This window comes from Syngnathus acus, chromosome 3 (assembly GCF_901709675.1).
Source record: "Syngnathus acus chromosome 3, fSynAcu1.2, whole genome shotgun sequence".
Classification (NCBI taxonomy): Eukaryota; Metazoa; Chordata; class Actinopteri; order Syngnathiformes; family Syngnathidae; genus Syngnathus; species Syngnathus acus.
In genome coordinates this window covers 7,209,845-7,353,343 of record NC_051089.1, presented here as the reverse complement: position 1 = coordinate 7,353,343, position 143,499 = coordinate 7,209,845, and the positions used below count along the sequence as shown (strand labels likewise).

The following is a 143,499-nucleotide window of genomic DNA, read 5'->3' as shown; positions in this document are numbered from 1 at the left end:
GCCGTATTACTCGAATTAAACGAGAATGTGCAAACAGAACATGTGGGAACAGGTCTGACTAGTCCAGTACAATATGAGCAATTCCAAAGATACGAACATATTTGGCCAAGCAGATGTTAACGAATTTTACACGATGAATAAACCATACTTATAAAATGCCACTAGGTGGCAGAATCATTCTGCAAACATCTTCATTTATTCTCTTTTCGTTCTATTATACATACAATCGTCCTGACATTCGCATCCTTCCTTCATCTACCTTCCTCATCGGCCGTCCTCACGATGTCGCTGAAAGAAAATGTTTTGTTTCCAAAGTGAGCTAGTCATTATCCAGCATTAGCCATCCATACCCTCTCCCCTTTGCTCCCTCTCTCCATACGGGGCATGTCATTTAACACGCCTCCAGTCACCTCTTCGCAGTCAGAAAGCTCATCCAACCAGTCATTCTCCATGCCCATTGTTCCTAAATGAGGCCCGTATGCACTGTGGCCAGCGCTGGTCATAAAAACCAATGCGCACACACACTTTCTTGATGGAGTGACAGTGTGTGTCTATGGATGAGTATATGTGTGAGTAAGACTGTCACACTCCGTTCCCCCACTGTGCGTGAGTGATTATTGTGTGTGGCGGTGTATGAGTGATTAGGAGTGGGTGTCCGTGCATGTGTTTGTGTGTGCGCGCCTCAGCAGGGTGCAGCGGGTGGAATGTGTGTTTCTCGGCAGGGCCGGTTCGGCCATTATTATTAAACATCTGTCCGCAGCACATTAATCCCCCCACTCTGACGCATCCCTCTCTGGCCAGGGATCACTTAATTGAAATCCATAATGACTCTTCTCTTCTCTGCTACAATGAACCAAGAGAGAATCTTTTTTTTTTTTTTATCAGTCTATCAGCTATTGCAATAGTTTTTAGGATCTTTTAGACATAAAAGTCACCTTAATTGAACTATGTCTATACAAAAACAATGCAATGTGACCGTATCAGGAAATATTATAAAATATTTAGTAAGGTAGTTTCCTATTAGTTTCTACGACACTTCTTTATATATACATTCAAGTCAAAGTCAAAGTCTGCTTATGCTTTTACATAAGAGCAAACATAACATAATTAATATTCAAACAAAACATACATAAATCATGTACTGTATATGTATTCTTAAAAAATGTGTATAAACAGTTGCAGTTAAAATTACTCAACAGTTTGTACATTTTTGAAATAATAAATATCAATATGTTTGATTGCGAGTGTGCAAGAAGTCTTAGAAATTTGACTTGATCAAAGTAACTTAAGCAATCATTTGATTATAGACATACAGTGCTTTTTTTTTATGCCACTCTATTTTTATCTTATTACCATAACAAACCTTTTGGAAATGAGGGTACAGTTTAATGTCAATTTTCCAAATCAGAAGCTAATCGCATTCCAGTTTGTGTGCTTTGAACAGCTGTGTGTGTTTGTATATAGTATGTGTGTGTGTATGTGAGTGTATTCCCTCGAACCAAAAGCTTACCACCAGTTTAAAAGAAGCATAGTTTGGCACCGCTGTTCTCCATTGAGGAAAACACTTTCTCATTTTTGAATGCCTGGGGCTTCTCTGTTGCTTTTAAACCAATTTAAAACCACCCCCCTCTCTCTCTCTCCACCCGCACCTCTCCTTATTTCCCATCCTAATATGCTACTAATGGATAAAAACTATGCTTGTGCCGATAGAGAAGAAATATTATACCTGTATTAGCTCACCTATATACACAAAGGGGCAGAGTAAGAGGGAGAGGGAAGTAATGAATTGAGCATTGTGTAAAATAGTTTAATGCAGGGGTGGTTCATCATTATTTGTGGCGGATTGTGTGCAGACAGGGGTGATCCATTAGTGTGGTCGTTTCCATCTGTGTGTTTGTGTGCGTGTGTGTGTCCCACCCAGAAGGACATTCACTGCTGCCGGCCCCGCTGTCACGATGAGAGATTCATCGGCACACATGCTCACACACTGGCTACAGTACACATGTGGCATTATTGTCCGTCATTATTCCTCTCATTCCTCCTTTCAACAATTTGTCACCGCAGTGTCTTGTGTTGACGCACAATCACACAAATAGAATCATATGTCAGTGTGTTTCCTGTATGTGCTGTATGTGTGTGTTTGTGCGTGCGTATACAGGCAAGAATTAAAAATGAGACTGATTTTGACCACCCATTTGCACAACCAAGTCAAGTCGATACAATGAAGTGGTGTAAGTTCTGGAATGTCTTGTGTGTTTTTAATATTTAGGAAAATGTTGTCATTTTCATTTTGAGTCAGTATCCCAAAGGTTACTCAGACCATTTATGGTTTCTTGAGGGCATTAATGAGCCCCCACACCATATTTTGAGAAACACTTTGACAAGAAAGACTTTCAGTGTAAGTGATGTATGAACACTCCAGAAAAAGCCATTTTACGTCATAATGAAAGCGAAGTAAGGACGGCACTGGACGTCAGTTACCCCCGTTAGCTCGCGGCTAATTGTTTGGAGCGTGAGAGAGGTAGGCTTGAGAGGTGGCCAGACCTGACGGTGAGTGTGTGAGCGTGTCAGATGTCCTCTGGCATGCCTCGCAGAGCTAATCATAACTACACTGCAGAGATTAATGAAGTCAAGAGCAATCAGCCCTGACACACAAACAGCAGCATGCACACACTGGAAAAGTACAGCAGTACTTCAGATAGACTGATGTTTTTTTTTTTTTTAATGTCTATTTTTTCATTTATATACACACACATTTATTTAACATGTGGCGTTATTTCATGATTAATGAATCTCTTCTTGTGTGAACATTTACAGGGACATCTGCTGTTCTTGTCAACGTTCCTTCCTTCATGCTTGCTTAACTTTTGCTCATAGTCCCGCTTTTTATGAATCAGCTTAATTCTAAATGCTGGCGGTTGTAATTTGTGAGAGTTGAAGTTTTGTATTGCTGTTTTAGCCTGACAAAAGAGAAAATGTCCATCACGTCTAGAAAAGACAATCTATAGGTCTCAGCTCAGGGAGCGGACTGTACCAAAATTGTGCAAATTAACCACCCACTATTCGCAGAGACCCATCTCATCATTTCTATACGTGAGCCTCGGGCAGGCAGTCATGGCAATGGAGTCATGTAGCTTGGGGTGCACCTGCCTTTGGGCCACTGTTCCCTTGACAATGACTCCCCCCCCAAACCAATTACGTAGTCCTTAGTGGTCTTTGGTTGCGAGTGCACAGTGTACAGATCCACTACTATAAACTGTGAGGTACAATAGTGACATCACTACCACAGTTGAAGACCAACAATGCTTGTGACCCCTTCGTTTGACATTCATAGAGAGAGCGAGAGAGAAGCAGGTCAATGGCAAAGGGTCATTCCACCTCAGTGTTTGGAGCCCTGAGTCCCTCATCCAAAGGTTGACCTTTGACTACTATGGATCTCTGGGCATTGTTCATAGGCCACAGAGGCCCCTGATGCCATTTATCTGTTTGTGTATGTGTTTTGAAAATGAAAGGGCTTGTACATTTTACTCTGTAGGGACAAAGGTAGTAGGCCATGACTATTGCTGGAAGTGAAAGACATGGAGTCGGTCTCTACCTTGAGAGTGGCCAAGATTTTGCAGTGCGTGTCTGTTGGATTTTTTTTGTCCCTTTAGCCAAAAGAACCTTTGTTAATTCCAAAGTCAAGTATAGACTTGTCTGAATACGTTGATGGTACGAAGAAATCTAGTACAACCCCTGGCTGAATAATTAATCAATTAAATTTGTGTACACTTGCCTCACATGTTTACTGAACAACTGACCTGGAGTTTTTAAGCATATATACAGAATTCAGAAGAACGTATTGAACATCAATGACATGATGTATAAATAAAAAGACGTTCTGCTGAGTTCATTGGTAGATGCTGGCATATTGACTATTAGGTGCTCAAATCTTTGGTAAACTATTCCATAAGCATTCATGGCACTAAATCGGTTTTCATTGTATTTTGGTGGGTAAATGGAAACTCTTGGTGGTTAAAGGATACTCATGTATCAAGTAGTTATTGGTTGCTGTTGGCGATAACACGCATCAACAGCCTCCCATTTGTGGTTCGCAGTCTGTGTCCAAAGAACTTTGACTGGCTTTGGCCATTTTGGCCATTATCCCTGCACATAGATTTGTTTTTCCACTCCCATATTCACAGCTGAATGACTTCCATGATTGAAATTTTACTTTAAATCTTCCCTAGAGGCTTTTTGAGTAAATGCAAAGTTAATCTATTTTTGTAAAATAAGCAAAGAAAATTGTCTTAAATATTTATTAATACAATCATTGTAATAGTGAAGGAATGTGAATAGTAATATTTTTTCTCGTGAAATGTGCCTTACATTTAGTGTGCGTGTCCACACGTGGAAAACCCCATTCATTACAGAAAGCAATACGAAATTCAAGTAAACAAAATCAACCTTGTCCACAGGTCGCTGGGCCTAGCCAAATAGCCTTTTATCACATAGGTGTTTGTTTGCTTGCGCATTATGCTGTGAATTTAGATAGAAAAGTGTCTAATAAACACATCTGAGTGTTCACTTTCATCCGACTCCTGTAGTAAGTAGTCTCACGATGTGAGCGATTGAAATATTACAACGTTGCAGGTGTGAACACATAGCGACATTTAGAGAAAAAAAAACGCTAAATGAAAGTGTGTCCAAGTGTAAGCGTAGCCAATGCATGCCGTGCTTGTAACTTTCAGATGTTCATTTGTTTTGGTGCAAAACAAGAAAATGTTTAAACAAATAAAATATAAAGACACGTAAATTTATTTGCAACCCTAGTTATGTAAATTCCTTTTGAACTGTTATTTTGAAATAAAAAAAGTACAAATGCAAAAAAAAGTATGGTTTCCTTGTATACTTTGTATAAAAATGTGCATTGGGTATTAATGTAAATCGTTATTTTTATGATTATGGCAATTTCATAATGTGGAGTGTAATTAAAATGATAATGATAATAATGGTCATTTTTAATTTGAATTTTGATAAATCACACAGTCCTAGCCCTCACCGGACTGGAATGGCACACTTGCTTACACAAAGGCAGTAAAAGAAAGGGGGGGGGGAAAACAGCTGACTAAAATACCCTAAAAGAGGCCAACACGTCCAGACTAAGTTGCTGAATGAGTGGCAAGTGAGCCATTTACACAAAAGCAGTACATCATTTAAAGGCACTGCCATATCAAGTGGAAGCAGAGTGAAAGTGCATGTCGGATGATGATGATGGGCTTGTCTCTTCACATGTCAGCGGCAGCAGCAAAGGTCACCGAGTAGCGAGGAAGTACGAGGCTTTTAGAGAGGAGGAAACCACTAAATACTCCTAATCCCCGTTTATTTGCCGCATGGATGGTTAAATGCTACTCTCGGCCTCGTAAAATTAAAAGCAAATGTGCACTGAGCTGTAACCAAGAGGCATGGATAGCGAGGTAGGAAGGGATTGCTGGTGGAGGGGGGCGGTGGCGGATTTCACAAAGATGATGAAGCAGGAAGGGGTGATGTCTAAAGAGGACGGCAGAGAAAGTGTGAAGAAGAAAGCGGAATTGAGAAGCGGTGATGTGCAGCCCCAAAACATTCTTCCCCTGAATGAGCTGTCACCTGTGCCTCCTTGGCGTGGCGATCTATGGTTCACACAAGCTACCTTTGATTAATACATCCCACCTAAATCATGGAAAGTTCCCCTTTGCTTCTTGCCCATAAAATGCAACACACAACACAAATCAGCCCCTTAAACAGCGGAGCCGGATAACAATTGGAAAATAATGCATCTTACCTGGGCCATCCCGATAAATTGTTCCTCAGCACACCCGCCCTTAAACCAAAATCAATTCATCCGCCTGCAACTTTTATTAAAATTCCCAGTAATAAATCTTCCCCCAATGTTTGTTCATCTGTTTTTTGATGCATTTATATCACTTTCAGTTCTGCTCCAGTGTTTCCCCTGCCTCTACGGCGTAAAATGGGAAAATCTATTTGGGGCCAATAGAATTGTTAAAGGGGTGTTATGGGTGCCTGTTCTTGTGGAGAAAATGGGTGTCAATTTGTGTGTGTGTGTGTATGCGTGTGCGCACATCTGAGTGCAAGTGCATTTGTGTGTAAATGGAATCGATAAATGTGGCAGTGTGGTGAGTAGATAGCACCCTTCCCCTTGCCTCTCTGATTAACCCACACCACTGCCAAGCTGACAGCTATATAACAATATTAGGTGTGTTTGAGTGGGAACGTGAGAGCACGTGTGGGAGCATGTGTTGCGACGCCGTTCCAAACTATGTTTGTCTTCACATGAAACCCTCAGGGACTGTGGATAGAATTTGTCTGTTAATTAATAGTCAGTCCCTATTTTTTTTGTTTTTGACTTTGCAGTTTCCATTTATAACAGAGGAAAAGGTAATGCAATCTTCCACAAGCACAACAAATGCACAACCTGTATTGATGATTCTCATCAAAATATAAAAATGTTATGGTCATTTGGGTTTTCTGTTTGCAAACTGATAACCAGTATGTGGAATAAACTCAATAATAGGGTCAACTTAGAAGTGGCCAAACATTTGCATAGAGCTCTAAAAAATTGTTACCTTTATTTTATTTTTATTTTTTTAATCAGCTGTACATGTAAGTAATTTGGTTCAAGAATATTACATCATTTTTTAACATGATTTTATTATTTAAAGCACAGTAGATAGTATAAAATATTTATACTCATGTAATTTTCTCATTATGTGTGTAGTTGGATCTTAATATTCCACTCTGTCATAAGCTAAATATGAATCGATAAAAAAAAAAGGCTTCATTAAATACTAACAGCCAAAAATGTCCACCCCGTCAGTGTCCACCCTCTTAGCAGCTCTCATATTTTGCTCCTTGCATTGTTTGCGTTCAATCAATTTTTTAAAAAGTAGCCCGGCCAATTTGATTTCTAACAACATAAAAAGTTCAATGAAAATTTTGGGTGGTGAAATGTTGAAGTTTCCAAGGCACCAAATGGTGATATTGACTTAACAGTAATATTCCTGTCCGTGAAATACTTAAATTATAAGAAATATATAGCTGCAACTTTTAAGTATGTTTCCTGGAAACGTAAAAGTACGGTAATCACACTGTGCAGGAAAATGAGCTGCTAATGATGGCGTAGGTTTGAACTGAGATTGAAGAACCTAATAGGAATACAATACAGCCACCATTATCTCACTTGTTAGATGATCAATGAATGACTCGCCAGTACGAAAGAGTGAAAAGTCCTGTGATTTGATTTTGGACTTCATAAAAGAATTTGCATCAATCGATTCATGTTAATTAATTATGCTAATTGAGCAGGCTGATCATCCTCCTGTCAAATCGGGCCTTGAATTACAAATGCTTCTGTTCTAAAATCAACTCAAGTCGTTTGCACTTTACACACGGCAGACACGCACTCATGCCAATGAAGATGTTAAGATGAAAAATAAAGTATTCTTTTGACTGCTGATCATCTTTAAAATTGTAATACTATTTAGAAGTAGCTTTGAAAGTTTCATGAGCAAATGGCCACACGTAAGAAGCGTGCGATCAAGGAGATAGGGCTGCTATATTTCTCAACCTGTATGTGTGTGTGTGTGGGGAGAGTTTGTGTGTGTAAGTGTGTTTGCCGGGATGGGGCAGGCACGAGGCTGCTCTGCTCTGAGCCGCATGGATTTGCTGCTAAAGTTTGAACAGCTTTAAATTAAAATGTATTGCCCATTCTCGATGTATTGATCGGAGAGCCAGCTGTGTCAATACACCGCCACGGCTATTTTTCCAATAACTTATAAAGATCTGCCGTGCAGGCATGAATCCACTTCATAGTGTAGCGTAACATTCTCTATACTTAATCATTTTTGTTTTATCTTTTTTTTTGTGATTGCACCAATCACAATGGAATGCTAATATTTCAGGTTTCAAACTAAAAATATAAAGATCCCAATTTCTGGTTAAAATTTCATTCTTTTTTTTAATATAGTTACAGAAATGGCTGTTGGCTGACCCTTCGCTGAATTGTTTTTCAGCCCACTCAATTCTAACTCACAAGTTTATCTTACTCAAGTCTGCCTAATTAAGCCGCACACAGGCTTTATTACTTCATATAAACACATACGTAAATATGAAAAAATGATTTCCATGCCGCTTATTTTCTCTTGGGTCACAGGTGACTGGTCGCCAGCTAATCACAAGCAAATAATACTGAAATGGAATTTTTTTTCTCCCTTCACATTTCTTACAGGACTGCAGCATTCTACTCCTCACCCCCTCCTCCTTCCCGGTCTTTCCATCTCTCCCCTTAATCTCCCTCTACCTCTTCTCATTGTCAATACCTATCTAATTCCACTTTAGCACCAGTAATTGGCTGATGGATAGAAGCTATGGATTGGTCTCTTCCTGATGACTGCATGACATTTTTTTTCTTCCCACCTCGTAGCTGGTAATACTAATAGAATTCCAAATCCGCGGCACTGGGATTCTGTCATGAGTAGGTCAACTGCTGTGTCAAGGTCCTATTGGAAAGCCAGCATCCAACATTTTAATTTAGATTTAGTTTTTTTTTTTGCCACTGTCTCTCCTTGTTTTGCTGAATGATCACCAACCCGGTGTTTCCGTTCTTACGCAGCCTGACACATCTATTGTTGAGCTCCCTATGCCATTATGTCATTATTTCAACAAATTACAAACACGGGTTTAGTAATGGTAAAGAATGCTAGCACTGTATTAAGATTCATGTCAAACTGGTGTTAAGCGCAAAGTGAACACAACTGAGCCCACAATTTAGGAATAAGTACATCATAGATTACGCACACTGGAACACTTATCGCTGTTAAATATGTAGTTGCCAAAAAACAAGATCATCTGAAATACTGTGCTTTGAATTTGTTTTCAAGACTAAGTATACGCTTCATCCCGAGACACTGTGCTTCTGTTTTGGCTGGTCATGGAGGCTTCGTACCGAACCACACTGGTCAACAAATTTTACAAAATTTTGAGATGATGATGATAATAAATTTACTAGCATTTACAAATTAAGTGTTATGTTCTGCAACAGGTAGAATTTTTTGAAAATTCCAAAAAGATCTGTATTGGCAAGCTTTTCTATGTCAAACAAAAAAATGAACATATCACAGAAACATGAGGTGCCAGAAAATATGTGGACATTTTTTTAAATCAGTAGCTAAAATACATTTTGAAAGGGAAACATTAAGCCATTTCTCGTAAAAAAAAAAAAATAATGCTGTTGACAAGTGCTATTTAAGGACCAAGTGAACAGTAGTGGTTCTGAACTGCAATAATTAGTTACAACCCAGTTTTTCCCCCCTGTTGGTAATGGGAGGCATTTATTTGTCTTTATTGCATGATACAATTAGGGCACATCATCTGTTAGAGGGAGGGTTACTAATTGAGGAAATTTAGATGTTAATTTTAGAGCAAATGCGGCCCAGTATTGCACAATTGGGGCTAAAACAAAGCTGCAGTCCACAATATTATTTATATTAAATTATTTCATGCATTTTGAATACCTGTTTACCAATAGTGTGTCTAATCCTAACTTATGTGTGTGTGCGCACATCTTATTGTGATGAATCTGCAGAAAAGAAGCTGGCCAAATCGGGTTGTCATGCTAATTCGGTCCCTTGACTGCATAATGCGGTGCAGCAAGGAGTGCGGCTGAACTTGACCCGGTTAAACCTGACCTTGGCCTTTCACCCGTCTCACATGAACGCGAGTGCAGGTGTCAACAAATTAGGATAATAAATCTTTTCATCACAGCCGCCACACATACGTTTAACTCCGGAGCAGGCTGACTGAAAAGTGCTCTCGTGTTGGGCTCATTGTGTGGAATTCATATCTTGAATTAACCACCAGATGAATTTCTGCTGCTCTTTTTGCTGTCTTTTAATTTTCTGGGGAAATACACTGGAATGTTTAGTTTGATAAATGGTTTAGACATTTTGTTGAGCTAGCATTTCATTAAGTGTGTGTACTGTTGACTCGAGTGACTGACACGTTCAGTGAAGCTCATCATTGGGTCGCAATTTACTTGATGTTTTGTGAGCTGAGATTGATTCTGTTAACTGTAATGGCCTTTTTTAAAAGAGTTTTGGAGTTGAGTAAGGAAAAACAATTAGTTGTGTGTTTCTGATTGGATTTTTTTTTAAGTTTGCTGTTTTGTAACAAATCCCTACTTGAAGTCTCATTCACTGTTATAGTTTTTGTCATTTTGTCACTTTGCAAGATATAATTAAATGGCGTAAGTGTGTTTGTATGTAGAAGTATTTGCGTCACTAAAAAAAGAGAAATAAAAAAGATAAAAAAATACATAGAATGTTAAATTATAACCTCCTTAGTCGAAGACTAGCAGTCTGTTTTAATTTTATTGTATTTATATTTTTTTCCTCCTCAATTTAGCAGTCTCAAAATTGGCATTATCATTTTTTTTGGGTAATTTTCTGGCTTGAGAGCACAGCACATCTCTTATTCCTTTGCGCAACTTTTCATCATCCTAAGCACTGTTGACACAACATTTTCCTCTCTTGCCGTGACCTTCAATTGTCAAGATTGTGATTAAAAATGAGGTAATCCTCTTGAATGTATTATATTCCAGATAAAACTCTTCCATGTATAAAATCCAGATTAAATAATAAATAAGAACTAATGCAAGTTAGGGAAAACGTTGCAGACGATGCTTTGGATCAGCCATTCATCTGAAGTCAAGAGTAACATTTGTTTATTTTAGCCGGGGTGTCCGAGGGTGGGGTTACAAGACTGTGCGGAATGTCCCTTTAAATTATTCAAAGCCCAATCAGGTATCTTTTTCTCCACTGATCTAAAGATGGCTATCAGAGGTCATTCATTCTTCCTATACAGGGTCACCTTTCCCACTCTCCCTTTAACCACTTCCACTCACTCTCTGCTTCCTTGATGTTCAAGAGGACAATATCCTAATCACCGTACCTATGGTGGCGGGCCTGTGGAAACAAAGCAGCTGCGCGGACACGCACACACTTGGATGCACTTTTCATAATCACAGACTCACTTGTATGCTGGCGAGGACATCGCATTGAGCGTGTGTGTGTGTTTTGTTCATTCTGCTCTTGTGTTACCATGTATCTGAATACCTGCTGACCTTCTCACACGGCGCAAGGATGTGGACATTATTGCTCTTTGTGCAACTTGCATTGGTGCGCTCACAACAAAAGGGTGACAAAGCTGCACTGCACGATAGAGTAGGTACAAATAGGTAGAATAATTGATTAGTTTATTGTCCTTGGATTTTTTTAGATAAATATGGCGATACACTCGTTTTGCATCTTTGATCACAATTTCAGTGGCCCGCTTGCTTCTGAGTGTGTGTGTGTGTTGTCTGATTATCGGCTCGTGGGTGTAAGCTGTGTTCATGTACACTTTGTGTGTGCATGTTCACTGCCGGGGGCTTGTTGTCAGAGCTTCTCTCGACTGGCCAATTAATTATGATGGCCTACTTATGATGCGTAATAAGATGATTTATTAGTAAACACACAAACAGAGCACAGGTAGCCGCACTGTGTTCTCGATGGTCGAGGATGAGACACTGAGCCAAGCTCACAAATCCACCTCTGGCTGTGTCCTACTGGATCTCAAAAGTCAGCTTTGAGAACTTCCTCTTCTCTGAAAGTTGACTATAGTGCCTATAAAACATTACCATGGTAACCTTACCTCATTTTACCTATTTAGATCCCACAAGAGTATATTAAACAGATGTATGGCAGATCAGTGTTTCTTACTCTTTGGTTTTGCAAGAGAAAAATCTCACCGCATACAATACAAAACAAAAATGGCGCAAAAAGTATACACGTTGAAATAGTTATGATCTCATCTAAAGTTTGAGTGTCGCATGACCAAACTCCGAAAACAGGCGAGTAGAGGTGTCAAAGTTAATCATTTAACAAAATCGGTTATTAAATTAATCGTCTCGTATTTTAATAATCGAATAATTGTTTGGAACCATTTTTTAGGCTAAAGAGTGTCCAAATATTCAGATTCAGGGCTTCAAGAATAAAGATTCTCTGAAATACTTTTCCGGGGTGTTTTTGGTGATGAATTAGCCTTTAAACATGGCTCAAAGCTAAAAAAAAATTTAGATTTTGCATGTTACAGCTCTGTTGCCGCCCACTAATATTTACATCATCAGAAATGTGGACAGTTAAAAATAGCCACTAAATACCTTTTGCACATTTGTGTTCATTACAACAAACACAGCCTCAAAATAACCTCAAGTCTTGTTTGTTGCTTGGAACAGCTGCCATTTGACATGCATGTCACATCAACACAATCTTAACTTGTTAGCGGTTGTGAAATGGATGATCTAGTCTATCTCGCATTTCTGATCAATGCCTCTGCTGTTGTACGGACGTAGAAGTGTAGACGTGTGTCTGTGCACTTTGGCAGCACCATTGTAAAATAGGGGTGCAGCAGGTGAGAAAAGCCATTTGTTTTCTTGGGCTATCTGTCTAACTAGCTGTGTGGGTGTCCTATTTCTGGATGACACACACATACGCGGCAAACCTCGTGCCCCTTTCACCATACGTTGCAGGACGTAATTTATGATGCCACGGTAACATATAGACTTTTCATCACTCAGTGGCAACTTTGTCCACTCAATGTTGCAGCATCGTCCCGCCCTCTTTTTTCCTTTCGTGCCGCTTCAATTTTATTCTCACCCCACTACTTCCGTCACTTTTTTAGGGTTTTTATTCTTGTGTGAGTCTTTATTAGATTTTACAAAGGCTTGTCAAAATAAATATCTGATCTCCTTTTGGGAATTGTCTGGCTCAAATGTCAATGTCAAGGGGGCTTTTCCACGGCGTGATAACGAGACTCTAAAGCTACAACGTCAGCATGAAGCGACCCAGTTCACACGCTGGCTGTCAGATGTCCGAAGCAAAGATTTATTTTCGGGGTGTAAAGCTAGCAAGCTAACGCCATGTCCCAACTGCACCAAAAATCTGCTGATTCAAATAAAGGGGCTCGAGTTCTTACAGTCTGAAGATGGGATGAAAAACGGAAATGTTGTCACTCTACTTATTTTTTCATTTCTCATAATTGTCTTTGTCAGAACACTCTAAGGATTGATAATTCTATCTTCTCTAAGGTGCTCAAAATTCCTATGGGATCACATGAGCACATTTCTAGCTTTTTGTCATCTCGAATGAAATGAAGCCACATGTGCGCTCGCAGGGCCATGTGTGTTTAATGACACGAATCACTTAGAACGCGACCTATGTTCCATGCGCCTTCACTCATATTCCGCCACTCTCTCTGTAACTATTGATGCTACTTTGTCCTGGTGATGAAGCAAGTGGGCTGTTGTCGGGTCGATGTGTGTCATTGTTTTATTGATGTCAGAAGAGACCCCTGAGGCCCGCAGCCTTCTACTCCCCTGTAAGCAATAAATCTATGGCCTGCTGTTCTCTCTGCTGTGCCCAACGTAGACTTTTTCACACACATGCGCATACTCTGCGATTTAGAAAGAAAAACTGTGTTAAAATGTAATATAAATAAAATAAATAAAAAAACAACTTGCAATTCAATCGTAAAATAGACAATTTTGGGCCTACTAAAAAAACCTAAAACTTGGGTTTAATCAGAGGCTCTTTATATGGTAGCAATTGTGTGCTGATACATACTTAATGTGAGTTTAAATGTGATTGGTTCATTCTGAACATCATCACATCCCCAGTTAGTGAAAATGGTTGCGCAATTCCAATTCAGTTGCAGAGGTTTTTAATGTTGGATAAAGTTTTGAAATGATCATTTGGTGTCATTTTTTATGATAACCTGGCATTTGGACAGGTATGTGTACATATCATAAACTCTTCATCTATATGACTCAAGCTAAATAATAATCTGTCATGTAAATTAATTTTTTCTTTTTGCGATCCATCATTCATTTTATCTTTGAATCATTTTATTTCCCTTCAGTCTGCCAGTAGAGGCCACTCACAGCATTCAATACGGACAGCCCACTCAAACACACACTCCTCACACACACACACACACACACACACACATACGCAGGCGACAGCTGCCCGTTGCAAAATGAGAGCACGGGAGGTGGCAATAGAAAAAGGAGATGGAAGGAGGCAAAAGCAGCCATGAGACGGAAACATGAGGGCTAATGCGATGTGATAGACGCATCACAGCTGATGATGTGCCTTGTTTTGTTTGTTCCTATTTATTCCCCAACTCAGCTCTGTTCACATTCTTTGATGGGAGAAATGGGTGAGAAATTGGAAATGACATCCATTCTGTTTGTGTGTGGCGTGAACAGAAGAGTCCCCATGTTTTTTTTACATATTTATCCAACATGAAGTCCTACTGAATATTCAACCTAAACATGACCATTTCTCTCTTGAAGCTGAAATCTTTTCAGTCCACATCTCACCACACTCCTCTTTCCCTCCTCCACATTCACTAATTGTTTCATCTTGAGCATGGAAAGGAGACGCCAAATCAATACGTCTCCTCTCTAGAAGCCAAGCGGAGGGAGACGGGAGGCAGAGAAGAGGGTAAGGGGGTGATGGGGGTTGCCCTAAAAAGGTTCCTCTAAATGCTGGAATCCCACATGGCTCACTTACTGGCCTCTGAGCATTTTGTCACTTGGTGCAGATGCATAGCTTTGCTTTGTAAACTATCCAAAGCAACTGCGGCTTATCTGATTTCCTTTATTTTAGCCATCATCCTTTATACAGATTCTCATTTATTTCTTTTACGAAGTCTACTCGACTTTCAGATTCGGTGTGAATCCTGAACTAAATGATGAGATTTTTTTTCAAAGCGAGAATTCTGAATATTGAGTAGAGGCGTGTTGGACCATGTGGCTAAGGATTACGCATTGTATTAGGAGAGCTCACACACTTCCATTTTGCTGTGCAGATCGGTGAAAACAAAAGGCTATACAGAGGTCTGCTCCAAAATGGAACTGACCTTTGTGAGGCAGAAAGGACACTGAGATTTGGGGGGGATTAAAATGTCAATATTCTTTTGGTCATATTTCTTTCCAAGTAGGGGGGCGAGTGTGGTATTCCTCACTGTGACTAATGGGATGTTTTGTTTCCAACGCAAACTTTCTCCTGCTGCCCACCTCCTGCTCACAGCAGCCATCAATGGGACAGGTTCTTTCTACATTTTCAGCCATTTCTTTATTTTATTGGTTGTTTGCGCTCTTCTTGGAACACCTGCGGGTTAACACTCAGTTGTGTTCTTAAACCTGTGTGTGTGCGTTTCATCCAAAAGTGGTTTTGTTATTAGGTAGGGTTGTGTGTGTGTTAGTGTTGAGGTATGATCTGTGTTAAGATAAGACTGTAAACCAGATTAATCTGGCGTGGAAGAGCTTGTCAGCAGGACCACGATGTGTGTCTGTGTGTGGATGCCGGCCCATCAGGTGAATCATTGCTTCTTATATTGGGTGTGTGCGTAGGGTCCAGTGCTGGGTAATGTGATCGCAGCTCCATGTAACACAGCATGGCAAGTGCTTGTGCGTTTGAGTGTGTCTCTATGTTTTGTGTGTGCGTGTGAAAGGCAGCAGGACAACAGCATCTCTCCATACTTGTGGAGAGAATGGATTAGTCTGCTCGGCAACTCAAAATGCCAACAAACACGCGCGTGGGAACACATGCTGAAGACATTTATTTAGATTAACACGTATACACAGTGTGATGGCAATTAAAAAAATAACCTTTAAAAAGTATTAAATCGAAAAGTATTTTGAATGATTAGGAAAACAAAATCAAATGTACAAGGTTAAGTTTCAAAATCATGACGTCAAGCAGTTCTCTCAATTCTTAAATGCTGGGATTGTGTCTGCTGAATTTGCTAAACTAAGCTCTGCTCAACTGTCAATCAAAATCTACCGCTAAAGATATATGCTATTTCATCTAGCATATTTCTTATACCCACTTTTCATGTTCAAGATGCAAATCCCAAACATCTCTCAAATTCACTCTGAGGCCCGTGCACTACTCTGCCTGTGGTGTGTTCGGAGAGCTAGAGCATAAAACAAACAATAAAATGCATCCGTGTAGAAGGACAGATGGATATTGTTATTGTTGCTTGCGTAGCACCTGAAAGGTAACTTTTAAATTAAAAAAAAAGCCTTTGCAGTATCGATATAATCTGCTCCATCAATTCATTTGAGTTGACCAAGGCGAGTGTTTGTGCATCCCATCTGCTAATCCCCGCCATACGCAGGCTTTGCTATACATTAACATGCTGTCAGAGGTGTTAGGGCCCCCCTGCCGTGCATCATGGGACATGGTGTCTTATTCAAGGGCATTGCTGGCGAGAACTTTCGAAGTAATACCGCGCCACCCTCCAGCTGCCGTCTTGCAGCCAGAAAACACCCGTGTCTGCGGCGGGGATCAACCCACCAACCTCAGGGTTATTAGTCAGGCTCTCCATCCAGGCTGGCCCAGGGAGAGACTGTGGGTGGCTGGCTGGCTGGCTGTGGGATGCAAGCCAAATGCATGTGTGTGGTTGAGTGGGTGGGGGTGTTGCTTCCCCTGTGTGAGGAGCACACTGCATCTTCCCCGACCACTTTCTGACAGGCCCACATACATCACCACCCCCAACACCTCTGTTTCTCTCTCCTCTCCCTCTTCATCATCCCTATTCCCACTCTCCCTCCCTTCCTCCATCCATCCAGCCTCTCTCTCTCTCTCTCTCTCTCTCTCACCTGCTCCCATCTCTCTCGCATTCTGGTGTCTCTCTCACCTGCTCGCAGCACCACCGCACCTCGCAGCAGGCCTCCTTGAGTATCATTTACATCGATGATGCCTCATCATTACCCCTGCCCTACTTTATCTATCACCCAGCAGTTCTTCCATATAGGGCCGAGATCTTCACTGCAGATGCTAACTCTGGAAAAAACTGTGGAAAAAACTTTCTGGTGTTGGTAGTTTCATTGTAAAGTTTTCTGGAGCGCATCAGGGCAGTGTTCACGGCCCTCTGTTTTTTCAAGTTACAACTGTTTTGCTATAATTATTAACGTGTTTTTAGTACAGTATGGTTACTGTGATGCCCTTGCATGTGGGAAAGGAGAGCCACAGTTGCTGATGCACTTTTTTTTTTTTTAGGTTGTGTCTGGAATGCGATGGTCACTGCAGGGGTACAGGGAACCGATACGTTCTTTAGGCCCACTTCTTGATCACTTTGCCCAAGTATCAATGCCAATTCTCCCAAAATTACCTTTTTGCTGCAGTGAAGGAGATAAAAAAAACAGGTCAGTAGGCTGCAGGGCCTTTTTTCATCAACCATGTGCTGTCACACATCGACATACGCATTTTCCCCTACGAGATTAGCAGCATTACTTTGACCTTGGAATATTGATTTTGTATCTTCTGTTCTTATTAAGAATGAAATGGGAAGTCCGGTCTGTGCTCTCCAGGAAAATGTACTCTGGGAACGCCGCGAGTTGTTAGTTAATGCGTCTGCTTTATGACCTCCGTCAGACGTCATTCGTTCTCTTTTTGACTTCATGAGACTGTGTCCTGTCTGTCTTTGCGGTAATGACCTAATTTAAAAGAATAACCAAATTGTACACACACACGCACACACCTTGTCATGTACTATGACCACTGAAGCTAAAATATGATAAATGGATAAAGTAGTCAGTGCACCATGCATCAATATGAAGCTCTCATTTTCCTTTAAAGTAGTTTAGACTTCTTCCAACTGCATTTTAACAAACTTGTAACGTCTCCTCTCATTGAGATATCAGATCAAACCGAGTGTAGATGGAGTGCGCAGGTTTCAGGGTTAAGTCCCTCATTGTTGCATTGCGGCACTAAATAAAAGGAATCACGCATGCAAGTGCATTAGGGGAGGACTTAATATTATGAAAGAAAATTGATTTTCCGGAACGAGATTTCTCCTTTGATAAGGTATTAGCTGGGAGGGGAAAATGTTGTGAATCTTCATTAAGAGCCTCTGATATGCACTGGGATAATCACAGGGGGGGCAATACGAATGACAAATGAACACAAAGGAAAGAAGAAGGGAGTCATACATTAGGGGCTGACTGGGGGAAAGAAAGATTCTTGCAGTGAGAGGGAGTAACCCCGGCTCACAACTTCCACTCAGACGTATGCACACACTCGAATCGGAGGCTTAAGTAGGAGTAGGCCGCCCTTAATAAGAGTGAAAATTGATTTCTTTCCACTTCCATACGAAGAGATCTAAAGATGATGAAGGTGAGGATTGGGCTGCGGTTCATCATGAGAAATTAGGCTATATTGAAGCTAGCGCAATATACGTATATAATACATCTGCCATGGCTTTATTCCGCACTCCTCACAAAGCAAGTATCTGAAATGGGGACAGCCAGAAAAAAAATTGAATCTACTGTAAAACAAGTGAAACATAGTCAGACAGAAATTGAAAGTAAAATTAACTGAAACTAGCGAAGGAATTAATAGAATGAGCAGAAAAAGGAAGAGTTTGCCAAACAGTCACTCTCCCGTAGGTGTGAGCCTTAGGCGAGGATGAGTAGAGAGGGTTAGAAGGGATAACAAGCTGATAGACTGACTGCAGAGAGGAGAATTGAAGAGAGCCTAACCTCAGCTAATACCACAGACAGAAATTTATGACAGACCAGCAGAAAACTATAGCGCAAATGCAGCCAGGATTCCTTTTGTTGAGTCAAAAAAATTGCAGCCACAAGACCACACAGAGTTGAATTGACAGAAAGGAAAGTTTTGAACTTTCTGGAAAACTAAAATGTGGAATTAAGGTCAATGAAAGAACATGAATGGCGATTTATTTATATGATTGGTCACTTTTCCTAATTGTTGCAAACGGGTTCTTTTGCACTGATAAAAAAACACAGCCTGAAAAACATTGACCAAATTATTTTGAAATTTTGAGATGAAACCAACATGGAAAAATACATACTTACTATACTGTTGGCCTTGCTAATTTCAGAGGCCACTGCGATCTGTAGCTTTAGGACTTTTCAACGCCCCCCCCAGCATAATGGATATTTTAAAAACGGCATGATTATTGCTTTAACATTACAGAAATAAAAGCTAAAGAACTACGAGTAGTGCAGCCGTGAGTGGTCATCACGCTGACGCCTCTGCATGCAGCGTTCCCATTGTGATGTCTCTCCCCGCCCTCTCCGTTAAGCCCGCAGGCCGACTGGTAATGTGTGAAAGCAGAAGGTGGAAAAGATCAAACCCAGCTGACCTGAGAATAGCACTGACACCTTCTCACACACGTGCTCTGCCTGCCTGCGTGTGTGGCCATTTTCTTTACATGTTGCTTAGCTACAGAAAAAGGAGGTCCAAACTTTAGAGTTCAAACAAAGCAGGAAATGGAGACAGAGAAAAAGAGTGACTGAGTGAGACAAAGGAAGGTGAGCGCTGGAGAACATTTATTATGCCGATGCTTCATCTACAGATACAAATCACAGGCTGTTATCACACTCAAGCAAACCCTGCTTGGACCCCGCACTGGGATCCATCTCGACCATGACACCCAGGCACAAGTGTACTGCAACAACCTTCTGTGTATGTGTGTGTGTGTGTGTTAATGTAGACGTGTGTGTGTGTGTGTGTGTGTGTGTGTGTGTGTGTGTGTGTGTGTGTGTGTGCGTGTCTGACTGATAGGATTATAAATAGAGCCAGTGGATAGACTCCGTAAAAGGTGAGAGCATCCACTGAGCATTATCAGGAACAGACCAGCAGGTACGTTGTTGTTGGGGTGTATCAGTATTTGGTTTTCTGTGCAGGTTTCCACACGCTCACACAGTGTTTGTGTGTTAGTTTGAGCTCATTTAAGGAAAAATATGTTAATAGTTATTTATGGCTTAAAATAACATTTAAGTTTAATGCTTTGAGAACATAGAATGTGCACATTACTCTTATGCTCAGTTGAGTTGCGGTTTCAGCACCATGGACAGTGAATGTCATACATTTTCCCTGAAAATTGACATTCATGAATAAAATAATCCTGGATGGTTAAATCCAAGCCCATATAATTGCTTGTGCTGGTAGAAGGACTGATTTTGATCACAGCAGACTTATTTCAATACATTTTGAATTAAGAATATGATCAATCCATCCCTCCATTATACGTATCAATGCATTTTTTTTAATAATCAGAAAGATTTACTTTTAACTATGATATCCAAATCTGTTCTTGAAAATATTTTCACATAAATATCATAAAAATATCAATAATATAAGAACCTTTGAAAAGTTAAATTTCAAAGCAATTGATCATTGCAATATTTTTGTAAAGAATTTTGTTCTTAATGAGCTGTAACAAAATCTTATCTAAAAACTAATAAATCCAAACTTGCTAACATTTCAAATAAGAAATTAAGAAACAATATTGCAGTCCAAGTGCTGCATGTAAATAGAGTGTATGGATTTTGTACATTAAGGTTACAGTACATTCTTGAGAGAACATTTTGAACTCCTGCTAACGTTAATAATTCTCAGGATGTATTATGTAACATGGAGCCTTCCTTTAAATCAAACCAGCATGACCTCTTGTCTCCCACTTACCTTCTCTCCCCCTTAACTAGTGTGATTCAGCCTCCTTACTGTGCAGGGTCATAGTGCATAATTCAGTGTGTGATATGCAGAGACTATGCGACACCTTACTTTAGGGAGAAAGGAGCCAGGTAGAGGACTTCACCCCGACTGAATTCAAAGGGCTGATGCCTACCAAACACCAGTCACTCTTATTTCCGCCGTGCTTTTCTTCCTGGAAAGGTAGCTCCCTACCCAGCGGGGAACGCTGGAAACTCAAAGGTTAAAGACTTCAATCATAGGATGAGCTTTTTCAATTATGTCTGTTTTATTTTGCTTTGGAGGGGAAAGGGAGTTGTGAAGTGAAATTGCCCAAAACGCAAAACTATAATCCAAATCTATTGTTTTAAATAAGGTACAGTGAAAAAAATATTTGTTACATTTTCTTAATTTTTACGCTCAGTGAGTTGACAAAATAGTTTTTTTTAAATTTAAAAATGTATCTGGGTTCAGATCATTTTAATCTACGATTTTAATCCATTGATAAAATACAATGAAGTAAATTCAACACGTTTTTTTTAAGCGTATAAACAATAAAAAAAAAATGGTACCACCTTCGACTGTTTGTGTTGTTGCTCCATCGTCGTCTGAGAAGTCAGAAGTACATTATGTGAAATTCATCTACTGTCGGAAAGAGACCGAGCGAGAGGGAGAGCGGGAGCGATATAGAGGCAGAGAGACCCTAGCTGGCAGCAGTGCTGTCTTTTCACCCCTAATTCTTTCCACCTTGTTAGGCACTTTGCCGTGGGCTGGGCAAATATAAACACCCTGGCAGGAGAGACGGGGGAGGCAGGAAATGAATTGTTTAGCAACGGTGAAGGGAGGAGGGCACGAGAAATCGACAAAGTGATGGAAGTAAATATATGGTGGGAGGCGCAAAACATAACCAGGCGTTGGAGGATTCGTACTCAGAACTGAGCATGGTAGTGCTGGAAGTTTATTTTTGCTGTGGTTACATGTAGTTGGGTTGTTTTAACTTTGCTTATTTTTGAAACCTCATTGTGTGATCGACTTTGGTGCTCAACTTATTAGTTTTTGTTTGTCGTAATATTATTATTATTTTTTTATCGTTTTCATGAGAGATAAATATGTTTACTGTAAAAAATAAGATAATAAATTCATGTTAATTATTGGAGTAATATACATTGTGTTTGCCTCTGACCATTTATTTCTATTTTAAATTTTGAAATATCAAAGTTTGGCTCCAGAATATTTGATTTGATTTGCCTTTTCATTAAATAAATTAGTCAAAAAAGTGTACATAGTCTTAAAGCCAACACTGTATTAGTTGTGAGGTACAAAAGTAAAAGGCACAAACAAAACAATGCCTGATTTTGTAAAAATCACCTGCTTGAGTTTTGAGGCCTATATGGTTTGTCTGACTCACCTTGTCTCTTTTAGTAGCATCAGCCTTGTTTGCCTCATCATTTTGATCAGAATGTCGTCGTCGCATGTGGCTTGTATTTATTGGCAGCCTGTAAATAAACAGCTCAAACATTCTAAATGATCATCTCCGTCACCGACTGCGTCGCTCTCATTCTCCGTCTGCGCCACCCGTCGTCGCCCCCCTCCGGTCATGTGCCGGTTGTCGTGCCGACTTCGGCAGTATCGCCGTGGCGACAGAGACAGGAGCAGATGTGACTCTGGTTGCGGGGCATTTGGCAGCAGCACTCATCGTCACAATGACGGAGATGCGGCCGGACGGCACATCATCTGTAGCATGGGTGGTGGGGGGTGAGTGAGTGTGGACGGTTGAGGCGTGGATTGGCATTGGGTGAACTCCCCTCACCCACCAGCGCGCACACACTCACACAGTGTGACCCCACACGCCCTGAAGGAACTGCAAGTGCACAGCCAGTAGCCAGACAAGACGGGGGTGGGGCAGGGAGGGGCGTTGATGTGTGTGTGTGTGTGTGTGTGTGCGTGCATGCGTGCGTGCGATCTAACCAGGCAGCAAAAAGTGCCGTCAAACATACAAGATGCTTTTCTTCCTCTCTCCCTGCTTTTTATTTCTTGGGGTATTTTTTTGCTATTTTAGTCACTCTGTCTGCTAAGTTGGAGACAAATGGTGGTTTGAGGGCTAAATGTTTGAACTTGAGCAAGGAGACCCAAATTGACACACTTAAGGAAAACTGAGTCCCGAGGACAACCGAGAGAGAGCGAGAGAGAATGAGGGAGCGACGGGAAGAGGGATTACAGATGGAGGCCTTACTCAAGACATCTGTAATGTGTACACACCACACAAGAAAACAAAGTGGCCAGCGGACATGAACTCCTGCTGCGCTCTTCTCTCTGCCATGTTGAGTTTCCACTGCAAACCTGTTCTGTCTTTATCATCCAGCTCTATCTCAGAGTTTGGGGGAAAAATATAAAATAAAAAAATATAAAATAAAATATATAAATTAAATTAGTTTAATTTAAAAATACTAAAAGTAGGATTTTATTATATTACAAAAAACTAACCGGGACACGTTTCATAGCATTGTTCAGAAAGCTTTTGTACAATGAATTTCATGACTATTTTATGTGTGTATGTGTGTGTGTGTGTGTGTGTGTGTGTGTGTGTGTGTGTGTGTGTGTGTGTGTGTGTGTGTGTGTGTGTGTGTGTGTGTGTGTGTGTGTGTGTGTGTGTGTGTGTGTGTGTGTGTGTGTGTGTGTGTGTGTGTGTGTGTGTGTGTGTGTGTGTGTGTGTGTGTGTGTGTGTGTGTGTGTGTGTGTGTGTGTGTGTGTGTGTGTGTGTGTGTGTGTGTGTGTGTGTGTGTGTGTGTGTGTGTGTGTGTGTGTGTGTGTGTGTGTGTGTGTGTGTGTGTGTGTGTGTGTGTGTGTGTGTGTGTGTGTGTGTGTGTGTGTGTGTGTGTGTGTGTGTGTGTGTGTGTGTGAGAGAGTGTGTAAGAGTGTGCCTGTCAGGGGTGCGTACCACGACGGTTTGGCAGTGGTCTGACATTTCCTGCTCTGACATCTTGTCTCAGTTCATCTCCCGTGCCAGTGGACGGACGGAAGCCCTGAAGGGACACCCTAGCACCAGCTACGCAAACTTGTCTTTTTGTCAGCACCAGTGAGGAGCTGCAGTACATTAGTGACACTCACACACACATAGACACACACTCTTGTTTTTTTTGCAGATTTCCTTTTTAATATAACAAAAAATAGTGAATTGGGTCTTCATACACATCCTTTATTTTAATTAAATATAAAAACACCCCCACACACATTAATGGGCTGTTTTTTGCTTACTCACCTGAACCTTTTGATGAGCTTCTTGACTGTACAAAGTAGCCAATAAACAGATTCAGTGAGCTTGAACTCTGCCCTGCGCTTGTGCGATCTCAGTCTAGTAGATCCAGCGGAAGAGTTCTTGCTGAAAAAGATGAATGAGGTGTGTAAAATTGGGGATTGTCTTATTGTCACCTGGCCAGTTCCTGAGTGGAAGTGGAAGGACACCAAGGTGCTATTGATATTTTGATCAATGAAGTCTCACGCCTTGTGTTTTCCTTCCGAGTCTTTATTCCTGAGACTTTGTTGAGCCTGCTGTTGAAGGAGCTCGCCCTTAATCGGCTGAGTGTCGGTCTTTGGAGGTTCAGTCGTTGGAGGTGCTAGGTGTTTGTGAATCAAGTGGTTGGGCCTTAGGCAATAGTTACAGGTAAAATATGTTGCCCAGTCTAGATTCTAGGCCTTCTCATTTTATCTATCGGAACAGTAGTATTAGTTTTCTTGGTTGGTTAGTTGATGACCGGAATAAACTGGGATTTCCTGATGTAGCAGCTCTGATTGTCTGCCCATTTTGTTACCAATTTGTCTTTACATTGACACCGAAGCGAATTGTTATAAAAACATAGAGGCCACAACGGAGTACCAGCCAATGAACCTCCTCCTCCCACCAGCGCCAACCTTCCCTCCCGTCCAGATTATTTACCCTCGCTCAGAACCTGTGCCGTCACCTGCATAAATGCGCGCTTCCAGTTCCTCTTTATTGCCATCAACGGGGTCAAGCCCATCTTCCAAGACATGCCATCCTTACACTTTCCTTTCTTAGCCAAGACTCTTCCTGTCAGTCTTCCTCCTTTTTCTCCCGAGTCTCCGACAACCTTTACGAGGCTCTGGAGAGCTGTGACATCCCTAAATGAAAAGGCTCTCTTTGCAGCACTGCAACAGCTGACGATTTATGACAAGGAGGCCTCGCCGGAATCTCAGCTGCTGTCAGACAGCATAATGATGTTTTGATATAAAGATGATTGGTGGGGCTGCATGTGCCGCGCCGTGCGCATGCCTGTGTGTGCGGAGGCATGAGTGTGATCCCATGTTGAAAGGTGAACGTTCACGCGATTTTATTTTTACCAGTTTATTTGGTATTTTTTGGAATCTGTTGTCTTTTAACTTCTAAAGTGTCCTTTACCTGAGCCCCCTTTAACTTTCTAGTTGATCTTTACGCTCATGTTTTCTCTCCGCGATTATCCCAATTTTATATCGCCCGACTGTTTTGCTTCATTGCCCCTCAGCTCCTTTAGTTTTCCTTCTTTTCCTGTTAAACTCCGACAGCACACATACTCACACACCTCCCCCCAGCTACTGTGGCGCACTTCTCTATAGTTTCTATTAGAGGACTATTGCATGCTTGAGGGCCCCCGCAGATTGGTTACATTTTGTTCGGCAAAGCATTAGCGGGCCCCGTCGAAGGGCCCCATCATCATCAGTGTGTCTGCCATCTTCAGGCGGTGATCTATGATTCGCCCATCAGACGTACATAAATCAGGCCGCTAAAAGGATTTCTTCTCCACCCCTCAAACCCCCCTCCATTTAAATTTATGCCGCCATAAAAGAAAGGAAAATTAGTCATTGAGGAGCACCCCCCCTTCTCTGTCTTTCTCTATCTTCTTCCCTCTCTCTCTCTGCGCACAGTGTGTGGTAGTAAAATGGAGGAACGACAGGAGGAACATTCACGTGTGGCGCCCATCATCCTCTACTCCCCCTTCCCCTTCTCCCTAATATGATCATTATCAGAATCATAAAGCGAAAAATAACATGCCAGAAACATTGGGAGAGCGAGGCCTGCATTGCCTTTGACCACTAATCCCGCTTCCTTCCGTTTTCCCTCAGGTCACCGCCGCTCTGCCTCTTGCGACTCCCTCCTTGCACCACTTGAGCAGAAGAGGTCAGTAATTAGCCCAGTGTGTGTGTGTTGCTGTTGAATCGCATGTGAGATCTCAAACATCCTCTTTGCCGCCATGCCCGGCCAGTGTGTTTGTCTCTCACTGTTGAATGCAAATCAACGAGTTGCCCAAGCGGAACGACTTTCACATCCTATTGCTGCTCCGTTCGGCTCCCCCCCCACCTCCCAGAATGCAGTGCAGTAAGGCAGACAGGTGAGGAGTGAGGGCAGTGTGTTGTTGTGGGTGAATGGTTTTGTTATTGGTCCACAATCTACTCAATAACTTCCAGCATTCCTCTCTGTCCATCACCATTGCCTGAGTGTGCGTGTGTGTGTGTGTGTGTGTGTGTGTGTGTGTGTGTGTGTGTGTGTGTGTGTGTGTGTGTGTGTGTGTGTGTGTGTGTGTGTGTGTGTGTGTGTGTGTGTGTCTGCAACTTTTGTATTGGTCACGGCAATACAAAATATTAGACACGCACCTCTATTAATTAAATAAAAAACTATAAATAAAATAATATAAATATATTTATACAAAACATAACATAAATAAATCAAAAAATAATTAATAAAAATATATGCAATACTATGAATGTATTTTTTTATTTTATGTATGCATGTGTGTTAATTTAGTTCCATCCATAATAGCCCCACTAAAGCTGTTACGGGGCAAATTTGCCTGTTTGGGTTCGATAAACAATTTTTCATACATATATCCTCGCCAAGCACACAAAAGAAAATTATCCAACTGTTAACCTTCCTCAGAAATATAACCTCCTTCATTATCATTATCTGTGACTGTGTGTGTTGCATACATCAACAGATTCCCGGCAGGATCCAAATTGCTTAATAAGCTGCCAGTTGGGCCACAGTCAACTGGCTGGATCAACATACATACACATACACACTCGCACAATGCTGTCATTTTCTAAAGCCTATTACATCGATGAATTACTCCCCCACTGGCTGGTTAGATGATTCTGTGTCATGTCTGCGCGCATGTTGGGATGTTCGGCCTCCTGGGGGGGAAACAAAGATGCTGGAATACAGTTTAGTAAATAGTATGGAAGCAGTTTTACAGTTAAGTGAAGTTGGGGTCGTATTTATTTGATTCAATCAAGAAAATATAGGATGAGCATTTTTATTTCATGTGAAAAAGAAATTCAACTTCCAGTATATGAATGGACATCATGTCTCTGAAACAAAGTACACTCGGTCTGTTTTTGTCACCTGTGACTCAAGAGAGCCGTGATAACTTACATTCAGGCTTCATGAATCAAGTCCAGAAGAGGGAGAAAAGGAAAAAAAAAGTCTGTTCTTTCTGCAGCGCTTGCAGTAATCCTGTCTTTGTATGACACTAATCATATGTAAATCCGCGTTGTAAAATGATTTGGGTTTTCCTCGTGTTTGAAATAATTATACAAGCAGCGCTCACAGAGCAAAAAGCCTCTTCAGCTTGGAGTATACTGGCAGGTGACTTAATCCAGCCGGTCGGCCGGCTTGTTTACAGACAACACGAGCATTAAGTCATTGTCACTGTCGCACACACTTAGTGTTCATTTGACTCCATCAGCTCGGAGAAGGTTACTTCTTTGTAGAATACTGATTACCTGCTTAATACCACCCGTATTTAAACTTCAGATTAGTTTACCTCCTGAGAACTATTCTTTCATCTAATACATGCTAAGTTTTTATTAGGATGTTGTAATGGCTGCTGTTGACGAGTCCCGGGGAGTTATATCAAAACGTCCAAATATGGTTTGAGTATAGTTTAAAACCAAATCTATGAATGTTCAACAGTCTGAGAAGTCAGTGGAAGCAGACAGAAGACAATATGAAATAAGATTGTCCCCCCCCACACCCCCACCTGCTCGCCCACTCCCAGGGTGTGGCTATTATTTACCTGTGAGGAAAAAGGCTCATCTCACCCACAGCTGTGAGGCCAAGGAGAGGTCTGACCTCACCTCCTCTTTCCTTTTCTCTTCCTTCCTTTTTTCCACCTAACCTCTTTCCCCCCGTGGTGTGTGTTTGTATGTGTATGGGTGTCTGTTTGCTCCGCAACACAACAAGGGCTCTAACCTGCGACCTGGAGTGCGTGGCACGCCAAAATGACTCCCAATCTTCGCTGTGTGGCGCAACTAAAAAGGTTTTGTCTTTTACAACTTAGTTCAAGGAGATTTTCACTCTTGTGATAGATACAACAATGGTTGTATAAATTGTACTTTTTGGATCAGACTAGTCATTGCTAGTAGTCTTAGTCGACAAAGAATATTTTCACTCAACAGTTAAAATAACAGCCAACTAAGCACAGGGAAGTGGAACATGGTGCAAACTGGAAGCAAACAGCAATCACAACATTTTTTAATGTCCCATTCAATGACTGCACCCTGCAAGGGGACAGAGACTACCCACAATTCGCTTTTTTGCCAAAGGAACATATGAAACTATAAATATTGTCAAGTATTATTGTTTTATAATTTATTGTGTTGTAAAACCCAATGCATACATACTGATCTGAATCAACATGACGGCCACCTGGATTTATCTTTATATGTGGAATTTTTGTGGCGAACGCTCATTTTTGATTGTCTGTTACAATTTCAATGCTGCAATAATGTTCACCTGTAATTCAAATGTCGAATTCGAGTAAAGCTAGTCGCCAAACGCCATACAAACTGTTTTGAACCCAGCACACTACTCAACAGTTTAATGGCATTCCTAACACCCTGACTTACCCCTGCCCCATTTGACCACCTCTCTTGATGAACCCTCTTTGTCTTGCACAAATTAAAATCATTTCTGCTTTTATACAAGCGCTACTGTGTCTGCTAACAGATGCATTCCATTGCTGCTTCTCTTCATGAAAGAACGAAGGAGAAAAAAATAGCAGTCATGTCTTGTCCTCCACATGTCTGCTCTCTTTTTAGAGCTACCGAGGTCCTGGCCCCATTACACTGATTTACACACACACTCTCCCGTTCAGTCTTGCTCGGTGTGTGTCGCTGCCAGTTAATAGCCCAATGCAGATGAGCACTTTTGCAAGAAGCCGGGTGACTGTGCAGCGTGTGTGTGTGAGTGTGTGTGTACGCGTGTGCACATGAGTCCTTCTGGCCGAGGGGATGAGAGGGTTGTGACAGGGGTCTTGACATGCTAAAGAGGCAGAGTAAATGGGTTTTTCGAAAGCAGTGGAGGAAATATCACCGTTTTATACCCGGCCAATTTATGTCTCCTTATCTCTTCTTCAAACATGTCACTTTAGCTACTGCTGAATGGTAATTACCACACACACACACACACGCACGCACACTCGCACACTCATACACGTACACACGCACGGACACACGCATTTGCTCGATGATGAATAAGTCCACTCAACCAGTCTGACCACACAAGCGCAGTTTTAAGGAAAATACAGTTTTTCTTCTCAAGACAAACTCCAAAGTTGAATACTGTTTGTACCGTGTCGCTGGTTGACTTTCATTTTGTTTTACCTTCAACACTGTTTTCCCCATAGAACATAATGTAAAGCGAATTAATTTTACTTTGTGATCAACCTCACTAAACTTTTATGAACATTATAAATTATAAAACTAAAACTGATCTTGCATGCACCAATAACAATATTTCCCGCCCAGACATTTGAGAGTTTGCTAATACAGATTGTGTGTGAAAACAAATAAGAATAAGGAATTCATGTTACAAAATAAAAGTGAGTGAAAAGTAATAGCAGCAAACTGTCGGAAACAGCAGTGAGTTGCCTTCTTGGCTCCAGTTGAGCAGCGTGGAGTGGCCGCCTCCTTCGCCACTCCAGTGGAATTCATCATCCATTTTGTGGAACATAATTTGTGGCCCCCTCAAAAATGTTGTCATACTTGTCCGTAAAATATCTCCACAAAAGTGACATGGCTCCTACATGAAAGGTTTATGTCTGGATGGTGAAGTGGGATCGGTTTTCGGTCTTCAAACCGTTTCACCAATCTGTTAATTTGCATAAATAATTTGCAATCACAAACACAGAAAATGCTTTTGTCATTCTAATTCTCATGCACCCCGCCTCACACCCATCAACTGTCTCAGGAATTGGATCGCCATCGGCATTTTTCTGATTACGGTTATCAGAGAATCGCATCACAGATAGCCTCTGCGCTCTCTCTTCCCCTTTTTATTAATTTGTGTCCTTCCCCCTGAATGTTTGTGACCATATCCAAATAATTACTCTGAATCAATGATGTCTTTTACTTACGGCGTGTGAAGATGCTTTGAAATATGTTCTGGAATTGTCAGTAAATGATCTCTCCCACCTTTCACAACACAGATGAATTAGTGTTTTCATTAGTGATCCAGGCTGAATTAACAGTGAACACGGCTAATGCTCTCTGCATAAATAATGTCTTAATGAGTTTCTGCAAGATGGTTAGCCAGCAGCCATGTGACAATGTATGCCAAAAAAAAAGTCAACAATCAGAAGAGCAGCAAGCCTTCTCCACAAATTGTGTGAAGATGGAGCACCAAATTGATTTTTGAGCTCAGCTGCTTTGAACATTTTGTCAGCTAGTATAAAAAGGTTCATCCTTAAGAATTTTCCATAGTAAAAGTGTCAATTGGAAAACTAGTTTACATGATCTAAATTCTGTCAAGGATGAATTTCCTAATTTGTAAGGTGGTGCTTGGAATGATTCCACTTAGGCTAACCAGTCCAAGACAGAGGGACTAGAAACATCTGCCACTCAAAGGAGGGTGGACATCCGCCAGGGCTAAACAATCCTAATTTGGATTTCCACCAAATTGTGCACCATTATAGACTCCTCCATATGCCAGAATTTTTGCCTAACCTTTTGCAATGATCATTAAATTCATCCATTTGACTTCTTTTGGAATGAAAACATGACTCAAGAGAAAAACGAAATAATAGCGCACACATTTAATTTGCCTGGACCAAAAACTGCCAAATTTTGGACGTCTGTTTGCTCTCAATGTGCGCAACTCTTTTTTTCTAGTTTGGAATACAAATGCGTGTGCTTTTGTGTGTGTGGGGTGGCCTGTGGTCGTGTGTGCCCCTTTCTGACCTTGAACAGAGCGCACTGGCTCGTCAGTGTGCGAACTCTTGCTAATGCTAATGCACAGAGAATAGCTCTCGCCTCCGCTGAGAGTTGAATTCTTTCCCTTTTTGGGAAGAAATACTCAGTCAATGTGTGTCTTTGTTTCATTCAATTCAATTCTTCCTCTTTCTTCATCAAACTTTGTTGAATGTCTCTTTTCTCTCCCTCTGTCTTCATTAGCTTCAACCCACGTCTCGCTGTAATCTCCCTTTCCTTTCTTTGACACGGACTTGCTTTAGTTACTGCGGAATGTCCTCTTGTCTATAGTGTTGTTTTTGTTCATCCTTAATATTGCAACTAAACATAATCTATGGCAGTAGGTAAACAACTAAAGTTTTTTGTTTTTGTTTTTTTTAGTAGAACCTAATGTATTGATAATGCCGACTCCAACTTTCTTCACCAGTCGTGTTTTGATAGAGGCACAGAAACAGATGAAAACTAATGATCAAAAATACACTCATTTGTTATAATTAATGAGTTCCTTCGTTTGGATTTAGCAAACTATTCTACAATAAACTTCAACAAAATGTGTGATTGGCAAATTGTCGGTCAAGCGTTAAATGTAAGTCGTAAATTTGATACATTGACTATTCGACTGATCGCTTCAACTCTTAATATATGCTAATATCTCGGGTGGCTTCTACACCTTAAATACTTTTTTTGTGTCGCAAAATGTAGTCTAATTAACATTCTTTGAGATAAGTTTTTGCTTTTCGATTGGGAAGTTGTCAACAATGAACTGGAAGGCTACTAGTCGTGTCCTTTGCAACTTTTGATTAGCAGACGTCACATCCTCAAGACGATACAAGATGCTTGCTTAGGAAAGAATCAATTCAGGGATTCTTCTAGTTGCTGAATTATGTCATACTTCATTTATCTTTGTCTTGGTCCTCATATGCTCCGGGTTTCACTCTGAAAGCTGCTCACTGACGTTTTTTAATACAGATTTTTACAGTCGTGGTTTGAGAATAGAGAAACTGTTGAGTTGAACTCCAACCAAAGAGCCATTGAGTCTTTACAGAGAGGACGACGGAGAGTAATAGAATATCAGAGAAGGGAAACGGTGCCTTATTGTGGGAGGGTATGCGCGGCAATCCTGTTAAACACGACGTCTGTATTCTCTCTCTGTTGGATTGTACTTGGAGCGCAGCCGCAGCGCTTTTCACAGAGTCAAAATTTAATTTGGGCCCATTGTTTAGACTGCTTCAAATCCACAATCCTTAATTGTATGAAATGTGCTGGAGCAGTGATCCGCGATTGTGGCGACGAGTCAAATTATCTGCTCCGACCTGGCTTGGTTTTGTAACGGCAGAACTCCATCAACTGAAATAAAAACTAGACTCGAGGCGCGCGTGTGTATCATTAAATGCAGCCATTATGGCGAGATAATACCATTGGCCCTCATATTCAGCATTGCCATGAGCCTGTAAGTCAGTCAAGGCCTGATAACTTTGGAGTGACATTGAACAGTCAATCAGTAAGAAACTCATGAACGCGCCTGCTGCTTTTCGATAGCCGACCGATTCTGATATCCTTAATTAATTTGAATTATTGTTGTTTTCCGAGGAATTTTTTTACTGCATCTCCACTGTGACAAACAACGCTCAGAAGAGAGTGACAGGAAATAAAGTGACGGTACACAGTGACACACGCCTAAAAGCTTTCAAACAGTTTTATAGCACCTGTCTGATCAACTGGCATAAACGGACGCTCTCAAGAATTAGAGGAACTCGAGGTTGGGTTGTCTTTGTCATCTAGATTTCGTTAGCTTTTATAGAAACATATTTTAAAACAAGCTTATTTATTTGGCAGTTTCATATTTATTTATTTATTTACTTATTTATTGTAGAGTGTTTCGTGACCCCCAGTGCATACTATTCATGTTTCAGTCTTTTCAGACCGATACCTGTACAAGTACTTAACTCCGCAATTACTTTTGAAAAATAACATTTGCTATACACCAATGACAGATAATTTTATATGACAACCTTCATTATTTCTGACAAAAGGTAGAACTCTGCACTACAGAATTGAAGTTCAAAAACACAACTCACTCTGATTCAGGAGTCATTTGTAATAAATGAACAGAAGTGTCACGATAAAAAAATGACTTGGCAATTTTCTGTTAATTATAAAACACCCAAGTAGTTGCAGGTGGTATGAACAAGCTACCGCAAAGTAGTCGCACTGCTGCCGTTACATTAACCTTTGTTCATTTTTCTTGCAATTTTAGCGTAGCATCCGAGATGTAGGCCGTCAAAAGTCAGTCACAATTTGTACTCTATTGGGAGTGCAAGCCCAAAATTCTTCCACGTCCCAGCTTCCAATCTACTACTCAGAACTACCAATTGCAACTAATTGTATATGTGGACAGATTATTTTTTTCCGTATTTTCATTCAACTGTGTGCGTGTGAGAGTGTTTGCGCATTTCCTTTTTTTTTGACGTGATGATAGTGGACAAAGTGCTGGGAGCCTGAGCTGTCAACCTGTCACACACTGACAGATATGCTGCTCGTACACCGTCCGGGCTGCGCCACATGGATGCACACATTGGACGCGCGTGTGTCTGCGAGTATATGTTGGTCATATGCAGTCCGGGCATAGCCGGAATACCCAAACACGTAGTTTATACCCAGACTCCTGCATTTGTGTCACAATGAGAGGCCACGGTGACGGATAAGCCCTACAATATATCATCTTTTGAGAAATTATTTCCGTCACATTTTCATCTGGCTCGACGTGATGTTTGACTTTGTCGCAAGTGACACAGACTGAGGATTGGGCCGGGTGTGACTCTCCTGCTAGCATTTATAGTGGATATGTTATAAAATCGGCATAATGTGATTGCACGAGTTGCTATGTTTCGAATTAACCAATCAGATTCATGTACAAGCGAGACAGCACACCCACCACTATTTAAAGTGCTTTTTATTAATCCCAAATAAAGTTCAGATGTTCTTGGCTGTTCTCAAGGTAGTCAGGCTGCTTGCAATAACTCTTGATAGGTTTAGGGTTAAATGTGATTTAGTTCTAAATGTGTAGTGTCATCATTATGCTGTTATTGTCTCAACCAGGTTCACTTAAGCGTGTTGCTGCACATGGAAACCATTAATTACAGGTCCCTTTCATGGAAATAATATTTCAGTCTGTCTATACAGTGCATATTTAAATCTATCCATAAACTGTCGTTGATCCTATGTAAGCGCAGCTGGTTTCTCTTAAGCTAACCCCCAAAACCAGAGATTCTAGGTTTATCCAGCACCTGTGTATCTTAATGTTTGTTTGTGTCCATGTGCATATCCCAAGGAAACACATTTGTATCTCGCTTCAGGAGTATGTGTGCGTTTCTAGTGTCACCTCCCTGCAGTTGTGCCAATGTGATGGATTCATATATTTGTGCACGTGTTTGTGTGCAAGTGTGTTTGTGTACGTGTGCTGGCAGAACAGATGGCATCGGGCTGAGGGACCCAGCGTGAAGTAGGCCGTTGCCTACTGAACACGGATACGCTCAGATATGTATATAAAGATCCATCAGTAATGCCATTATAATAATACTCTCAGCTTGTCTGTCAGAAGCAAGATTCCACCTGTCAATCCTATTTCAATGCAACTATTTGTCTACCTTTATGATAATCTCATACCATATAAAACCATTAAAATCACATATTGCCATAATATACATTAAATTACGAAACAATAACTTTTGTAAACAAATAGAGATAAACTAGGTAAAGTTTACATTCAAATTTGAACATAAAACAAAGAAAATGACACATTGTGTATTCAAAACAACCACATACTCTTTACCTAACTGAGTCACTTAGTTTTGCAACTCTTCTTTTTCCTGGTGGTCAAGGTACACGCAACGGAATTAGCACAATCTGTCAATGAACAGATGAATGCCATTTCCATTCATGTCAGTGTGGAAAGAGGCATTGATTGTCGATTGAGTTCTACTTTGCATGTAGAAGTACTCACGCAATTCATTGGAGATCTTGGTGTAGAGTCAACTGACTTACAGCTTAGTTCTTGAGCTGAAAACTGTAATTGAGTATTTAGTTTGTGTTTGTGTGTGTGCGTGTGTGTGTGTGCGCGTGTGTGTGTGTTTAATGGTGTTTTTGCTCATTTAGCTGGCAGGTAATCTTCTGTCTTTAAATGATCCACTCAGCTCTGGCAGTTTAAGTGGTCATTAAACAGTAGTTCAGCTGTCAATTCGCACATACATGCACACATGCACGCACGCACAACCCCCTGCTGTTGAAATGTTAATTAAAGCAGTATCAGCATCTGGGCATACTTTTAAAGAATCACATCCTCGCATGTACATATAAAAGACACACACACACCTCAATGTCCCGTATAACCTATTGGCGTTTAAACATGCAAAAATTCTAAATTACTAAAAAGATAGCAAACTCCTGAGCTGTAATCACTGTAATATCATTGTAGCACACAGTTGAGGGCTGCTCCACTGGCGCTTATTAGAGAGGATTATCACACTGATATGTCTTCATTAATCAGACAATCAGACAGAAGGATGTGCGCATGCACGCACGCACGCACGCACGCACACGCATGCAGACACACACACACACACACACACACACACACACACACGCGCGCGCGCTCTCATAGCGCCACTGTGACTCAGGAGTGTGCCAGAGCTTGGCCTCCCTACGGAAATCTTCGTTTGCCTTTGTTTCTGGTCACGCCTTGCTGGAAGTTGAGTTTTCTTTTTTCATTGTCCTATTAGACCATTGACTTATTAAATAGCGTTTCAAAAAAACAGAAACGATGATAACGGAAAAAGGTTGGCTTCGCTGACATTCCAATGTATAGTCTATATAGTCAATTTTAAATCTATTTAACGCTTAAATTTTGCTAAAGTCTTGCCTGGCATTATGGTTCAATCGTTCTTCTGGAGATTCTACTGCATCAGAACATTTATAAACGTGTGGTTTCTTCTTCAACCCACAATATGAATATGAACATTCCTACTCTTTAAGTAAAATTACTATGATGGTGCTGGAATTTAAAAAATACAGTTCAGTATGAGAATGCCTTCTACAAAAGGAGGCCAGAGGAAAATGTGACAAACCCACTCCTCTCTCTCTTTTTTTTTTTTTGACCAATTGGGCCAGCTATCACGCTGAGGATGAACCTAAATTTGTCTTGTCTATACAAACCATTAAACCCAAAACACTTTCTTTTAGGCCTCTATCTGCCTGACATGACAATGAGCTTTGTGCATCATGCATGCAAACTGCGTGCCTTTGATACGTTACCCATGCTGCTGTGTGTGTGTGTGTGTGTCAGCTTGTATAGTTTCCTGCTCCGTGTCCGGGGAATAATAAAGATAAAGCAGATGCCAGCAGATGCCCCGTTTAAAGATTATCAGTTTCTCTCTGTGCACTGTTAACACTCACTGGGGACATGAGAGCATTTAACACAACCTATTTACACCACGGCACACATGGCAACATGACACTGAAAGGCACCGTAAAACATGAGGGGAGGCGAGGAGATTGGCAACAGAATGGGGAAAGGATTATAAATAAGTGGAGGTAAAGAACAAAGCAAGGAACGGGTCTCTGATAGATTATTTGAAATCAAAACGTGTGGATAGAAAATGCATAATTAATCTTCGTTTTCACTGTCAACCTTTTATTATTTACTTTGCTTTAATACTCCCAAACAGTTGGCTGCACCATATATTTTAAAACTTTGTTGTATTTGTCACACCATTGATATGATGGAACCCCAAAAATGAACACCAATACATTGGACCACAGGCAAATTTTCTTTCTTGGAGCTTAGCTCGTCATGTTCACAGAAGATCAAAGTATGTCTTCCTCTTCGTCTCGTCCTGTCAAAGTCGGCTCCCTGCGAGAGCGTAATTACCAGCGCAGAGCGATAACACCATTAATAACTGCACACACAGTGAGAATGAGACGATTCCCAGTGCTGAACTTATTTCATGCTTTGACAATTCCTTCAGGAATCACTGCGCACAAAGCAGCCAAGACCACTTCAGTATCGCTTACGTTCTTACATAGTGTCTGGGGAAACAAAATAAAAGGAGTTCACAACTTCTGTGAAGTCTGTCACTCTCTTGACAATTTCCTTCTTGTATCGCCTTTTGTTAAACACTCAGTGGGAACTTCATTTGGTACACTTGCACAACCTAATGATGTTTCTAATTTGGTCATGAACATGGCAGTGAGACTCTAGGCCAACTGTCCATCCAAGTAATTCTTTAAATCCTACACTTCCATCCATCTTTTTGTCTGCCGTCCATTTTAAAGGCTATAAATCCCCAAAAGTGTTTTCTCAAAGTGCCGCTGTCATCGCCATCTTCTTCATCCTCCATTGTCTCTGTACCGATCATCGGTTTGTCCTTCCGTCCTTTCATCCTTCAGCCGTCTCCGATGCATACGTTCTTTCATTAATCCGTCCTTCTGCTCATCCATCCTTCCATCATCTAGTTTACAGATCATAAATCTATAGAGTTGTTTTATCAGAAAGGATCGCACGTGGGGGGCCGCTGTCTCTGTGAGTGTGCATCGAGGAATGTGTTCATTTATGTGCTTGCCTGCATGAGCTGGTCTAAGATCTTTTTTTTTTTGGGCCATGCTGTTATGGGTATTACACCCCCCCCCTTTCCATCCCAGGGCATTATTTGGGAAATTTTTCCATAAATCATTTTGTCATTTACACATGCAGGAAACATTGTGGACTATGTTAAATTGGAGTGAGGGGGGTGTTTATAAGTAAATGTATACAGAGTGGACTATGTATATTTATACACACCTACACATGCTCATGTAAAAAAAATGACCACACACACACACTCCCTCCCTCGATGTTGTGACATGGCCATAACTCACCTTACGCTAGTGTGTGCTGTGAAATATGACAGGCCCCTCTCTCTCTCTCTCTCTCTCTCTCTCTATATATATATATATATATATATATATATATATATATATATATGTGTGTTTGTGTGCATGTGTAAGTGCGTTTGTGTGTCTCTTTCATGACAAGAGTCCACCCCAATGTCCTTGTCCGTCTCTCAGTAAACTTTTCATTGGGTCAGGCATTAGCATAGGCGGCTAACTATAACCCAGATGATGGATGGAGCCACAACTCTCTCTGTGATGTGACCCATGCACGCAGCCTCAATAGATAGAAAGGGCACTTCCTGGTGCATCATGTTAATGCCTCCGGTGTGGCCGGAATAGCAACTGTAGAATTTCAATCATGTTTGCACCGGATCTATGGCATGCAGAATGATTCCGTTATCTCAACACCATCGAGTCGGACCCATGCCCAGACCTCAGATTTAAGGAGAGGGCATTAAATGCATGGCTTATAGAACAGAACAGTAGTACTTTAAGTTTTTTAAAGAACTGGAAGTAATGTTTCCACTCATTCAAGATTCAAGAGTTTTCATTCGCCATGTTTGAGCATGCCAAACAAGGAATTTGACTTTGGTACATCACAGCTTCTGTTCAACATTTAGGTGACTAACAACACTCAGGACATGTGAAAAATGAACCCAAGTCCAAAAAATGACAATTTTCATATCTGCGATATTGTAGTGTAATTTGTCTCCAATATTCTTGGCCCGTGTGTGGCTGCATCTCAGCAACCATTCAATCTTCTGTCCTAACCACCTGCCGATGGCCTCCCCCCTTTGGTATGGTCCTACCCAATCTTGGTTCCCCGTGTTGTTAAGGGATTAGTGACAGTTCAATCAAATGGCTTCCTTCAGCTTTCATCCCCTCAACGTAACAGGGAACAAATGTGACACACAAATAACTCATCATCGGAAAACTCAGAACAGCAGAAGCCCAAAACAGTCTCAATGGGAGTGAAGGACATGCTGGGAGCCAAGGGCCAGAAACCTAATGTGTGTGTTTGCGCACGAATCTTGCTATACAAACAAAATGATGGACAAACAGATGATAGACTACAGGAAAATAATTGATTGGTAAATTTAGTGCACTTATTGGATACTATTGTTTTGCATGTGTTAGCTAACATAAAGGGCCTTACCACAATGCAAACAATTGAAATTCCAAAGCGATAGAGGACATTAGTTGTTATATATTTAGTTTTGATCTAGGATTTCTTTGTTACATGCAGAAAATGATGTTATTAATATGTGCAGGGTACAATGATATAATTATTATGAATTGATGTTCTTTATAGCATTGGCAAAGCCAAAGGGGGGGGGGCGTAGGGCCACTTCGACCCCCCACCCCCATGTGCCAGGCCATTCAATTGACTTTTGCATAATTTCTGATTATTTTTTAAATTCTTTCCACACATTCCCACCCTCCCCAATAGATTATTTTTAATGAGTCTTTATCAGCTTTTTTTGAAGATTTTTTGGGGTTTGTAAAATATTTTCATTTTTTCGGACCCCCCTGAGGTTTCCTTGCATAACATTAATTTATTTTCACACTTGCCTTCAAGCATGTGGCACCAAGTGTCACAAGTGATATCTCAATTACGTTCCATATATTGCCAGTGCACCGCTCTTGTGGTTGAATCATATCGCCCGAGTGTATTCTCTGCAAGTTTTTCCATTCTATCAGAGCCTTCTCTCACTCTCACTTTTCCCTTCCTCTCTGTCCTGATGTTTCCCTTTTTGAGTCTCTTGACCTCCCAGTTGCCTGTCCTCTGCCTGTTATTCTCCCACTATCTCCCTCTTTCTAAAAGTAAGGCAGGTATCCGTTGTCATCCAGTTTGTTTGGTCTCCCTTCCATCCGGTAGCTGCTATGGCTGAGGCGGGCTGGATTTCTCTTGATGGACAGAGTGAAGATAGATGTCTGAAAAAGTACACACGCACACACACACACACACACACACACACACACACACCAAAATACCATCATACCCAATTTTTAAAGCACCTAGTATCCACTTGTACTGCGTTGTGTATTTTACGCTACTTTATTAATTGAATGCAATAACATTATACTCAACTGTACGTACTTCAGTTTTAATTTTTCCACCAAAACCTTATTGGCCTTTGTTATACAGATTTTTGTTCAAAAATGAGCAAGATACCCATTTTTGGAAGGTTAGAAGTAAGTAATTTTGAATGGTCTGTTATCTCATGAATATAAAAAAAACTTGTGATGACTTTCTGGGGGCACAGCGAATGTAGGGAGTTCCCTGTGAAGACCCAGTGATGGCGCAATCATATAGGGGAAAAACAAATAAGACTGTATGCCATTATTTGATGTGACACTAGCCTTAAAGACCTCACAACCTGTAGGGCGTGTGCGCAGAATTTGCTGCCCGGGGAGGCGGGCCAGCCAGAGGCCTAAACCCATGATGAGCCCCCCCCAAGTTGACTTGCTGGTTTTTGTAGCCCGAAGACCCACCAGCCCTCACCTCTCTCTGCCACATTAGACCTATGAGGCTTTTGCGCGCATACACACACAAGCACACACACATGGTAGCCTGCCGGTGACCTGGTAGTGGAATCAAAAGGGGAGAAGAGAATCTGTCCTGAACTGACCTTTAATTAACACTCTTGGCAAAGTAGCCCCTTATAAGCACGTATAGAGCTACACACGCACAATTACACTCACAAGCATACATACCGGAGGCTGAAATAAATTGGCTGTTAAAACAAAAACGAGTACAGTGCCAACAAAACATTAGTTTTGTTCGTTTTTCATTTTTTTAATTATAAGTAATATTTATATTTATGTATTTGTACAAAATATTAGCCTTGTTAGTTTTTAATTTTTTCAAAATTACAAGTAACAGTTATATTTATGTATTCGTATCATTGTAGCGTTTTTTTATACAATGAAAAAGTGGTTTGAAGTACAATGTCAGTTACCTGCAACTCTAAAATCTTATTTCGATTGGACGCTGAATCTTCTGAACTCCTATTTCATTGCCAATATTGTAATGCATGGACGGCTTGATCAACTCCATTTTGCCTCAGTTGCTTTACACAACTAAATCAATTACGCACAATCAACAAAAATCTAAATCATCAGTTATTTTACACACCAACATGTTAGATATTTTCTCAGAGTGGTAAATCTAAAATATTATTTGTTGCCTTGTACATGTTATCAGACACACCAAGCAGTGATAGAGCGTCTTAATTTGACTACCAGGCATGACAGGGAGCTTGTGAAAATGTATAAGTCATCCCTCTCCCAACACAAAGCCACTTTTCTCCCCCACAATGTAATCTCTACTGGGGACAGGCCCCTGTCGTCACCGTTGAGGTCCATCCATGTTATGTATTCATTGAAAAAAAAAACAGCTTAAAGTAAGAAGCAGTGTTAAGGGCAAAAACTTCAGATTGTTTATTGATTTTTATTTGTGTTGTTGAATAAGTCTGTCTGCGCATCATGTCCCAGTGGGCGCTTGGCTCGTGGCGTTACATTAGGCACACTTGCGCCGAGACGGATCTCCAAGAACATGTGAGTGGACAGCTGCATGTACTTACTGTAAAAACCCGCACCTCTGCCTTGGGAGAGGAGTCTTGAATAAACCAGTCACCTTGACATTTGAGATTTGTGTCAGCGATGCAGAATTGAAATTTTCTTCCTTTTGCATTCAAGCTGCAGCGTCACGAAATGATGTAAAAAGTTAAAAGGTTAGACGGCATTCTTATGGGGGCCTTGTGACACTCGGTGTAAACATAATGGACTTAACATATTTTTACTCTGGATAAAGGGAGGAAGCTTTTGACTTTTAAGAATCCTGTTGTGTTATAAAAAATCCTCCTCTTAGTTTTAATGAAGCCGTTTATTGAATCAATCTCACACATACCAAATGAGAACTCTTGCAAGAAGCTGCTGTCGACCACTACTCACGCAACCAGACTCCAGCCCCTGATATCACTCCGCAGGCCACGCCCTTCCCACTTACAAATAATTCAATATGTCGAGTAATAACATAAACCCGAGTTCATTTTTATTATGTCATGTGATGTCACACATTATTTTTTCTTTATTAGAAGCAAAATGTGTGGCGGTATTTGTGTGGCTGGAACATGCGTATAATCACGTTTCCATCAATTTCAATCAGCAAAATTAAAAGCTTTGTCAAACAACAAACTAAAATCTTAAGGCACCACTACAAAAGCATTTTAAACATTCTGAAAGGTTTTATGCACGATACATTTCATAACACAGTTTCAATGGCCTGAACAAATTCATTCTAAAAATAAAAGGGGGAAAAATAGTTTTGTTTGTTGGACTCCTGCTTCCTTACGAAGGATAATAGTGGTTGGTGATCTTTTGACACAGCGGGGTAGATGGACCCAAACAATAGATCGGAATGCGCTGATTATGTAATCAAATGCTCAAGAAAACAAATAATACAATGTAAGCATTTGGATTTCCCCCCTCGTCATTCATCCGAACCTCATAACGGACCGAGTGTGTTGGCCGACTAATGACGGCGACAGATGCTTAATGCCTTCTTCACAATACCGACGCCATAAAACACAAGGCAAACAGGCGTCACCCTAAAGGTCTGTCTGTCGGCCCGTCAGCGTAACTACGCTGGCAAGCGGACAGTGAATACGCGGCGGCAGACAGCGCGACTGGATGTGTGCGAGAGTGAGCGAGCCCGAGAGAGGAGGAGCACGAGCTGGGTGGATGGAGAAAGATTAATTGACACTCAGCGAATGAGAAAGAGGGAACCAAAGCATCACTATGTGAAAGAGCTGACAGATGACTGAGCAGCCTTTTAGGTAAATGGCGGGGAGTATTGTATTGTCTGTCTGTCAGCCTGATTAAAGGCACCAGCAAGCGGGTGACACACAAACACAAGGTACCGCCCGTGTTGTTTGGAAAGACACATCCGGTGTTTTACTGCTAGTTAGGGGTCGTAAATGTTTCCCGTCTGACGCTCTACAGCGTACTTGAGCCTTAAAGTTGCTTTCCCTCCAAACTCAATTGTCCCATTAAGGGTTTTATAATAGTTGAAAACTGTATGCAATCATCCCCTTCTTCAAATCAAACTGTTTTACACGTAAAAAAGTACGAATTGTAAAAAGTATGACCAAACGCACACATAGTGCCTTGCAAAAGTATTCATACCCTTTTTATATTTTGCCACTTAACAGACACAATCTTAAGTTACTTTAGTGATAAATTATGAGCTCGACCAACACAAAGTAGTACACGATTGTAAAGTGAAACCAAATTGCTATAGTCCCACACCCGTGACATAAAAGGAGTGAGTAGTTTGTATGCATGTTAGAATGGGCCTCTTTGGCAGATGTGGTTAGCTATGGCGTTAGCTTTCTGTGACCTTTCTCATGCTTTCACTGGCTTCCCCCTCTCTATGACACTCTTTGTACATATTAGTTGATCTCAGTTAGGACTGCAAGGTCACACATTATCACACAGGCTAGACAGAGTCGTCCCCTTGTAGGAGGGTGGCCAAGAATAGTATAAGAGTAGGTTAGACCTTCTCCCACAATCTTGCAGAGAAGGCTTCACAGCTGTGTATTGATCTTTCTGGCATACATTAAATAGTTAAACTAAGAAGGCAGCCTCCTGGTTATTACTATTAGCATAGCGAGCATTAAAGATAAAGAGCTGGGACAAAATCTAACATGCACGTCATATTTGGGTAGTCCTCCCTGCAAGTGCGACCATGTGTATGTGTAATACACGTGTTGCCGTGTAGCAGTAATTTGCGTTCGCAGCTTGGCGCCCTCGTAATTATTCAGATGTTACCTTTTCCCCTCCGACATTAAACGCGTTCGTCTGGCGGATATGAAACAGCCGCGCCTACGATAAAGCTTCAAACGTCGCCTGCGGTCCAAAGAGAAGCAAGAAAAGGTGAAGAAATGCATGCTGCGATTGTTTTGCTCCAGAAGTTTGCTGTCACATTGCTGTTGATTAATGTTGTGTTGGAGATTTGGGAAATAATTCCATATAATGTTTTGCTGTATATTTTATATGACCATGAGTGCATATGGCGAGACAAAATGAATGACTCGATTAATTGACCCATTAACAATTGTGATAGTAGCACGTATTTATGTCGTCTCCGCGTTTGCCTTTGTAAGCCTTCTTAGCGGATGAGTTGTATACACTGATCATTCATCCTCATGCAATTTCCCACCTTCTGCTACAACTGAGCACTTGGCAACACAAAGGTTAATTTATGGCCCCCCTCATGACTCTTGGACTCGAGTCATTGGATGGCGTTCAAAGATCATTTGCATCGATCATGTTTGGTATAGAGTGTGCAGCGTAGAAAGTGTGGCAAACTTTTTCATGTTGAATACAAAAAAAAGTACCTTATGTCATCTTTAAAGGAATTCTTAAAATTTGGCTCATATTAACTAGACAGGCATTTTCAGTTATTCTTTCAGCTTTTGCTTCCCTTATGTCAATTTAAATGAAATAGACCTGAACAAATATTTTCACCATGTGATCTGAATAAAACAAGACACCATATTAAAATAATCTCAGTGGAACCAAAAACCATGTCGGATATATTAAAAAAAAAAAATCTTTGGTCTCTGACGTGTTGGCTCTCGGCTAACAGAAAAAAAGCAACAAGAAATTTAACTAAAAGTGCCCACGATATTTTCCCCTCCGGGATCGTGTTCATCGGCTCTCATTTTTCTTCTTGTTATCGACACAGAAACAAGTTGGTTTGCTAGCACATTCATATTCATATTTACCCTCTGCATAAATATTAAAACACAGCGAGAAAAATGAAGGTAAAAGAAAGGTACGCCAGTGTGAGCCATGTTGAATTCATGTCGGTTTCAAAGCCCCAGCGTCTCCATTCCTGTGGTGCTCTGGCTCCAACATGCTAATCAGCCTCTCGCCGTAGCCTGTTTTGGCTAATTGTCGACAAATTATCTCAACTCCACCATAATGTATGCGTGGCCCTTCACTGGCACATCCCGTCCAGTCAAAGGCTTCTGTTTCAACAAGCGACTCGATTGCACCATTTAAATATAGACGCGCATTGTTATGCACACTTGACTCGTTCTCTCATATTCCCTCCCTCTCATTCTTGCCTCTTTGCAGTGGCTGTTTTTCCACGCGCATTCCCACTCGGGTCTTTGTTGTGTTCTCTCGCCGTTCGTCTCATCAGTCACCCACTCCGCGTCTCGTCTCATGGTAGGCCCGTTGTAAGTAAAGGCTAATATTATTATAAATTCCAGACCGACATTTAAATTAGAAGTGGCTTAATTAGACCTCAATTGTCTTTGGTGATTGAAGTCGACTTAAGTCCTCTGGGAAGCCGCGGAAGAAAGAAGGCCTGTTGGGAAATATACGCACTCACTTAAAATTAAAACTGGAATGTAATTTGTCATGGAATTTCTGCAAAGTTAACCAAACAAAACAAAGCACACGTTGTTTAAAAATATTCATACGCCCCCAGCTTTTTAGCCCTGCTTTACAGGGCGCTCATTTAAATACATGGAACTAATCAACCCAAGTAAATTATTTTAACTTACCTAACCTCCTGATTTTTAAACGTATATCTTATTATAACAACAATACACAATTTCTGGTAATCAATACTGAACTCACACGTGTAAGCATATGAGTAACAACATCAAATTTACGGCCTTATCAATTATGCATTCACAATCCAGTGATAGTGTGTTGTCACATTGTATTTATTGCACTATGCGTGCATGCCTACACTCATCAGGTGAGAAGACAGTCGTAACAATAAACTGATAAAAAGACAACAAGACAACACATTTGACAGTGAATCAGTGAATATATTGAATAGAATTGACATTGCAAAAATCAAACATTCTGTTGTCTACCTGTGTATTGTAAATTGATTTATTGTGTGCTCCCTCTTAATTGTGGCTGGTCTCTTGGGGGAAAAATGGAGGAAAATAATAATTAAATACCATCGCATGCACCCCAAAACACGTATGCATCTAACCCCTGTCCAACCCCGATTCCACCTAAATGAAACATAACACTATTTAGGAGAATATCGGAAGACTGACTTCTCTTTAGATGTGAATACGATTGCGAATGGCTGTTTGTTTATCCAGTTTGTGTCCTGCGATTGGCTGGTACCAAGTTCAGGATGCGTACCCCCTCTCGTCTCAAGTCAGATAGCCGCCAGCTTCTCCATGACCCTAATAAAAATAAGTAGTGCCAAAAATGGATGGATGGGTGGATGAAGTGAGTGAAAAATTGTTTTGAGGTCAACTCGTGTCTCTGAATAATTAGCATTGAACCTTCGTGTTTACACTTCATGTCTACCAAGCGACATTAGCAAGATGTCCAATTTTGGCATGCAAGCGTTTGAGTGACTGCGAGGGCTATTTGCTCACTGTTGTACTTCCTGTCAGACACCGAGGAAGAGGTGAGAGCGTTTCAGTGTGTTGACAGCTGTCAGCTGATAACCTAAGCAATGCTGAAAATAAACCAAACTAAATGCCCTTGACCCTGAACAAGCATTTTCTATGTTGCCATCATAATACCTCATCATTATGCTCTAGGTTAGAGGTTGGTGCAAATGTATTTTATTTCAGTTACTACTTATAGACTGAATTTCTGAAGACAGCTCTTTGGCTCCCACAAATGTTTTAATTATAAAGAAAATAGTGTTGCATTGGGAGCTTGTGGATCTCTTGCACAATACTTGACGCTTGTTATCAGCAGATTCATAACAGAATGAGGGTAGCTAATATACATGCGGTGATGGATGCAACAAATCAGCGCTTGCTTCAGATTTATGTCCTTAATAACTCCATTTGGCAGAACGCTGACACCTGCTCGGCCAGACAGAATGGAACGAAATATTTCATTCAGTCTCATAGAAAGAAGACCCCTTTCTCTCCTCTCGTGTCTTCTTTTTACTTTCTTACAGTACTCTTAACAGCCCTCTTTAAGACTTCAAGATTAACGCCGAGCGTCGGCACTCACGGTGCCCTCTTGGAGTGGGAATCATCTCGTGGATCTCTTTTAGGTATTCGTTTATGGGCCATGACATGAGCTATGAATGAGAAACAACGAGGATGACCTGAGAACATTAATCACGGAGCAACATATGGTAATGGAAGGTTATCAATTCCACCACACTCTGTGATTAAGGACGACGGACGAGGAGAACCATCTGAGTGAAGGGAAAGACAAGCTTTGGCATAAAAGGAAGGAATGGAAAAAGGACAAGGATGGCAAGAGTGGCTGATGGTGTAATGGTACACTGCTTGGGATGTGGTTCTGGATCTTTAAACTTTTAAAAATCCCATGATTATCATCATAAACCGGTGTAAAACAAATTCTCAATTGTAGAGCTCATTTAATGACGTTGCTAACCAAAACAGCAGTACCTGGAATCACTTAGAATGTTTGAAAGATCTATTCTCATAAATTATGTACACCACCCGTGATGATGTATTTTTGTAAAGAACGATTACATTTTATACATAAAATACAAAATACTTAGGTTATGCAAATCTGTTAGCATATCTTATCGTAAAACGCTCCGAGGTAGGCTAACTAACCAAGCTTGCCGCGATGAATATGTCTCCAAAATATTACTGTCAGCGCATGAAAGCGATCTAAGCATTAATTTGCGAGACACGAGGGTGACTTGACTTTACATCCCATCTCGTGGGGCCGGGGAGCTTCCAGCCTGCCTCGTTCACAGCGTTTTGCTGGAGATTTATAGATGATCCACCCTGATCTCATTACCATGCGGCTGAATTATCTCATCGCTCGCATTAATCCGCTGATTACATTTGATTTAATTTTCATAATTATTAAAGTGAACCATCACTAAAATGAAAAGCATTGGAGACGTGTGTGAGCGGCTGTGCACATGTGTGTGTTCGGAAAGTCTGCACGGGGGCCTGCGTGCACTCCTCGCGTGCAAGAATAACATGATATTGTGCTAACTGACAGCGTCCACGTGTGTTGAGGAATCCGTGAGAAGTGATTAGATTGATGAGGCAAAATGTATTAAATTAGCATATCACAAACATCTCTTATGATAAAGCTAGGCAGTCTGACAATGGCGCTGCAATTCTTCCATCCTTAAAAGTCCCAGGCTTGACCTGGAGACAAAAGCAATGGGAGTGTGTGTGAGAGCTGCATTAGGTGGTAGCAAAGATACAGAACTCTTTGACTCGTGCGTACTGTGTCAGTGTCAATACACCCACAAGACACCACATTAGGTTCACCTGCACAATCTGAAGCGGTCGAGCACAATTAAGTGAAATTAAAAATGTTCAATTTAAACCATGGTCTTCCTAAATGCCACATTTTGTAAGAGTTGAAAGTGGGTTTGTCCATTTCTTCATGTGGCACTTTTTTTTCCATATTGAAAACTTTTTTATTTAGTGAAGGCAACTGAAAACATTAAAAACAATATTTTGTTCCAGTCCAAATACTAAAATTGCTCATCTTTTAAAAAGAATGAAATATTCATTTATTCTGTATGTCACATTCAGAAAACCCAGAATGACACACATACAGTACACACAGGTTCTCACTCGCAGAGAAAAAAAATCTGATTTTTTTTCTAGCTCTTAACCTAAAACGTCACAATGTGAAAATGTCTGAGCGCAGCCAAAATGTCGTCACCAAGGCACGACAAAATGCGTGCAATGAGCTAATCGAATCAAACACGCGGCGCAGTTTTGCATGTTAATGCTCGCCGTGTGTGTCGATAGCATTTAAAGATGTCAGGAGGTGGATAGCGAGATGGATGGCCCTCTGCCTGCCTTTCACGAAGTTAAACGCCTTCTGCCCTAAATAGAAAAACTTCAATATCTATTTAGACGGGGGGGGCGGAATGAGCGAATGTATGAGACAACGGGAGGGAGGGGAACGAGTTGAAATTAGGCAATAAGTCCCTGACCTCAAGTGCACATTGTGACACATTGACGCTGTTGTCGTTTTGTTAATCAATGGAAGTGCTACGCAGGCTATACGTTTAATGGCATGAGATTGGCAAACCTGGCGCAAAATTAAGGCAAGATTTACATCAATTTACAACCTCAATGACTCGTACAGTGCTGAGGTAAACATGACTTTGAATTACACACCTCTGTCACATCAAAACCTTGTAACATTCAAGGTAAATGGGCTTTATTCATCGATTAATCGATTACCGTGGAACCTATATTGAATTGAAAAACAAATCTTGCCCAACTTTGACTTTTACTGTAAAAGTTGTTTATTTACAAGCAATGATAATTTTATTTTGTCTGCTAACCTGCCCGTGCTCCATTTTCATTAATATTGTTCTGGGCTTAAATTAAATGTGACAGCCTTTTCTAATAAATAATGGAGACAACGCACAAACAGAGCGGCGCTTTAGGATGTTTTACTGGATAAATGAAGCACTACTTCAATTAGTCTTAAGTCAAATTAGTCATAAATAAGAAAATGAGTTGAAGATTCACAGTGTTGGTTTCTGTTGTAATAAGTCACTGCCAAAGTTCAGCTTCAGTGTTGACATGGATATAATTCTTTAATCAGGTTATATTTCCTTACAGGTATCATTTGCTGTCTCAATATTTTTTATTGCGTTATTTTTGTGACAGTGTGTCTGTCCTAATATTATATTGCGCAGCTGAGTTTCCCGTGCGCAGCATCTCCCGTGGGCCCTGACCTCATGCCGTGGACCTCACAGACTGGAGGTGACTTTGGTCCACACTACAGCCTAGTTGCTAGAAGTCAGCGTGGAGGCTACAGATATGAGCTGCAAACTTTATTTGCTCAAGTCAGCAAAAAAAGTGTGTGCGCGCGGACAGATCCTGTTGCATTCCAAGCCTCAGTCTCCTGGTGTATGCGTGCGTGTGGATGTGTGTGAGGTGGATCCTGTTGCACGCTAGTCCTCTATCAGTGTCTGCCTCCTCATGTGATTGATTGTTCCGGGTAAATTAGGACTGGGTGATGGGGACAGGAGTGACTTACACCCTACACCCCTGTCCTTGCCCTCCACCATCTTTACCTGCTCCACACTCTCACTTTTAGCCTCTTTCCTCTGTGAGCTCTTCTTTTCTTCTTTATACTATGTTTATGAGTGACTTTGTCACATTTTCATACTTACTCAAAGAACCGTCCTTCACACAGATGGAAATGTGTCACACGACTACTTGAACTTGGATAACGAGTGAACACTTGATTTAGTTTTCGTTATGTTCCTTACTCATATTTGTTGAGGCTATGACGTCTTTTGGAATAATATCAGAAAAAAAGACTCAAAATGCCAAAGGGAAAATTGTGCAAATTAATCCTTTAAAGTGGTTTATTTTGCTAGTTTACTATCAATGCATTTTTTTTGCAAGTTTTTCTTTTGTCATCCATGTGTACGACCTTCAGAGGCATTTGGCAACTCGGTAAGCAGCTGTTAACGTCAAGGGAGGGCATTTAATTTTTCAAAGGGGCCATGTGAGAAACTGGAATGGTTGTCGAGCACCATGCCGATGTGCCAACCTCAATTGAGTTCCTTCTTGATTGAATGTATTAACAGTATGTTTGTATTTAGTATTATATTGTTTTGTTTTCATCAGTGTATGGGAGATGGATGTTGTTATAATTAAAGGATATAAATATTAAACTTTTTGAAGTGGCCACTCGAGGGGTTGGAAAAATTGCTAAATTTAGCACAACAATGTTGGAAGGTTGTCCACACGTGTACCGCCCTCATACAGTACAACATCAAAATAAAATGACTCCTTTCAATATAAAATAAATGTCTTCCTAAAGACTGCTGGAGCTGGTCAGAGAGCCATACTTGGCTCAGGACTGACTTAAGTTGTATGTGAACACTATTATCACTGTGCGAGGGGGAAAAAAAAAACACTCAGTGGTGATGTCTCTGTAAAAGTACGCCGATTGATCCCGAGAGTGTGAAGCCAGTGCTGATGTGTTGCATTTCCCATAGCAAAATCAATTGTTGCTTCTTTATAAATGCATAAGCATGGCTTCCCTTTGGCCCTGTGGCAAGGCAAGAGTATTTGCACTGAAGGCTTCAACATTGTGCTAAACTACAGAGGACACCAGCATGGGGGCCACAAGCAACAGGTCAGCCCTTAAGATCACGTCAGTGGGCTCATGGGCCTGTTCTAAAAATAGTTCAGTTAGTGTGAATTGATGGCAAGTGAAAATTGAACACTGTGATATCTTAGGAATGCTAGACAGAAGTGATCATTTGAAAATGTAAAACATGGAACTTCCTCTGCTGGGTGTGTGTAACTGCTTGCCCATCCCCTCTTTGTAAAAGGATGGGGGAAAAAAGCGTTTGGCCTCTCATTAATAACTTCAAAAACGCGTCTCGTTTAGTGATCTCTCCAAGCAGCCAATCATATTGAAGCCGAACGTTGCCCTAAAGAAACGCTGACAGGCAGTCTTTGCGGTGATTGAAACCTTGACTTTGTAAACTATGTATTATAGTTTTTTGAGCACATGCCAGTTATGAATCAATGTAACCTTTCAGTCCCCACAAAGAAAGAAAGAAAAAAAGACCTGTCTCGTTTTAGTTTAAATTACTTAACACAATGTATATAAAAATCTACACACCCCAGTTCAAACATCAGGTTTTTGTTTTTAAAGAAAAACCTCAATGATAAAAATGGTTTCATTTTCTAATTTCTGGTTAAATAAATGGTTGTGTGACTGAACTTTCTGAATTTACAGCAAATCTGGTTTGTGATGCATAATAATAAGTAACTCATTTTTAACTTCTTTCCCAACCTAGATTAACTGGTAATGTATTTTCGACAAGATGTACATTTTTGTATAAAGCTTCTCCACTAAAACCGCTTGTTCTTTCCTTGCAGAGACTTTGTCCCGATTTCTTCAGAGGGTAGCTGTCCTGAAGTGGCACATCCATGTGGTCAGTTGGTCCAGCGCCTCTTTTTTTTCCTCCCTCCCTCTCAGTGTCTCACTTCCTCCTTCTCGTACTACCAGACACTTGAGGAAAGAGCGAGCCTTGCCCCATGGCTTTCCAGAATGAGCCCTGCTTCTCAGCTGCTATCCACGACCGGAGAGCAGGACGGCAATGTTCTGTAGCTGAGAATGAAAATGAGAGTGTGGGAGGGACAAATTCTGCCAGAGTGACGAGAGATGTGAGACAGCAGCGTCCTTGAGAACTGCACCGCAACTCTGAAGAGAGCCGGAGGACGGAGTGAGTAACATGCATCGCTACAAGACGTGTGTGTGTGTGTTCATTTGCGTTTGTGTGTTCTCCTACTCGTGGTCTGACCTGCCAAATTGGTGACACTGTGTTTGGCTGCATCTCTGCCAGTGTGAGACGTTAAAGTTTATGACACATTGAAAAACAACAAAAGTGGACAGAAACAACATAGAGCCATTGCTCCAAAAATCCAAATGTCAATCGACTGTAGAAAATGTTTCAAAAGGTTAAGCAATGGCAAGGATTGTGGCAAAAAAAAAAAAACATTCAAGATGAAAACGTTCACATACTGGAATATCTAAAGTGCAACATCCCACGAGTGGTACAGTTTGTCCAAACGGTCACACAAACATTTGTCCTTATAGCTGTCTTTATCTATGAAATCACTATGAGATCACAAGACCTCAAAAATGTCTCTATGATAAAAGTATTGTGATGGCGACGATTTGCTCAGCCTAGTTAATTGAGGAATCCTATGTTTGGTAAATGAAATAGTCAACTTTGAATGTGGCTGGAAATCACAAGGCACATCATTAGCTTTTAAGCCTAATTGCCCAAGTTATCGTTTATCATTTTCAGAAAATGAGGGAAAAACAATTAAATTCCTCAAACAACAAAAGTCCAGTTGCCTCTTTCAACCTTTGCGGATTATCATCATCTGAATGACTGGAACACATATTTGAAAACCTCCCAAAACAAAACAGTTTTTAGCAAGCATATTGGTACTTTTTACTGATCTTTTGACAGTACGTTTAAACTCACTTTACTTTACTTTTAAGTGTTTCTAAAGCTAACATATAAAACATGGTTTGTGGTTGAAGGGACGTGTCTGAACCGGATGAGGTTTGCCAAAAAACTTGTCCCACTGAACTATTTGTAACATCATCCGACATAATCCACGCAGCATGCCGTAGCACTAGTTGGGTTACACTCATGAACATCTATAGTAGGAGCCAATGACCTACTCATATTTCTGAAAGAGTTTTAAGTGTCATTACAGCGGAAGATTACCACACGCAGTGCCAAATGACTGACATCATGACATTTGGCAGCCAAACCAAACTTTCTCTCCTTTCACATGGACTCTGATGTTCGGCCAGTGGGAATGCGGATGCCATCACGCCCCATCTAAAAAATCCCCAGGTTGCATCGTGTCACATGAGGCCTTGTGGGAATCGCGTGTCCAGTTTGTTTGATCATTCGTGGCGAGACAAGCACGGCCGCCGACTCAGCAAATATGTCTGCAGATCAAATTATAGCATGTGTGCATTGATAGCATGTCTGTGGCTATATTTATTCAGGTGTCCAATCAGTTGCATTTATTTATGAATTTACATCGTGACTCTACGATGCCACGGCTTATTTTTAGACTTTATAAACCCGTGTCTGCAGGGTGAGCATGTTTTGACTGCGCTGTATCGTAGTGGCCTAGGTCAGCTCAGTGCGCTTGAGCCTGCTCCAGCCAACCAATTGAGGTCAGGCACTCAATAATTTAAGCGTGTCACTGGTTCGTTTGTGAGCTTTGTCGGCCAATATGTGAGACTGTGTAATGTAATGTCAGATTTATAGCGGCCTTGTTTTCATTATTATTGTTGTTTTGTCCACAAGCTGACTGACTGAGGTCTTCTAAAAATGTCCTGCTTTGACTTAGTGACCAAACAGTTGGCAACATCGGAATGGTTATCAGCTTTGGAAGGTTCATTTGTTAATTGTGATTCACGTCTCCGTTGGTTCTGACTCTCAACCTTTAGTTTCAAGTTGTTGAGACTGTCCACTGCTGTCTCTCTGTTCTCCTTAAGCCTGCTGTATTTACAACTAATCCTTTTTATGCTTCTCCCAGCCAGAAACCCCGGTGAGATCCTGTAGATTTAGCCAGAGGTTGATCTCATGATTAGTATTCAGCTGTCAGAATAAGTCAGTCAACTTTTTAGAGGCCCCCCCCTTTCGGTCGTCACACTCGCAGCCTCATTTGCTCTTTAGGATCTCAATGCATACATCAGCGTGTGTGTGCATATGCTGCGTCACGGTTTACGTAGCCGCGTGATCCCACAGTGAAATTGCCGTGTGCATTAATGCCCATATACATATCCGACCTCCCCACAGAGTCGCCCTCCATCATCTTAAATGACATGAAAAGAGCCGGCGAGTGATATATGCATGAATTAATTGTCTTGAATAGGAGTATTTAGAAAGTTAATCCCTGAGGGATTAACGCAAGAAACCCTCTCTGGTTTTAAGATTCTGCCCATTCTCAAATGAGGATTGTTTCATTTCACTCCATCCCTCCTGCTTTCCTTCTCCTTATGTGCCACCACTTTCGGCTCTTCATCAGTGAGCCTCAAAAAAGTTGTCAAGTGCAGGATAAGCCAGATAAAATATTGCTAGTTTGCAAATCGCCCTTGCATTCTGTTCAGCTATGTTGTGGGGTTTTCTTCTTCCTTTGCATAAAACGAAACAGCTGCTACAGGATTAGCACATGCCTTAAGAGGATAAGTCATTTTACTTTTAGAGTTTGGGAATGTACGTGTATCTGCAGTTGACTGGCGAACAGTCCTCAGGATCCACAGCCTACATTTTCACTTTCGATTTGATCCCGATATTGCAGCCTAGAGTAGTCCGATACCAATAATCGATCTGATACAGTATCAGCCAGAAGCGAGAAAATATGGCCCATTTAATCCAAACGTTTTTGCTGATTTCAGTATCAAAACAAGGCAATAATAAAACCGTACTTTTGCTTTGCTATCTATCATATTTGTTACTCTATATGAGCAAACACAAGCATAACTTTATTGTTCGCAAAGAAAAAGTTGTTCCCTCAATGTAGTTGTGTGTGTCTTGTAATTTCTTTCCCATCCTCCTTTCCCCTCATCCATCCCTCCCCCTTTTTCTCTTTCATTTATCCACTTTGCACCGCAAGTCTGTGAGATACCCAGCAGATCAATGCTTATAGATTAGCTCATTGGAAGCCATTAGTTATGGGTTTTTATAAAGCTAGTCATTATTGTGTTTAATCTTGCAGAAAATTAAATTTAGAATTCTTTAGTGTTTTGCTTAAAAGTTGATTTTCCCCCCGCCTCTCACTCACTTAACAGCTGCTAGTTTTCTATTTGTTTTGCATGAATTAGGGTGTCTTTTTTTCCCTCGTTATACTTTGTACATCATGATGACCGTATGCATAGAGAGAGAGAGAGAGAGAGAGAGAGAGAGAGAGAGAGAGAAATTTATATTGGTATTGCTGTTGATGAGAATGTATTAAACTGTACACACGGAAAGGGCATGTTCAAAGCTCAAGCAACGTCACAGATTTTGCCATGTTTTTTGCTTCACTTAAATAGACATTGTGCTGCTCGTTCTGGTGTGCATACTTTGGCCACCTCTCAGTAAGTTGCAATTGTCATTTTTCTGAAAGGATAAAAAATACAGTCCATGTTTGTGAGTATTGTTAAATTGTCTGTCTACTACATGAATCAGTCCAAGTTTTGTGTTCAAATATCTGTTGTTTAAAGGATTACCCCCCCCCCACACACACACACACACACCGGGAAACTGATACTACTAATTGGCCTACTTATGATGTTATGTATTGTTTGTTAGCTTGAGCTAAGGTGACTTTCCAACACATCGCTATAACATTAACTTTAGCAGTAAAGTCTATTTTTAATATCTCTTATCTATCTGCTAAACTACTGTTTTTTTGGATGTGAATTTACAGTTTTTGCATGAACGTGAATGATGTCACATATCATGGAAAACTTGAAAAAGTTGAACCACCCATGCTTTAATTTTCCCAATGAGGCCTGTTTCTTTTACTCCTTCCAGTCTTTAACCTCACCTGCCACCGTGTCACTCTTTTCCCTTTTGCCCTTAACATCTCTCCTGCTTCCCCCACAGGTTTCTCACCTCAGCCCTCCCATTTCCAATCCCCATTGCCCTTCTCCAACACCCCCCCACCCCCAACATCCTCTCTAACTAAACAATAGATGCCTTGAGGTCTCAAAAGATCACTTTCCTGTCCCAACAACGTCAAGAGAGTTTCCGCCGGCAGAGCTCCTTTGTTTAGCTTGCAGCAAATGAAAATTGCTAATCAATTTTTCCCCCCTCTTATTTCATGGCATGTAGTTCCTGCCCCTCCCCTGCCAGCTGTCATTGTAGGGATGTGGCACAGGGCTGAAAGCTTCATTAGCAAGGGGGACAGCATGTTTTTCCCCTCAGCGCTCTTTTCATGGAATTACTACAGATAGATAAGCCTTTACATGGAATTTCTCATCACTCACTAGATTCATACTTCGCTGTGATCCATTATCGTATTGTCACACCAATAACGATGAGCAACATCTAAAAAAAGAAAGGGCATGCACATTTTCCACTGCAAATAGTAAACTTTTATCTTCCTAGTCTTTAGCAGAATTTCAAAAGAGACAACGATGGATCACACTTGACCACTTTGATACGCGATGTCTCTCCACCAGTGTGGGTCAGCGCCAATGCTGCCGCAGAGTTTGAGCCCAGTGGAAAAGCTGCAAGAGTTGTTAATCCATGTGGCTGGCGGAGCTGAAAGGCCATTCATATTTTTAGCTGACTGAATCATCTTCTGTCTTACAGATGTCCAGTAACGTACTGGGACGTGTGACTGGCCGTCTTAAGAACAAATAGAAACGTGGGTCTTAGAAACCAGAGCCATGCATTTTTTGAGTCATGATACTAATGACACCAGAACTGTGAAGAAATGTGAATTTCCCTCCGGACATTCATGAATTGTTCTGCCTTTCAGGACCCTTTTTAAACTATTACCACAAAGTTGGAAGCTTAAATTTGAATTACGCACACTGTCTTGGCGAGATGAAAAAGAGTGTTCACCACCTCCAAATTATAATTACATACACTAGTAGTAGGTCATAAAAAAAACGCAGCAGATTTTATTCCTAAAAAGTATTTTTTTTTGCCGCTTTAACAATATTCAATGTGTTTGTACGTATATTAGGGGTGAGCATCTCTCCAATGAAAGATGATTTGATGTGTACCTCAATATATTTCGCGCAATATCAAGGGTGGTTCATTTTAAAGTAGAATGATTCAATTTAGTCTTTATGGGGTTATGTTGGCGTATTTTATATATCCTCCCTTGAGGACTATCACTCCTTCAACCTCCTCCAACCTTTCCCCTCCCAAGTGAAACTAGGTCTCCCACTTCTTTCTCTCCCCATCTTCTTCCCATTACTTGTCTCAGTGTCTTGTTTGCTGCAAAGATATTCTCCCTTCTTCACGATTGAGACATACCCCCCCTCCCCTCCCTGCTCTCAAGCGACCCTGCCAATGACCAATGACCTCAGGGGTAAATGCGAGGTCCCACCTCGCCAGGAAATAAAAACCTTAGCTTCCTCCCGCCGTCTGACCCTGCTCACCTACCTCGTCTTCTCTCCGCACTCTTTCCCTCTCCCCAAATCCCCTATGTACCTCCTCCTGCTCTCTTTTCTCTTCCCCTCATGTCATCCATTACTTCTGAACTATTCTCTCATTTTAGACATTTAAGTCATTATTGGCTTGAACATTTGCTGACCCAGAAGGAAGAATGGACATTTGTATCACAAGGTTGTGTAGTTTGGTTAAATATACACACTGTCCAATTCTCTTACATTTATATTTAGTATCACAATGAATTTCAATTGGAAATGGCGTGAGGCAATACAAGCTTAGAGAAGTGATCAGTATCTGTCAAATTGTTGCTTGTTGAGAAGTTCACTGCCCTCTTGTGGTAATCTGTGCTTTGCTTATTTGCGCCCCAAATTCCAAATGAATTAGTAAAAAATGGTCACGTAATTTATATAATGATGGCGCCCCTTGAAATACACTTTCAACTGGAGCATTTTAAAATCTACATCGTTAGTGTGTCGGTTTTCAGCTTGTGATGGTGCGAAAACACAACTGCTCATTCCCCCGAGATTGCTCTCATATCTCCTTCACTTCCTTTGTGCCCAAGAAAAACAAGAACGTATGGAGCCAAGTAGTCACCTACATGGAGCTGTGTGCTTCATGCATATTTATTACTATCCTTATAGGCTAAAAGAGAAAACGACCTGGAAAATATTTTTCCCGAATTTAAACCACCCCACAGACATTTGTTTTGACTGCACAGTGCATTTGCTATTAGGAAGGATAAGCAGGTCGGACCCTAATTGTAATTGTTCCTTCCATTAATTGAATATGAGATAATTTGCTTACACACCGAAGAAAAACTGAATGTCCTCCATTCATAAAGGATATTGTGTTTTAGATGCCTCTCTGTGTTTAACTTCAGGGACTGTGTGTTACATCATTTCATGTTCACACACTATCAGCACCATGGACAGAGTCTGTCCACGTGTTTAGTTCTCTGAAGGAATGGTGAAGAAATGTTCAGTTATTCAGTTTAAAATGGCTTTTTAGCCATGTTATGATCAAAATGCATGATAAGCTCTTTTCTCTACTTTGTGTCGCTCTCTCTAATGGCAGTGAGTGCCTCAGTTTAACACTGATGAACACAAACTTTGGTGTTCTTTACTCCAGAGACTTAAATCTATCTTGATGAGGGTGTTACATTGAGGCAATTTGTGTGGCCTCAAGACACAGCGGGACTTCTGTGGACCCAGAGGGAGACAATGCTGTGCATGCAGTTATGATTCTGATTACCACTGAGGGCTCTGTTTTTGTAGACAGTGCATTTTCAGCGGGAAACAATTGTGATATATGCTGATGTTTTGAATCCCCATGGTTGAGACTGTCAGTGTGTGACTTGTCTTCCACAATTCAAGGGAATGGGAGAAGCTGCTTTGATTGCCCACAGCGGCGCAGACCTCCCTTGTCCAGATCCGCCAGCTTAGGTTATTTTGCAAAATTACAAACACATGGTCTAACCCACGTTTTGATATGAGGCAAATATAAATAATTTTTTTGGGGGGTACATATCAGTGGAGTGTAGATACTAATTAGGACATACATGCAGTATCCATACAATATACACTATAAAGGAAATATATATTTATTGATTTATTTATTGATTTACTTATTTATTTGTGTTCATTGGCCTGACTGTGATTTAATAGGAAATCTCTGGTGACCAATTCGGGGGTGTCTTTCTCCACAAGTCAGCTGTATAGAATGGATGGAATAATATGTATATGCCATTGCTTTGTGGAGAAAGAAACTTTATTAGCATTGTTAACAATCTTAAAAGTTGATGTGTCGACGCACGGCATTTCTTGCTTTGTATTGTTTGAATGCTTGTCTTCTCCTCTCTCATCTGTGCTGCCCCATCTGCCCTCAGCGGCAAACTTCTGCTTATTAGAGAAAGAAAGAGAAACAGAGACTGATGGGAGTGATGGCGTAAAACACAGACACACGCAGAGCAAATTCTGCTTGTCAGGATTTCTTCCTGTCTGTCTATACGTGCGCGAGATAGATTTTTTTTGTTTATCGGACAGGAAGTGGCTCTCTTACAATAGCATTCTGACGTTTCCTGCTCTCTAATGTGAAAAAGTGTTGTTAAGATTCCTATTCCTGATATGATGCGTAGGCTCACACACACACATAGACGTCATGGTGGTGCAGATAAGATTCAACTGCCGTGCTGGAGACAGAAGCACTGAGTCAGCCAGATGTATTCACACTCATAAGACAGTCACTAAATTTATACAGACACGCAGGTGAACATAAGGCGTCGATACATTTTATTCAGCTTTAGCTTCACATATGGTCAAAACGCACAGTGAAAATAGACTCAAGGAAGAGTGAAGCTAATAGAATCTCAAAGGTTGAACACAATGAGTTGCAGGAGGCTGCGGTACCAGATAATTTGAATTAAAAAAAATCCATAGAAAACCATAGAATCATCAAATTAGTTTCAAGAATTAAATATATATTTATCAAAATAAATATAAATACAATATATAAATATTATATTTATTTATATAAATATATATTTAATATAAATATATATGCATACATAATATGTAAATAGATATATATTATGAACAAAACCAGACGGAGATGCAAATGAAATGGCAAAATCTTGTCGATAGAAAAATATACAAAGCTGGTTGATATTACGAACTAATATCCATAGGGAACATTTAATGACAAAGCCTGTATTGAGTGACGCCCTCCTTCACTTGTCATGAAAGAGAGATCACATTTTATATGTACCACAGCGGGGCCAACTATTGTCAGACTGATGAACAAACAGTCGGGCCATCCCCAAATCCCAGTCGGAGGTTACGTGCGCACACACTCACACATAAGTGAAATCCCTCTGTGTGTGTGAACAAACAGAGGATGAAAGGCAAGACAGAGAGGGGAAGAGCACATATAAAGAGCTGCTGTTTTATTAATGAAACTAGAAACAGGCTTGGGATTCTCAGGATGTGTCCGTGTGTGTGTGTGTGTCGTAATAGCAGAAACCAAGGTGGGTGCCTGAATTGTATTCACACACACATGCGTGCACTCAAAGAATCTCTAATAAATTCAACCTGATTCATTCTCTTTGCTCTCTGGGGACCAAACAGCGGTTTGCCTGATCCAAGGAAGCTTCATGTTACCTCCCCTAAATAATTGATGCTCTCTCTCTCTCTCTCTCTCTCTCTCTCTCTCTCTCTCTCTCTCTCTCTCTCTCTCTCTCTCTCGGTTTTTCTCTCGCGCTCTGTCCCTTTTTTTCTCACTTTAAGTTGCACTTACTTGCTCTCTATTACAGTCTTTTCTGTCCACCTGCTCCAATTGTCTGTCTCATTGTTTTCACACTTTGCATTTAAACATGCTTGCACACAAATTATACACTTGCTCTAATTCTCACTGCGGTCTATGGACATGTCCTGCAGTCATGTCTTCAGCATGGGCCTAGATATGATTCGTAAATTGGGGATGATTTGGCCAAATTTGAGGGGCCAAAGTCAAAGAATATACAGAACTATCTCTGCTATCTCATCCTGAGTTATTATTTGGTGTTGTAGGGTGTCCCATGAGCCATCAAAATAGTTGTGGCCGATAATGCTAAACATATTCAAGGCCGAACCATGAACTGTATGATTGAAGCAAAATGATAGACGGCAGGTGACCTTATTAATCACGCTGTTGCCACACGCAAATTGAATTGTGTGTTTGTATGTCGCTCACAACTTGCTCACCACAATGAAATGAACAAGAGGAGTTTGTGACTGCAATCTAGTTCACAGACATTTTTCATTTTCTACTATTTAATGTTCTTTTATTTACATCACAGTTCAATCTTCGTACTGTCTGATTTCTGGTTTGGGACAAGAATTGTCGTGCTTTGGTTGTCCAGTAGAGGCACTGTGTGTTAATATGCTTTATTGTTTGTACGTACGTACAAGAATGTGTGTGCATTTGCGTGTGTGTGTGTGTTTATGTGAGTGTGTGCGCGCGTAGGACCTTCTTCCCCATGACCACTGGGACGTGACCCCACTAACCAGGGGTTAAGTGCTCCTTCTCCCTTTCTCTAACATTTGTCTTGTCCTTTCTGACATGTTATTCCCATTTCTATTTTCCTATCCTTGCATTGCTCTCCTGCTCTGACTCATTCTCTGCGTCTCTGCTGCAAGAGGCGCACTGACTGATATTGTTTTCATTTGTACAAGCAAGGCCAACACAGCACTGTAAAGAAAAGGGAAGGGAACATGTTGACATTAGAACCTTTAAAGTGAAACAAAATCAGTTGTGTATACTGGTTGAACTCAGATTTGAGAGAAAATGTCACTCATGTTTTATATATATATATATATATATATATATATACATTTTTACATTTATTTATTTATGTTTTATTTATCCCCCACTATTTTCAGTGTGCTGCACTGCACTTCCTGTTTGTGTTTTGCCTGCGCAGAGCGTGCATGTTGCCGCCGGTTAGTTCTTCTCTGAGCGACTGAGAGAGTCAAGAGTCTCTAATCCTTGCCATCAGAGACTTCTCTGTGCGAGCACACATTCACACACATTCTTATCAGCTCGCCCAGTGAAGCATTAGCATGTGATGTGTGCAATGCGTATGTGTGTGTTAGCGGGCCGATGAGGGGATACCAGTACTCCCATGCCAGAGGTAATCCTGTACAGTGGCAGGTCTGGATATCCCAACTGGTACGCTTGTGTGCTTGTGTGTGTCCCATAGCGCTACGTCATAGAGCTCAAATCTACTGTTGGTGTGTGTGACTGCCATTCTATCATTTGTTTTTTCTGTTTGCCAGCTTGCTTGCTTTACTCTCAGTATGTCCAACCCTGCCACCATGCCAAATGTCGCGACCGGTGTGAGCTTTATTCAATTTGTCGAGATGGGCTTTGGAAGAAATATAAATTGATTTTGGAGTAAATGTACAACTTGACTTTTGATTTTCTAACTATAAATAGTTGCCTTGGTGAATTAAACATAAGTCCATTAATGATAGCAACGGAGTAATAAAACTAATCACTACATTACGTTTTGGCCCTCACCATAATATTATGAAAAGAAATTCAATAATGTTTATGATATAGGCTTGTATACCACAGTAAGGTCAATCAATTATGTCATCACAATGCTTAGGCTTAGATAGTGTTCTCAAACTGTATTAAATGTGTGCGCATCTGTTCACACAGTACAGACATGTCTCTGTAGTAGGTGTGTTTGTGTGTTTCTGGCATGTTTAGTTGTGCTCTTGTGTTTTGGGAGTGCCACAGCGTCTGTTTTGCAGCACGCCAGCGGGGGGCTAATGGAACATCTTTGTTGGTTTAACAGAATTACCGAGCTTCTCCGCCAAAATCAACTCCAGTCGCTTTTGCTGGCACCGCAAGGCTCGCTCGCTGTCTTACCATTCAAGGAACCCAAACAGGATTCTTACTCCTGTGAGATTTGATGAGAAGAGTGAGTAGTCGAAAGAAAAGTGAGAAGGAGGAGGTGAAGAAACAGGGAGAGAAGGGGGAGATGAGATGCAGCACTGTTATCAGCCATTAACAGTTCCACCCGATAGAACATTGCATTGGACTTCAAAGAAATTGCTGCTCATTGTTTCCAGGCCTTGAGTGCAACCCAAATGTGTTTTCCAACTCACACACCCACATACACACTTGTGAGCAATATAGAGAAGCGATGGTGATGATCACAATCAATCGAGCTTGTAGAAATGAAGAGCAAAGCGTTAATGACGTCGTAATCACTTCTTTTAGATTATTCAACGTAGGTGCACAGTTTCGTTGGACATCCTGAAAATCTTTGTTGTGCAGGTTCACATGCTACAATACAGTGGAGTTCAAAAGTGGAGGGAGGGCTTGGAAGCAGAAGGAGATAAAGGAAGAGTTCTGAGATTGTCAGAAAACACTGTCTTTAATTCTTGACAAACACTTAGTCGAAGCCTTTAGAATCACAGATGTGCGTCCGCATACCAATCGCAAATACTCTCACTCCCCATCCGACTCGAATCCTTTTGATGTTCGAGTCGGTGATGCGAATGTGAAGAGTGAACACGATGAAGGAAATAGGAAGAGAAAGAAGGAAGAAATAAAACTCGCAGGATGACAGAGACAAGTGATTCTTCTTCTTTTTTTCAGTCGACGAGCATTGCTGTCTGACCTTTTACTTCTACATTTCCTCATTTTTATTCCTTTAGTCTTTTCCCTCTTGGTCATTGAGATCACAGGGAAAAGGAAAACAGCTGATGGGGAGTAAGGAAACCAAAGTGGAAGATGAGTCCACAGAAGCGATTCCTGTCAATAGTTTAATGGAACATAAGTGAAAGTCTTGAACTTGGCCGTCTGTCTCGTTTTTTCTGTTTCTTGACACAAGTGCACAAAGGGAGACGCTCTGTGAGGAGCTTGAGGAGAGACTTGCTTTTGCCGGCATGCTTCTGAATGTTTCAACTTTCGGCATAGAATGAAGCTCAGTCGATTTGAAACAATACTTTTCCAACTTTTAACTACTGTCATAAAAAGAGGTAAGTAATGAAGAAAAACCTTACCCGCACATTTTTATCTGTTGAAATGCACGTGCACTGTCAGGCACAAAACAGCACCTAAACCACACACACAAACAACCCCCCCCATTGTGAGATAACTGTTAAGAGGCAGGGAGAAATTATTAATTACCAGGCTAATGGGCACTAGGCTGAGTTCTGCTTCATTAAGCTCTCGGTGTTTGTGTGCGCATGTTGCGATTGCGTACGGTGCTAGTGGGGGCGGCCCTGGCTAACGTAACAAAGACAGCCGTGCGCACATTTACAGACGTGCACGGTTGCAGAGCAACATTAGTGAAAAGGTAAAGGTATGATTAAATGCTCAGTATGCTGTAAAATGTGTTTTACGTCTGTTCGGTGAGGCAACAGTTTCTCACTCCAGGCCTTTTGCTTTAAAGAGGACAAAGCTTCTTTTTTATTTGCTGTCAATCACAGCAGCAGTAAAGACTACTAAACAAGTGGCCGCCATCCACGCTCTGACAAGACTAAGTGGTGATGCACTGCGCTCCTGCTCGATCCCTCGCAGGGTTGCGCTGGTACCAGTATGATAAGTAAACCAGCGGTGACGTTAATCTGTCTCCCTCCCACTAGGAAAGATAGATAAGAGGGCGAAGGCGGGCGGGGTGGAGGCTGTTGAAAGAAGTTGTCTTCTTGCCATGTTAAGGATTCAGTGCTGTACTGGTGTCATCATGAAGTTACTGATAGTGTAGTGGTCCACCCGACCGATTCCTGTTCACTTCCCCAAAAGTGACCATTTTAGTTTGACTTTTCAAAGTCAAACTAAAAACGTGTGAGTTGACTGCTTACCACAGCCGGAAGTCAGAGGAGATTCTCTTCACAATTACGAAGCACAAAAGTGGTGTAGAAAATGGATCCACGTAGTTCTTGTACTGTATAAACACATTGGATTTGGTTTCAAATGTTTTACCTACTTTGCCATCATGGTTCACATACGTCATATTGAGTCTGATTTATTCATGCTAGGCTGTTGAATTCAACTGTGCGCACATGTACATGCATGTGTGTACACACACAGACACACACACACGATTGCCTATAAATAGTGATGGATGTAACATAAGCATGGTCCCAGGCTCAGTGGTTTTCCTCCATTGATTAGCTGGCTGGCTAATGCACAATTTTTCCCACCTCTCATGCGTACAAGCAGATACACACACACACACAAACATGCACACACACTTTTCCTATCGTGACAGAGACTTTATACCAAAAAGTTAGCAAGAGACCACTAATGTCACATGGTAGGATTGTAGATTGTTAAGCAGGGTGTCCTCTTGCCGCTGATGTGTTTTGTGTGCTAGAATTACCCTCAACGCTTGAGCGATTGACTGGTTGGCTAATGGTGGGCTCTGTTTTCCACTGATGGCCATTGACTGGGTCTTCTCATCAATAGTTGTTTTTAGAGCTACTCTCGAGTTTGGTGTGTCCCTTCAAAAGTAAAATCACTTCACCCCGTTGGCATCGAGCTTGTGCTTCCATCTTTGGCTTCATATAGTGGACATCATGCTTCTTTTAGGTGTCTCTGTTCACTTTTCTTCTCTTTCCTGTTTTCGTATCTCCTCTCCTTCCCTGGTTTTGCAAAGGATTGGGTCTCGCATAGCCCCAGCAAGACTATCACCGCTCCACCCAGGAGACCACTCATCTCCCCCCCTCCCTTCTGTCCATATCCATTCATCGATTGCAACTATTCCTGGACTTCTGTTATCCCACTCTGGTCCTGCTCGGGTTTCCCTTCCCACCGCTGCCTGTGTGTGTTGATGTGTCTGTATGAAAACTACTGAATAGGACACTGTTCTTTTACCCATTCATTTTTTGGGGGGAGACTAATAAGTCAATTAAAATAACTTCCATTCACTCACATTATTGTTTTTACAATCTGGCTCACACACATATGTACTAATTTGGAACAGATTTATTAAATCTGACTGGATTCATGAGTAGCAACAATGCTCTTTTTACCAAAACACCTCTACAGGGTCTAAGTGGCCCAAGTATTGGGAATCCATAAGTAATGGTCAATTCTATGGGGAAAAGCTAGTTGATCAATAGCCAAATTACTTAAACAGAAGCTTGTGAGTCATTCTTTTCAATTTGCCCCCAGTCAATGATGACTTTGTCCTCGCAAGAGTTTAGTAGGATTCTATAGTAAGTTAATCTACTTTAGGAGAATTTAAAGGCAGGCAGCATACGTGGTGGACGGAGTAATGTCGATTTACTGTGGTGGGTGATGACGAATATCTCTGATCAGGACAGAGTGTTTTGTGCAAAAAAAAATATTAAATTGAAAAAATCATTTTTCTCCTTTATCGTCATCACAGTTAATCAACATTTCATTACTTGATTTAATAATCTTTTTTAGGATTGGTTTGTTATGCGGGTCATAAGATAACCTCTCAAATTGAAATGCATTTTGTTGTTTTGTTTTTTCCACTTTTGCAATGTAGTTAAAACATATAACAAACTTAACTTGTCACTTTCAAGAAAGTAAGATAACTTATGTAGTTCCCATTGCATTACATCGTGATTTGTTTTCCGAGTTGTCTCGGCTCATTGAGAACGTACGACAAACTATATCGCTGAGACCTCAAGATGCCTTTCTAAGGCCAACAAGGGCGTTAATGTTCTGAATATTCTGTGTCATTGGACTAAGTCCTCTGTGCCTGTATTAGTGTCCATGTCTTTACCCGAGCACTAGATTGAATGCACTTCCACACACCTCTATGGTAATGAAGTGACACACACTCACACTCACACGGTGGGACAATCAGGTCATTCCAAGGTAAAAGGACTTAGATATAGTGAAATATTCATACTTTAGAGGTGCTGCGTGTCTTTAATTGAGGTCCCGATGCCTCAAGCGAAATGCTTCGGAGAGTGTTGCTAACCACACACACACAGGACACACAAACATGTCCAGCTGCTCTACTACACACACACACACACACACACACACACACACACACACACACACACACACACACACACACAAGTGAGTGAATAAAAGTTGTTGTTGAGCGCACCGAGTAGTGAGACTTCAAAATGCAAAAGATTTTAATTTTTTTACTTTAATTTTTTAGATTAAAGCTTTTTTTTTTTTTATTCGGGGTATTAATAAGAACTAAGCAATTTATGAGACTAATTTGGGGAAAAAATCACATTCATATTAAAAAACTCAAAAAGACAAAATGAAGACTTCAAATGCAAACACCATTATTTGTGAATTTAATAAAAAGAGCTTTTTAATGATTTAAAGTTTCCAGATTAGAGCTAAAAATTCAGGGCTACTCTGAGTTAATATATAAATTAAACAATTAGGAGGCTAATATTGAAACAAATCTAACCTTAATGGAAAAATTCTTTTAAAGTTGCTTTTCATGTCATCACACTGCAAAACCAGTTCAAGAAAATAATTGTCTTAAAAAAGAGACAAGATAAAAAATTGTATGTCAAATTTTGCTGAAATGGAAAATACCATGTTTGGTTTTATTTTCATCTAGTCTGCAATTGTCAGGCCACTCACAAGTTAATGCAAACTTGTAATTGTGATAGTTGAAAGTTGTTTTTCTGTCATTGAGCAGCTCCTTTAAAAAAGTTTTCACTCTTTGGTACCTCATCTGGTTGTCTCATCAAGTTGCAGAGGTAAAGAGTTGGCAAATATATTTTCTCTTAATTGACCAAGCCGTCCCATCGTCTCTTCTTTCCATTTCAATCTGTGGCTAATTTCCAAACACCCACGCCGCCCTGTTCCATTCTCCTCCCACTCGTATTTGGAAGTCCGACAATAATTTGAGGCGCCAAGGATGGAGGGAGCGAGGTGCGCCCCTCCCTCTCCTCCTCCTCCACCTTCTAATCCCTTAAAAGCACTTATGAGATTGGCGTTGCCCGCCTGCCGCTGCCTGCTCGTCTGCCCGCCGGTTGCCACGGCAGCTGATTGGAGGAATGCGGGCTCCTAATTGGATCATGAGGGTGTGATGCAGGCGACAGCAGCCACATTACGGCGAGCTGACTTTGTGCGGCGTAACCCTGCCAGGATGACCCTTCCCTTCTGTGTGTGCGTGTGCGCAGACTGACCTCAATGTGACTAAGAGCCTCCGTTCATCAAGGCCCGCTGGCTGAGGCTGAAGTGAGTGAGACGAGCGCTTGATGAAGAGAGGATAGGAGAGTAGAAGTAAGTTATGGCAAGCAAAGAAAATGTGACAAAGCTACCATGTTATTTGCTTTTCAAATGCTTATTTGCCTTCCAACAGTGAGGAGTGATGTAATGGCGTTATAACGAGCATGGCTGTGAGGGTGAATTTAGTTTTGTGCGTAAATTTCAATGCAGAATTACATTTTATGTCATCTGACAGTGTATGCTGTGGGCTCTTTGATTTTTAAGATTGTTGCAGAGCAGCAGGAAGTAGGTAAAGGTTCATTGTGTATGTTGGATGTGGCCATTCAAGAAAACGCGTGAATTTGTGAGTGTGTCGAGGCATATGTGGAGAATGTGCATACAAGTGCAATTGGAGAGTAAGTTTGTCCATGTGTGTGTGTGCGTGCGATGCAGTGGTACAACAGGGGGCATCTGATCCCTCCACCTTTTAAGAACATCAGAGGGTGTGAAAAGCACTGATTGCCCTAACCACTCTCATTGGGACTCAAACCCCTGGCTTAGTTGTGCTTGAGCGACTTTGGAGAGACAAGGCAGGGAAACGGGGAGATGTGTGTGTGTGTGTGTGTGGGGCACGTGCACGCGTGTTTGTGTGAAGACGGATGAGGAAGCAACACGGGGCGTGAGCAGAGTGTGCAACAAGAGAGGCCGATAGTTTGGAAGTGGAAATGAAGCTTAGCAAGTGGTAGGATGAGTAAACACAAGCTTGGTTGTTACTAGAGGGATGTGATGGGGAAGAGGACAGATTGGCATGCTGAATGACAACTGATAAAAGTATCTGCCTCAAAAAGTCACCATTAAAGCTTTAACTTAGTTATGTCACGTGTTAATATTTTTCACTTTCATACAAATGGGAGAATACGCATGAAGTGACACGATTCCCGCATCATCAAATTGTACCATTTGTTATTCATTTTTAAGCTAGCATTAGCCATTACCTTTTTCAATTTATTGATGTTAAATTAATTTGTTCATAGAATTGATATTTATGCAACTAATTGTAATTTACTCAAAAGCCAGACCATTTCTTTTTACCGGTATCCTTTAGTTTTGGCATAAAAATATGTATTTCATAATTAATTAACCACTCTGAGGCTCACACATTTTCTGAAATTGCTGATGTCTGACATGATGATGGTTTAAACTGCAGATTTTGTTTCACATTTGCTCCGCGGTCAATTGTAGTGATTTAGTCAAGCATTGACACTCATGAAGAAGTGGATCCTAATACAAACAAAAATCCATCTTCAGGAAATGATAAAGCTAATTTATTCTACAAAAAAACAACACAAGGAAGACATTTAGTGGCATGTTGTTAAGTTCCTCACTCTGTCTTTCATAAACACAGTGTGGCCTGGTAGATTTATAGAGCCAATGGTGTCATGAGGTCAGATATGGAGGGGTAACCTGAGGTCTGACCCCTTAGTTTATTTGGGAGTCGAAAACAAACACATGTAAACACACTCTCAAACATGGGAATTAGAAACCATTCCATGTAGATCATGTCACTTTTGATGACTTCATTTATGAAGTTGATATGAAATTACAACACATATGTTTTGAGATACTAACTTATGAAAAAGAAATCTTGCACAGGCCCATGAGGGTGGAGGTCAGGTGTGGGATAACATTGTGAGGGTCTCTAATAGGTTCCCTTGACACATGAAGTGTCAACACTGGGGACTGAGATGGAAGGGAGCACACACATTGGTTCAAACGCACGTACATGTGCATGTACATAAACACGTGTATGGACTTCTACGGCATATATTGAGTTCAAAGTTCATGAAATATGCCATCGAAACTTTTATAGCAAATAATACACACACTAATATGACCAACGTGAGTTAATGTAAACTGCATCGTCTCTTACTATTTACAACTGGTGCTTTGTATGTGACTTTTTGACATTGTCAAGAGTTTTTTTTTTTTTATATTTACTATTTAAGTATATGAGCAAGGCGATGTAACAAAATATGCGTGTGTATGTGTGCACGCGGGAGTCTTGTTATGGATTGCCACGTTGTGGACTTGACAGGATCATAATTACGAGCGGTGATGAAATCTACCAAGTGGTCTCTCCCTGCATGGCTGCATGTGAGTGTATATGTGTGTGTGTGTATGTGCGTCGCGCATGTGCCATATTTGTCATCCATGGCAGCACGCTCCCTGTTAGCGCACAGAAACCATGATCACACCTCCATCTTCCACTAATAGGATCGCGACAGATTACCAGAGAGGAAACGGATGAAGAATGATGGACAGACAGATGGACGGATAGAGGGCCGGATGGATGGCGAAGAAAGATGGCAGTGGTGGAGGGTGAAGATGTTGGGAAGATGAGAGGAGTCACCAGAGATGGTTGAGTGAGAGAAAAGAGAGAGACGGCAGGCGCTCAATTTGCTATCAGGGGTGCAACGGGGCAGAAAGTATCCAAGAAGGAGCGCGTGTGTGCGTCAGCGTGCGCGCGAGAGACGTGGCAAGTGGGTGTTAGTGTGTTTTTGTGTGTGCGTGTGTGTCTAACAAGGGAGAAAAGACAACTCATTTGAATGTCGGATAGAGGGAGTGTGACGTGCAGCGAAGGAGGGATGAGAAGAATGAATATGGATTACTTGGGATGAAGATTCTATTATTTTCTGCCCGTTTCTCTGATCTCTTTGTCGCATTGCTATAGGCCTTTGTGTGTGTGTGTGTGTGTGTGTGTGTGTGTGTGTGTGTGTGTGTGTGTGCGTGTGATAGATGTGAATATGTGAGAGTGCATGTCAAAGTTTTCAAATGGCGTAATATCTACTGCTAGTATTCAAGTGTTATTGTGCTTCAGAAAAAAAAGCTCGCCGTTATTGGCTAACATAAATTATATTGTATTCTCATAGAAGTGGCACACTGCCGGTACGATTGATTTTGGATGCCATAATGCTGAACACTGATAATGATGTTTAAAAAAAACAACTTAGCTTAGCGGAATTTCAACTTGCGTCTTGCTTTTTTGTAAGGCGAGGCTTTGACACAATCTTGCACACACACACACACACTATTCCAAAGTTTAATGGAGTTTGATCATACATTTTTTACCTTTTTTTCGCCTGTGTAACAGTTAATAATATTTTTAGAAATACATTAACTGTACAAGTAATAATTGTTTAATGATAATCCAGAGACAGACTCATACAATTTTTATTGTTTTGCTTTCGACTGTTTGCTATGAACACACAAAAACACTTTTAAATAGTATACTATAATACCCTACGCAATTATAAACCTTTTTTTTCCATTCCCTTTCCCCCATCATACGTTATTTAAATTTAAATGCACACGTTCGTGTCCCCCTCTCCTCTAACTTAATTCCTTCTACTTTTCCTCAGCCATCCCGGTGTCTCCTCTGATGCGTATTGTCCCCCCCCTATACACACATTATCAATCTTTTCTCCCCCTCCTTTCACTGCCTGGCACTCTCTGCGCTTGAGTGGCGAGCAGACGGAGGGAGCGAGACAGATGTGAGTCTCAGCTAATTTGTCCTGACACATTGAGATGCTCAGGTGGGAGAGAGGTGTCAAACAACTTCAGCCGAGAAAGAGAGAAAGGGGGTGGACAAAATGAAACAGGACAAACAACTTTGTTAGCATGCAACACAACTTATCAAAATAACCTGATTATAATGACGAGCCTTACTCGTATTTGTATAAAAAGGAGGATGAAGAAGTTTGCACGAGGGGAGCAAGAGAGGGTCCCGAGGTGTCCCCCTGTGATAGTGTCCCCCCGCCCCCACCCTCCCCCAGCGTGGCCACAGCAGAGAGAGCGAGAGAGATGTCTAATCTTAGAGGGTAAGGGAGCGTGCACTCCCGAGGGCTTGTCGTGCTCAGCACCTTGTTAAAGCAGACATCTCTCCTTCCATCTCCATTTCCATCTCTCTTTTCAGCTCTCTCGCTTGTTTCTTCGGTCACCGTCTTGCACATTCTCTCGTTCCCCAGATCACTTTTAAACTCCCTTTGTGTTGTTTTTTGTTTTTTTTTTGGACCTCAATACATTTGAATAGTCTGGAATGTTCATTTATTTCAGTGTGCTGGTCACACTGATCAATCTAAAGCAAATTATTTTATTGGAATTGTAAATCTAAACAAATAAAATGACAAAGTGGTTACATTTTTTTGTGCAAGCGTTGCTCATTAGGAGCCATTTTTTTTCCAAAGTGGCTTGATAAATGACATGGATGCTCATGAACCCTTTGTGACCCCTCAGGCCTCTACGTGGGCCTGCTGGGCATTCAGCTCCTTGGTGCTGAGCTTTGAGCTTCCGGGATGCTGTAAAACAATGTGAGAAGCGCTTTCTTCACATTCAGACACCCTCGTAATGAGAAAATACTTCTTTAATCCTCCTCACGCGCGCACAAATGCCGGCACAGGCTGGGAGGCACATTTCTGCTGCCCAAAGGTTTCTTGGTGAAAGCATGTTGCCAGAGAAGCAGTTTAAGGAGTGGCAATTATTGTTTTGGACAATGTCATTGATTTGAACTCCTGATTAGAGGAAAGGTGATGGAGGTGTGGAAATGTGAAGGGACAATACACACACACACACACCATCAGTCTTGGGAATGTCTTAGAAATGCTAGAAGTGCTCCATTCTTTTTCTTTTTACCTCCTTCCTCTTAAAACACAAGACTGAAAACACACACAAATAAATAAGCAAGGCAGCAAAGATAAATGTTGTATCAAGAATGTTATCGTTTTCGCATACACTTGGCTGTGCAGTAATGCTTATTTACAAAGAACGTGACTGTTCCACCCCAGGCCTCTATGTGGTGCTAACACACATTACAAAAATGGTTGCCATCAGCCAAATGAGTGATGTCAAATGACACCTCCCCATCCATTCAACCATTTCCGGTCGCTTACCCAGTTCATCTCAGCAGTCAAATGGCCAAAGGCAGACTAGACCATGAATTATTTGCGATTTGATGACATTTTATATTTTTAAATCACCAACAAGAATTAAGACATATTCCATGAAATACTTTGTAAAAATAAATGCCCTTGATAATGAATGAGGTGTCCTTGAGCAAGGCACCTCGCTGCCCTAATAGCTCAGTCGTAGTGTTGTAAAACTGCCTACTAATGGCGGGTACTTGCTTTCTCCACTGCTGCGATGGGTTAATTGCAGAGGTCAAATTCCGTGCAATGCAAGTCGAATGTGTTCGTCATTAACCTAATGTAACAGATATGTGCAAATGGCTTATAGGGACCTCTTCTATCAGCATGCCTGTACACTTGTCAGCTTCCAACGTATCGTTACGGAATCTTGAATTTTTCTTCTATCCCTACGGCATGCTTCTCCCAGGAATCTAATAAACGTGTACACCCTCAGAAGTGCGTTAGCCTTCGGCAAATCGTATTAATATTAAAAGAGAATTGTTTGCATTTGAGCACACCGTTGACCTTTTTGGGAGTAAAAACATGTCGATTGCTCAAATTTGTGTTTTTAGCCTGCGGTCATTTTATTTGTGTGTAGTATTTATATCCAAGGCTTTTCAAATACTATTTTTTGGGGAGGAAAAAAAAAACGGTTTATCTTAGCTGACTTATATTTTTTAAAATGTCTTAATTTTATTCTCAGAATAATCTTTAGAAAAACACACACAAAAATGCTTTTATTATACAAAAACGCTATTTCCTGCACATACGAGCCGTTTGCTTTTATGGTGGCCAAACATTTTTTTTTTAAAAAGCAATTTGCAGCCCCAATTTATTGCTTTCCATGCTAGATAAAAATGTCAGCAAAATGCTTCCTCGTAAATGGAATTACCAGGTAACGCTCAAACACTTTGTCTCTGATACCTCTTTCATTGAAGGCTTGATGAAGTCTGCGATATCTGCTGTGTTACGCCATTCATTTAAGTGTGTGTGTGTGTGTGTTTGTGTGTGAACTCGGGCGAAGCTGGGCTACAAGCTGTTGTCAGATTGTAATTGAGTAAGCCCAGTTCGAATGCATCTCCATCAGTGCTCCCCATCAGTGTGAGCGTCTTGCCTCTTTTCCGCCGGACGTTCCTAACGCGCCGGGAATGGCAGCAGGACTTCCAGCTTTCTCTTTTGAAATGCTCACTTCTGTTATTCATTTGGAGATGGAGCTCATTAAATGATGATGTAGTCTGTGTTGCTGTCCTGCAACAAGTTGGCACACAGTGTCTTGTTAACAGATCAGGGGTTGCAGTGTTTTGGATGCATACAGTTTGGATATAAATCAGCCAACGGTGTCATTATTTGACCATCTTTGGCCTCTCTGAAGAGCAGAGTTGTATAAGTTGAATAACATTTATAACGCCAATTGGATTGAATGACTTAGCCATGACAAAAGGACTTGGGACTTTCTTGAGTCTTGATTGAGATTGGCACATGTGTCACGTTAATCCAATCTCTGCCAAAGTTGCATTTTAACTTTCTTTATTATTATATGAAAAACCTGAGAACAAAACGAATGAAGAAATCACATCTGACATTCTTAATTGTGTTTCTCTAAAATGTTGCTTGAATAGAGCTGACCAGGTTTCTGATGAAACGATCTGTGAGCATATTTTGTTTTAATATAAATGATCACAGAATGAGGTTTGCGTATTGACTCTGATGTGTGTGTGCTGAAAACATGTCCTCTATGTCCCTGCATTGTTTGCCCACACATTGTTTTTCTTCTCAAAAAGTCACACGCTGACAAGGTGCAGTGCACTATAAAAATTACACCTTGTTTATACATATTTATTTCCTCTTGACATTTTAATTATTTCTGCCCTCATTGCAGGAAATCGTATAAAAACCCGCCGTGTTGTTACAGATTCTAATTAGGAATGCTGGGAAATTAAAACATAGTTGTTTCGAAATACTGTCATATTTTTTTTCCCCACTGCCTCGTCTTGGAATTATGTCTCAATCAGCACAGGCGGAAATAATTACTTGTATACCTTCTAACTGCCAGCATTTACCAAATGGCAAAGCAATTTACAGCCATCATGGCCCAAGAAGCAATCATTGGGCCAACGATAAATTCACAGGCTGACGCTCTAGAGAGCAACATTGAAAGGAGGGGTTATTGTGGAGAATTACAGATGAGATAAACGAGAGCTTTCTGCTTGTTTTCCTCTTTAATAATTTCAATTGATTCTATTTTTTCCTCCCTACTTTTCCGCTTATAACGATATCTTACAAGTTATTTTACAGTAAAATCATCACAGCGCTAAACATGCGTTCAATAGTCGGAGCGCTGTGACCATTAAGTGATTATTTCCACACACGCCATTAAACCCGCTCATTGGCGGCAAACACATAGACAAAAGCCCACATGAAGACATGAGCATTTGCACCGCATGCACTCCAACACCCACGCACACACATATTGGCTCAAAAGTAATTACTCACACATGTCATTAGACACTAAAACAGATGAAGTGGAGTGTGTTTATGTTCTGTGTGTCTTGCAAACTGCTCTTTACCCGCATGTGTGTGTTACCGTTAGACTACTGCAATTACAATTTAACTACGTTTCACTAGTGTGTACAACACAAAATCAGGACAATAAATGACACAGAACTATTGAATACAAACCTTTGTATAAGGAACGGGCCTAGTGCACTGTGCGATTTTGACTGAAACATTAGTCATTTCTCTCCAATGATAAAGAATAAGTGCCTGACGTGCTGTAATACTCTGCATATGTCAACAACAACAAAATAAAACAAACCTATAAGATTTTTTTTCGGTTTATAATCACTGCAACATAATTGCTAGTTTTGTTAGCTTGCCTATGGTGACAATGAATTTTTTGCAGATGGATGGATGGAGGGATGGACGGACGGACGGACGGACGGACGGACGGATGGATGGATGGATGGATGGATGGATGGATGGATGGAACAATACCGTTCCAAACAGTTGGAGTACTTTGAAAAACATTTTTACTGCATTAGAAAACAAAGGCTCAAATGTCAGGCAATTGATATTCAAAATATTAATTTGTCAACCGTTCACCATGTTTGTACGATGAGATGCACCTTCATATTTGTATGTCTGATTGGACACACATGCATTTAGAGACCATACAAAATGAACTCTGTACCTTTGACATCTATCAACAACGTCCACTTGGGATGAGGTCACAACTCGATACAATCTGATCACCGACAGCAGTTAGAGCACAGTTGACCTCAAGTGGGTGAATGTGTTTTGCTGGATGTGATGTGGAAAATGTCTTGTCTGCTGTCTTGAGTCCATGTTAGGAGAGACATATATCTAAGAATTGGTGTCAGGCCGAAACATTCTATGTCCAGCATGGATACTGGCCAGTAAATGAGAAAAAACGTATTTGATTTTATGGAGCCATTCACTTGAAATGAAGGCAGTCGGGATGGGTGTATGTGCCACTGTTTCCTTGCTGCGCTGCTGATGGACGTGAGCTGGAATTGTGTAGTTTTGCCCGCTGAACAAAAGAATGTGGCACGCAATATGGAGGTGTCAGAATATTGCTATGCTGTTGTGACATCTAAAAAAAAAAAATGTTTTATCCCACCCACGTACTTTGAATCAATGATTGGCAAAATCATTGAATCATTGAATTAAATGTTAAATTTGTGCATAATGTTACAGTGGCTTCATCTTGTGTTTGTTTTCAAACATTTATTAAGGCAAGAGTTTCATGTAACTTGTATGTAATCCATTGTAATTGAATCATAATTTATGTTCAGTTTTTATTCTTAGGACTAAAAACCGCTCTTTGTTTTTGTTGAGCACCTGGGCCAACATTTACTGAGACAAGTTTGAGAACCACTGCTTTAAATCAATGCTGAAATATAAAAGACTCCCTCAAACTGCAAGTTCAAAGCAACAATAAACAACTGTTTATTGACAGAATCATATGAATATATCAAGAATAAGAGAGGACACTTCTCAGTTTTCAGACCAACTTTCTTTAAAGTCATTGCCACAACCTGACTTTCACAAAAAGCATGCCCAGCATGATGAAACCAAATTGGTCTCAGACCTTTGACTTGCAACGCCATCCACATTCAAAACAAAGCTGGAAACACTTAATTTAATCTTCACCATTCTGTAATATTACTGCCACTCAATAGAATTTGAATGTGCTGTCCTACCTTTCCTTATTCAGGATGCAATTGCAGTCCCTGTCTGTTAAGTGGCCATAATCCAGAGCTCCCTCTGTTGGCCAGAAGCAAATTACAGCCCTTCTCCCCCCTCACCTTCCTCCCCCTCCCTCCTTTGGCTTTGCTTTAATTTTGTGTTATACGTATTGTAAACCAAGCCGTCATGAAGATGTAATGTTGTTTATATGAGTGCCAGACATTTATCAATGTGCGGCCTGTGGTCAGGCACTTAAGTGAGCAGCTCCTTGAATTTCTACAATACTATTCTGACCCGATCGCACCCCTGTGAACTTTCTGTGGCCTATTGAGTGGTGTGATTGATGACACTATGACTTGCAAGGGATAATTCTTCTGCACACGCAAGCACAGAAACACACATGCGCGCACACACACCAACAGCAGAAGACTGAGAGAGTGTGGTCTTTTTTTTTGTCAACTCAATAATTCATAGCAGACATAACAATTCAGATGACTATTTTTTCATACAATTTAGAATTTTGGTTTTTATCTGTATGGATTTCGTTCAGTTTTGCATAAATCAAAACATGTACAGTACACAAACACACCATGTATTTATTTCCTTGTTGTTTTTTTCGGGGTCTTTAAATTGTTGTAGGCTTGTGTTTAAGAGACATGCCATTTTTGTCCAGGGAGAGAGAGAAGTGGCCTAAAGGGGTCACTGTCAACATGCACATTGACTGAGAGACAATCAATAGTCCGGGGTGGGGGGGAGTAAAGGTGAAGATGGGGAGGGGGGTCACTGAGAGGATAGAGCAGCAAGGGGGAAAAGACACAATGAGTCCAGGTTGTTTAAAAGAACCAATATTTTTTTTAATTGCCGAAGGATTGAACAAAAGATTAATTTTGATAAGGTAACTTGTCTACTTTAAGAAATTTGCATTCAGATTCTATGTTTGTACAAATCCAGGATATGCAAAATGTCGTTGTTGAAGTAGTTAAAGTTTGTGATTTCTAGTTATCATGAACCTGAATAAGTAAAATAATTTACTTATTGGCCCTTTTTTTTGTATTGTGTTTTCAGCACAGAACGTGTGTGTGCATGTGTGTGTGTGTGTGTGTGTTTAACAGACAGAGGTTTTTGGTAAAGCATTTGTTTGCCCAGTAGTGACGGCAGCATTGATTCACACTCATCTTTGTCGATGCTTATAAGTCCCTGGATACATCATAACTGTGTGTGTGTTTGTGTGTGTGCGAGTGTGTGCTTGTGTACATGAACCTCAGAGCAAATGTGTGTGTGTCTGACTGCGTGCGCCTCTGTGCGAGCGGCAGGCAACGCATCTGAGTGTGTGTTTAGGAAACATGCGGCTCTTTGTTTTGTCAAGATTGGTGTTGGGAAGTGAGAATTCCCCCAGATGCGAATGCGATCATCATCAGTTGTCAGCAATGAACGAGTAGAGATTAGTATCATGTCTGTCTGCATGTATGTTGACAGACGATCAGTTGTGCAAGTGAATTAAAAATAAATACATCCGTAAAGGACAAAAATGAAGATGTTCATTTGTCTTTGAGCATGTCATTGAGATCATATCAATGAAATATTGTCGGAAGAATGTTACAGCTGTGGAATGTCTCAGACAGAGCCCAGACCTAAATCCATTTCACAATGCCCAGTGTGGCTTGAAATTGGTTGGTCACAAAAGATTTCCTTACATTCTGAAAATCGGGAGCATTTTTGTCAGGAAGAGTGAGTCATTAATGGTAAAGTTAAGATGTTGCTTAAAAACGCTAAACGATGACATCATTGAAGCAAAAGATGCTTCCCGGTGTGCACAGCAATAGAAGCATCCATCCAGAAATTCCCAAAACAACCTGATTATATTTTTGAAAATATAGTACAGTCATATATTTTTTTTACAAAGTTTAGTGTGTTAAAAATGACAAATATGCTAACAATATACACTCATTTTCCCCTGAACTACCTTCACTACAACAACAAGAAGTACAACTTACAAACGTGTGCAACATTTGACTCCATATTTCAGTTTCCGCACCCGAGTAATATCGAGCTATGCACACGCGTGCACACGCATTGACATCAAAGCAAAGATTGGTTTCAGGAAATATTTTATTATCAACGCTGCTGCAAAGCTGCTAATCACAAGCACTTTCTTTCATCTTTGCATCCCCCCGTTCCTCCCCATCTCCATTCTGCTGCTCCCCCCCTCCCTCCCCTTTCTGGAGCAGAGCATAAATGTCTGATTTTTAGGAAGAAACATTGGAAATTGAGTCTCCTGGATATTTGTTTCCCCTTGTGGTGGAAAAAGTCTCCTTATGCCCACTTCCTTTTCTGAGGACGCGGGAGTTCCACTTCCAACAATCCAAATTGTCTTGAAATATGGAAATGTGGAGAATGGCAGGGAGCTGTGCAAAAAAAGATACAACAGCAAAGAATTTTAGGGCCTCAAAATTTCCATCATCTCACATTTTCAATCTCATTTGTGGTTGTCTCCCAAAATACATGTTCTCGTTAACACGCTCCCGTACATCACCGCGTCCCGTGTCGGGCGATAATGAAGAGACAGAAAGGCAAAATAAAGAGCTGTCTTGCCTTAAATCTTCCTTCTCACCTGTCTCTTGCTCATCTCTCTTTCCCCGCATCCCTCTTTGTCCGGTCCCTCCCTCTCTCCACCTGCTCTCCTCCCTCCTTCCCTCCCTGGCTCAGCCCCCGCCCCTCCCTCCATCCCCGTCTCCGCCCCTCCCCGCAGTCATTGGCCGAGGGTCCACCAATGACGGCCGGAGCGGCAGCCTTGAGGGAGCGCATATGCAAACCCGCTGCTTAATATTCATGAGCCACATTTGGGGCTTTAAGTCGTTGATTAGGACAGCGGCACAGCTTTCCGTCCCAACTGCCCGCCTGGCTGGCTGACTGTGTGTGAGCGCCTGTAGCCCCCCACTCACCGCACACACGCACGCTTGCTCGCTCACTCACTCTCATCCACACGCACGCAGAGCAGATCAGTGCAGGCGGCGCTCAAATAGTGTCGCTCCCTCCAAGTGGAGGCAAGGACCGAGACTGGAGACAGAAGAAGAGGAGGACACACTTTGAAACTTTTCAACATCAATTTCGCAACCCCCCCCTTTTTTTCTCTGGAGGAGGTTGACATGACAATGAGCCGCTTTCGCCGATGGATTTGGTAGGACGTCCGCTCTCCGAGTGTTTTTTAATGCACTCTGAACAAGAGTAGGTAAATTTTACCTTTTGTTTTAATTGGCTCATCGCCGTACCTGACATTGTCTTGCGTTGGTTGTCAGTGTTTGAAATGTTGCTGTGAAGGTTGTTTCTGCATGCAGTGTGTGTGTGTGTGTGTGTGTGTGTAGAGGACACACTTTAGAACACACATTCCAAGTTTGACATATTTTCCCTGAAGTCTTACCCAGCTCCATCTGCATGCATGTGTGTGCATGTTTTAAGCGTGTTCATCCAAGCAGAGCATGAACAAGGTAGCGGGGCGCTGAGGTTACACGTCTCACACTCCGAGACGGCAGGACAAGGGCCGTAAGATGAAAAGAGGGGAAGTGTGCTCTTAAATGCCCGAGGAGGTCGCATTACAGACGGCCGACTCAGCGTGTGGCCCTCTTGCAGGAATTACACGCACACACATGAATTGAAGTCAATCAAGTTGCTCATTTTGCGTGAGTGTGTTTGTTGCATGAAAAGCAGATGGAAATGTATAGAATATATTCTTTTCTGTACTTTCCATGCAAAAGCAGTCTGAATGTGTTGCGGGTTGAACTGGAGTGATGAGAGGGACGCGTGAAGTGACAGTTGTGTTTGCATCAACATTTGCAAGGCACACATTTTTCCCAGGCCAGGATTTTATCACATGAGAGAATAGAAGGGCAAAATCGTGCATTTCGGTTTTATTCATGTGTGTCAAAGCTTTGTCAGGGGAAAAAAAAGGTTCAAGTTATTTAGACAGAAGCAAAGAATGCGTTTGAAATCAGAAGTTGCATGTGTATAAGTGGAAAGGGGGAAAAAAATCCAGTCGGAGGCCAATTTGAATTTAGCGATTTGCATTTTCCCCTTCAGATTTAATTAAAATGTAGAATTTAATCATGATTTGACTGACTTGTTTTCTTCAAAACAGAGCAAGGATATGTTCAATTTTCACAACCCATTTTTGAATTCTTTCCCCAAAATTTTCCACACTTTGATCATGAAAGGCATACAGTTAAATCATTTGCCCCAATCACTGCAATTTCCACTCTTTAATAGAAGATTTAAAAACTGACAAAAAATCTTAAGATCATTTCTATCTTGGCACAAAAGACAAGACACTCGCATTGCATTAAAATACACACTACACACGCACGCACACACACGCACAAACACACACACACACACACACACACACACATGCTGATTTGTCAGATGCAAACCAGTGCAACCGGTTTGCGAAGCGCACACAGTCAAATTGAAGTTTCAGCACTTTCCGTCATCATCGGCCCGATGCTCAATTGAATGGAATTGTGCAAATAAGCAGCCATGTGACATTTGCGAACAAACGTGTCATGTAAAACAAGACATGTATCGAAAGACTGAGCTCTTTGAAAAGTCCACTGCGACAATTTGAGCAAAGCTTTCCTCTCTTCTCCTTATTCGGCTCCCCTGCTGTGCTCTCAGGCGCTGCTTTCTAACACTAATTAAAGTCTTAAGAATCCTGATGATGATACCGATAATAATCATAACAATAATAACATCAACAACAAGTGCCGCTTAAGCTATTAACATAATTACCCCCCTACCCGCAACCCCCCCATACACACTCACACACACACACCATCATATACATAACATTAGCATATCATTAAAGTATATTTTCTTCAGTATCAAATTTTCCTCGGCGAGCGAAATGAAAAAGAATCGTCACGGCGGCCGTGCATGCACATCGTGAAGGCGACTAACGCAAAGTCAAATGAGCTCCATCACAATGATTTTCTCTCAGGACTGGCATTCGAATTATTTGATTTTGTTCTTTGTGTGGGATTTGCTATACAAATGTAAACAGGGAGAGCGTAAATTCACTTTTCTACACAAGGTGTAAACAGAATAATATGAAATAATAAAATCAGAATCGTGGGGAGTTTTTCCCAATGTACGTTTTCCTAAATATTACACCCAAATTTATAAATTGTCATTTTTAACATTTTATAATATATATATACACGTTTTTACTTCATAAGCAGCCATTACACAGCTATGTAGAATCTTTAAAATTAGTAAGATTCAAGATTTAATGATGATGTATTCAAACGCCCAAAATGCTTAAAATGATGCACATGAACTGCATTTGCTCCTTTTAAATAAAAATAAAAAAAAACGATTGTACTCAATTCAACAAAAATCTCCAACTGTCATGCATTCTCTTCCTCCTATACCTGTATTTCTATTTTCAACAAATTCTCAAGCGAGCAGTGGAGAGAGCAATAGAGAGAGAGAAGCTGACTGGTAGGAGGGAAAAGGAGGAGGGGGGTGTCGACCAAAGAGAGATTGCGTAAATTAAAATCCTTTTAATCTCCTTATAAAATCATTTACTTAATTCATCTGTCAGGGCATGTCAATATGTGCCGTGCTGATTTGTTGGCTGTGTGTGTTTGTGTGTTTGTGTGTGTGACCCACTGCTGGCCGAGAGAGGAGGTATTCCTCCCCTTTTTTCATACGTCCGCTCGGCCGTCCCGATGGCATTTGTGTTCTCTCAGGTTTGTCCTCACGTCCACTCACGCACACAAGCGTCGGCCCTCGCTGTGGTGTGAAGGGTCCGAACGTTCCGGCAGTAATTTGCTCCCCGTAAAGAGGGAGAGAGGGAGGGAGGGAGGGAGGGAGGGAGGGAGGGAGGGGGGATGCAAAGGAGTCAGACATGGAGGGATAGGTGGGAGGAAGGAAGACGAGAGGGTGGGGGTGGCCGCTTTTGTCTGACACCCCCCCAGCTTTTAACCTCGTCGTCTGCCGGACGCATGAGCACACACACGGCTGCACACACAAATTCTAGAACATGCTCCCCAACCCGCGTCTTCATAGTTGCGGCTATAGAAAAAAGTCTCACTTTGTATTTGTCTATCAAGACGGTCAAACGACAAGCCTTGATGTTTTGAATTTGACCCCCCCAATCAATCAGCGCGCGCGCGTGTCAGCGTGTGTGTGCGTGTCATGGGTCAATGGCGGCCTTGATGTGTTGAAAGAGCAGTGCGAGGGGACTGTACCAGCTGTGACACACACTCCCCGCAATTAGCCGTGAGACCGTCGCCGAGCCAAACGTGTGCATGTGTGTGTGTTGTGTGATTGAATGCCAAAGAGCTGATTGAAAGAACACCAGAGAGTGATGTATAGTGAGGGGCAATCCTGCTCGTCCCCTCAGACCCCTTGTATCCCATTCCCTGCTCCCCCTCCCGCATCCATCGGCCCGGCCGATCCATACATCACGATGTGCATTCATGATTATGGTGATTATTGCTTTCTATCAAGTCATTTTACTCTCAAGGATTCTGCTTACCTTCCCTGTACTTTGATGGAGATTTGCACTTTATTTCTTCATTTGACAGGTTTACGTAATGTGGTAGAAATGGGGTTTTTTTTTTCCACCACCCTCACTTGAAACTTATCACAGTTGGAGTTTTGATTATCTCTGCAAAACTGCAAAGTTGCAATATTAGGAGAATGTTCCACTTATTTTAAAGTGAGGTTGCAGTATGAAAAAAAAGTTTTCTAAAAGCATCATAATAGTTGAAAAAACCCTCAAAATATGATAAGACTTAATTTCATTAATTTAAAAAATTTTTTAGTGTCATATTTGTTAGCCGCACAGCATTTTAAGGGGTGGAAGTACGTGCTTTGCTTTATTTTTTTTCTCCGTCATCTTGAATAAACAAAAGCAAGACTGGCTTTCTTCATTGCGGTTATTTATCCCGAATCCCTTTTCAGAGCAGCTCATCAGTTTCCTCATGTCAGGGTGCCCATGAGCAAGGCACCCAAACCCTCAACTCCTGACACAACTGCAGCGTGCCTCATCGCTGACATTTTTCTACACAATGTAATGCACATAGCACAAAAAATATGCAGCGGACTGACATTATATGTACGCGATAAAATTGAATAGAATTTAGTTTTAACTCATTTTTCTTCTTTGTATTTCAACTCGGCTTTTATGTTGTGTTTTACTTTATTAACTGTTTTTAAATAATAGATTTAACAGTTTTTTTATTTTCATCAGATTTTTACTTTATCTACAGCACTTGGTTGTTTTGAGTTTGTTGTCAGTCACAACAACAATGAAAACCAGTTAAGCATCTTGCGATTAGAAGCGATGGTGATTTAAAAGAATCACTAAAAGTTCAAAACTAAATCTAAAAATTATGTGGCGAGTATATGATAAATTGTGCACGTGTGTGTGCGTGTGTGTGTGTGTGCGTGCGCGTGTGTGTGTGTGTGTGTGTGTGTGTGTGTGTGTGTGTGTGTGTGTGTGTGTGTGTGTATCATGTGATGCTCGCGGCTTGTAAAGCTAACCCTAATGGGAGGAGACAGCGCAGACCGGGCCACAATAGACCAAATTTAGACAGAGAGGTGGCGTGTGTGAGGGAAGGCAGGTGAGACAGAGGAAGAGGAGACATCCAAAGGTCCTGCCTTGTATGATTCGGTTGTCGGGCTACGTGCGGAAAGTGGGGCGGGGGGGCAAAAAGAATTGGATATATTTGAAAGGGGAGGAGAATGAAAGAAATGGATGACCATGCCAACTGCAGACTGACAGTGAAATATTCCCGCACTCATCTTGCCATCATGCTTCATGTGGCAGACGCACGTCTCACTTTAGATTCTTTTCCTTCTCACTCAAATCTTTTTGCACTTTTCTGTTTTTTTTCTTCAAGATTATTCATTCGACAGCAAAGAGGAGCATTGTATTGTGAAAAAGATGAACAAAATGTTATTGAGAAATAAATGAACCCTAACAAAATGTCAATATAAGTTTAATGACGTCGATTTATTAAACCAAATAAAACTGAACCTTCGATGCAAAAACAAGCTGACACGTACTTTTACTCTTACAATAACTTTCAACAACATATCAAATCTTGAAATCAAGTTCAATTCTAGTGTGGGACATGGTTGTGAAAATATAGTGTTTTTGATTCATACATAATTAAAAGTTAAAATGTTTTATCTTGAATAAATAAATGAATAAAAAGTCATTATACACACACATACACAAGTAGATCACAATGTATATCCAGGCAGCAATGTGAACACAGCGTGCCCTCAGGAGGCCTCGTCGCAGGTGATCCTTACACTTCTTCTTCTTCACCGTGGATAATTTATCTCCGCTTTATCCCATACTTCCTCCGCCATTTACCTCCCAACACCGCACGCCCATCCCTCCCCCTCCCGTGCGTAGCTGTCACCTTTCGGCACCCGCTCAGTCCCTATTAAGAACGACAGCCCATCTGCCGCCTGCCCCGCTAACAGCTCCCGTCGCTAACGCTAACGTGTACACACAAGTGCATCCGCTTGAACTCGCACACACACCTACGGAATACTGCATTGAGCTCCATCTGCCCTGATGCAGACACATGAACAATATAGGCGCACACCTTTAGAGATGAAGTTGTCATCCTTTAGAAAGAGTGCAAAGACTTTATCATAACATAACGTAACATTAGCAGGAGCACAAAAGTAAACCACTGCAGTGACGCACTTTAAAAAGACATGCTGCAGTCAAAGGATTCACATTCAGAACAATTATCAATAAAAATCTTTTTGATGTGCATGTCTGAACTCCCTAAAATGTAGTTGCAGAAGTATTAGCATTCGGCTGTGTTTTGCAGTCACCATTAAAACATTTCCACTGATCTTTTATGAACATTTAAGTCATTAATAAAAAACAAATCTCTTCCAAGTAATCGTCATATAACCTTGATTTCTGTTTAGTGAACTTTGTATGAACTCCATAAAACAGCCCTTTCCCTGAAGTGCACATGCAAAACAATCTGTATTGGAACTTATGCTCTATTAATAGCACTCTAAAACAATTAACAAAGTCCTTTTTTTGCATGAATTTCCTAACACACATGACCATAACATGCACATGCAGAACAGCATTAGACTATTTGAATTTCCAATGTAGTATGTCTTATTTACATTTAAAAGGCAAAATAGGAACTTCTCATTGATCGCCCATCAGTGGTGTATAATAAGGTCAAAGTGGTTTCTGTTCCTGGGTTTCATCTGATGATTCCGGCTGTTAATTCCCCGCACCAATTTCCAATTGATAAAATTTGTGCATTGAGAGACAGTCTTAGTAATACTAAAATAATACAAGTAGCATTTTCTGCAGTACTATTGTATGTCACATGTGTTGTGATGACATCACATTGTGTAGCAGGGTAATTAGGGTGCAGTGTGTGTGTGTGTGTGTGTGTGTGTGTGTGTGTGTGTGTGTATGTGTGTGTGTGTGTGTGAGGATGCGGTGGCATTTGTTTCCTTCAGGGGTAGGTGCCTTTTGCATTAGTAAGAATGGCAACTGTCTCATCAATCACTACATCTGCATGTCACACACACACACGCACTCACACACTGCCATGGTCATTCTGTTCACAGATGGGCCAGCAACACATGAGCGAGTCAGAGCATCGCACACACACACATGCGTACGCACACACACACATGCGTACGCACACACACACAGTGAAGATAGGAATAGGATGAGCAGAATTACAGTTCACGGTCACTTTTTACTTTGTTCAAATCAAATGACGAGCAGTTTAGTATTTAGGAATGTAGTATATATTTGATTTGATTGTTTTGAACTAACGCAAATAAAAATGCAACTGTTCCATCCAAAATATATAGTACACTATTTTATAAAAAAGAAAAAACAAAAGAAAAAACTCTTGGATATTTTAGGCTGAATTAAGTCTATGGGATTGGATGCAATACTAATAGCACTGTACTAAAAAGGCCTCTGTTAGCACCATCAGGACAATGGAAGAAAAAAAAAAAGCACTATGAAGTGTTTTCTGTCTATATAGCATTGTGACATGGCAAGCAAAGCCAATAAGAGTGTGGAGCGGCAAGATATCGATTGGTCCTATTCACCAGAGTGGAACTAAAACCAACAAATTACACAACCCCACCCTCCACCTTTCACTCTCTACATGGAGGGAGGGAGAGAGGGGGAGCTTCTGGATTGGTCGACTCCTCCCTACTTGCACTGTCGTTACAGTTTTCAATATTAGGCACATCCAGAACTGGAATTATGTTCATTATTGTAGTTTGAACTCTACCGCGTCATACATAGTTTTAGGTTTTTGCTATTTAGCGACATGACAGAGGCAAAATATGCTTTGACATCAACAGAAGCCTCGTTTTTCTCTCTGGCAGCCCTTCTGTTATAATCACTTACGTTTTTTCGCAAAGGAGAATTTTGATTGCATTGACTGCGGTGACCTTATCATTCCAGCGACAACCTCTCCCCTGACACTGCACTGCCTTTGATTTCACACATCGTGCGTCACCCTCCGGGGCTTTTTAGTCCCTCCATCTGATGGCCTTATTCGCAGCCTCAACCAGGCAGCCTGCTTGACAAAAGCACTTACTGACATATTTAGGCACCATGTTTAAATGATATGGACTGCTGATTCCTGGTCATTGTTTTTATTGATACCACTAATGTTTAACTCCACAAAATGTTATTTTATTTTAGGGAGACATTCATAGAGTCTGCATGTGTAAACCCATGAGAATATGCATTTGTCATTCATCCTAACCATTTAATGTGTACCTTTTGAACTGAAATTGTCATCTATTTGATTGTTTATTGCTGAACCACGTATTAGCCAAAAAGCACAATTGCTTCTGTCATTATACCTTTTCTGCAAACAAGTAAAACTGAAAAATGTCACTACTGTCTTCCAGAATGAACTTATCGAAGGGCCCACTGGTGAACAGCAGCACTGACGACAGCTCCAAATCAACTTACGTTAAATGCGGCGCTGGCGCCTGGAGGATGCACCAGAGCTACGAGCCTCTCGAGGCCAACCACATGAGAGACCCACATGCCCTCTACAATCCAAGGTAACACATAATGAAAGACTTTCTTCCTTTCTGCAACTCGACCACCATAACATTGTTGAGATAATTATTTTCACCATAGTCCTTCTGGCATAACACTGGTACTTGGTTGGACAAAGAGAATCGTTCCAAGACTGATATTTTTCAAATCCAAGCTAAAGGTTTTCCCCTTTAACGTAATCTCCTTGAAGTCGAACACACTTTGCCAGCATTTCTGCCAAATTGTCATTCCATCCTGGAAGGCTTCTTCCTGGATCCTCTTCAGCTCTGTCATTATGGCCAACTTGATATTGTCCATTTCTTCAAAACAGGTCTTTTTGATCACCCTCCCCCATGATCTTGAGCAAAAAATGAAAATGAAATCAGACAGTGTGGGTGAGTAGGGAGGTTTTTCCCGCACAATGGCAGACTTCTCGGCAAGGAACTGTCAGATGCTCAGTGCATTGTGAGCAGGCACGTTGTCATAATGAAGCAGCCACATGTTAGTCTGGCCCACATTGAAGGGGATAACTCGTAGTTTGAGTTTGAAATAAATCTTTGGTTGCACCTGTCCTGGAACTTTTCTGAAATATCCTGCAAGATTAGCAGTATAAAGGAGAAAAACAATTTTCAGGTTTTCAGGTTCAGGAATTTAGTATTAACAATCTGCTCGGCAAAATCATAATGGTTCCACCCATCTGACCATCAATTTTCTTTGAACCCGGAAGTATTTTGTTAACTTTGATACAAAACTAAATGATGGCACTAGAAATATAAAATCCTCTATAGTGTAAAACGTAATGGTGAGATAAAGTCTACAATTAACTATTAAACACAGCTTCATTATTCTTGTAATGGTACATATTTACATAACGTACGACATTGTGCTCTTAATTTTTAGGCTCAAGGACAAGACAATAATAGAATTAAGCCTTAAAAGAAACTTTAACTAACACCAAACAAGTAAACTGAAACTTTCCATATTTAGAAGCACAACTGTAAATACGCAACTTGTTTCATGTCTAAACACAGCGAGCACATTCCTCTTCCTCTCTCGCTGCCTGACGTCTCTCACTTGTTCAGTCTTTTAATCATTCTGAGTTTGTGTGACCAAGCCGTAGACACGCCGTATTCTCATTGTAAGTATGCGATTTACTCCTAATTAGCATTTTATGTTTTTATTGAGTCGTGGCATTTATGCAAATATGTATGACATGAAATTGCAGCTTATTGTCTTCATTGCTAGTCTACCGAAAGCCTCATGGGCTGTAAGTGTGATTATTTTTTTCATGGTACGAGGATTAGCAGTTTGGAAATTGGATGAATGAATGAATAAAAGAACGAACGAACGAACGAAGGAACGGATGGATGAATGAATGAATGAATGAATGAATGAACGCATGAATGAATGCATGAATGCATGAATGCATGAATGAATGAATGAATGAATGAATGTCCGTTATTGTTAAATTCATTTATAAGCTTTTGCCGCGCTATCGATAAACGACTGTATTATCGGGCTGGAACTTTCGTAGCCCTTCAGTTTTAAGCGCGTGTCAGTGCGTGCGTGTGTGTGTGTGTCTGTCTGTGTGTCTGTGTGCATATGTGTGTGTGTTTTGTGTGGAGACTGGAAGTCTTAGGCCAATAGGATTTCAGGGTTAGTCTGGGTCAAGCCAATTAGAGGTCTGCCGAGCCTTTCTCACGCAGTCTCTCGGCCAATCATGGAGGGGACCGCTCCATGCGCCCTCTTTGTGTGTGTGTGTGTGTGTGTGTGTGTGTGTGTGTGTATGTGTCCGCCAGTGTGTACCTGTGAGTGAGTGTGTGTGACACAATTGCCTTAGACAGAAAAAACTGTTACATTTTGTTTTATCTTTATTTTCATATTGTACTCAAGATACTTTGCATAATAAGACACGTCATTAGATACAACTGGATGCTATCCGTCACAATATTTACACTATTCTGGCAAACGCCCTCAAAGCATTTGATAAGCCGTTTTAATATTTTGCCCTTCACATGCAGCAACATAAGGTAATCAAATTTTTAAAAACTATATCTGGACCCAGAAATCACAGATAAAGTAAATGATGTACTTATTCCCAATATTAAATAATTTGTGTTATTGCCAGAGGCTATCAAAAAGAAAATGTTTGACGATCATCACATTCACACGCGAGCAGAAGGTCAGCATCGGATCTCATGAACACTCACGGTGTGCGGACTCCAACTGTGTTGATGGGATTTATTTACACTGTTTACAATACACACACACGCACGCACACACACACGTGCACACACACATGTGCACACACACATGTGCACACTGCAATTGCTGTGCCTACGGATTGAAATTCAAACTCATGTGAAATAGTTTATAAGACTTATAGATTGTAGACATTACAATTCACGTCACGCTTTTAGAAAGACAATGTTTTACTTTATTAATGAAAAATGAATACTTCTTGCATATTTTATTCATTTTTATTTTTGTTGAGTTTTGTTCTGCCATATTTTCAGATGGTGCCATAAAGTTGCAAGGTAATTCGGCAGATATGTTTAATTTGTGTTTGGAGTTCTGCTGTTTTCATTGGACGACAACAATATTACTCCCCATTTTATTTAGGCCATCAAACCATGGGAATGTGATTAATGTCAGCCAGCCACGCACCAATGGCACACACACATACACGCAAATGCCAACACACATACACACACCATACACACATTGACTTGCTGTAAACTGAGCCCAATGTAATCATAATGATAAAGCAGATTGCCTTAACACACAGATGGGCCTCACAACAGCTCCACGAGCATGCATGCGCGCATGCGAGTGTGTGTTTGTGTGAGCGTGCGTTTGTGTGTGTCTGTGGACAACGCTGATTGGATTGCAGATTTATAGAAGAGGATTACTGGCGGGGCAGAGAGAGAGCGAGAGGGAGAAAGAGAGAGACAGACTTTCAGACACTCACCTCTCATTAACTTCCACCCCCCTTCACCTCCGCTCACACACACATACACATACACACACACACACACACGCATATACAGAAACAAACATACAGAGTGGAGGTCAGAAGTCAACGTATATTCCTCCCTACAAAACGTAAGCACAGATGCAGCAGACAGTGGCAGCGGACTCTCCAAACCTGATTATGAGTGGATGTGAATTAGATTCCTTAACAGATGGTCTGGACACCAAGCTTGAAGGTGCATGGGCCAAAGTGAGAGGAGGAAGGGGGGAGGTGAGAGTGCAAGGGAGGTAAAAGCAGCAAGATCAGGGGCAGAGAGGAGGAGGAATGTCAGCAGAATATGACCATAAAATGTGCTGCGGGCAAATATACTGGATGGTGGTTACTGGTGGACATTTTCTTCTTTCACCTTACATTCTTCACCTTCATGAACACAGCTGTTCATATTGATTAATGATATTGATATTTTGAATGGCATCAAGGAGAGACCTTAGACAATCTTGATTAAGAACATCAGAAAACTTTCAATTAGGAGTCATACTTTAATCACTGAGAAATTGAGAGAAATATCCTCCCACAAAAAATGCACTCGTAAAAAAAAATAAAAATAAAATAAATAAATAAATAAATTTGTGGGTGACACCAGAACAAGCCACACACAAGCGGCTGGCGGGACCTGAATGGTGGACACAAAGAGTAGGACTGACCAAAACATGGAACAAACTGAATAGAATCCAAATTTCTCCAGGTACTCCCGCTTCCCCCCATATTCCAAAAGTATGCCTTTTGAAATTATTAGTTAGTATAGAAACAGGGTGGCTGGAGGGAAAGGGTGAATATTTAGGCAGGATTTTGACGTTTTCGGGCCGGCGTGCCTTATTGTCCATCGTTCTTCTGGTCGTCATCGAGCGTGATGGATAGGTGTAAATCATGGCAATCCTGTCGTGACAGCCCAATTTCCTCCAATCTGATCTGCTTAAAGAATTCAGCTCACTTGTGTCTCCTCGCCTCCATTTCTACTTATCCTCTTCTGCACTCGCCCCCTCCCCTCCTCATTGCCTCAAATGTACTCCCGTTTTTACTACGCGCACTCCGCTCCCCGGCTTTTACGGCCTTTCTCTCTCCTTTGCCTCCACATTTCCTCCTTGTCGCTTCTCCACATCCTGCCCTCGCGCTCCCTCCTGTCTCACATTTGAAAGCCCTGTCATATTTACTAGAGTGGAAATCCTCTTTCACCATCTGCTTAATAAAAATATGTGCTTTTAATCCGATTCAGGATATTTTGGGGTTTTTAAGTGCTTATTTTTATTATACTTCTGTGCAATTTCATCTGTTACTCGGCTCTCTATCTGTCCAAGTGTGAGGTAGCGGGAAGAGAAATGTCACGAGAAGTATGTGGGGGGAAAAAAAAGGCTGTTGCTCCACAAATACTTGTTGATAACACTTTGAAGACACTCACATGCACGCGCACAGGAGACGAACACTAACCTTGATCATTGACCTTTCTTTTCTAAAAGCACCAGCCAATTTCCATCCTTTTATGTATGCACATTTTCTTCCACCGTCATCTGAAGGCGTGCACATAACACGTTGGATCAAGTCACTACTCATTTAAATCACTTACAGATATTTTTTGGGACATGCAAGCTTAATCCTTTTCACGACGGTGTTCGTAACTCAAAGCGCACGTATCCCAAATCATCTTTCCCTATTGAAATGAATGGAAATGCCAGTAAACTGTTCCAGCCTTTCCAAAACCAATCAACGAATGTTGTTTTTTTTGGTGTTTTAAAAATAGCACTCTATAGTATTGTAAGTTATAAAAACAAAGTAAAAAAAATAATTGGAATTAATTTAAAGAGTTAAACAGTTTGGGCATCCGTTTCATGCTTCGATCCAATTCATTGTGCGGCTCCTTCTAGTGTTCCCTCCGTAATCATACAAACACAGATGAATAAAAGTCATAATTACTCTCAGGTATTCAGTAAGCTGTAATAATAATAATAGTCATTATTTTCACAGTAGGTAAAAAATATATGCCTGTGAGTATTTTTGCGGTTTTCAACACTGTTCTCACAGTGGACAACCACTCTCATGAACACAATGACACAGCTGATAAAAAAAAACAGAGAAGGAGGGGTTACCAAGGAATAGGTAGTGGGGGGGGGTACAGGGATAGAGAGAGGGGAGGTGTACGGGGTGACAAAGATAGCAGCAGACAGCAACACATTTATCAGCTGGTGCTCACCAGAAAATGACCTAAATCATTATGATTCTCATCTGACAACGTTTGAACACCAAACAAGCTCCCCCTGCTCATGTGTTGACACACACACACACACCGACCGTCAAATCCAGCTCATCTTTTACTACACTCACGCACAAAGAAGGGGAATGTCTTCATTTGGAATGTTGAAGAAAGCCTCCTCAGTGGTAGCGCTTTTAACATGTGCACCGTGCGACGATAAACTCAAAATTCCTCAGTTGCTGGCTGCTGTTAGAAAAGCTCATAATTCCTAATCAATAGCGTTTGGCTGAGCTTGCCCTGCGTGTGTGCGCACCCCCCCCGACTGCTCATCCATTCACTTGTGGAGAATGTGGGTGTGTAAACTTTACAAACCCCAGGATGCATCCTAATAGCCCCACTAGTGGGCCTCTTGTAAGTCTTAGCCTTCATCACAAATGCACTGTGTGGCGTCTACCTGCGTCTCTGTTTGTGTGTGGCTGTCTAGTGTACTAAACAATTGTATTTTTTTGTTCACATACAGGAACATGTTAAAAACATATTTTTCAGGTATTTTGGATCCAGTATGCTCATATTTTTTTCATTCTCTTTAATTTTTTTCTGCTGGCCAAGGTGTGCATACCTGAAGGAGCACAATATGGAGCAGGAAGACATTTGTAGCATATCCGTTCATTTCAATGGGGAAAGACGATTTGAGACAGTTGTGTTTTTCTATGGAGAATCTCGATGAATGTTTTGAACGCCTGTTTGGCAATCGATGTTGTAAGGAATAATGATGCCAGACGTAGGTGTGCCATCGGTCTGTGTGTATGTATAGTTGCCCTTTAGCTCATATCACATTGTGCTTCTGAAACAACAGCACCTCTGCTGGTTACAGCAAGTAATGCATCCCATTGCTTTATTCATCGTGCCACTCGTTTCTTGCATAGTCTCGTTAGCTTAAAAATGAACATAGACAAACATTGACTTTTGACTGTGACTTTTGTCCATGTATCCTTTTGAATGTGTAGTATCTGTAATGATTGATATTCATCAGTCAGAAAAATAGCACCACACGTGCTGGCTTCACTGGCCGACAGCCCATTGGGCACAACGCGTGTTGGCCATTATGGCATTGATTGTATGTAATCAGGGGTTTATTCTGCAGCCAATGAAGAGAATTACAGGTTTCCTGCACGCCTAACACTGTAACAATTGATCTGCTCCCTGGTGTGTGTGTTTGATGTGTCGTGGCAAGAGTGTGTTTGTATGAGATGCAGACATAGCAAGAAAAGGTCCAAAAGATGATAGAAAGTGGGCTCAGTGGGAGGGAAAGTGGTTGGAATCAACTCTCGCTGTTGGATTTTATTTTCCTCTATTCACTTTTGTCCCGTGTAACAACTATAATCATCTACACACTGTGACTCTATACAAATAAACAGAAGCTTGCGTTGACACATAGGCAAAATGTTGGTGTACTTTTTTGGAGGGGGACAAATGATCCAATTGAGACTGCTGCAAAATAGGAAATATCACACTTTGGAGCTTAGGCACTCCATGCTATTTATTTTGGCGACCACAATAATTTTGTATCCTAAAGGCTTTGCGCTGGCTCACGGGCAGCTGTAGAATAGATTTTAAAATTCTGGTGCTGATCTGTAAATTGTGGAACGGTTTAGGTCCTGATAACATTAAAGAATCGCTAATGGAATATAAACCCAGTAGTGGTTGGAGGTCTGCAGTTCAAGGCAAATATGGTGAAGCAGGATTTAGCTACGGAAGGGAAGTCAGCTTGCAGAATGCTTGTTTCGGGTCTTTGGAAACATTTTTTAAACTCATGTCCCCCCCAAAATCATGTTTTTGAGCTGTACATGCTGTTAATAATTTTAATAAGCTACTTTTGGGTTTTTTTGTATTTAAATATTTTTTGTAAATTATTTTTTTCAATAAACTCTAAATTTTGTACATAAAATCGTGTCTAACAACACATCATGTCCAATGGGAAACTTAGACTGAGACACTTTTCAGACAGTGTACAGTGTACACTTCCCTGTGAACAAACCATGTGCAGGCCGTGTTGTTTGTGCATGCTGGCACCCTCACGCATCGAACTAAGCAGCTGACAAGCAGTTCAGCAACCCTGCTACATAAGCCCCTGAAAAGGCAATTCAGCTTATTGATGAAATCATTTTATTCATTTGACTATGGAAATATAAAAGGACTTTCTTTGACTTCTCTCCTTACCCCATTCTTTAATTCAATGCATACCCCCGTCCGTCTTTTCCATTCCAAAGCATTGCTAGTATCATACAGATAGAATTGTGACAATTTTTTTTTTTTGCTTATTGGACTGTGTGTTCTTATCAGCATGGCGAGCACAATGCTGGGTGTGATGGAAAGGTATTAGCCAGCCTGCGGTGGCGACATTGTCAGCACTTCTGCCGTCTCTTCCTCTAATGCTTTCTTCAGCCTCTTTTGCCTTGGCTTGCTCCTCCTCCTCCTCCCCCTTCCATGCCTCCTCTTCTTCTCCGTATAGATTGGATTTTCTACTTATGTTTGTCAAATGTATTTTCCTACAAGTGGCTTTCATCGACTTACGGTTATGTTTAAACAAAAGGTTCACTGGAAGAATTTAGGCTCACTTGGGGTGCTTTCTCACAATGGCAGTTAAGCATCAAAAGATCTCTTATCTGAATACTGAGAAATGACTATACTCTGATCTGCTAGCTTTGTGTGTCACAGAGGGAATTGCATTGTCACTAATTCCATTATGTGTCAAAAATATGTTTTCCCCTCATGTGTGAAGGCTGAGCGATGCAAAACACAAATCATCTTCCCCCATTAGAATAAAAGAAAATGCGATGAATCCGATCCAGCATCCCCCCCAAAAAATAGCACTTATAATATTGCACACTATAAAACATTATAGCAGCCTAATAACATAATTAAAGATAATATAAATAATAAAAAAGTTTATACATCATGATTAATTAATTGCAATTGTGCTGCTCCTTCCGGTGTATGGGCCTTGGCCACCTGGTGGCAGTATAATACATAAAAAATAAATAATAATAGATAAATAATTGAATGCAAAATAAGTGACGTTAAGACATTACCAAGCAACCAATCAGATTGTTCTGGTGTCAGATCTCATGCTGCTCACAGCCAAGCCATATCATTGTACCATTTGTATGATATCTGGAGATTGAGGTGATATGCTGTGATTTTCACCACAGCCTCATTTATTTTCTTTTGGCATTCCTGCTCAACTTCTACAATTCTCAACACACAATTTCTGAATGAAGAAATGCAATTTTTCTCAAGATGGTCTTTTTAACTAAAAGTCTGACTTGCTCAAGGTGATTTTTTTCCCCGGTTCCTCGAGGTGGTTCACAAACAGTTTGGAGTTGTTTTCCGACTCACTTTGGAGGTGGCAGTCCACAGATCTCATATAATAAAAGAGTGTGTTCAGAAAAATAGAGCTCGAGCGGCACGGAGACAGAGTGAGGCAGAGTGGCTCTAATACGATGATTGTATGTTTGCCTCTGCCAGTTGTCAGGCCGCTGCATCAGACCTCCACTCTAATGACAGCTTGCTGGACCACCTTCACTCGCGACACCGAGACAAAACACTCGTTCCCTCCTGCCCCTCCGTTCCTTTTCACTACTCCAAACATCACTCTGTTCTCTCTGTTACTTGCCATTCCCTCAAGAAGAGAAGGGTGATCAACACAAGAGGAAAGACGAGGAGGAGAAAATAACACAGCTTGATCAGGGAATGGAGACAAGGCAAGGCAGTCAGCTTTATAGTTTTGATGTGTGTGCGTGTGTGTGTGTGTGTGTTGCCTCATACTAAAAGACAGATAAATTAACCTCCTGAATATATGATGTCAAAGTAACTTAGGAATTACGTAACACTTAGCGATATTTGAGGCGCAACCATGAATATATACAAACTTTAAATCTTCACTTTAACTAACATAGAGGGGGGAAACACAAATACTAGTAATGTATTAATTCAGATCAATAATTTGGCTGTATATAGTCACCTGAAATTTGGATGGCAGAATCAGTTGCATTGATCAATGAACTTTCCTTAATAATGGAAATTAGTGCAGTGTTTCCTAATGGGAAGCCCGTAAAGATTTGAAAAGAAGTGGTCCTAGGACAGACCCTTGCGGGACTCCATAACTAACTATTTGATCAACCCCGTGGTATTATCTGTGAATATAATGTAGTGTCGATTAAAGTTGGAAAATTCAAACAGATCACATTCAATTATTACCATCCCCACAGAGTCAATCCAAAATTATAATTATTAAGACATTTTTGGGATACATTTTTTATTATTTTGATGATCGCTCACTTTCCCGATCATTTATTAATGACGCAAACTAAACCCTTTAAATGACAAAAGCAAAACATCGATACATGCTGGCCTCATCTGGTAATTCTCAGCTTGCGTCTTTGAACGCACACCTCCAGACCTCTCCTCTTTATAGAAATCTTTTGAAACACTTAAAAACATAAAGGAACGATGAGCGCCAAGCCTTTCCTCCTCTTTTAACGCTCATCCGGAGAGCACACAGGCACAATAAGATTGCTCTTTCAGCAGTGAGCCGCCGCTACATAGCGACATAATTATACTGATAACATACATACATAAATGCATTCAACCTCTCGCTCGGCACAGTGCACTGACTGATTTCTTAATCTTCTTTCCTCCACTCCTCCACCTCCTCGCATGTCCTCCCATTCTTCTTTGAGTCCTCCCCCTTCCAGGGCCATTATTTTTCATTTATAAGCAGAGAGAAAAGGTGTGAGTGAGGGAGAAAGAAGAAAAAGAGGGAAAAAATGGGATCTTTTGGCACTTAAACTCGTTCACTTAATGACACTCTGAGGGATTGACGTCGGAAAGGGAGGGGCACAAAAGTGCATAAAGAGCGAGATTAAATCATCGCCATCGCGTCATCTGCTTAAATGGCTCTGCTGCCTTTTTTTTTTCTGTCATCACTGTGTTTTCACTTCCTTCAGCCGATGAATCAGAGTGATCCATCTCCATCCCATCACTCATTTCTGCCACCCTTTCTAACACCTTCCCTGTATATATACAGAACGTCTCTCCCCTGTCTTGATTTGCATCCGGAAACTTTTTCCTTCATCCTTAACTAAAGGCCTGCCTGAGCATCAGATAAATGGATTTATGAGCATTGCTGGATAGCACAAAGCTTCCATTAATGGACCCGCCGAATTAGAAGGACTGGGGCAAGGGAGAAATATTGGATGGTTAAAATCAAAGTCCTTTAAGGCATGTTTCACCATTCTGCGGCCATTTTGGTAATCTTCAAGATTAGGTTTATGTCTATACTTTGACTGCACCTTTATTCCTTAGTATTGGCTTTACTCCATATATTTTTTGAATGTGTTGAATTGCATTCAAAGCAGACAAGGAAAAAAATATTGTCATTAGGTATTTAAAATGTCTAGTTAATTAGCCAATTTTCTTTCCTGATATTGACCATCTCCCGCTTTGGTTGACAGTCAGCCTACCTGCTTCCCTTGTCTATATCCACTCCGTGTCCCCCAACCCCCACCCGAGCCTTCCTTTTCCCAAGCAGCCCATTCTTCGCCAAGACACTGTCTGTGTTTTATGGGTCCCAGTAGAACGGGGATCTTTTACAGGCCGACTGGACTTTAGAAGCCCCTCGTTTAGCAGCATCCTGCCTTAATTAAAACCCCCTTTTGTGCGTTCTGCCTTTAACAATGACGAGAGAGAGGAGGGAAAGGAGGGTGAGGTTTAGTGGCAGAGTGAGAGAAAGAGCATGGCAATGCAAAGACCATGAGAAAGAGATAGATGGCAGTGAATAGGAGGTGATAGGGAGACAGGCAGAAAGATAGTAAAGTGGACAAAAGATGGGAAGGGGAGAAATAGACAGCGAGAAGATAGTTGTTAATTGCAATTGGCATTAACAACACTCTCCTCGGAGAGTATGTCAAAGATTTGTACCGAGAAAAGAAGAGGAACCGATTTGATCACGAAAGGAAATGTTATTGTTGTCTTTTCAAGTATTCTGTGCAGCTCTTAAATTCTTCAGCCACCAATGTGTGTTTGTGGGTGTGGATGAGTGTGTGTGTGGCTGTCTTTGTGATGATGGAGCAGCAAAGAGGCTGCTTACTGATTACCTTCATGTTGAACAAGCGCCTATTGACTGGCGAGTGACGGATGAGCGACCGGCCCCAAGCATGCTCATGTGCTGACTGTGTGTGTGTGTGTGTGTGTGTGTGTGTGTGTGTGTGTGTGTGTGTGTGTGTGTGTGAGTGAGTGTGTGATAGTGCATATGGCTCCCTGCTGCTCTGTCCTACAGAGGCTGCCCCTAGTGGTTCCCTTTCTTTTTTTTTAACCTACCAACCTACCTTTGTCAAATGAACGAGGTGAAAAAAGCGTAACGATGGATGGATTTTTAAGAGCTTTGTAGCATGTGAGGAAGCATACATAAGCAGAGTGACACGACCTGCAATCAATTAATTAATCAATTACCGGATTGGTCTTAGGCCCCTTTGAATCTTAATTTTTTTTATCCAACCAAGACATTTTAGACAAGTCTATGCTTCTTGTAACTTAGGAACAATTTGGAGAAGGATTTTTACGTTAGGTAGAGTAATGGATGTAAAAAATAGCTGCAAAGATTTGCTTCATTTTCACTTTTCCACTTTTCACTTTTCACATTTCCACAGTTCTAATGGCCGTCAGTCCAGTATTTTTCATTTCATTCTAAACCAATCAGAACGAAAGAAAAACAAGGTTGGTTCGGAGGCAAGTTTTCATCAAAATTGCACCCCATTTAAATAAATTCCCTCTCTCGTTTTCTGATTCTCTTCCCAGGCTTCTCTGCAGAATGTCCAGTAAGGAGCGCCACCTAGAGTCCAACTGTCCGTCCTCGTATATAAAAACCGAGCCATCCAGCCCCGCCTCCCTGACCGACAGTCTAAACCATCACTCCCCCGGCGGCTCCAGTGACGCGTCAGGCTCCTATTCGTCCACCATGAACGGCCACCCCAACGGTTTAGACTCCCCGAGTCTCTACGGCTCCGGCGCGGGGGCCTTGGGTCCCGCCGGCGGCCCCGGATCAAAGCGCTACGAGGACTGCTCGTCAACGATCGGGGAAGATTCGCAGATAAAGTGCGAGTACATGTTGAATTCCATGCCCAAGAGGTTGTGTCTGGTCTGCGGGGACATTGCTTCCGGCTACCACTATGGTGTGGCATCGTGCGAGGCCTGCAAGGCCTTCTTCAAACGCACCATTCAAGGTTGGTTTCTTAATCCCCTTTGCTCTTGTCTGCATCCATATTTGCTTTTTAGACTTGGTACACTTAATATAGCACAGAAAATACATTCTGAGGAAGGATGTCCAACTGAGGATGCAGCTCATGGGTCTTTTCCTGGATCTCACACAGGAGTCCCTCAAGAATCCAGTTCAGATCCCCTATTTTTACGGCTTCATTAATCTACAACAATGACTATTTATAAATTGAGCTATTGCCACCATTTTTGATTTCCTGGTATGGTCATGATAGTTGAGTAAGTGGACCAGACTCGAATTGAAGTCTTGTGCAATATGCCCCCCACCTCCCCCACATGAACAACAAACTGACCTGGTGGATGTCTATGATTAACCAGATTGGTTCAAGTTAGAGAGGACTAATGGGCCCGTCAGTCAGTTGTCAAGTCAGCACGCTTGTCAGTCATTTTGCTACAGGAAAACTCTGTTTCCTAGCAGTCAGCGGTCCGGCCATCTTTGATCTATTGAGTCGGTCAGTCATATCAGACAGGATTCATCTATCTGCCCTTCCATCCATCCACCTGGCCGTCGCTGTTTTCTTTTGCTTCTGATAAGCAGCTTTCCCAGTAAAACCCCAGAGGGGTAGGGGGGGGCAAAAAAAGGGGGCAAGACACAAGGGGGATGGACGCCTTATATCCACTAGATGCTCACAACCCGCAGCTGACCTGTATGTGTTTATTATGGGATGAGATCAGGTCCATGCCCGACAAAGAGATTGGGCCCCACACGTGTCGAGATAAACGCACAAACTCCCACTTAAATAGACTGTCACACGCACCTCCCACGCACACACATACACATGACCTTGTAATCACGCCGTGTGTTGCTTTGACCCTTAATTCATCCGCAATTGCTGCCCTGTCTAAACTGTCCACGTGGCCCATTTCATTTGGAGAGCTTGTTAAAAGTTCAATAGGTGAGGACTCGCTTACAGATTAAACACAAGCGCACTGCCACTGTCTAGATATGATGCCCAGCTTATTTGGCAGTGTGACCTTGCGCGTCCGCCTGGTTTTTGTTCCATCATTTTCACTCCACTTGTAATCCCCACCCTTCCTTTACTGTAGATATATGTTGCAGGTCAGGCTCGAGGTCACAATGCTTGACTATTATTGGGCCACTGTCACAAAAGGTTCGCATATGGACACTTCAGGTACAGCTGGACGATGTAATGGGATTCAATATAGGAGTTACAGTATTTTTTTAAAAATATGTAAAACACCAAATATATTAAAAAAATAATATTAATATTTTGGATATTGACTGGACTAGTTTTGAAGTCAGGAGTTGTCACTGCATCAATTTTTGGGGCTTGAAATTGAATTTTGAACCAACTTCCTGATTTCTGCTGCTTGATATGTTACATTCTTTTTTATTGTGATTTTTATAATATGTTTTGCACCATAATGCTATTTTCCCTTGTTAAAAACATTTTGGGGCAGGGCTCAATTCATACCATTATGAAGTATTCTTTTTATAACTAGTCAACAATTTGTTTTCCAACCTACTCCTACAAATTTATGTAGATTTACCTATCATTACAGTTCATATGTTTGGCTCTCATTTATTCTTAGACCTCTTGGAGCAAATGGGTCATGACATTATCATTGGCCACCGCGCAAGCCAAACTCTTCCACACAGTGTCTGCGCACGTTGGCGAGCATGCACGTCAGTAATATGGGTGTGCATATGTGCCCGTGTTTATGCACGAGTTGTGTGTCTCAAAGTTGTGTGCCTTGGCTGGATGCGGGGCCAGGCTCAGATGGGCAGTGGCAGCCATATTGGTGTGTTTCAAGCCATTAGCCAATAAAACCGCAGGTAATCACCAAAAAAACACCTCCAGCTGGACGGGGAGGAGAGCGTGGAGTAGAAAAGTAGTAGAAGAGGAAGAGAGCAAGCCTTTGAATAAACAATGCCTTTATAGAAGAAATATTGGAATGGAGATGATGGAGGATGGAAGCCAGGCATGTGGATGTAGAGTTTGTGTTTTCTATGTGTGCGTGTGAGAAGGAGAGAGAGTTTGTGTTTGTGTGCGCATCACAGCATGGAAGAAGTGGCTGTGGCAGCTGCTGTTTCTGTGGCGTCAGTCCAGCAACACCTGACAACGAGCATCTATCACCCGCTTATTGAGAGAGGGGGGATGCATAAAGGCGAGTGTGGGTGTGGAATGACGGGATGAAATGAAACGAGAGCCACAGAATGAAAGGTACAAAGCCAAAGACGGCTTTTGGTCAGACCAAGTGGTGGTAAAGATATTGTAAATATAAATCCTACAAGATTTACACAACATGGAAACATTTTACATAGTACCAAATGGCAGAAAATGTATCCATCAAATTTATAATGGAAGGGTTGGTGCTTTGCTACAAAACAAAAGCATAATTCATCACCGGGTGTATATTGCGCACTTTGTAGACTCAAGCCTTCATGTTGCACACACTCAACAAAGGCGGTCAATTGTAATGCAGCATGTGGACACACATACGCACACACCTCAAAGGAGATTGCAGGGGATTTGAGGCCCTCATATATCCCCCCCCCTCCCCCCTTGGACACCGACCGTCTGCACGTTATACAAAGAAGCCTCCGAGAAGAATCATTGGCTTCTATAAGCCCACCTTCAGTGTCTAAGAAGAGGCATGTGGGCAGAACTAAAGACGCATGCGCTCCTGTGGAGCTATTACATCTTGCTACATTTGAACCTCTCTCCATGAAGGATGTCATAGCATACAAAGAGCAGCCCACTCGCTACTAATGCAGGCCGATATAATATGTTTACTATGTAGCATCCTTCATGCAAACCAGTTTTGAGTCAAGGTGCTGCAAATCACCAGCTGTGAGTGTCTCTTTAGCGCACTTATTCATTTAGCTAGTTCGTGTGCGCTAACGAGGCCCATTACGAACTAAGGTTCGGTGTCATTAGCACATCTAGCCTTAGCGCTAAGTAATTGCTGAATTAATGTGCTCCACCAGTATCTTCCACATAGCGAGCTAACATGTGCCATTAGCGGCGTCTATTAGGTTTCCCTGGCGTTTAGCATGTTTAGCCAGTTACTTTCGCTAACATGGCCAATTAACGAGGGTCTTGTTAGCCATTAAGACCAGTTTGTGCATTTAGCCTTTTCCCAAGCTAACTAGCCCCCTTAATCAGCAGAGTAATGAGAAAACATCCTCCCCACAGCAGCAGTCAATAGTAATCACTGTTTATTCTCTTTCACTGGGAGACACTTGAGCCTTACTCGGCTACTGAGGCAATGTACTTAACTTTGGGAAGAAAAAGAACTGTTTTATATTTTTATCTTATTGTTCAATATAACTCTTCAAGTCAATTTTGTAGCTTGTGTCTCCAAAATACATAACAGGTACATAACACCAACAAATCAGGCCTACAAAATGATCAATATTGGCTATTAAGACAGAGCTTCTTGCATCAAATAGATGCTCATTGTACAAACTCTTTTCCTAAGGTGTTTTTCTCTTACAGCATGTCCTGACGTCAAGCAACCACATTTCCCAAGTTTAACCCTCTCCTTTGCGCTTCCCTTCACAGGCAACATCGAATATAGCTGTCCGGCCACCAACGAGTGCGAAATCACCAAGAGGAGACGCAAGTCGTGCCAGGCTTGCCGCTTCATGAAGTGTCTGAACGTGGGCATGCTGAGGGAGGGTAAGGGAAAAGGTCTCTTCCTAATCTTTCTCCGTTAGCTGTGAGCAAAGTAATCACGAGTCACGTTGCATTCAAATACAGAACAAGCAGAACTAACCAATAAATGCAAGAATTTAGTCCTATAAAATGTTCATTTTGCTTCTTTTGGTTCATATACATTTGAACCAAAATAAATAAATGAATTATTTGTCATCATATACGAAGTTAAAAATACGCATTGCTATTTGTATAAATTTCTACGAAATTCTTGACACATTCCAGGGATTGATTTTTTATGAGGATGTGATATGTAATGCAATAGATTCATTTCCTGTTTCATTGCTTTCATTCACTTGTTACACATGATTTATTGTCTGTCTTGATGCATTACACTCACTCCCTCCACACACACACACACACACACATACAAGTATGCACGCGACACATATGTGATGTCTAAATGAGGTAACATTAGTTGCTCCAGCAGTGCTGAAAAGGAACAACTGATATGACTGCCCTGGCACCACTTTGATTAAATACACTCATTTCTCTTTTTCACACTCCCCTGGTACCTCTACCTCTTTCTCTGCCTTTGGTCTTCCCACCTCTGACCTTTCCACTCCCACCACACTTTCTGCCATGCAAGGAGGAAGAGGACGGCCGATAGAGAAAGTCTAAGAAACGGGACTAACGGGAGGGAGGAGGCTTGGGAGAAGAGATTGATTTATAGGCGCTGAGGAGAGGGGCCGGGGAGGATGAGAGGCAAGGTGGGGGGGCAGGGTGGCCGAATGAAGTAGAAAGTGTGTGTGAGAGAAAGCAGAGGGAGAAGGAGGGTCAAGGTTGTAATTGATGGGAGACCTGGACGACGCCCCCCGCCCTCCCTTTTCTCGGCCGTGGTCCGGGAACGCGGCTCAGCCCGCCGCACGGCAGCCTCCTCGCCATCCATTCTTGTCTTTCCGCCGCCCTCCTCTTCTCCCACTCATGCTTGTGCAACCACTTCATCCATCCACTCACCTCTACATTTGCGCTCTCCTCCATCCCAGCGTGGTGATGTACACTGACCGGACATTACATTAGGTACAGTTTACCTACAGTATAGTGACATACGAAACGAGAGTTGGAAAGGGATGATAATGTTTTTTTATTTTTTTATTTATATACTCGTAAAACTAGAGTTCAAACACAAAAGCCGTCAAATGTCATTTAAACAGAAATATTCACGCTTCAGGTCCCATCATCTCCATTTCAGCCAATCACAAATCCATACATATTGCTAATATTGCTTTGATTGTACGCATGAAGTCAGGATAAAATAATTTGGTGGGACTGACATTATGATCAGGAAGCCTTAGCAAATGTTGGACACAATCGAGTTAGGATCAAGAAGATCACTCGCAAAACGAAAAAATAAAAATCCAATATTATTCAATTTACAAACAATGGTGATGCTTTGGCATCAATCATTCTTGTGTTTCACCAAATCGTGCCACTTTTTCCAAATGTTATTTAGCAAACAAAAAAGGCAACCAACCATTGAAAAGACATTTCCTTATCATGCAGTGAACTGCAAAGCGACAAGCACACATAAACATAAGCACCTCTTGTGACAATTTTCTGATACAGCTTTTTGTATTGCCTCTTTGACATGACATAGTGCAAAACCTTAGCAAACAGCATGTAGATGGTGTTGTAAATAAGCAGAAGAAACGATATTTTTCCCAGGAGTGCAACAAAACCTTTCCCTCCACTATAAATGCCAACTCATCTCTTCTTGAGTCCCCCCCGCCCTTTATTCCCTCCCAACAAGCTGCTCCCTTAACGTTTGTTCTCCTAGTCAATCTCACATTGGCAGAAGCCATGTTTCATCTCCCGTTGTGTCCAATAAGTCTCCTTGCATGCACGTGCATCGGACCAATCCACATATTATTGGCAGCTTCAACTCATATTATTTGTCTGAGGAAAGCTGAAAAACTCAACTTGAGCTTTACAATTTATTATTAAATGCTTTCATTGTATCGCGAGGAAAACAAATAGCAGCATTTAGTGGCTGCACATACATCATTCACACAAAGACACACGCACACAATACTAGGCCCATATATATTTATATATATACAATATACATCAAGTTGACAGACCACAGCCATCCCATTTGTACCGGTAGGTCTGAATCTAATACACAGGGTCCCACTCTACATAACAACATGGCTCATTGAAGTTTTTCACATTTTGCATCCTAAAGCAGAATGGGAGGAGATGAATAGCACTTTAGAGGAAGTAAACATAGTCCTTTATCGTTGCTTTCATCTGTAAGGGATTACTGCAAACTGCTGTCTAGCCTGCAATCTACTACAATCCAACATAAACGCTGCAGAATAAATTATTTCTTTACAAGGATAACAGGACTAGCTGAGTTTACAGCAGAGCAAACACTGATAGTGTGTGTTTATTGCAATATTTTCCCAACTTTAGTATCACATAACTGTGATTATTCGATAATTCCTATTTTTAAAGAAACCATCCACGATGGATGACTTTTATAGTTGTCTTGCACTTAAAGCTTACAAAAATTAAAACAAAGCAATATGATGCAAAAATATACTCCAAAAAAAAAGAAAAATCTCATGATAAATTTGGCTGTGTGTCAAAAAATGTAACATAGTAAAAGATGTTTTCATAGGTTGGCTGGACATAACATGTTATGTACAACCCTGACATCAGCAACAGCATCGATCAGGTTTGACATCCATCCACTCATCCATTTTCGATGTCGCTGAGGCTGTCGGGTGAGCTGGAGCCTAAACCGGCTGACTTTGGACGCACTACACTCTTGACTGCTCACCTGCATGGAAGTCAGGCGATTGACCCACTGCACCATCAGTGACCTTAGAGTTTATGCGCTTGATCAGCAGTATCATTCAAATTCCAAGCACATGCAGCCCTTTAAAGAGGGAAGCAGGAAGAGGAGTAAACAAGCAGAGGAAGGCAGGCGGCAAGCGAAACAACATGGGGACGCCCACCCACCAATATGGAGCAGCTAATTTCTGGAGCGAGGCAATTAAAAAGCCTGACTTTATTATGAGAACTTCCCCTCTGGCAATGACTGTCTGTCCATTTTTAATGAGGTCATAATGATGCGTCAGCTGAAGCCCGAAAGGTCGTAGGGGCGGGGCTTAGGGAGAAGTATTTGCGTGTGGCGGGAATGAGGTGGGGATGATTGCAGGTAAAAGATTGGCAGAAAATAATGAAGCAGACGAGGGCTAAACGATCACCAGGGGAGTCTGTGTTAGCTATTTGATTTGCTCCCTTTTAAACGCACTTTATGTGCATTTGGACCCCCCGAAAAAAAGGTCTGGCATCGAAATAAAGTGCCGTGATGTGAATACAAAACGCGCAGCAGACAATTGAACATGAAAGGTTTTGGCAGGAATGGCGGGTGCATGTGTACCGTGCATATGCCGCTATTGAAAACGGTGCGGCTGGCTTTGATGACGCCACGTCACACGCGTCCTGCTTCAAAGAGACGCAACATGTCCGGGCCGGGACCAGAGCCTTCATCTCTATCAAGTCGTAAACGGCCAGCTGGATTCAGATGGTCCACTAGCAGGGACACAAGACCACGCGCCGCTCATATAAACCTTGGCATGTGGCCTCACACACAGATACACACACACACGCTGTAGCTCGTGCCAACTCTGGCCATGCTCCCCAAGACCTAATGAGGGAGATTGGGTGGAATGCCACAATCTGTGTATAAGACTTTCTTTCTGTGTGTGTGATTTTCGTCCCTATGCCGCTCCTCTTGTGAGTCATAATTCTTTAAAACTTTTTTTAAAAGTGAAAGTCGACTCAAGTTTTTTTTTATAATAAAATATTTGCTTGCCCCCAACCCCGCAGCTCTCAGTGTAAATACGGTATTGTGATTAATATTGGTTCTATGGAAAGAATTCAGCAGAAAAGACTACATGCTTTTATTTAGCTCAGGAGCGGCCATTTTACCTTGTACCACCACTTTGCTGTCAACTGAAAATGACATCATAGCGCACATGTACTCTTAGCTGTCTTTTGGGTTTGGTCATGTGACGTTCAGAGGCAAAGAAAGTAATTGTAGTTCATGGAGGTTACGTCCCGAACTAAAGCACAACCAGTGGGGTATCTTTTGACCCTTTAAGGCTACCATATCTGTCAATCTTGTAAGGGCAATGCGGATTTTTAACAATTTTACAATTATGGAATTAAGGCAGTAGTTTGTTTTGATAACAATCCCGGTTTATTAATTCAATATTCCCCTGCCACTTTTAGCAACTTTCCTTCATTAGCAGACCAGATTAATGAAAATTAATAGGTTGGAGGAAATAAGAAGAATGCATAGAATGAAAGGAAAAGGAGAGCAGAGAGATGCTGGGAAAGAGACCAGATGAGAAAGTGAAGGAGGAGAGACGCGCCAGACAACTGGTGGCGTCTGGTGCTTCCTCATGGGAAGCATGCAGCTAAATCTGGCCTGTAGTCTTTCCTCACTAAGTGTGTGTGCATGCAAATGTGGATGTGTGTGTGTGAGTATGCGGCATCTGGTTGCAGCCCATCCAGAAAGGAGTGAACTCAGACTAAGTGGACCACTGTCACACAAACACTTGGTTTTATTTTTATTTTTTTGGGGGGAGGACAACACGAGTCAATGTAACGCATGATTTGGGTCCTAGAAAGGGGGAATCATTGACTGGAGAAATTTATTTGTATTTTTTATTTTTTTTAAGGGACCTGACACTGAACTCAAACACATGGCCACCTTCTTACACACACACATATTCACTCAAGAGTGACCGCAGCCACCTGCCCGCTCCCTCAGGCACGGCTGGTCATATGTGATCTGATCTTTAGGAAAAAATAAATAAATGAAAAAGACACTTCGTGACACACACACACGTTCCTCACCGTGCCATAACCTCAATATTTCAATATCAGCTTTTTATTTTTATCTTTTAATTCAAGCCCTCCTTTACCTTTAGTCAAACTACAGCAGCAATAAAGAAAATGCAAATTCTGTCATCTTGAATGTCCTCAGCAGAAACAAGCACATTTTTTAGAATATGGAGTTGCCGTGTGGGCAGATATTTTTTTTTCGTCTTGACAAAGTCAGAGGCTTTATTTTTTTTTGTCTCGGCATTAGCTAAGGTCTTCTCTCAGCCTGACTTCTTTTTCTCTCACTCACTGTCAGCACATTCTCGTTGGACTTTTTGGTCACCCCTCAATCCGTTTGATTTGCCCTGACTCTAACACGACTTACCTAACATCATCAGCCCGTTGAAATCACTCTTCTTTTGTATTTCAGCATTGTTGTTCAACTGCCCGTCATCAGCTTTCAAAAAAGATGCCAAATTATAAATGTTCTTTCTAAAGTCACATTGGTCGACTTAGCTATTTTGCATCGACGTTTTAAAGATTGATGTCAACTTAATGCTAATCATATTTTTTGTCTATTCATCTTCAGATTGGATAATTTACAGAGGATTTTTCACTCACATGTTTAGGACAATAATTCTTTGTGGAGTTTATCGACTTCAACGTTTTCCTCACATCTAGATTCATTTAGCCTTTATTTATCCAGTTAAGAACAGACTTTTATTTCCATTACCACAAATGAGCATTTATATCATATAGCTTCCATAAAGAACAATTCAAAACATAATAGGCGATGCGAAATCTTTATCCAGCCTTCCTCTTAGATCTGTCAAGTAGAAGTGAATTGGCCCATGCTTTGTCCATCTGAGGACTTCTTCAGTCTCAATCCACTCTCATTATTCTCAACCTTTCATTTATTAGCGCTAACGTTCCCACTTTCTTTCTCCATCCTTTAAATGTTCGACTCCCTTTAACTGGGCCATGCATTACAACCCTCAACCATCCCAACCTTTTAATTTTTTTCCCCCATCACAATCTTCTCTTCATTCATCTTTTATCAACATTTTATTTCCATTCGGCTCCCATAAACTCATTTATTGTGCTCTCCCTCGTGCATTTTTAGCTACCAGCCCACATCTAGCCTACATTTTCTTTGCCCTCTCTTTCCCGACGCCATTCTTTATGATTTGAAGGCTCATTTGTTAGGAAGAGCTAAAGCACTTCCACTCTCCGCCCTTGCCTCCCCCCCGTCTCTTTTTTTGTAGGCTTTGGAAATATAATTTTCAATTTTTAATTTGATTCATTTAGATTTGATCATTAATCAGCACCGGGGGAGAGTTAATTTGGTGGAAAATAGATGAGGTAGTTAGAGAAGGCTCTTTATGAAGTGACTGCCGGTCCTTTTAAGTTACAAGGGAGAGCGGGGGGGAGGGGGGGGATCGGCTCATCACAGTTATTCCGGAAGAAAGTGTTTCTAATTCTTTCAGATTAGCGTGCATCGGCAAGCCATTACTCCAAGATGAGCCCAAACGTTTGTCCGTGCAGGTGCAGGGCTGAGCAGGCTGCTTGTGTGTCCCGGGTCATTGTAGATGCTTAGTGCATGTATATTTGATGGAGAAGTGCTTTTTGAACTCCTGCTGTTCAGAGTTTCTTGACCGTTTGCTGACACTGCTCCCCCACTGCAACTGGATTGTCAGACCCCCCCCCACCCCACTCTCTAACTCACACACACAAACATTTTTGTTTGTCAAGTTAAATACATTGAAAATGAACCCTGAAAGTTCATGTATGATATTAATTGATGAAAATAAAAAAGAAAGGACTTATTCAATATTATTATAGTTACTTTTAATTAGTTATATAAATGTTTATTTTGTGTGTCAAAAATGTTTTTTCAATTTTAGCATGAGTTATCTATATTGTATGCATGAACTCTTACTACTAATTGTAAATAACATGTTGGCACAACAAACATTCCCGTTAATATTCACTCCCTCTTTTGTGCCAATAATCCACTAATTCACAATCATTGTCTGCGTGCGTTGGCAAGATAGCAAGTGCAGCTCTTCCACAGATTAGTTTTGCTTGTTAAACTAAGAAAATAATCTTCACTGGATTATCCTTAAAATGCCTTTACTCTCGTCTCTTTTTTTGCGCACGCACCCACAAAAAGTAGTGTCTTAATTAAACAAATGGATGTGAGCCTTTATAAAATGATTAGTTCTCATTTTGTTATCTAAGTAAGCTTAATTCTGTGATTCTTTGGCTGTCGAATGTTTTGTCTTAAAACCAGACACTACGGAAATACTTTGTGAAACCAAGCAATAATGTATTGGTTTATATTTTTCTTAACAAAAACATCAGCTAAAACGGAGTCGCCTTGAGATAGGAGTTTAATTTGTTCTGTGACCATACTTGTAACTCAAAGTTGAAATGTCATTTATCCAGTTTAAAAGAACAAATTTTTCAGAAAAATAGAATTCATGTCATGATTAAATAAAATGGAAAAAAATAATTATTTTTTGCCACATCATTTGCGTCAGTTTAGGACATTGTACTTATTCCTCCTGGGGGAACTATAGAGACGTTCAAACTTTTTATCAACCAAACAATGGCTTGTATCTGGAAAGGTTTCTCAAGGTATCACTATAACAATGAAACCGGTATCCAGAGGTCAATTTAGCAAAAGGCTTAGCAGTTTGGAGTCCAATTAATTAGTCAAAAGCCATGCAAAAAATATTGTTATTAATCCCATTACATTACCCTAAAAGGAGTCCTTTTTTTTTCTTCTCCAGGGCACATGACACCTATGTCTTCCTTATCCATTTTTAAGTGGTAACCACGGTAACATCCAATACCCCGAGAGACAAGCCTAATTAAATTAGAGCTCCTTTGTGTCAATTAATTAAGGTGACAGAGGAAGAAAGAGCGAGATAGCAATTGGCCTCAGAAAAAGAAGTAGTGAGAGTGTACAAAAACGATGTGTGAGTTACTTTTGCTCTCAGATTGATTTCTCTATGTGTTATTAAGAGCAAGTTTGTTTGTATTATTTGCATATTCTACCCTCTACAAACAAAAACATTGACTTCACATGAAAGCAAACATTTTACTTGTACTAAGTGATTGTTTTCGGTTTAACATTGGCGTAGTGCTGCAATTAACATTTTTTTATTATATCCCTGCGTTGTTTCCAGGTGTTCGTCTGGACAGGGTCCGCGGTGGAAGACAGAAGTATAAACGTCGGATAGATGCCGATAACAGTCCTTATCTGAACCCTCAGCTGGCTCTGCCTGCCAAGAAGCCATGTAAGAGCACACACGTGCACATACACACACATACAAATGCATGTACTCCTTGTCCAGGTTGGATTTCAAGGGTAGGATTCTTCATACCTGCAGAGGTCAACAATAACAATGTCTCCACTAATATTGCATGATTGCACGCAGGCCGTGTTCTTGTAGACAACAGTTGGACCGTTAAAAAAGGGCTACGCACTCGCATACACAAACACACACACGCTCACACATATAAATGGACGCAGGGTGGTGAGAAGCCCATCTGTTTGGGACTTAGTTTATTTCCTTGTTTCTACAGCTACCAGTTTAGGGTCATAACATTTTATACGTGTCATATTTTACTCTAAAGATATTCATTTAGCTCTGGCCGGATTTGCTGTTTTTACTGTCAAGTCCACTCCGAGCCAGAAGCTGATGATTGGAAAATGAACAAGAGCAAGAGTGAAAGATGGGAGGTGAACCCAGAGATGGAGAAGAGGAGGAGCACGCACGTTAGGGAGGGAGAGACCAGCCAGAAATTTAATCCGGATTAAATCCAATCTGGCAACCACATCAAACTACAGTTAGCTCTCTAGCTAACCGTCTGGTTTCACACACACATACACACACATGCATACTTGCAGTGGAGATTGAGTGGTGTTTAGCAGCTTGCTCCCTAAAGCCCATTTTGCTTAAATCTGGAGCATATTCTGATTTAGTCCAATATGCTGAATGGCTGCATGAGAGCTTAGGCTAAATTCTGCACCACTAATCATAGAAATGAAGGGATCATTCGATTGTGGCCATGTTATTGTATGAACAAATACACTCTGATCAGTAGCTTCCACAAACAGAATGACAAACTTCCCCGACATATGCCCACTCCTATTGACTTTCGGATTGTTATTAGTTTGATTAAACTTTGGTTTGAAATTTTTAGAGCATTTTTGAAAAGTTCAAGAGGTACTTATTCCTTCAACTTCCTCCCAGGGTTGAGTAACACTGACTTGTTGGAGGGTGGAAAATTTGAAGCTTTTGAGTTTTGGGTTGATGAAATACCACTGTTCTAGACCCACAAAAATCACCAGCAAAAAAAGTAAATAAAATAAAAGTAACACTCCATGTATATATTTAAGTACCTATTTTTCTCCTGCAGCCCATTTATGTCTAACCAAATCTACAATGTCCACATTGATTGTGTGAGAATAGGACAATAGCTCAGTGTTTGGAAATGGTCTTGCATTGATTCTCATTAAGGAAACATTAAATAAAATGTATTTGCAGATATAGATAGATATATTGGATGTACATGTTTGTTCGCCTGTTTCTACCTTCGCAACACGAACAATTACATGTGTATAAACTGATATTTTTAAACCATAACACTCAATTCCTTATTTGTTGTGACTCCTCTTAGCTCTTCTCTGTTGTCATTCCTCAGCTTGATTAGTCAGTGGATTAATTTGGGAGCAGGATATCTATGTTGCTAATGGCCATTGAGATCTCATCACCACATGTCACTATTACTGGCTGAGCTGTTTGCCTTTTACTATTATCTCCCTCTTACATGTTATTGATGATCGTCTTTGAGGTGGGAAACGAGAGGCAGCACCGCGTGCCCTTTTGAAGCATCGCCGCAATAATGATGTTCTTTCTATGATAACATTGAATTACTTGATTTGAACCTTTATTGTCATTGCACAAATGGTGGTAGAGCAAAAATTAGGAAGACCGTTCTTGATTGGTGCAATGAAAGGGCAGATAATGATACCATTCAAACCCTATCAATATTAAATTACCAGAAAAGCGAAACACTGGATTACCGAAAAGATTTGAAATATAAACAAAGGTCCGCTTTCATTGAGTCCCAAGTACTGAAGTATTTATTGCATTTATTTAGCTTCCCCATCCCAAAAAAAAGAAAGAAAGTCAGTTCAAGTGTTTTTTATGCATTCTTTTTTCTTATTAAATAACTGGTTAACCCATTCATTGTAGAAAATACAATACAATATTGAATAATAATAATAATAAACTATTTGACATAGTACACACAAAATATAACTATCCTAGCCAATCTGTACATTTAAAAAAAATATACAATAAATAAACATGGGCCTTCCCTCTGCTCTAAAATGCACGAGAATGCCTTGCCTCCATTCCTAATGGTCGCTATTCATTTCACATTATTGAATCTAATTAGTCTTTTTTTACACTGTCTATAAAAATGACTTGAGCAAATAATGAGTGTTTTGCCTGAACATTTCATGGCTAATCAGACGCTCTTGCAATCATAAGCGGTGGCATATTATACCGTGTGATTTGCATGTGAAATTGTGTATCTGAATGATTATGTATGTATCTGTTCAGCGTCAAATATCCGTGTCATCTCTTTGAGGTCTTTACATGTGACTTTTTCTTGTATTGATGATTTCTTAGCCTGCACTGGTGTGAAACATCTTGCTCAAATGTAGATAAATATATATATTCACTCTCTCTCTGTCTTTGTGTCTTTCTCCTCGTCTGGTGGTCATGTCAGTTGCCTTTGGCTGCCTTGCAGATAACAAAATCGTCTCTCACCTGCTGGTGGCTGAACCAGAGAAGATCTACGCCATGCCCGACCCAACAGTACCTGACAGCGACATCAAGGCTCTGACTACGTTGTGCGACCTGGCTGACAGAGAGCTGGTGGTCAACATTGGCTGGGCCAAGCACATCCCAGGTAGGAGGCCTGCTAAATTTGTGTGCATACTGCGATACCATACACACACACGCACGCACACACACACGGCCAATGCTTACTTGGTGTTGCTTACACTTATGATGTGACCCTTCACGTCAATCCCCACACCCAGACAGTTTGAACTCTTGACACCTCCATCTGGCCAACCAACTGCTTTCACATTGTACACAACATATATATTCAATCCATACAAGGGTGGGTGGGTTGATGAGACGGATAGTCTTATTGCATAGCAATGATACGCAGATCAGAATAAATATTAAACCGTCTCAATCAATTACGATGCAGTCAATGGCATTCCTAACAAGGCTCTCCGATCCAATATCGAATTCTTTTTATCAATAAATGTGAAAATCGAAATGAATGAAGAGAAGGAAACGGAGATGAACATGGCTTGTATTGATCTCTGTGCAGACAGTGAGCAAGCATGTCGGTCATTGATCCACATGCCAAAAGTTATTTTTGCATTTAAAAACTTGACTTGTTCAGTTTCCTCCTTTTCCTTTTTGCTTCCTCCCCTTCTTTTACAAGAGACGAGGCCCAGCTTAACCTGGTTATCCACAGGCTAAAGTGCGCGTGTGAGCGGTTGTGTGCGCGCACAGAGCAACGATTGCTCGGCGCCGGAGAGATGGCGTGATTAGACGACAGAGCGAGGCAATCCACAGCTCTGTTTACAACACTGAACACTGATCTAATACTCACGCTCACATACACACAACACACGTGCACACACACTTCTCAAGTGATCTAGTGTTGAGTGGAAAGGATTCTCAGAGCGAAATGCCGGACTTCAACATTTGTTATCCTCTTCCATGTAAGATAAGAAGGTTAACTCGTCTATTCTTTTCTTTTCAATCGAATAAATGCTACTGTATTCTATTCATTTGCACGAGTGTGCACGCACACGTAGACGCTTTTCTTATGAACGCACACGCGTACACACGCGCGCGCACTTTTCTTGCTATGCTACAGTAATTTTTTAATCAAATTGATGGAGAGAGACAAAGAGAAAAAAGACAGAGGCAGAGTGAGGAGAGGTGAAGCCAATTTATGCTTCATGATATGGTTGCGCTGCGCTGCTCACGCACACACACACATGGTGACACATACACAGAGGCTGGGAACAGTGGTAACAACGTGTCAAGGCGAGCGCCAGGCAGCTAATTTGAAGTCATTAGATGTCTGCCGTACTGGCAACAATTTGTTACGCTCACACATGCACAAAGGCCCGCACACAACAACACGACACGCGCGCACGCTGAGTTAAGAGCCGTCTGCAGATAGCGAGGAGGCTAAATTGTAAACTAATTTAAACATCACTCAGCGTTAGAGAGGCTGCCTGCGAGACAGGCCCCCGGATAACAAGGCCGGGCTGTGTGTGTACACGCGTGTGTGTCTATATGCGCTGCAAGTCATGTTTGACACACAGGCTCGTCCAAACTGGTGACAACACGCGCTCGCTCACGCACGCACAACGCACACACACATCACTTTGATTGCTTCTTTTATTCTAAGGCTTGGTTTGTACGCCTGCGTGCATTTCCATACTGATATGGCCTATATGCAAACATTTGATATGTCATTAGAGGAGGAAAATGAGGTTTCAGCGAGTGTGTGTCTCTTGATATCCCGCAAAGAATATTAAAGCACACACACGTGTATGAGGAGAGAGATGTAATGGGATGAGAAATAAAAACGGCATTGAGAATTTACATAGATGCACGCAAATTCTGTATCACAAAGACAAACACTCAAAGTTGTGTGTACTTGACTTTATTTCCTCATTTAGTTGCCAAGAGTGTTTATTTACTCCATTGCAGAGATTGACAGACTTTTCTTCTTAGAGTGGTAACTTTTACTCATAGGCATATTTTAACGCAATTGAATTATAATGGTGATGACAAGATATTCCAATAAAACATGCATCATTCTATGTCAGAATATCAATTCTTAATGAAATTCATGATTATATTTGTCGGCCTATAAGTGGGTAAACTAAAGAAGCGTTTTGTCAAAATGGATGGGTACAAAGTGTCAGTGGGCAATCAAGGCAGCGGCTTAGAGTAAAGAACTCTCCACAGTCTCTATTCTCCAAAATATAAATATTGTGATTTAAAACAATACTTAATACAATTTATGATTAAGCAAGTTTTCACAGTAGCACACAATGAAGCAGTGAATTATGGCGATCGAATGTGTACAGCAATTGACTAGGTGGGTAAAAACTGCATACCTGGTGATTAATTAAAGCAGAAGCCACAATTTGAGGAAATATGCAATGTTATGAATCCCAGGCCTGTGGTGTCCAATAATAGGAGTTAGCGCAGAGAAGACCTCATTTTAATAGCTCTCCAGGAGACAACTGCAGTCAGATATTAGGCCACATGTCACAGTCAAGTGTGTGCGTGTGAATGAAGGAGGAATGAGGAGCAGTCAGGTGAGAGAGAAGGCCCGGCAAATATTTAAACAGGAGCCAATGAGAGTGTGAATGAAAAGAAAAGGCAATTTGTCTGCTCTTTTCATCCACTGTCTCCCTCTCTCTTCATAATAGCTAAATGACGAGCGAGCGGCCAGTCATGCCGGTCGCTCTTATCTAGACATGGCCACACAAAAGGCCAAGACAGGCAGGCAAGGCGAGCACTTGACTTGACAGAGGAGCGAGGAAGCGAACAAATGAACCAATCGGCCAACAAGAAGCTCTAATGCCGTATTTTAGCAAAACCTCAGGTCTTCAATAAGACTGCTTTTTTTTTCTTTATTCAAGAGAAGATATTACCTCCGCCCCCATTTACTTGCGTCACTATCTCCTGATACTTTTGGTTCTCCTCATCCTCCACTTTCTTTCATTCCATTTCAATTTTGACACTCTGGATAAGCGTGATTCATTTTGATTGAGCTGTAAAAATGGTTGAAGGGAACGTGAAGGAGGTTTGTTCTTTTAAGTGATCTGCATGGGGATTTGGGAACTCTAAACTTTAAAATGGCCGCCTTGCTTTCTTGTACTATCTGTCATTTTGGCTTAACCCATTATTGATCACTACACAGATTGTCAATTCTATGACATTTAATCAACCACATTCTCTTTCAAATGATCGATAAGTTGAAAATAAAAATAAAAACCCCACAAGGAAACTGACCAAAAGTCTTCATTTGTTTATTAAAACAAGAAATGTTGAATGAATACATTTGGATATAAATTTCAACCTTTTGCCAGCTACGGACGGCAAAACCTTTATTGTGTAAATAAATGGTTTAAAACAGACTAAAATTAGTTCTGGAGGGTCCACCCGACTGTGACGATATGAATCTGTGGCTAAAAAGCAAAGTGTGGAGAGTCTTTGTCTCTAAAGTGAGAGGTCATTGGCAAGAGATTCTCGAATATCCCAGCTTCTTCCTTGACAATTGCACCATGTTGTTTGTTTTTCATAAATCATTTTTTTCACCCTAATGCTATAAAAAAATTATTTCGTGTATTATTTTCAATTAAATTTATTATTTTGACAATGCTGTGATCATACATTGTGTAAAGAGAAATAGGAAAACACAAAGTGGAGAAACACTTTAGTCAAGACTTATAGCTCATGAATACATTTATGACTGAATGAAGCAAAGTAAATGGTGCTGTATGTGGGGGTGTCATATACATTAGCTCCACTAGCCGCAAAGCGCCTCTAACACAATACCATTTGACCTGATGGCCAAGTAGTCCCCTGCCAACTCTTCAACCGTTCATGTGACCTTCCTCACCCTCTCCTACTCCCGCTCTGACCCTCTTCACCCTCTTGCCACTGTGTTTTTAACCTCTTTATTATCAAGCCAACCTTGTTCCATCTTGGGCATCATGTAGCCAGGTCACCAACCTTGCTTGCTAGCTAGCAACCAATCAGCCAGTCAGTCAGTCAAGTGACTTCGCAGTCAGTCAATCAGTCAGGCACTCACACTCTCAGCAAATATTGATTCATAGAGGTGTCCAGCTCCTTTTAGCAAATCAAATGTCGGGTCTCAGCAGACACACACGCAGATATTCTCATCAATGGCTGCACTTGACTGCGACACTGCAGCCCCCTAAATTAACTCTGACACTCATTATGACACTTCATCGCATAAACGTGTGGTAGTGATGTAACTTCTCAGTGAAGCCTAGGGAAGCTGATTATCAATCCCTCAACACATACACTACTATATCCTTTTAAACTCTCGAAGCACTATATCGTGACATCACTGTCCAATACTTTTTGTTAATATCTTCTTCTGCGCACTCGCACACATTTCATCTGTGAGTTGCGCCCGGTGCTGTCGTCTCAGTACCATTACCTCCCTGCAATAAAACGTCACGTGTGTGTACACAACACGCACATACTATAAAGTCAGCGGCAGCTTTGGCCCCATTCTGTCTTCCGACACTAGTTCACCTTGACAATCACAGCATGCTCAGTGCCTCCTCAAACACGCAAACGCTCACCTTGACACACACCGCGACTGTATTTGTACCTGCTTATTTTGTGTCTATTCATCATGTCAAGCTGTTAACACTTGGGCGGGGGTAAGTAGAAAATGAGTCGACACCGATTACTAATATATCTTTCATGTATGCAGTGCTTCGTGATAATCTACTTCTAAGTTCTCATATTCAATCCAAATCGGTTTTAATATAGTATATTAGGGTTTGAAATTGTATTTAATCTCGGCTCGGCTCTTCACTGCTTATCAACCTGGATGTGTCTCCATTTGCTGTTGATTTTCTCATAGCCTTGCTAGGCGTGTTTGATTTCCATTCATGTTTCTCCCGGCGCAGCGTAACATGTTTAGAGGCCGCTGCCTTGGTTCCAAATGTGTGCCTGTGTGTGTATTTGCATGGGCGCCTTTTGTGGTCCATCTTCTTATCTTTGCATTGGAGACGTCCCATCTCGCTTATTGCGGCCCACACAAACAAGCACGTGCCTGTTTGCAGATGAAAACAAATATTGGTGGAATCAAATTAGCGTGAGAATATTTGATATCTGATCTTTATGTTTGGATTAAGCCGAGCTTGCTTTATTGGGTTAAAGCTTGAAGGTATTGAAGCACGTCATCAATATGGGGAAACAAAGGAAAGCATGTTCTTCTTTCCTTCCATTGTTGTGTATTTTTGGTATTTCCTTTAATGGTTAATTTGTGTTAGAATCTGTTTCTAAATGTGTTGTTCTACATGCACTCACTAGCTACAACAATTAAGTGAACAACCGCACAATGTGTTAAGAGCTCACGTAAGACTCAAAATCGGACTTTACAAAAACATCATATTATTTTATGCACTGATTGCAAATCTGCCCTTATTTTGTCTCTGCACATCAGGTTATCATAATAGAAAACGTAAATAATTAAAAAAATGAAATATTGGTATTATAATATATGTATTAATATTCATGGATCATGGGTTAGGTTTATGTCATTTTTTTTCGGAAGCATCATGGCTATAAATTACAACTCATTAGAATCCGTACTTCGCTTGGTCAAAGTTAACAAAAATGGAAATAGCTTCAAAACATGATGTGCTAAAAATAAGTTAACACATTTCTCTTAAATACACGCCAAAAATACATTTCGGAACACTTGCCAGCTCTAATTAAAATTTCCTGTTGACCAGTTTTATGAGAAAGCATTCGTTGTAGTTTGCAGTTAGTTTGTACAACTACAAAGCATGTGCAGAAACGTGTGGCTACGTTTTGACAAGGTGAAAACGTGAATGTGACCAAGGGCCAGTCTGCCTCTGTTGTGTGTCTGACCAAGGGACACACGCACACACAGTGACACTTACCTTCATCAGGTCACACGTTGCTGGTGACACACCTTGAACATCTTTACAGCAGTGCGAGTCGACACATCACACAGACACGCATATGCACGCATGACTCTTCCTTTCACACATTCTACCAAGTGCCACAATAACTGTATTCACGTGTGTCGCACCAAGTTAGATTAACTTTCAACACTGAAAACGACTCAAAAGTCACCTGAGTAGTAGTAGTAGTCGGACTGACCAATATAGCCTGAAGTTCATATCACGGTATCATTGACAGTAAATTATAACGCAAATATTTCTGAATTGTTTATTAGGACAAACTGTTTTTGTAGCCAACTTTGTATTTTCCACGGCATATATAGCATATTCCACGCAAGTTGTAGTGTTAGAGCGATGAGCTCAGATCCCATTAAAAGTGCCGAGATTAATTAAGGTTTTTGTTTGTAAAAGTCAGGAAGCACTGTCAGTAGGTGTGTAAAAACCAATACTGCACTCAACGGCCCATTGCTGTTTTATCTTGATTACATTAGCAAACCAAATCCATTTATCTGTCAGCCTTTCGAGACCAAGCCCGCAATGCGAGCACGCGGGCTAATCTGCATCGAATAGTGTCTGTCACACATCCAATGTGGAGCCGCTCACATCCAAACACGCAGCGCGGCGTTTACAGTTTCACAATATGTGACACGAGATGAGTAGTGACAAATAAATCAGCATCGGAGCCCATCATCATCATCCGAGTTGTCACTTGCAAACAGTCAGCTTTTACTACTTTCAATTTGTTTCGCTATGTGTGTGTGTAAGAGAAAGATAGACGATTTGATGTGATTTGATAGGATATGATGGCGGAGGGCATAAAGATAGATGATCATAATTTCGCACGGGGCCAAACTCCATTTCAAAAAATCCTCATCCGATTCTGTTGCTGCCGGCGTGCCGAGCATAAACACACATCAAAATCCGTATAAAAGTTCACACATAAGTTTATTGCTCACCTATGCATGAAGCAAGGGGTTTTCATGACGTCACATTATTTCTGCCGGTTCATGCAAAGTTCACAGACAGCCATGAAATAGTTCTTCCCTCCCTCCCTTTTGCTTTTCTTTATCTGTTTACTTTTCCTCATTGTTTACCTCGGCATCATTTTGTCTCCTCGGCCTCCTCATCCATATTCTTTCTCTTTTGTCTGTCGCATCCCCTCTCCCCTATTTTCCATCCATTGTTCTTAAATAAGAGTCGGGATGATTCATCCATTCCATCAGAGGATAAGCAGGTCGTAAAATGGGATTAGAGCGTGCCTGTCAGCAGCTGAGGAGGACGTATGGTTTGTGCGCGTACAAAACACACACGCGCATACGGGGAATCATCTAAATATCGTATAGGCATAAAGACAAGAGATACCTCATGCAGACTCAGCTGCTGATAGGAAACAGTTTGGATAATTGTATGTGTGTGTGCCGGTGTCTTTGTAATGATATTGTTCGCTGCAATCATTCCGTTCACCAATTATTGTCACCATTATTGTTTATCAACAGTCTGCAGTATGTCACCTTTGTTTTTTTCCATATTCTTCATAAAGGTACACCAAAAAACAACAACACCATAAGTATCAGTCATGTTAATGCGACTTGGTTTATCAAAAGAAAGGGATCGCGATTGGCTTTTGGTTTCTTTTACTGTGGAGGATTTTTTTTTTCAGACAGCAGACTAAAGTAGAAGCTGACTTAGCATCAGGCAAACTATACACCTTTAGACACCAAATGGTTTTTTTTTATGTCAATTTATTTAACTCAATATAGCTACATTTTTGAAAGTCCTCTTCACATCTTCACAACCAAGCAGTAAATCATGAGTCATAACAAATATGCAAAAAATTTACATCGTTCAGGAGATCATTCAGCGGCAAACAAGCAGTTGAAAGAGTCTTTTCAATATTATTGTTATGTATTTGGTGAAGTCCGGTCAGGTCACAATCATTGGTCCTCATATAGACCTGCACGCTCGCTGGCGCAGCTCCAGCCAGCGTCCATAAACGCACTCGGGCACGCGCTAATTTACGACGCTAACGCACCATAAACCTTCTACATTTTCTTTGTGTTCGATCTGAGCACACCTTATAAGCATGCTGATGGGATGTTTCATCTGCAGGCCGCTATCGTAGCTACGTACCTCATCGTCTACCCAAAATGAATCTTGGGGTGTACTTTTGGGTATCTACGTTTACATTTGTCAAGTTATGTTTGGGCATTCCCTTTGTGAGTTTATTTGAACACGAAAGGCCACCATAAAGAATCCAAACATGTTTTTTGCGCTTGTGTGTCGGTGTGCCGTCCATCAAGCCACACACTCAGCCGAAGCAAAGCATTGGCTTGCTTGCTGATGATGACATATGAGTTCCTGGCCGTTGTAATGGCTGTTAAATCTCATAATTACACGCTTCTTTATTGCAATGCATAATGACCCTGCAGCACTATTGGACAATTAATTAAGATTTTCAGCCGGGGCTCTTTTTTTTTTTTCAGGCCCAGATGAGAATGTGGAATGAGGTCCTAATGTTCTTGTCTCCAAGCTAGGACATTACGAGGCGCTTAGAAAGCTCCACGTGCGTCGATTTTCATCTTTTCTCTCATTTTGTCTGTCTTCAAAATCCTCCCTTGTTGAGAATCCCCTCTTCCATGCTTATCCTGAATGATGATGATGATGGTGAGATATTGGAGAGCATATCTCTAATCTGTGAATGCTAAATTAATCCCTGTGGAGTTTGTGTGCTTGTGGCTCTGTGGGAAACTACGGGGGATTAGGAAGATAGAATCAACACCACCTCATAAACTCGTACATGGACACCGCACTAGTGGATAGGAGGCCATTAGAATTTGAATTTTTTTACAATCGAAAGATTTTATTCACGCATTCATCATGTGTTGATCAGATCTTGAGTAGAGTAGATTTTATAGCAGTCAAACATAAATATTTGTAATTAATTACATGTGCAATTTTAATTTCTTAGCTCTCTAACCATCCATTTCTATCTAAAGGAAGACAAACTCATTTGTGAGAGTTCAGTGAAACATCAAGACTGGAGAATAAAATACAATGGGCCTTTTTTTCTGATACTTGTGGGATTTGGCCTCTTCAGAAAAATACGTTATTACAGGAAATTGCTCCGAGCAGGTAATCCAGCAAGCGATCAATAGACAGCCACAACGCGGTTAATTGAACAAACTGGGAAATGTGAATTCATTACAGATCAGATTGATACATAGACAGCTGAGTCGCTTTAAAACCCCGCCGTCTGATCTCAAATCCTCTCGGAAGCTTCATCTCTTGTTTGAATGAATCTTCATGGAATTCTTCCAATAATTGCATTGTGTTGCACTCTATCAGCAAACAACATTTGTGATTATAGTTATTACCCAATATTTGTTGTCTGGCAATTCCCGCTGTTGAGGCCCAACAGAGAAACAATCAGTCTTGGGCACAGAGGAGTCTTTCCTTATTCACGTCCCAGCTACAGTTAAAACAACATTAGCATTGGCATTATTTGATCTGATCCTGGTAGATTAAAATCATAAAAATTATGAAAAATTGAGGAAGTGTATGAATACTTTAAAACAATATATTGCCATCTTCATTGTGTGAATTATCTCAAAGAGAACACAAAACGAACTCGACTGTGGCCTGAATATGATTCATTTGTTCATAACTCTTTTTGTTTACTGTATTTTTTCAATCCATTTTATTCCTACTGTCTCTTTATTCTGGAGCTCTAATTACATTTTTCACTCTTCACCTTTTTTTTCTGGAAAAACTGTCTGTCAGCAGTGTCAGTGTGTGTGAGACCCACAGAGACTTAACACGTCTAAGCTAATACACACGCGCGCACACGCGCTCACACACACAGTGGTCATTCCTGCCTGCATCAGCATTGAATCATGAAAGGCAGTAGTAGGATGCAGGATGGAAAAAGTAAAGATAAAAAAAAAAAGAGTGTATTTAGTGTGTTCACTCTCAAGCCGAGTGGATGATTGTCAGTCGGGCGGGGCTCACGACTCTGTACGGAGTTCAGAGGACCCAAGTGGCACATGCCTACCCACACGCGCACATTATTTGACACAGCCCTGGTGGAGCTGGAAGTGGGTAATTAAAATGTAAATATTGATATTTTATTATTTGAAATGGCTCCACTGCAGTGCTCTTAATGTCACTCCATCTGGCGTCTCCGCAGAGACCCCGGCCGGCCTCCACGCTGCCCCCTCCGAGGCGACCCGGGTGCACCCACACCCCGCAGCCACCTCGGTGTGGCCGCGTCTCCGGTTTGGCTCTAATTAACTATTAAATATGAGCGGCCGCAACCACCGAGGCAGCGCGGTTGACACACACAAGCTCCTCTCTGTTTCACACACACTCATATCCACTAAAGCAATGGGAAGATTTTAAGTGTTAATCTGCCAGTGCTGCTGATGGTGTCTAATGTATGCAATTAACAGTCAGCCAGGGCTGAGGGTTTGGTAATTAGCTGGCTGTTCACACTGATTAGAGGCGAGCGCAGCCCTATGACTGCTCCACTCTCCCTGAGGCCGCACACGCTCGGAAAGTGGGGGTGCGGTCCAAGGAGAGGTGGCGGAGGGGCTCGGGAGGCTAAGGAAATGGAGGAAAGATATTTTAGCCAACAATGTGAGAGGTGGTGAAGGTGATTATGTACATAATGAATGTGTTCCTAAGCAATAAAAGTGACTGATGTGGTGTCACTTTTCTCTCAATGTTGCTCCCAAAGTCATTTTATCATCAGAGTAGACCGCAACCTCACCTGTTCATCTTTTTACCTCTCACTTTTTTTTATTAACTGTACAGGGGAGGGGTGAAATGTTTGTTAGAAAGTTAATATTCTAACATCGATGGGGTTTTCTGCTTGTTTATTTACTCGAGCCCTCAAAGGTTTGTCTTGCTTTCTTGTTTTTGTCAACTGACAGCTATTTTGTATGGGGAGAAATTTGTGTCAGTTATTTACACAAATAAATCCGCGATGTTCAGTTATTTTTCGGATCCACACATACGTAGTACATCCACACATAAATTACTTTTTAAATTTTTCTCGTCTAAACAAATATAGTTGCGATTTTCACCAGTTTTTTCGATCCGCGAATACATTGGTGATTTTCACATTATTGTTTGTATTATTGTTGTGTGTTTATTGTTTGTAAATATTCAATTTTGCATGTGACACAAACATTACGTCAAGCGTCTTTGGGTTTTTGAAAAGCGCTATACAAATTTAATGAATTATTATTATTATTACGCCATTTCCAAGACATTGGTTTTACGAAACCTTCGAAATATATTTTTGGCTTGCATTCTGAACTCTACAACCTGAGGTCCGTGTGCATGTGTGTTTGTCTATGAGTTAGTGTTTTTTTGTGTGTTTCTCACACCCCTCTAAATTAACTGGTTCTCTGCGAAGATGCGTTTCCATCTCATTGCGCATCTTTGTATAATTGGGTCAGCTGGTGAGTGGTGTGTGTATGTGTTTGTGTGTGTGTACTTTGTTTGGGCTTGGCCAAAGCGATCACAGGGGGTCCGTGTTCATTTGGGCCGGCGTCTGGCCTTATGGTACCAAACAGTTTGACAAGCACACACACAAACACACATGCCCCGAAAAAAACGAGTACTAAGGGAGAACCCACTATCTTTCCACGGCATATATTAAGCCGCGAAAGCAAACTAGTACTATTACTAGAAAGCATGTAATTTTGAGTTACTTGTATCAAAACTTTGTATCAAACTTTTCTTTTATGTTCTCAATGTAAAAGCACCGAACCTGTTTTGTAGAAAAAATAATAATTTCTAAACCAAACATATCTGTTGCAATTTTATGTCTTTTTTAGAGGCACAATAAGCGTTAACTTTCCTTACTGTAATAAAAGTCTGAAATAAGTTAATCATTTATATTTGATCTCTTTTGACTTAACACCCTTTGTTATTCCTGCTTCTTTTGTGTAAGTGGAAAAAGTCTTCAAGCATGTTGCCAGATTATTACAATTCCATATAATTGTTTACAATTTGTTCAAATTTCTACTAAATTGTGGGTAGCATTCAAACCGATGTGGCTTGTCGTGCTTCTTGACTAAACTAATGAAGCATTGCTCCATATTCCCATGAGTTGGATTGTGTTCCGTTTATGTGACAGCGTGTTAAGCACATTCCTACGCTGCTGATAACTGTGCGAATCTCCGCGGCTTCATTGTTCAGACAGTCTGACGGACTTTTGTCTTATTGTATCCTGAGGCGGCGCTCTAATAAGAAAGAACTCAGTGTCATTGTTAGCACAGAGAAGATGCTCCAAGGCAGGATGTCTTTATGTACATATTAATATTTGTTTCCTATTTTTCTTTACACGAAAACCAGGAACTGTAATGGTTCTTGTTTTCTTGCAGAACATCCGTTTTACATCATCCTGTAGGAAAAAAATATTTAAAATAAAATGGCTGCATCTATTTGAGCAACTCAATACTTTTCAATGTGTTCATAAACTAACACTGTAGGATTAAAGATAAGATCATCTTTAAAAAAAAAATCCAATTACTACTCCTGTTTAAAGCAAAAGCACAGACTTTGATGACTTAAAACTGGTCCAAATTTAAAGATTTTCAAAATAAGGGCCAGTGATCAGCCTTGAGCTATGATTTAAAAACAAAACTGAGTTACAAGTGCTAAATAGTAGCAGGAAACTTCACAACAAGCAGCAGATAGCAAAAAAAAGATATAAAAAATGAAGCTATGCTGTTTATTGTTATTCCCAGTTTAGTTTAAACCTTAAAACAAAAACATTTACAAAATTGTGGCTAATAAAGCTAACATAAATATTCCTATAATACTGCCCCAGGTGGCCAATGTCCCCCATCCCATTGTCCCATAATCTTACGCCATCCTCTGTTAACCAGGAAGTGACCTACTAACATAAAAAAATAACAATTCACTTCAATCTGTGCTCTACTGTGTGGCATTCATATTCTTAATTTGTAAACTGATGATTGATAGTGAATCTATCGATACATCCAAATGTCCTCCAAGTGTCAAATTCGGCGACAGCAAGTCATGTGTTAATAACTTGGACAAGATCACCATTGCAGCCTGTTTTCACACCTGTCACATTACTGCAAGCTCACACCATCGCCTTCTTGGACGCACCAGCTATTGCCCGTGCACAAATGCACAAATGCACACAACATCACACACATGCGCACAAGAGAACACACACACAAATGCAGGTACTTAGAAGCATCACACGCAGTCCTCACTGGTTCTCATTTGCCCTGAAACCACAAGAAAACAAATGTTGGTGAATTTGTGTGGCAACTGGGGCATGAGAGAGGGCTATCCTGTGTGCGTGTGTGTTTGTGTGTGCGTACGTGTGTGTGTGTGTGTGTGTGTGTGTGTGTGTGTGTGTGTGTGTGTGTGTGTGTGTGTGTGTGTGTGTGTGTGTGTGTGTGTGTGTGTGTGTGCCAGGCTGTTGTGCGGTCTCGGGTGTAAACGTGCAGTCAGGACTCATTTGGCAGACAAACAGGCCGCAGGCTGGCTGGGGAATCTACTTGTGTTTGTGTGTTTGCCTTTGCGCGCGTGTGTGTGTGTATGTGTGTGTTTGTATTTGATAGAGGAGAGAGAGGAGAAAGAAAGAAAAGAGCCTGTCAGAGCGAGTGGTGGAGGTTAAGTCTGCGTGACTGCACTTCAGCCTCTTTCTGTCACCCCGTCACACACGCACACGCACACATACACACACACACACACAAAATCACGCACACAAAAGTTGGGGATTGCTGTAGTGTGCTGAAAAAATAAACAACATATTTATAGTGAAAAATTGATTGTCAAGTTAATTTATAACATAAGCAGGCTATGACATCATTGCAAAGGGTTAATTAAAAGACATATTGTATGTGGTTACTGTACACAAACACAGCACGAGATGCCTTATCAACAACGAGCAGAAAGCAAATGTAATTAGAGCCAAATAAGGAAGTCCCTTTTGTCCAGTGAAGTCACAGGTATGAAAGGAAAGGGTATCCAGCCTTCATCCCGTTTCCCTCCCCCCTAGTTTTACTTTCCCTTCCCTCACTCATCCCGGTGCTCTCGCTCCATCAATACCGCTCTCTCTCTCTCTCCATCATCAGCACTAAATTCCCATTGATGTTTCTTTTCTTCTGCCGTATCGATCGCTTCATGAGAAGGAGGCGGAGGGGTGAGCGACGAGGGGGCGGGGGGTTGCGAGATGGCGTTATCTGTTAATTAATTTGTCCTGAAGCTGGCCACCTATTAATCAGACAGATAAGAGGCATTGGATGGCTGAACGGCGCAGACAGGCTCGTGAGGAGAGGATCGGGGGGGGGAGGAGAGGGGCTTTCGCGTTGGGCTCAGATTTGCACACCGGAATACACACACACACACACACACACACACACACACATACACACGCAGTGTACAGTGCGTCTTGCCCACAGATTGAAAACATGCTGATGAGACAACACGTTATGCACATTCTCACCGGCACGTGTATTGTTGCAGTGGAACAAGCGCAGGAAGTGCCTCCACCAGATAAAAGTCATTGATGCACTTTGAGAAGAAACGCTGCACTTGGCCTTGATAAATTAATCATGAGGCTTTTAATTATTGGTGTTTCCCTTTATACTGGAGTAAGCGTGCGTTTGTGGCGTATCAGCTGGAATCAGGAGGGACATTTGTTGACAGCAATGTAAGCATGTGTTTGTGTGCAGTGTATATATATATATATATCTTTTTTTCACACATTTGCAAATGATTACTTTGAATACTTCTACAACGTCCCTAGACAATCAGAATGTCACCATTTCTGGTGAGCTATTTTTAGAACAGGCCCATGCATGTCATATTCCTATGGTCCTTGCGAGCACCACATTGGCGAGCCCTGCTCTGTTTGATTACGTACTATATCATGAGTAGAAGGCACTGCCACTTGGCAATGAGTTGATCTTTTTTCACTGTATCAGTGTGTATGCATTCAGGGGCTTTTATGTGTGTGCAACAATCTGAGTAAGCTTGGGATGTCAGTAGTAGTTGTAGATGGAATGAATTGAAGCATGTTTCAAGCAACAATAGCCTGCAACCTGAACATAATGAGACGTCTGCCATTACCCATCAACACACCGAGCGATAAGAAGCCCCCGAATGCATAGACACATGCGCAAACACACACACACATGCACTGGCACGCAGTCCCCCGACTCGAGAGGAGGCGCACGGCAGCAGATGTTGTTGAGGAAATATCTTCCTTCTCATCTGCGCGCTCCTCCTGGCAGGATGTGCATCCAAACACACACACATAGCGGAGTTCTGCGGTGAGGTATGACAGGTGCGCTCACATGGGCCACCTCCGGTATGAAAGACTTGCACGCACACACATGTGGCGTGCACACTCTGGCGCAGGTGTGGGTGGACAGGTGTGTGGGGTGAGGACAGCTGTGAGGAAGGTGTGAGTGGGCATGTGTTCCATTAAAGGGGAAGGGAGAGGAAAATGAAATGTTGCATTGGACCAATCAGGACTAAATTGTCTGTAGGTGTGACTATTGGTGTGAAGGATTGTTTGTCTTTACGTGTCCCATGATTGGCTGGCGACCAGTCCAGGGTATACCCCGCCTCTCATTCAAAGTTACCCGGGATAAGCTCCAACTCGTCTACTATTGAGAATGGATGGATTTTCACTCCCTGGGGATGTAATGACCAGGTGTTCCAATACTTTTGTCAACAAAGTGAATAGGCAATTACCAATTGAGTGGGTTGTCATTGAAGAAAGGAGGAAATTTGAAGCTACAAGTGCAATTAGAGAGGATGTTTGGGCAGTGCAGCAACGATGGGCAACATTGATCCAGACGGCTTGTGTCAGGGGAAGATAAGGCTTACCTGTCCCCAGAGGACGCCCCTGGTCACGGGGGAGGGCGGAAGGGCGGCAAGCCGATGAGGAGGAGGAATCCTATGGACAGCTGGGTGGATGCAGTTAGGGAGGAGGAAACATTTTTGATCCTGTCCACCAGAATAAGACTTGAACCTTTAACCTTCTTATTTTTTTAGGGAGTATGGATCTCATGTTGTGCTTATTGTTTTTTTTGCCAGGTTTCTCCACACTGTCTCTAGCAGACCAGATGAGTCTTTTGCAGAGTGCATGGATGGAGATCTTGATCTTGCGTGTCGTGTACCGCTCGCTTTCCTTCGAAGACAAGGTTTGTATTCTCTTCATTCTAGCTCTGCTTAAAAATTCAGCCGAAGGTTCCTAATTATTGACGTTTGTGGCACTAGCTGGTGTACGCCGAGGACTACATCATGGACGAGGAACAGTCAAAGCTGGCTGGACTTCTGGAGTTGAACAACACCATCCTTCAGCTGGTCAAGAAGTACAAAGCCATGAAGCTGGACAAGGAGGAGTTTGTCACTCTGAAGGCCATCGCACTGGCTAATTCAGGTAACATAAAAGCTCTGTACGTTTGTTTGTGAAGTGCAGAGAGTTAATCCCAGGAATCTCCATTCCTGAGGGACTCATTTAAACGGAGCCATCAAAGAGCTCCTTTCAATTCTCTTCATCCAAAGTGAGTAACACTCGCATAAACAACCTGTGTAAAATTATTTCCACACACACATTCTCACACGGCAGCTTGTGCGACCTGTAGCCCACCTTGTACAAAGTGGCCTTCCTTTTTACAATTAGCATAGTCGTCTCTTCAGATGCCTGTTAAATAAGGTGAAATCATTCGAGCCCAAAGTCTGTCGATAAAGGCCCCGCTCTGATGTGTCCGGCTGCATCGACAGCTGACTGACTCACAAACACACTTGCACACACACGTATACTGAGGCGCGAGGCTCGCCCCTCCCCTCCCATGACCCGTCTTTTGAACTTTGTCTTGGATGGCGGCCAGCTCCTCAGTACTCTTTAATTACAAGGGGGAACTGTCAATACAATGTGTTTAAATGGGAGATGCAATGGAGGGAGCTTTGAATGTTGAGGGAGGGGCCTTTTGTTCCAATCCTGACACCATCAATGCACCGACAGCCCAAATCTGCCACTCACATGCACACTTTCCAACAATTTAATCAGTGTGAAACACATAAAGATGCCACTGAAATTTAGAATTTGTATTTGACATACCTTATTGGTTTGTGTAGCAGTGGTGTGATTAGGGGGGGTTCCAACGGGGCGATGGACCTGAGTTCTCTTCTCTTTTGTGCACAGCATAAAATGATAAAAGACACATCTTGGTGTTCCCCAAGATTTATAATTTCAGTACAGAAAATATTAGCCAATACGCACCATGTCAGAATAGCTTGAACAGGTCATATTCTGGAAGAACTATTTTATTTCAATTGTAAGAAAACAAAATCTGTGAATCACAACAACTTTGCATCACGGGCCAATCATTCCAAGTGTTCGTCAAGACAACAGAGCGCTAGCATTAGCATTTTGAAGGGCACTGACACTAATTAATTCACGGGATGCTAATCGTCTGCATTAATGAAGCCATGCAAGCCTTAAGAAATGTTAACAAACGTGCCCCACATGTAAAGACACTTCAACTAGCCATGGGAAACAGGAGACATGTGTGTGCGCATGTATGTGCATGAATCGTATTCCATGTTGTGGTTTAACAGCTCCCGCTCATTAAGTCATGCTGTTTAGTTTGAGAGTGTACAGCAGCAGCCATGACTAGAAGGCAAAACACTAAACACACAACATTAACTACACTTGTGTCGAGTTAATCCAGCTGTATTTCATTTGTGTTTTATTCACATTTCCTGAATCCACAATTAAACAGAAAAAACACTGCATATTTTAAATCTTGTGTATTGTCAGGCAAATAAAACTACAAAATGATCTAGTAAATAAAATATGGGCTCGGACCACCCAGTCCTTTATAAACTGTGAAGATGCAAACTGAGTTTTCTATTGATCCTTATAGGACAAACCCGAGTGGTCTGCTCCTGCATACTGATACTTGCATTACACTCTATAGATCCAGCCTTGTGTATATATGACATCTGCGGCTGCCTTGCTATTTTATTGTAATCCATCCGTATTGTAAACTGAAGGCTGAGACACACAACACACAATTTTACCATCAAAACTGATTATTTGTAAATATTTTGCAACACACAGATCGGCTAATACTGGTTTGTGTTTATCCAGCCACACTAACTGGCAACATACCGCGTGTGTGTAGTCAGGTGTGTTAGTGTGGGTGTATGGATCAGCAGTTGCCTTGTGATTATTATTTAACATGCATGTAGCCATTGATCAAATCCATTGATCAGAGGTCGGGAGCTAAAGGCCAGCTCACATTAAGACTCGGCCTCCCCAAGGGCCAATATGGAGCATTATTATTGAGGGACATTCTCAGCCTGCACACTGCCACGTGTGCTGAAAACGACACGCCACCAACAAGAGGGATTACGTCTATGTGTGTACAAACACACACGCTTAAGGTGTTGCCCGATCTCTCCATCATTCTACAACTCCATCTTTTTTGGACTCCGCCCACCTGTCTGTGTGGCTGTTCATTCATCACGCCCACTGCTCCGCACTTTTAAAGACACATGCTCGAACGAGCTCTGAATCTAAAAAAGCCACAATGTTCTGTGTTAAGGGGCCAGATAACGTGTTTGGAAAATAAAGGCAGTGTACTTATTGGCCTTCACTGTGTACAGTAGGACCACTAATGTTTTGAATCCAATTTAAATGAAATTAATGCAACTTTGAGGCCAAAAAAAGAAAACATGACAGTCACATTCATGCACAGTTCCAACATAACAAAATCCTCATTTTCTTCGTCAGACTCCATGCATATCGAGGATGTTGATGCAGTGCAAAAGCTCCAGGACGTGCTCCATGAGGCCCTGCAAGACTACGAGGCTTCCCAGCACCAGGAGGACCCCCGGCGGACGGGCAAACTGCTCATGACCCTGCCGCTGCTCCGTCAGACCTCCACCAAGGCCGTGCAGCACTTCTACAGCATCAAGCAAGACGGCAAAGTGCCCATGCACAAACTCTTCCTGGAGCTGCTGGAGGCCAAAGTGTGAGGGCGTAAAGTCCAAGCAACTATCTTTGACACACACACATACGCACGCACCCAAACACACACGATAATATGTCCCTTAAGTTCACCCCTTATGACTAAACAAGTAAGCTACTCCTCTTAACTTCAACCACTGCTGTCTCTGATTGCAAACGAAAAGGCTTGGTTGACGTTTTGTTTTGGGAAGTGGGCGCTGACTGCTTTGACCCCGCCCCCTCTTAAGGGGGAAGAGGATGACACTTCCTGCTGTTGTTGTTGTTGTGTGCAGAAACACTGACAATGGCACTCACATATGCATTTAATGATGACATTATTAATCGGAACTTGCTCCAATGAAGACAAATTCAAAAGGAAATGTTTGGAGAACTGATGAAACTTTCTCCCTTGCCCCCCTCATATAATTTTTTAAGGGTTTAAGAAGATAAAGGGAAAAAAATCCTAAAGAAGTATTAAAGACATTTGTAATCACATTATGTGTACATTGACATTTGGATGGGCAAAGAAGAAGATGGTGAGGAGGAGCTTTGCCTGCCAAAAGATGGAACTGCATTCAGCGGATGCCAGCAACTTTATGCCATTACCCCAAATTCTGGCCTTTTTTATTTTGATTTATCAATTTGAGGCCCTGGACTGTTCTCTTTTACGAATGATTCAAAAGCGGTCTCTTTGTGCTGATAACATGCAGGCGTGTCCAAAGATTGTAGTTGGAATTGGTTGCTGGACTTGCTTCCCCAAAAAGTCACCTGCTTGTGACCTGTTGGCAAGATTATGTCAGACATAAACGTGATGAATTTAAGAGAGGGAAAAAAATGTCGCTTTTCCACTGCATTGTACCAGCTCAGCTCACATTTCTGCTTCATACTAGGTCAGCTGCCAGCTACGGAAACCACATTGGATTGAACATGCACTGAAGCTATCGGTCGAAACAAGACAAGCTAACGAAGGAAACTGATTTATTCTCAGACAAAGACCAAAATGTGGGATGATTCCACACTTCAATTCAATGTAGTCCACCACCATTATTTAGAATATTTTGTGATCCCAACACAAGTGGTCAAGGAAAAATCACTTATTGACCAAATTGTAACAAAAAGACATAATAAGAAATTTTAGCCAGTTAGCCACTGGTTGCCAATTGTATGCGCTCATTCGCTGGCTCCCACGTCACTTACCATTCAGCCCCGCCTTTTAAAGCAACACACACAGATATTGTAGGTTGGGGAAAGCAACCCCAATTAGACAACAATAACACCTGCACTTCACATGCACATTTGGTAAATCATGAAAGCCATGGAAGTTGGTAGCATGCAGTGCCAAAGTGGCCAACCGTCTGACAACTCCTCATATTGTCTTTGTCAATCTGCAGTATTTTCACCTTGCACGTATTTCAGTCAAGAGACAGTCAAGTGGCGCCTCAGTGCTTCCCTCCTCGTTCAGCTTCCTTCACAAGATCATCTTAACAAGATGGCCTCAGAGCAAAAGTTCCACAAGTGTGACGGGCCACTGTCGGGATAAAAGGTTTTTCTTTCTTGGCTTCCATCTCATAATAATTGTGGCTAAGGTAACCAATACTAGGCTTGTAAATAAGTCATCCTGTATTTTCCTCTACCAGAATGACCACCCTCAGTGGTCATCGTATGTATAAATATAACAACTTATCATGTATTAACAAATCAAAGTTTATCTTAGGGGCTTCCAAGCAAGAGTGTATTGACAAGAGTGTGTAAGGACGGGCTTTAGGGAGAATATGTAGCTCATTTTTTCTCTTTTTGTGAGTTGGAAATTTATACATAGCAGTCATGACATTGTAGCATGAAGTCAGATTGTGATGGGCGTCAACATGAGCAGTGTTCACTTTATTCAACTCATGTTTGTAACTTGTCATGTGACCAAATGCAACATTTTCTGTAACATTTTCTCCATAGCTAAGTAGGAAAAGACGGGGACAGTTAAAAGCCATGGTTCCACCAAGTGCTACGCTTCACTTCTGTTCGGAACCATAATTATGATCTGGTATTTTTTGTTCAATTATTTCCAATGTTTTTTGTCGTTGAATATAATGCGATGAAAGTCAAGTCAAAGTGAATCGATCTGTGACTGACTGCTGTTTAAAAATCACGCACAGCAATATCCCATTTTGGTTCTGTTTGAAACGAAAATCTCTGTTAGAACTCTGAAATGTTGGTTATGCAGTCTCGGCTGAATTGTAGCACTTGGTGGAAATGGGCCATAAATAAGCAAAAGTGTATGGGAAACTGGGAAATGGTGCTAAAAAAAATTAGCATGCCTAGACTCACTGATTTGCCCAGTTTGCTATCCCACTTCCTGTTCTGGAACATTGAATTTCTTAAAGTGCAATCATTTCAAGTGACAAAGATAAAAACAAAAGTTACAGCCTGTAATGTATGATAACACGTTATTTGTTCACTTTTCAAATACAACCATAGCCCAGAGTTTGATCACTCATTATAGCTTTAACAGTTGGGGATTTAAACATAATAATCCACATTATGTATGTAATTTGCAAAACTGGATAAAAATATTTGTCCAACCTACTAGAAGCTGGCAGCTGAGGAGTTAAGCATAGTCCATCTCTAACATCGCTCGCAAACATCATTAAATATTAGCGGCTATTTTCTCAGCCTTCGTTAACATTGTATATTGTAAATACAGACAGATTACACTTCTAACATAAGACGTTTTATTGGAAACAAAAGATTTTTTAAAAAGTAAAAAAAACGTAGCTCAACCTCGAAAGTTTCACCTTCCGCCATGTCTACTGCAGCGGAATTTTTTTTTGCTTTTAATACCCCCTCAAGTCTTCCTTCTGTTTTGGCTCCGCCCCACTTCCGCTGAGCAATCGGAGGCGTGTGTGAGTGCTTCCCTTGTCCCGACTCCCATCCTCGTACAGTGTGCAGAATCTCAGTAGACTAGAGGCCATGCGGTCCGGCTGTTGGATCAGTGCATCGTGGCATCGGGTTAAATTTCAGCACTCAGCTCTTACCTGACTACTCATACTTAATAAATTATTTAGTATCTAAATGCTAAACACAAGTAATTAAAAGGGTAAGGGTCATTTGTGTAACTTTGCTGTAGAACAAACAATATTCTGTATATCTTTTAAAAGAGAGACTGACAAGGAGAACCTTTTGATAAGCTCGCTGTACATATACATAACTACCTTCCACGCAGCTTAACAACACCTCAACCATTTTGTTCATTTGTTCTTGAAATGATTTAATGCTGTTTTTAAATGTATTTAATTACTTCTGAGGAAAAGTGAGGCCTAAACTCGTATCTTTTAATTGTCTCTAAGTCTGTAAATGTAAACTAGAACTCTTATAAGAATCCTGAAGTTCAACATGTAATGTAAAAGTACATTATTGCTTTTTTGTTTCTCTTTTATACAGTAAGACAAAAGGTGCTTTTAACAAAAAAAATGTGTTTGCAGTCTAAATTGTCACCTGTCAAATTAAACCGAGAGAAAATACTTCAAAGATCGCAACTGTGCACTTGATGTGACTTCAAAGCAGCAATCTTTAATGTCATCTTTTTTTCGTATGGGCCAATTCAGTTGATCGCAAAGATATCACCGTTCTTGTCCAAGATCAATATACATCAATATGTAGGATGCTTCAACTTTGTAAAAGTTTTCATTTTTAGAAGCAATATTTTATTGACTGAACTCTTGACAAGTTGCACTTATGACCAATTATTGAAGTTTAAACTGATACAAATAGACCGGTATTTTCCATGAGGTGCAATGGGAAAAGGAGTGGGGTGGTTTGACCTGGTTGCACTTTAAGCACCATGAAAGAAATGTTCTTCTGTTACTCAGACGCATTAGCTGCAAATATTGTATGTAATCCATCTATGACTTGTGTAGCTGGAGCAGCAAAGGATTGTTTGTCCCTCCCAGCTCAACACTCATTTTGTTGTATTTAATTGTAGCCGCCAGTTGCCCCTACATTCACGGGCGAGGGCGAGTTTGGATAAAAACTTTTCGAGGAAAAAAAAAGACCCTTGCCTTGTGAAGAGTTCCGGACGAAGGGGGAGACCCCCTGTATTGTTATTAAAAACATGTTCGTAGATTTTAGATGTGCTTCACATCATAAAATGAAAAAAGAAAAAAAAAACTACCTGTATATTTTTGTGATGTGTATCATACAAGTGTGCTCCAATGATAATGTCCATTTGTGTAAATGTATTTATTTCACACTGTATATATTGTTCAATGCAAAAAGAGAGACCTATGATTCTGTAAGTTAAACGACTATTGTTTGAAGCATTACATGTGTTACTCCAGACTATGCCTTTCAGGTTTATTACAGTAGAGCAATATCGATTAAAACCAGGCTTCCAGTTTTGAATCTTGTTCTCTTCCTCCTTCAAATGACATTACATTTATTCCAGGACATTTATTCTGATACCATTGATGGATGGATGGATGGATGGATGGATGGATGGATGGATGGATGGATGGATGGATGGATGGAAGGATGGATGGATGGATGGATGGACGAGCGGATGGAGAGACAGATGGAGAGACGGTCGGACGGACGGACGGATGGATAGTCAGTCAGTCACAAGTAAAAGTTGATTTGCCCTCATAAAATTGGGGGAGGGCAGGATGAGGTGTGGGCAAGTGTGAACAGCTTGCTCCAGTGGGTGGCTAACTAGTGTCCATTTGGAAAAAAACTCGATCTTCTCCTCTTGCCAAGGGCACGGCACACACACTCAGGGATGTAAGACATGCTGCGTGCGGCACTAAACAGACGATAACATTCAGCCATGTCTGTTGTGCCCTCCCCTTTTTATTCTCTTCCCGTTCCCCCATCTAATAGCCAGCAGCAGTAAATGGGATGCAGAGGCCAAAGATTTAATGTAGCAGAGAGCCATGAAGCCTTTTAAGAAGCCTTCTTCTAACAGGGGGGTTTGAGGGTGGGATCTGACCTGCAGGCAAATATTTTTCAACCAGATGACATCAGAAGATTTCACCATCATGAACAAGATTTTATTCTTATGTTTTTTTCTACAAGTTCCGGCCTTCTCAGATGACTCTCGCACATTTCGCCCGCTCACGTCGGTCTGCCAGCTCAGCTCCGTGCGCATATGTCTCATTTTACTTGCTTGCCTTTTGGAGTTCATTTATTTTATTTTATCTTTGATTCATTATTATGATACGATAAAAGCTACTTGAGCATTTCAGCTGCCGAGGGGCCCTTATCGTTAACCTTGTGGAACGCGTGTAAGAGTGGGCGCCGCACGCCGCATCGCTAATAGCCGACTTAACTCCTCTCTCCTTCTGCGCCTCCTCCACCTTCTGGCTTCATCTACATCGCTCCTTCAATCTGCGTCTCCCGGCGAGCATCTCTTACTTTTCTTATCTGTCTGTCTGATATCCCCTCAATGCTCTAATGGCCTCTGTGAATTCTCACAGATTTTTGTAATAGCAAAACACAATTGCCCAACCATTAAGTGGAAAACTGACCATATTTCCAACTTAAGGAAACCACACACAATTTATTAGATACATTTATGAACGTCATAAAACGTATGTATCACTCCAGCCATTGGCATGAAGCGTAACCGAAAAGGTGTCCCCCTCACTTCTCCCCCAATCTGAGCAGTGGTAGACAGTCCCGAAGGATAACCATCTTTGTTTGAGGCCTTGGAAAACTGTTAATGTGCAACTTTGCACCAGTGGCACTAACGTAACCTTAGAGTGTGTGCGTGCGTTTGTGTGTGTGTGTGTGTGTGTGTGTGGCCTTGTATCAGTCGGGTGGTTCCCATGGGTTTCACATGTCGAGTGACATGGGCTGGTGGTGGTAATGGCCTTTCACATCTCTTAGTCCCCCTGACACACACACACACACGCACACACACACACACACACACACACACACATACACATACACACTCAGATAAAGAGTGATTGATTTGCACAGTAGACATATGAACACAGAAACAAAAAAAACAACAGTATATCTGAATACATCGGAGAGATTGAAGATTTCAAGTGAATTGAAATGATAGACATTTGTGTCTTCATAAGCCCCGCCTCCCAAGAACGGCACTGTGTCCTGATTGGTTCATAGTAAGCGACACCCAAAATATAGCAATTGCCATAATTGAATATGGTCTAATCATAAATTTTTTTCATCACACATCATTTGTTGTACCCAAAAATAATATAGTCATTTTTTAGAAATAACCATCATAGATTGGTTCAGAGCTCACAGACCAATGTAATGCAAATTACTCCCACCTACAGGACAGGAGGGGAATATTTTCTACTGCAGTTTTTTGAACATTCATATTTACAGCGCGGCTTGCCATTATTCGGCCTTGGCCGAGGTCTGCGCTTATTTTGAATGTACTTGCAGAGCCCCCATGATCTATGGTCAACCACACCCTCCCTCCATTAGCTTACATGCTATCTTGCAATTAATGTCCACACGTTTGCACAAACCTTCCATGATTGATGCACTCGCTCTTTGCTCTCTTCCTTTATATGCCTTTTTTGACACTTCCTGTTCACTCTTTTTCATTCAATTCATCATCGCTATAAATTATCTTTGCTCGATTCTGTCTCACATTTCCAATGACAGCACTCCCTTTCTCTTTCACTGTCAACCCATTTTCCACCATTCCCTATCACTTTACCATTCCACCTCCCGGGGTGTAAAGCAGCATAGGTGGCTGCGCATCTGAACTGCATTTGCGAGCTATAAGAGGGTCAGATGTCTATTTGCACTTTTAATGTCTTAACTCTATACGATGGGCCATTTATTCTCACGCTCTCCTCCCTCTTTAGCACCCTCCATCCGCCTGCGAACCCACCCTGTGCGTCTATTTCTCTGGATCTCTCTCGAAGGACACTAAATGTTTTAACTCTCCATTCTATGGGCCATTCATTAAGTTAGTGTACTTTAATAAATAGTCTGACGTGTCACTGGCCAGTGAATTAGTGGCACTTTAAATCCCCTGCTAGCGGCCCAAAGATAGCTGGAGCGTTTGATATGCAGCAACCACATTTACTCGGCGAACCAATTAAAGCTTGCCAGAGATGGCATGAACGTTATTAATAACAAAATCAAGACACCAAACATTACAGCCGAGACTTATCTTTCACCAGGTTGGTTACCAATATAGAATACCTCAACTTTCTTTAGCATGGGTCACATTATAGAACAATATGAAAAGACTGAAAACATTTATGGGCTAAAATATTCTAAATATCAAGGATCGACGTCTGAAAAAACAGCCTTAATTTTGCTCTGAAGTACTTGAAAACCTTCAACCATAAATACTATGTAGAAATTGTGTAACGTTTACCAATTGACGTAAACAATGCTAATTGTAAAAGGATAGGAGATAGGTAACTAGCATATGGTGGTGTGTGTGTGTGTGGGGGGGGGCGTGCATGAGAAGGGATGATTATGCGCATGTGCGTCGACAAGAGAGGCAGGAGGTTAATTCAATCCTATAGACACGCAGCATGGAGGGGATTGGACGGCAGAGCCCTGAGGGTGCCACTGGCCCCGGCCCCAATAAGGGGCACACAGTGTGCACACACAATATGGACAGTGTGACTTGAGGGTATGAAAGCCCAGGAAAAGCCAAATTGTTTTTTATATCTACTTTCTGGTGCATTTCATTTTGAGTTGAGGTGCATGAATGATAAACATGGATTAGAATATATTCATTTATGTCAAGAAAACGAGGCAGGAAACAGGGACAGAAATGGGAGCACATTTAGAAAATCGTGAGGGATTGGGGGCATGGTGAGGTGCCGGTAGAATGGAGGATTGGATGAACAGTGCTTGTGGAAAAAGAATAGATTTAAGGTTTACTAATGTAAGATTTAATGCTGCTTCTGATATGAATCGGAAGCAGCATTTTGTTTATATGGTAACTGGTATAATATGAGTAAAAAATATTTTAAAAAAATATATATATTAATATATTTCAATCCAGTTTTCCTCCCATCTAGCAGGGTAGGAGTATCATATCGTAAAGTGGCCAGCGACGACGAGTCCTAATCAGCCACGAGGGCCCGGATGGCTCCTCATATCCATGTTGCTGCGGAGATTCAGAGAAACAATACATTTACTGCACACATTACCATATTACGTTTAATGTTATTAGACCAGCAAACACAATTTAATCAAATGTAAGTCATACATAAGTAATTTACAAAATGAGACATTATTAATTGGGTGCTCGTCTTCTAGTTTTAATCCGGTTTGTGAGATAGCACTTCTCTGGAATTTAATGCGTCTGGCTGAATAAATTAGTGCATCAAAGTAGGATGAGATGAAACATTTTGTCCCAATGTCTTGTGAGGAGACCAAGAGATATTTTAAGTGCCATCCATGCATCTTTTTTATCCATTCACCCATTAGTCCGCCTGATCCTCAGTGAAAACATCCAGCTCTCATTCATCCAACCAGCATGTACAGTATGCTCCTATCTTTTCAATCATACACATTTGTCCTGCAACTTACGACAATTAAATTTGGTTGGGTCAACCATGAATTCATTCACATTTCAGTCCAGAAATGTATTATTCCCTCCATCCATCCATCCATCCATCCATCCATCCATCCATCCATCCATCCATGATCCCGTTTTCCACCCAAACCATGTAGCACTTTTTCTTCCAGCCAGTCATCCATCCACTCTTCATATCTAGGATATTGATTTCTCTAATTATATTTCTCCTAATTGCTTTTGGCTAATATTTCAGATCAAGTGTGTAGTGTGGTTCCGCCTGTCTCCAGCACGACCCTTCCATTTTTCCTTCCATCATCAATCAATTTTCACTCACCCCAAGTTCCTCCTCCCCCATTTGCTTTTTCCTCCCTTAGTTCCTCCACCCCTTTCCCTCTCTACCTCTTCCCCAGCCCCTAGTCACCTCCTTCCCCCCGCCCCTCCCTTTGCCCCTCTCTGGCTGCTATTGATTAGAAGGCGAACCTCTAATCTCCTTAAGGTCATTAGGAACACTTAATTAAAACCTAGTTAGAATGCTTTTGTTCCACCAAAGCAAATTGCAGCTGTTCAAACACGATTAGTATGATAACAAAACTTGTTAGTATGGCAAAATATTAGAGCCAAAGACAATTTATGAGTTGAAAACAATCCAGATAGTTGGGTCAAATTGGCCCAAGTTGAATTATTTCTGATCCACGTTTTAGAGTCTATCCTGT

The 143,499-nt window shown here is 41.2% G+C and overlaps 1 protein-coding gene across 12 annotated transcripts; it reads left to right on the top strand.

Annotated features, from left to right (window-relative positions):
- Nucleotides 1–51,605: 51,605 nt before the first annotated feature.
- Nucleotides 51,606–138,657, top strand: esrrga (estrogen-related receptor gamma a). 12 transcript variants are annotated; one of them, XM_037247446.1, is made up of 10 exons: nt 51,606–51,693; nt 51,768–51,984; nt 88,191–88,349; nt 100,404–100,828; nt 104,411–104,539; nt 112,600–112,710; nt 115,217–115,399; nt 131,340–131,446; nt 131,523–131,685; nt 134,047–134,291. In XM_037247446.1, exons 3-10 carry the CDS (start codon nt 88,192–88,194, stop codon nt 134,289–134,291), a joined length of 1,521 nt encoding a protein of 506 aa, XP_037103341.1. In that variant the 5' UTR covers nt 51,606–51,693; nt 51,768–51,984; nt 88,191. The 12 variants fall into 12 exon arrangements, with proteins under 12 accessions (XP_037103341.1, XP_037103343.1, XP_037103340.1 ...); XM_037247448.1 differs by adding an exon at nt 68,046–68,148 and having other exon boundaries at nt 51,630–51,984; XM_037247450.1 differs by lacking the exons at nt 51,606–51,693; nt 51,768–51,984 and adding exons at nt 53,374–53,468; nt 68,046–68,148.
- Nucleotides 138,658–143,499: the final 4,842 nt, after the last annotated feature.

Bases quoted from the DNA above. Each gene is read 5' to 3' on its own strand.
- esrrga (XM_037247440.1), top strand. From the start codon at position 80,413: ATGGATTTGGTAGGACGTCCGCTCTCCGAGTGTTTTTTAATGCACTCT. The intron at 112,711-115,216 runs GTAAGAGCACAC...TGGTCATGTCAG, and splicing joins TCTGCCTGCCAAGAAGCCAT to TTGCCTTTGGCTGCCTTGCA. The intron at 131,686-134,046 runs GTAACATAAAAG...TTTCTTCGTCAG, and splicing joins CATCGCACTGGCTAATTCAG to ACTCCATGCATATCGAGGAT.